This window comes from Leptidea sinapis, chromosome 28 (genome assembly GCF_905404315.1).
Source record: "Leptidea sinapis chromosome 28, ilLepSina1.1, whole genome shotgun sequence".
Taxonomy (NCBI): Eukaryota; Metazoa; Arthropoda; class Insecta; order Lepidoptera; family Pieridae; genus Leptidea; species Leptidea sinapis.
The window spans coordinates 6,538,265-6,662,894 of record NC_066292.1 but is presented as its reverse complement, the minus strand read 5'-3'; the positions used below and the strand labels follow the sequence as shown (position 1 = coordinate 6,662,894).

Genomic DNA, 124,630 nt, shown 5'->3' with positions numbered 1-124,630 from the left:
TTCATGCAATTTTAATCAATGAGCAACAGCCGTAGATGCGGAATGCTCATTGACATCGTATGATCGAGGTTCGACGCGAGTTTACACAAACTGCGATTGCATTAGTTTTAGAGCGTGATAGAACACATAATATTATTCTCAAATCTTATTGAATGAAACGTTTTACTATTGGTTAAAATATAAGCTCTAGTATTGGTGTGTATTTTCTGAACTTGTAAATATTTTTTAAGTAACGATTGTAATTGGATAACTAGTTTTAAGGATTTTGTATATATATCGTTTAACTTTTAATAAATCATATCTTCCATATATCTTCCACATATTCCTCACAGTCAAGCAGTTGTTTTATTTAATCGCCAAACGCTCAGTCTCTAAAAACTCGTCTTTTTAACACGCTCCATATAAGCTCAATTGGATTTAAATCACAATGATAAGGTGGAAGTCTCAATACTTTATGGCCATTCTTTTCCAACATTACATCTGCTTAAGCCATTTATTAAAGTTAACTTTATTCATTTCATCATGATAATCAGCTGATTTTGATTGAGATCTAAAAATTAGCTTAGCATTGGGTACAAATCCCATGGCGCCACCTGCATGAACGATAATCCAACGTGGGCCTTTAGAATCAGAAGATAAAACACCTTCTTCAGTTTCGCTTTGCCAACATTTTCCAGCGCAATTTGTGGCGTGTATGTGTGTCTCGTCTAGATATACAACTGGCCGCTGGGTTTCAAGACGATTTTTTCTTAATTCTTCCAGGTAGCGATGACGCCAGGCAACAATGTCGTATCGTTCCATCAAAACCTTTCTCTTGGATTTGCTTTTTTTGAAATATAATACCATAATTTTTATAATTCTCCACAAAGTGGTGCGGCTCCCTTTATAATCTATCTCATTTCGCATTTCATGCAATAGTTTTGTTAATGTAGGCAATTCCTTTGTTACAGACTAAAATTCATGTATTTTATGCCTTATAGCGCACAGTTCAAAATCATCCAGTTCGTGGGTTTTTCGTCGTGGGCCTCTTTTGCGAGGAGTAGTCACTTTAGTCGACGTTGAAGCTGCCACTTTACCTTCTTTAGTAATTTTCGTCACGGTCTTTCCAGATAATCCTAAAAGAAAATTCAATTTTATAAATTATAACAAGAGCATATCGTGTGTGATAAGAGACGTCATATCACACACGATATTTATATCGGGTGGCGTGAGAATTGGGGCCCTGACACTGGCAGCCCTATTTGACTTACCTGTAATGGCGGCGACTCGAGCTTGTACACATCTTAATGGAATAAGTGGGGCCTCGTCACGTTTTTCACGCTCACAAAAGTCTTTCACTTTCAACACCATCATTCTTTCACCACTTTTTAATGTTTTCGGCATGATTTATGATGAATCTCAATTTAACTTGTGAAAATCTGGAGCAGCGGCAGACCGTGTTGATACTTTTGACAACCAGTGCTACCAACATGACGGCATAGGAACTATTTGATGAAATGCACTCTAGTAAAAGTGGAGGCCATTGTAAAATTCCACTTGTAATTTAGATATAGGTACTTACGATAAATAATTATATTACCACGAGAAAATTCATGAAAAGAAATCCATTTGTGGGTAAGTTTGTTGATTTTTTTTAAAGAGGAGGACAACCGAGCATATGGGTCATCCATGTGTAGCATGATATGATGTTATGTTTTGAAATAAAATAATACTACAAATGACACGATAAGTTTTTATTTTGGCCATCGTTCTTGCACTTAAAGCACTAATCGGCATTTTTGTATTTTTTACGAGGTTTTTTATTCGATGGCTGTCAGAAACGGACGGTCATACGGTGCGCATATTGTCGGTTGAACATTTTCGGAACTGTCCAAAACTAGGGGTACACGTGCCCCGCCTACATGGACCTACTATATTTCTGTATTCTGTGCCCCCGATATGTCTTTCTTAAATTAGGTTACCTAAATATCTCCATTCCCCACCATGTGGATGTCTGGCATTCGTCTATGGCGCAGTTGTCCAGCAACAAGCTGTGGAATGACCTATATTTTAATAAAATAAGAGTGTGTGTTCTTATGTATACGCGTTAGAAGTAATACTTCTTTGGCGTATGAAAAAAATTAATCAAATTTTAACAAATAGTTAAGATCAAAGATAGTATAAACACTCAGCATTTAAGGTTAATATAAACAAGTATAGATTTTTTTTTTATTTATACATATTTTATGTAAATGTTGTTAATATACCAGTAATAAATCAAAACGAAAAAAAATATATTTTTAAGATAATAATGTAATAATTTTTAACTAACGATGTAAATAAATTATACATACCGACAATTAACCTCAAATCTATAAATGCACTCAAAGCAGTTTATTTAAATCAGTTTTATCACTAATATTCAATATTTATAGATATACTAATAAATTATAGGTAAATACTATGACCGTCGTATATGAAACTGATTTAATAAAAACACCAAAATAATATTTATTTATTCACACTGTTGTGAAACGTCAAAATCATATGTTATCTGTGAAAGTTGGCTCTGGTCTGTAATTTTTTCAATTTTGACAAAAAATAGATCATATTATAGTTTTTATTCGTGTAATTCATAGCGTGTGCCGTGTGTAAGTACACATGAACACATACTGAAATAGCTATAAATGATGGAAACAAAATAATCTAAAATGTGTGACTGTCCAAAAAGAAGTGAAAAATAGACTAAAGACTAATATGGCGATTGGCAACAAAGAATCATATATATTATTATACTCTTTGCAAAGTATAATCCTCTAAGTTTGAAAGCGAATCGTTTTTTTCTAAGAGAGTTTCGGCTGGTTCCACAGACAACAGAGAACTTTAGATTGATGTATTCTTTGGGCAGGTGGCAGCTATAGGTAGTCTTTAAATACTCTTTGGTGGCAGCGTTTATTTTAAAAAAAATTAACGGACGGCTGAAATTGAAAAGCGAAACGAGCGAAATTTTTGAATACTTATTGAGTATCGAGTGTTGCTAAAACTTAAAAAGATATATTTAGGCTTGCCTGTGTTTCTGTTTCTAAATTCGTAATAGTATTTATATGTAAAATTCTGAAAACAATATAAATTTCGTTAGATTGTGATCTTTGTTTGGTCCTTTTAAAATACCTACAGAATAACTAGCGTGTTGTTTATTATGTCTCAGCAACAAACAAAAAACTGTATAACACTCAAAGGTTCAGCTCAAATAATTTGTGAATATTTAAGTAAGTACGGATTGCTTCAATAATATATTTATGCCGAGTTGTTGCCGAACACGCGGTTTAAAATTGGAAACGGGTGTTCAGCTAACGAATAAAATTGTTTTTGTATTTTCAGAGTTTGCAATAAATTCAGTATTATTTCAAAGAGGCTTATATCCACCGGAAACATTTAAGGCTCAACAGCAATATGGTATATCGTTATTAATATCAGAAGATCCACAAATCAAAAGTTTTTTGGATAATCTTTTATCACAGAGTGAAGGTAAGAAAGACTAAATTTTTATTTCTCGAATTAATATTGTTTTTATTTTAACTAATATTATTATTATTTATATTACTATTATTTTATATAAAGACAATTATCATATTAGACTTAACAGGATTGCCACAGCCCACAGTGCTCCCAAATATTGAGATTCATGGCATTAATAAAGATAAGATGCCCTTCCTTTATGAGGTAGTTATAAACTGATTTAATTGTTTATTGAATATTTTTGTTTCAGTGGGGTGGGGAAAATCTTAATTTTTTTCTATTAAAGTACACATGTTGTTATTTAGTAATAAGATTTATTTAATAATAACTTAATTTTCATGTCGGTGGTCCCATAGGTTGAACCATTGCCTCTAATTATGTAGCCCCCTGTTCAATCCTTACCTGCCGCATACCAATGTGTTTTCAGTTTTTGAGTTCATATGTATATTCTATTTGATACTTTATATGGTTGACAACATGGATTTCAATGTCTATGTCATCAACATAGCCCAAATGATTGCCAAGCTGATTGTGCATAGTTTGACGGACAGATGACTGGTGGGGCAGAAAAGTCCTCAATTGGAGACTTTGTACCAGAAGATGCAGTGTTGGTAGACAAGATAAAGTAAAGATGGACCGACAATATGGTCAAGATCGCCAGAATACATTGGATGAGGGCAGGGCAGAAGCGATTGTCATGGAGATCTATGGGGGAGGCAGTCCAGTAGTGGACATCTTCCGGCTTGTTGGCATTCTTCTATTGTTACAAGAGAGTATGGGCTTTGGTGGTTACATACCATCAGGTGACCCTTATGCCTGTATGTCCTTGTCTTTTATTACAAATAGTAATAACATAGTATGTCATTTATGTATCAAAATAATATCATATATCAAGATATCATAATATTTCACATAATACGTCTGATTTTCGAATTTTCCTAAATGTTGTCTATTCTACTAATAGTAATTGATTGTGATTAAAATCAAAACTATATGATTCTGATAGTTTTTTTTTTCAGAATGGATTGTAAATAAGAAAGTATCCAAAATATCATTAATAATTCTAAATGTTGCTAACAAAGAAGTTTTAGAATGTTGGGACTTCAATGTACAGTATGAGGAAGGTGATACTGCATTATCAAAAGAGAAAAATGAAACTGTGGGAAGTAAGGATGTCAAGAAAATAAAACAAGAAATAAGAGATGTAATGCTACAGGTTGCTGCTACCATATCATACCTACCATTCTTGGATTGTAGGTGTTCCTTCGATGTTCTTGTTCATGCTAAAACAGATTGTGAAGTGCCTGATATGTGGGCCGAAGCAAAACCAATAGAAATAGCAAATGCTCAGAATGTACAGCTCAAGTCATTTACTACTAGTCTGCATAAAATGGAAACTGTAGTTAGTTATAAACTTGTTGATTAGATTCAATTTTATTTTAAGCAAGATTAATTTAAGAATAATAAATTTTATTTGATAACAGTATTATAAAAACCTACTAATAAAAAATAATAGTTAAAAAAAAACTAAAGAACACACTTTATATAAAATTCAACTAAAAATAGAAAATAAATTTAAATTGAAAATAGTGTAAAAAAAATATTATATATTTCATTATAAAAAAGCGTGGGATGTAAAAGAATTATTATTTTAATAATATCTTAAAAAGCACCCCACACTTTTTTTATAATTAAATATATAATATTTTTTTACACTATTTTCAATTTAAATTTATTTTCATTTTTTAGTTAATTTTTTTAGATTGAATGAAGGGATTTTAATATTTGCGAATAAAAATATTTTATTTATATTGAATGATCACTTAATTCAGCTAGCCCGAGATCCCCGAACTAGCTCTTATAATAATTAGCTCAGTTAAATCACACATTAATAATTTATGATGGAAATATAAATTCACCGCCATCTATTTGCTTCTAAATGAATTAGATACTTTAATTTTGTGGAACTGTCTTGATATGTCGCGCGTTTCCTTTGTAGTTTACAATAAATTATTAGATGGCGCTTATTAGTGATTTATTTATTTAAAAATTATATAAATTAACAAAAATCATATTTTGCAATTGAAAAATTGAATAATTTTATCAAATTAGTGTAATGTCATCGGTCCTCGATAAATCTACAAAGTTTGAATGAAATCTAGCTGTTTAAAGTGGGTCAAAATCGCGGCCAAAGAAGTCGTTTACAAATATACAAACATACAAGTGAAGCTAATATAAAGCGTGTAATATTGTGAATTTCTTATTGGTGAGTTTATTAGATTATGAGTTAAAGTTGCATGTACATGTAAAATATTATTATAGATGTAATTAGGCTGCTCTATTATAAGGAAACAAGAATTAAAAAAAAAAAAATTTAAACTTCAATAATTGTTCATAGCTGACACTGTTTTGGGTAAAATTTTGTCTGAATTTGGGTTTTTGGGGAAAATTTTAGAGATTAAACTTTAGTGTGACCAGTGAGACTATTTCATATCTCTAAATTGTTTTAATAAATTTTTAAATAATTGTGAGTTATTATTTATGTTATACTTACCTTTGTTATATTTTCTTAAAATATTTAATCATAGATCTAGGAACATTTAGTTGTGCAAGGATATAAATGAAAAGGCAATTCAAATCATTGTCATCATCATATTACAACAAGCACTTAAAAATAGCATTATAGCTAGAATAAATAGCAGTTTCCAGCAATTAATACTGTACAATATAATTACAACTTAATAATATATTTTATAATAGTTATATATAATATTTAATTTTAGAATTATGAGGTGGCATGTAGCATTGTTCTTGGGATGTTGTTAAAATATTTGATCATTACTTCTCAAGGCCAAATCTTAACATTAGGTACAACTAAATATATTTTATTAAATAACTTGAGAGCTAGAAGATGCTGAGTAGCATTGTTCTTGTTAAAATAATTGATAGTTATCACTCACAGCCACATCAAACTACACCAGTTTTTGGAAATAACCTATTTAATTTGAAATAAATTTTTGTCACCTGTATTTGTTCACACAACTTCAGCAATAGTTGTAGATAAAATGGACTCATTATAATAATAGGTTTCTTTCGAAAAACTGAAATTTAGGTGTACCTACAACATTTTTGATGAGCTGAAGAGTCCAATGAAATTTGAATGTGTGCATTTCTAATAAGTGGGCACTTACCTACATGGAAATGTTTCTTAATTACCACTTCTACTTCGTATAAAATTTGATAAGGTAAAAAATTAGCTAGACATATATTTAATATGAAAATGTTCGGTGGGATATCAGTTTGCCGTGGGTAGGTAGATGCCATTAGCAGTTTGCACTTTACACTACTGGTAACACTCAGTATCAATGAAACTATTAGGGCCTATGGACTTACATCCCGTGCCACTAAATAAATTAAAAAAAAATGAAAATATTAGGTTAGAAGTGAGCAAGATGTTCACCCGATGGTGATTTTCCCTAGTTAGCCAAAATATCGCGATTTTCGTTCATCACCTTGAGTCGTAATTAGAGTACAGTAATTTCACTACGGCGCGATTTAAACTGAAACATGAATACCTACTGTTTTGCGGCAGAATAAGGCACCGCTGTAGCTACTACCCATTTAGCTGGCATTTTGCGTTAACACATTATTTAACTGCTAAAACACAACATGTTTTTTTTAAACGATACAACTGTGCTATTAACACGCCATGTGTATTAAAAGCGTCTATAAATCTATATTCGGCCGTTCCCAATATACTATCTTCAGATAGAGATAAATTACTACCTTCTGTTGTCAGTAATTAGCTGTCTATAATCTGAAGCTGTCGCAATATACCTGATAAGTCATTCTTATCGCCTTATATTGGGACGCGTGAATTGCAATTTCCATACAAACTTGTATCGCTGGTAAGCTATACGTCGTCCCATTGACAGACAGCGTGTACGGATAAGGCGAGTTACCGTCGATAAGTTTATTGGGACAGAAAAGTCAACGATTTTTATCTCAAGTAAGAGATAGACTGAATATTGGGAACGGCCGTTAGTGATTGACGCCGCACAGCTATATTGGACCTAGTATCTTCTTTTATTAACGCGAGTATTAATAAAATACTTTTTAAGGGATTAAAACGCGTGTATTTTTACATTACATTTTTGCGTAAAAGTTATAGGTACTTACATATTATTATTTTATTTGACCCGACGTTTCACAACCTTTGCGGAGCACTTCAGTGCCCCTGAAAACGTGCTCTCCAAAGGTCACGAAACGTCGGATTGAAGAAAATAATAATAAAATGTGCAGTATTTTATTTAAATATATTAGACCTTTATAGGGCTAAAAGTGATAGTATGGAGTATCCCATAGGTAAATACCATAAGACAGAATATATAAGTAAGTACCTATATAGTTAATATATGTGTGGAAGTTAGTAAATCCAATTTTGTATTAATAAATAGGCACTTTAACATAGTGTTAACTTGAGTATTTTTATAACAACTATTCATATTTATCATAGATAAGTACCTGCTTCGGGTACGTAGGTACATGTGTAAATCGTGGCTATTATGTAAGTAGGTATTAAAAATAACCTACACATAATTATATTAAATATATTAAGGAGCCGTTTCACAACTTCTGAGTAAAGTAGCCGATTTTCATTGGCTAGATAAATTAATGGCTTCATAAAAGTTCCAGATAAAATAGCACTTCTACCACTATTGTGAAACAATAAAATCAATTAGCACATAATTGAATTCCACTTTCGTGTCACGAAATTTGAGAATGTCAACTAATCAATTGTCATGAGCTTTTCATAATTGTCCAAAAGTCATAATATAAACAAACCATTATAGTAGAGGAGTCCATGCTGGGATTTCGGGATTTATTCGAGTGCGTCAGAATAACATAACAGGGACAAAATTGCACCTTGTGAAGTACTCCCAACATATCGGCCCTGTACATTGGTTCGACCCAATCTTTTCGTCTAGAGCAGCCGATCAGACAAGTTAAAAAATTCGATCCTTAGGACAACTCGAGCGCGTCAGTTTGAGGTAAGGTAAGTTAGTTTTAAGCTCCTCGAAGACGTAGGCGCGGCCGTGTACATCAAACCGCTGCCACTCGTCTGACGATTTCCAGCGGCCACAACCTAATATAATACGATTCACTCACTTTGATAGAAGCCCGACGAGATAGTCCTCGTCCTGTATTCGTTTAACACTACTCACACTCACATCACAAATCACACACCTACAATAACACTACACACAAATAGTCACACACTTACATACACTCACACATACATACATTTATCACCGCACTCGCCGGCGAGTGCGAAGTCTCTTCAAACCTAGAGTCCACTCGACTAACAGATATATTAGATCGTTAGTGATGTTTTCTCCATCCAGCCTAGTGAGCAGGCGGTCCGAGGTTCGAGTCTCCTTCCGAGACGCCCCGCGCCTGTGAGCTACATTTTCGGCCTCCAAGGCCCCCGCCCGGCTTCGCTGTAAAAGCCTTCAGGGCTATCAGCACAGAGGAGGTTTTTAGTCGGTAGGGGGTGTTTACACCCGAGCCCGACATATGGGCCCCGTTTCGGGGTCTTCAATACGTAAATGTATTTTACTCCTCTCGAAAAAAAAAACATGTTTTAAGCAGTAATGTGTGCATGTCAATAATCTAACAATTTGAGCGTTACTTAAGGAAAGTACGGAAAGTCACAAAGTCTCAAACCATTTTTTCCATTTTCAAAAATCGTTCACAACTTTTGGACACGTCGAAATCAGCATTCTTTTGAATAGGGTTCACTTAATATCTCGTCTCAATGACGCCCTATATAAGATTTTTTTTTTCTATTTTCTACCCCTTCGCATTGCCACCTCCACCATGCAAACAGGCAGATTTGTTTTTTCCGTTATCAGTAACACGTGGGGCGCATACACTATTAACATCTGAAGCGCTTGAGTATTTCTTTGTGACTGTGTTTTTACATTCTTATACACTCTCCCCCCATCAGTGACAGGGTACACGTCATATAAACTTTCTTTTCTCTTTGACATTTAATCCTCATAATCCAATAGGTGCCTACGACGCTCGAGTAAATCTCTATTTAGCTCTTGGGCGGGAGCTACTACTAGGGGTAGGGGACTACTAATAAATTGACATTTTTGTCAAATGTTTGTCACTATGTGAGGCGATCAACCAGATAACTATGATACATGCTAGTACATCTATCCTATAATTAAAATGGCGCTTACCTGGTAGGTAACACTATTTGAACATTGTGAAACGCAAATGATGTCTTTATTCGATACATAAGCAGCAAGTAACCTATTCGTAACTTTACTTGGACATTGTGAAACAGCCCCTAATACTATTAATATATTTAATTAGGTACTTACATAGTTAAAATGTAACGGTAATTTAGCATAGGCAGTACTGCGAAGATATTTCTCACTCTGTCTTCTTCTATTGCCCTAAGTCAGAATGAGAAAAAACACTCCTTAGCGGCTGTTTAAAGTTAGCGGACCATTATGAATAAAGAAGTTATTATTAAGGTTAATGTAACACAACATGAGAACACCAGAAGTGATTGAAAGTCTAACTTATAGCAAAGCTTATACCTTACTGACGAAGTGTAGACAAAACCGTTCTGAGCAGCTTTATTTACAATAATTACATTTTGCTTATATACAAATACCGCATTTGTGTTTTGGCAGTATCATGGTGAGCCATATCCAATATATAAATAAATAAAATAATCATCATAAGTACATACATATATATTTCTTATACTAATATTTAGTTAAAGGTCGGCAATGCTGTTGAGTATCTGCTGGTGGGGCAAGAGGTCAGATCAGAGATCAGGTGTCCTACACCGGGTCCAGGCCTACCTAAACTCTTGGATGAATACGCGTATCAGATTAATCTTAATTTAATGGTCATTTTTATGTCTTTATTATGTTCCCTATCACATTATTAAATTAAAATCATATTGAAAAAATTAAGCTTACAGCGTTTGTAACGTAGGTAAACCAAAAGTTATAATTTCAAATTTCCGTTCCTATACCAATCTACGGCGATTATATCAATTATTATTGTAATAATAACAGCAACCCTTACAAATAAATATTGATAAACAAGCATTCCATTTCATATTTTCAAAATCACATTAAACAGGAATGATTTTTATCCGAGTCTTCGAGTCTTCAGTCACCATAAACGCTCACCTAAACCTGTAAAAAAAATTTGATATTTTAAAAGTTGAGTTAAATCCCTATCTAAGAATATTGAAGAAATAAATAAGAAGGATACTAGGTACAAATATTTAACGGAGATATTTATTCGAGCAATAAGTTTTATGATTTAAAAAAAATTGTGATTGAGTAGTTATTTGTAAAATTATTTATTTATATCTAATTAATTGTGTTCAAACTTATTCTGTCGCTCAATTGTTTTGATTTAAAGGTAGATTGTTTGGCCAACTATTTGTAAATGTGATTCGATAATTGAAGAGCTTTACGATTTGCTCAACGAAACACAACGAGGATAATATCCTTATGCTTAAATAATATCGTAAATAAGTATCCTTGTTTGCATAAGTGACGCAGAATAAAGAATTTTTTCAGAAATGCTCGCACGAATAAACCAAATGCTAATTTTAACATTGATATCCGAAATGAATGCGGAAAAAATTAAATACAGATTAAAGGATGTCCAACTTTTTGCTGCATTTAATTTTTTAGGTCCGTTAAATATTCCTTTTAAATTATAGATAGGTGTGATTCATGCACTGTTATTTCTCACAACAAATACTAAGTAGGTAATGATTAGTTGCAATTCCCATTCAATCACAAAGCATGCTCCAAAAATTAGTATTGAAAGCGTTAATAATTCACATTTCAGGTATGAAAAAATGTAACTTTGTGACGAATACTTAAAACATCAATTAACTTTTGTCTTCAATTATTATAAATATTCAAATGATTTGAGTTTTCTTTAGTGTTAATTCCGCCAATATTTGTCTTTAAACAATTGGACACGTGTTTGGCCTCTACACGAGGCATCCTAAGGACATGTTGGGTCCCCAATTGTTTAAAGACAAATATTGGCGGAATTAACACGAAAGAAAACTCAAATCATTTGAATAATTATGGATTTCCGCAAAGCAACGCCTACTTCAATAAATTTTCAATTATTATAAAGATAAATGCGTAAAAATGTTACATTTCTTCACAGAACAAAATGAGTGCGGATGGTTTTAGTGCTGGTTACATATGGATAAGAGTGCACAATTAGAAATAGTTTTGTCAATACGTACCATTTTCCATTTTATTCCATTACAATTCAGGGAAATTTGGGACACTTAAGAAAAATAATAAAAACAAAGTTGTAGCCTTTCAATTAATTCCAACACTCATTCTTTTATTGTAATTTTGGTATTCTTTATTATATAATAACACAATGTGTTGCTTAATATTTGTTGTGAGACATATCAGGAAAAGCACAGTGACGTCACGAAAGTTCAGATCTTTAGAAAATTAAAGGTTATTTGGTTAAAAAGTAAGGCTATGACGTCACTTCACCTTCATCAATTGCCTATAACTCACATCTATAATAAATAAATTTTCTAAATATAAATAAGTGTAGGTACTACAGGAAAACTTTATACAAAATGAAAGTAACAAGACCACGTATCCGTCAATAAATATACGGTCCCATACAGCTATAAGTTGGATGTAAATCTATTCAAAGAAGTACTTAGGTAAGTATGCCCCAAACAAACATTCATAATATTTCTATCATCACTATTATTAGTATGTTTACATAAAATTTTCAAATCGCCTCTTGACTAGGTAATTTAACTATTTCAACTAATCATGTTTTTAAGAGATAATATATATAGAAACCTATAAAAAATGAATATAATACTATTGAATCTCGAGGTCAGAGATAAGCCTACTCTTGCATAGAAGGATAAGAATATCCATTTCAAAATGTACCTAAAAATCTTAACCTATTAGATATGTACAAAACTTGTAAGTCTCTTCATCAGAATATTACATACTAAAACAAGTTATAAAACCTTATGCGTTAATAACAATACATTAATTTGCAAAATTACAAATTTAATTAAAATATTTACAACATAAAAACTGGGACTTAATTAATAGTCTTCAGATATTAAAAAAGAAAAATTTCATTGCAAACGTTGATAATTTAGTGTATTTACATAACTTAATGCATAATTTCACTGGGCCAGCTATAGGTACAATAATAACTGTATTTTATTGAAAGCGAGAGAAGAGAGTACATATTACATATCATAGTTGTTTCTAGAATCTTCATGTTGTCTCGTCTACACGAGCAACAGAGTTTCTTGAAGTAATCACGTAATAACTGACCCTCACTAAAGTCGATATTTAAAAATTATTTAATAAGATTGTCGAATATAAGTAATATGGGCGATGATTATTATTTAAAAAAATTGTAATGACAATTGCAACAGTCATTTAGACATCTATTTTTTTTAAAACAAGTGATTGCAAAACATTCTGTTTTGAGATAGTATTTTTTTAGATTGGGATACAATTTGTGTTAAATGTGCAACAGAACTGTAGCTACAAGCTATCTATAGAGTCTAACTTTCATAACGTTATAGGAACATTCTGTAAAAGTGACTTCCATAAAAATAATGATTATGTTGTGAAAGAATATATTTTCCAATTTTTCACGGATTATATACATTCTTCGTATGTATTGTAAGTGATAATAATATCGATATGCAATAATGTAAATAAATATACTTAAAACTATAATTCCATCGCAAACTCTACGAATAATCTTAGCTAACTTCAGAGTGCTGTGCATATCGTTGGATCATTAGACAATTTGAACGTGTTGCGGCGTGTTTTCTATCTTAAGAAATAGGTGGGTAGGTAATTAGCGGTAGTTCATTCCCTAACAGTAGTAGGAGGTGGAGAGGCCCAGTTTGCATGTGTAGGAATGATACATACTGCTCCTGTTCGACACGTCCTTGTTCTCGCAGCGCTGCCCGTTGAAACCTTCAGGACATCTGTAATATAAAGTCGGGTTTTTATTACTGTTTTAAATGATTGTTCATAGTATGTATTCAAAGTTGATTCAATTAGGCTTAAATTAAACGCTTCTGAATTGTCACTATAAATATTTCTGTAACGGTCACTCTTTTCAATTAAACAAATGAGTTTTGTATTTTATTAGTCTCGTTTTTGTAATTGCTATTTTATTTCTTATTTCTTGTATTGATATCATGTATATCTTTATTTTGAATATATTCATTCCTTCTTTTATAAATCATCCATATATTATTATAAATAAATTGGCATACTATTGTAACAATACTATTTGTTTGTTTGAAGTTATTTCTAAGGGATTCTCTAGAATTCAGATTATAGATGGCCCTAATCGCCCTTTTTTGCAAAACAAATATTGTTTCGATATCAGCTGCTTGCTCCCATAGCAAAATTCCATATGACATAATGCTATGGAATTTTTTAATCCGTCTGATGGCTAAAGTACAGGCACTGAGTTTATTTGAGATTGCCACAATTTGAGCACCCCATTGAAGTTTTCATCTATTACGATTCCGAGAAACGAGGTAGAGTCTACAACTTGTAAAGGTTCCCCATTTAGTATTATACTTCTTGATACTTTTTTGTACATTTTGGTATGGAGAATTCAATGCATTGTGTTTTATTCGCGTTAAGTGACAAATTATTCACCCTGAACCATTTAGATATGTTTTCCAAGGGCAGGTTTATTTTAACTAAATTATGTGATTGTCTGTCAATATTATAAACTAATGAAGTTTCGTCTGTGAAAAGAACAATCTCACATTCTTTCGAGGCCACAAATGGCAAATCATTAATGTAGACTAGGAATAAGAAAGGTCCTAGGATTGAACCCTGAGGCACGCCCTATTATTATATGTAAATGTGTCCTTAGCATATAGCTTTTCTCTACTAACCACCAAGGCATTAAAAATAAAGTGGAACCCACGTTCTAGTGCTCTAGAAGACACAGGGCTGGTGACATAGGGTTGGAGTATTGCTCTCAACTCTGGTCTGGTGCACCCCAGTTATCAGTCCAAACCATTTGACCGCGTGCAACGCAGAGCTGCTCGAAATATAGGTATGTGGAGCGTGTGTGAAATTTTTTGAGGAACTTTCAGCAAATAAGACCATACTATAGAATCAGCGCTTCGATGCGTGATGTTTGCACTTAAATACGACATGTGTACCATTTAAAAAGCGTGTACACCTTACTAAATAGCTGGCAAAGCTCCTATGATTCCTTTGGAGTTGCAGGAGAAATTAGTTGGCGGTCATCAAATTTGAATTAAACAGGAGCCAAAAACCAAAATGTTATGTGCGTGTATTGTGAGAACTAACTTAAAAAAAATGCACAAGTACAAAACTTACTTGCAAGCCTGCTCTTGAACAAGTTCAAAGAATAAACACGTGCCTCCATTGAGGCAGTAGGAGGACGGGTCCGGCATGGGACACGGCGCACCGAGCATCGCTGGAACACAACAATTTCAAGTTATACTAAGATATAAGATACACACTATAGCTGAATATTAAAAATTGGTACGCTATACTATCAAAAAACTAGCTGCATTACCGTGTGTTGTTCAACAGTTATCCCACCTTAACATTTTTAAAATTGTATGCCCCCCATACATCATTTTAAACCTTTCAAAATTGTTTTTTCCCTTAAGAAAAATAAATGATAAGATTTAGGAAGAAATCACTATGAAATTATTATGAAAACATCGTAAGTAAAATTTCAAAACATAATATAATGAAAAACTAAAATCCAATATAATTTTAATATTGATTTTTCTATCTTTTCTATGAAGATGGAAACGGTAGTAAAAGTTTCTTGCACATTCTTGGAATTTAACTTTTTTTGTTAAATTTGAAACCGATATATATCTAGCATTGCAATTTAAATAACCCAAAGCGAAAGTGTTGAAGTCGTGTCGAATAATTTTTGAATGCCCCTTTAACAATCAAATTGCCCCCTTTGGCTCGTGGGCCCTTTGGGAAACACTAGCCTAGACTCCACAGCATTGGTTGTTACATAATATGTCTATATATTACAAGGAATAACTAGTGCGCCTGTCAAATTACTAGATGTTTTGCAACTTTGACAATGAACGTATTCTGACGAGCATGTGTGTGTAACTAACTAACGTGAAATGAGTAAACTAACGAGCAATGTCACGTCGCATACCCTGCAAATACTCTGCCCCGTGACTAAGCCACCAGCACTGCATGGTACTTCATAAGTCATGAATACTAGGAAGAGGCTGACTTGAATTAGTAAGTCTGTCGAAAGGCAACGGTAAATGTACGAAATACGTTTGATATGAAATTCAAAAGATAATATTGATATTAATAATTATTTTTTTGTTTTAATGTTGCAATGTAGAACGGTACTCCACACAAACCCAAGTGGTTTATGGGTGCTATTGTATTGTACTGCGGAAAACAACTACGTATACCACTTAATATGTGTGATATTATATTTTATATTACCATTTTACATTCAATTATACAAATAAAAGTTAAAATAACAAACTTATCATCCGAAAACCGCCTCGTATGTATAATATGACCTCTGTTCCTTAGCCCTAACAAAATCGAAACTTCTCTTAATTCTTACAACTCAAATTTATAGTTCTAGAATCAGAATATTTTGACCGAAATTGACATCAAGTTTTTAGGAAAAAAATTATTTGATGTCGTTTTTAAAACTTATTGTTATTAAAATATATAAATAATAAAAGGTTTCGAATTAGGTGTGAACCCAAAAAAATAATGCCATCAAAAACATAACTTATAAAAAAGCAAAAAGTCTCTCAATTCAATTCCTCTACCATAAAATGTGAGATGCATGTAATAATACCAAGACGGTCAATTTATTTAGTCTTCCTTCTATCTTAAGTTTTACGTAATTAGCTAACCTTATCATCTTATAGTGACCATATAAATATTAAAAATCATTTATGTTTTAAATAAATAGATTAACTTGGCCCTTGATTAAAACACTTAATACTAATTGTATTTGAAATTTGAAGCTTCTATGTCTGCTAGAAGTGCCTTAAACTTTTGATGATCGGTCAGTCAGTCAGTCAGTGAGTGACAAAATTAAGAAACTTTCACTAGTAATAATTTATATACTACTGGTTCAAAATGAAATCTTATATCTTTAAACGGGCAATTCTTGTATATATAATATAATCTTGTATATATATAATCTTAATCTCGGAAACGGATCTAACGATTTTAATTAAATTTAGTATACAGGTACTTTCGGGGGTGAGCAATCAATGTAGTTTCGATTTTTAAAAATGTAGTTTTATCCGTGTTTTAATAAGAAACAGCTACAATTACATTAGAATACAAAGGTAAATTTCGCCACTATATACAAGACTGTATTACTGTGTTAAATAAACTGTGTTCTCTTCTACCTGAAATTCAGGCTTCTAGTTTTATCCACAACGAAGTTATAGGTGGTCGAAAATGGCCTGAAAGAGCTCCCGTGCCCCCGGATAAATCTCTTTGCCAAAAGTGTGAAAATTGATTATAACTTCTAATCTCTATTAGAGAATATTACTTATATATATACTCTTATTTACTTATTAAGGTAAGTATAAATAAGTACGCTGTACGTCCTATATCAGTAGGCCGAGTGCTATTATAGTAATGCGTGTAAAAAGTGATACAGTTGCATACAAATAGAACAATGATGTGGTTTCAGTGAACACACCGTTCACGATCGTAACTGATCGCGTGTTGACAGCTTTGTCGGTTCGCAGAATGCTCGGCGCCGGTTCCCATACGCACGACTATGTAAAGTGAACCGGTGCTGCTGCTTGGGGACAGTGATACCATCCAACTTCTTCTATGGAGCTAATTATAATGAAGGAGGAAGTTTTAATGATTTCCGTTTGGAATTCTTGTCCTCCCAAATGCTGGCTCCTTTTAGCTTCTTCTTTTTTTAAGTTAAACTTCTTTAGGCGCGTTATGAAAAAAGGATGAGAGTGAAATTTTAAGATGCGCGCGCATCACTTTAACACAAAAGTTACCACGGTGAAGTTGGTTCCTAAAATTTTGTGACATTTGCGTTATTCGTTATTTTTTTTTTGGTTTCTTCGTCCATTATTAGGATAGGCAAAGGGTTCAAGCCCGTACAGCCGTATCCGTGACATAATAATTAATTGTAAAAGGCATCGTTGCAAGATTTTTACAATTTCTTGATCTTTCTACAAACGCACGAGCACGAGGAATAAATAATTTTAAGGATTTTTGCTTTGTTAGGCCAAAGAAGTATAACTTCTTGCGTGCATACATAAGTACACACACTTTTTTCACTTAATAGGCGAAGAGAAATTTCATCGCTAACCGCAACAGAATGTACATCGGGGACATAAAGTCCTGTGTCCTGTGGTGACGGGTTGCTCGAAGTGGTAGATATTTGTTTTATTCTGCAGTGGCCAGTGATAGGTTTTTGTTTAAGCAGAGCGTTTTTATTTTCAATAAAGGCATAGAATTATTAGATTGTATTTTAGAAAGTGTGTTGCCTAAAATTTTTACGTCTACCCGTAGGCGTAATAGCTAAGTATCCCCAAATTACGGAAATATATATGTTCAAAAACTGGTTTTCCGTAATAAGATAAAATATTTCATATATTATTAAAAAATCAACTTTGGGCAGCAGGAATTTGAAGACTATACTAGATTTGGACTAAGAGCATAAAAATTTTTGTGAGCCTGTGTTCCAGGAACATTGTTATATACAGGTAGTTGTTAAGTAATGATGCTAACCTCCTAACTGTATCCCTTACTATGTCTGGCAGCGGCAACACTCTTGTAATTCCTCAAAGGTAGGAATTATTAATTGATACCCCACGCGTTATAATAGGGACTTCTCCTTGTCATATTAACTTTTGCGTGACGTCGGCAGGCAGTGATTATCTTGCACTTTAGTTCCTCCTTGTCCAAAATAAAGCCAGCGAACGAGAGCTCTTTCGTTGCTATGTTTTGCCATTGGTCGTTATTAACGTTTTTATTTATGTGACTCGACGTTTCGTTCTCTTTCCAGGTCAAAGGTTGACAGCAGTTGAAAAAGTAATTCTCAAGTTGTTTTAAACAAGCTAAGCGTTCTTGCGCTCAGTTCGGTGGTAATAGATCGATGGGTTCTGGCACCATCAACTGACGGTTTCCTCTTCTATCTTTGATGTGTAATTTGAAGATTAATGGATACCAGTTTTTGGATATTTTTCTTCTTCTCTATTATAGTTTTAATGTTTTTTTTATAATATCAATATCCTCCTATAGGATTTTTATTTAATTGTGTTATACCCGCGTGGATGAATAAAAGAAGGTGTACTTACAAGTATCAGGAGAGTTAGACTCTGGCGGTAGTACGCTCACATTGGCTGTGGCGATGGCAGGCGGTCCCACGGCGCCCTGCGCTCGACACTCGTACCGCGCCGAGTCCTCGCGCCGCGCGTGTCTTATCACTAACACCGAGCGCCTTCTGAAAACATTCCCCCCGTCTTTATACAACATACTTCTAAGCAAGCCTAGAAAATATTTATTTAAAGTTTATTAATTTAGAAGTTTGAGTTTTCATAGCTTCAAGAAACTGTACAATTGAGTATAACGTTTTAATTTCAAGTGTTTCCGAGATAAAGGGTCTTATAGACAGACGGACGGACCATAAAGTATTCTTAAAAAGGGTTGCGTTTTTTTCTTCTTTTGTAGTACGGAACCCTAAAAATGATATAAATAGTATTTTTTTTAATTTGTAATAGAACATCCATTAAGTACATCGACAATTATTTAGTTGTTTATTAATGTTGCAACAGAACAAACCATGACTTAAAAAGTTATCTCATAGAGATGTTCATACAAAAAAAATATTGAAATAAAAATAATGAAGAATCACGAATTCAAATTAAAACTATTCTATCTCTCAAATTGGACCATAATTCCAATCGCCAATTCCGCGGTTATTTGGGGGGCCAAGCCAAATTGGCTTCGAAGAAGCTGGTCGTCCGTAATAGAGCACGGCAATACTTCAAGCCGGCCCACATTCTAGCGCTCTACAAAGCGCAGGTCCGGCCACATATAGAGCATTGATGTCATGTCTCGTTAGGCGCTTCCCAGTATCAGCTCGAATCACTTGACCACGTGCAACGCAGAGCTGCTGGAAGTATGGTAACCCAGTGCTCTGTGAACGGCTGGATCACTTGGCGTTCCGCAGAGACGTCGCTTCATTGTGTCTTCAACCGCATTTATCACGGGGTTCCAAAGAGCTCTTTCACCTGATTCCTGCCCTCCAATTCCACCTTCGCACAACACGCTACAAGTTAGGTTATAATCCCCACCATCTAGATCTCTGGCGTTCGTCTAAAATGTGGTTTTCAAGGAGCATTCTTCCACGTACTACAAAGCTGTGGAATGAGCTTCCTTGTGCGGTGTTTCCGGGACACGTACACTTTCTAAGGGCCGATAACGCTCCTATGTTTCCTCTGGTGTTGCAAGAGAATGTGAGAATAAAAGAGAATGCAGTATAAGGCGCTATCTATAACTAGAGAGAAAGTGGGGTTTCCCTATTAGTAGGAATCAACCTACTTCAAAATTATTCGCTCTGTATAAGAAGTCCCAACCAAGACCAGAAACCAAGTGAATCTGAACTGAAACTGGGCGCCATTTTATTGATTAAGTAGATAGAGAAATTAAGAAATAGATTTTGATTAAAGTCTGGAAGAGATCGTTTCAAGCGATAAGACCGCCCCTTGCGTATACCGCTATAACTATAATTAGCTTAAGACCTTTTCATACATTTTTATTTGTAAGTTTGTATGGTATGCAATAAAATAAATAAAAATCAAAGAAAAGTAAGTAATGAATACTTATGAACACAATATGTTCGAGCGATTGAACATAAAATGTACCGGGTTCTATTGAGATCAATAAGTAAGAAGAATTTCCACCATGATACAACTATTACATCATACATTAAACGCATAATAAACTCATTAATAAGTCAAACGACCCGTGAAATTGCTCACTCGGTATACTTCATTACAATTGTGTCTTAATTGGGTCTTCTTTGCTATCTCTTTGTCTAAGCAATAAAGATCATTTGCGATTATACATACCTACATAGGGCATTGACTGTCATTGGATAGTCGTCGGTTAAGAAGCATTTACACTGTGCTAGTACCTTATCTGTCTTATTTACAAACGCGTGTAAAGTTACTCCAAGTTTAAAATTATTTCTCCCTGACATGTAATTCTAGAGTGACATAGGTTAGATAAAGTCAAAATGTTTTTAATTTGAAATAAATTTACGTCGCATTTATTAATAACACGTTGAATATTTCGGAAGTTATGAAATACATTCATTTTGTTATACAATAGGAGAAAAAATTAGTTTGCTAAGTGATCTCTGAGATTATGCTATCAGCCAGCATTAAGGTGGGTTTTCTTCACCTATATCATATTCACCTTGAAACATCGCAAAAAGAAGTTGATTCTACTGTTTGTTCGTATCAAATTCGATATCGACTTCATAATAAACAATTTACAGCGACTTATAGTTGTTAAAATATATCTAAACATATATTGACATTAATAAATGTCTTTTATGGATATTATGTTAATAAATATTATGATTCTCATTATTCTGTAATAGTTTATTAACTTAAAACTATATTTTGCTTCAAATATTCACATAGATGAGGTTATCTTTGACTAGAATAGTGTAAATCCTCCTTAAGCATGCACAATGTCTGCAATGTGTCGATGCATGGCAATCTAATGTTTGCAGCAGATCAGGTCAGTTTAGTGGATCAAGATCGCCGGCTTATTGATTTGTTAATGAGGACATCACGTGTGCGATAATCTGGTGATTTGAATAGTGCGTGTTTGTATTCAAATGAATACACAATAACAGCTATTACAAAAACCATTTCAAATATCATTCGTATTACAATAATTATACCATTATTGGTATTTAACAGTTAGCCATTTTAGCTGGTACAGTTTTGGTAGGACTTGCTTCATATTGGACTCAGTTCACATTCAAATATTATGTATATTCTAAGCTAGTTGACCCGACGGACGCTGTTCTGTCAATAGAAAAAAATGTAAGTATTCGGGAACAAACAACAACCAAGAATGGTCCTTCCAGCAAGTCTCGGCGCCGGGTCATAAACTCGGTCTACGCAGTCTTGGTTGGTAACGAACGTTTCGTTTCATCAGAGCTGAGGACTGGCCGTCGTCATTGCGATCTTAATCCACTGGATTATGATTTATGGTCAGTTTTAGAGAATACGACTTGCTCGTTGGCGTTTACCATGATAATTTGGAGTCCCTAACACAACCCGTACGATTGGCAGGGAAGAATTCTCACATTAAAGGATTGCAATTGCGAATGGATACCACTTCGAATAAGCTTTTTATATTTTAAATTGTTTTATATTTATGTATTAAACTATAAAAGTAATAAATGTTATTTGCAATAGAATTTTTTTTTCTTTGTTTCAGTATTTGTGGCAAGAAGTGCTCAACACCAAAAAAAGTAGTTTTTCATAATATGTGGACAAAATGATAATGCGGGTAACTCGATAATAAGTGATCAGCTGAAGCTTTCTTTATAGGGGGGGGTACAGAGGACAAAGTAGCGTGTGGTACCTCATCGTAACTGGCTATGGACTCTTACTGCACTAGGACCGTTGTCGGCTTCTTAGTGGGATGTATTTACGCGCTATCTCTGAAGGTAAATGCGGGATGCAAGATGTAGTAAAGAGTACAATTAGCGGCATTGTGCACGCCACATAAACAACAGGTGGCTCGAGCAGAAACATTCGATTAGATTGCCGACTCTCGTGGGGTAATTATTCCAAGTTGCTGTGTAAATGCTGTAGTAGAAGGATGGGTGCCATTTTGTTTCTGTTACCTGAAGCTCTGCACCCGGAACCTTCTCAAGGCGATGTCGGCGACAGGCCGGCCGTCCTTGTACCACGAAATCCTAGGCGGCGGTCGAGCGCTGGCGCGACACTCCAGCTTCACACGGCCGCCTCGCGTCGCCCTCACTGACTGCATCTTCTCGACGCGCGCGGGGCTACCTGGTACAGGGGAGAGGGTTGGTCAGTATAAAATACAAAGCACACACGAGCAAAGAGCGACCACAACAGTAAACATCTTAAATAATACCGATAATATGTACCTTATAGAAAAAGACATCAAACAGCTCAATGTTCACTTTGCTATCGATGTAATTCAGGCGCCAAACTTTAGCTCTTTGTACTATTATATACTCTTTGGCTTTACAATTCTATATTTAATCTATGTATACATAATATTATGTATAATATTATTTGTTTTTTTGTTGGACTTTCCAGCGATCATAAACATTTGTACCTATTTAAAAAAAAATCTACTTGATTCCTCCACGTGTTCCGGAGAGATATAATATATCGGATTATATAAAACCTCGTTGGCGAAATACAGTAAGTTATGTTATTTTTATGTTACTAAATCTACCTACTCTCATATTACATTGTTATTGAAATTTTTGTAAATATTTCTGAACGTATGAGATGTGGGTAGTTAACAAATCTAAATATTCCTCAAATCAGTAAAGAGCACAAAATATTATCACCCATTAATTAACTGTTAACAATTGCATTTAAAGCTTGCCAAAATGGCGTGTCACATATTAATCTAAATACGAAACATAACATTACGTGGAAAGTGACTTCGTGAAAGACATTTACCTCAGCGGCGTCGCCTTTAAAAGTGAACTAAAAATAAATTCCTGTCATTAGGCCAATGGCCTTATTATTTCATGTGACGAGTTACAAATGTAAGTATAGAAATAGTCTGTAATATCTACACGATCTATTCGTTAAGTCCTATCCGAGGATGACAAAAAAATTGGCTCCGTTTCAGCTCTATGAAGAAGTTTGTAATTCATTGACGATATTTTAGTCTGATCATATTTACGCCCGCTGTTTTATGCTATATTCTGGAATTTTTGCGACTTCATTAGTAGCAGAGCTGTGTTTTATGTTAATGGTAAGCATTATTGAAGTTATACTTAGTTAAGTTATCTTTAGGCGCGTTATGAAAAAATTATGAGAGTGAAATTTTAAGTTACGCGCGCATCACTGAAACTCAAAAGTAACAACAGTTTGCGTCATTCGTTATTTTTTTTTTGGTTTCTTCGTCCATTATTATGACAGGCAAAGGGTTCAAGCCCAAACAGCTGTATTCATTATTTCATAATTAATTGTCAAAGCCATCTTTGCAAGAATTTTACAAAATTGTTCTTTCTAAAAACGTAGAATATCATGAGGAATAAATCATTTTAATGATTTTTGCTTCGTTTGGGCAAAGAAGTATAAGTTCTTGCGTGCATAGGTAGTACATAAGTAGACACACAGTTTTTTATTGTGTTTCCAAATCCATGCAATGACTGAACCCGAATAAAAAAAACTTACGTATTTTGGTAGTGCAATTAATTATATTTACTTTCCATACTCATACACTGAATATATATTTTTTGGGTTCTGCACCCGAAGGGACTAACGAAGGAACCCTTGCAGGAGCGCTATCTAAGTCTCTCGTATCTCTCCATCAATCAAATCAAATCAAAATCGCTTCATTCATGTAGGTCACAGAAATGACGCTTATGGATGTTAATAATTTTTGTTCTTATTGAATTGACCGCTACTTCGTAAAGGGTTGAGCTAATGAGAAGAAGGTAAGTTCTTGAAACTCATTGCAACTCTTTTAAATAAACATTTACATTTTCATCGTTTTACAAATAATTTTAATTACAATATATGTAAAGTGATGCTAAAGAATACTCAAACATCATATGGTCAATGACTTAAAGCAAAGTAATCTGTCTGTCATCGGTCTGTATCCCATAATCCTCATTAGTTAAAATGCTGTATTTAATATAGAATGTCTATTACTTTTGCCGTTTTAAGAACAAATCGTAAAAAAAAACAAACATATTTAAGAACATAGAAACCTAAGTGTCAGAGTCCGCCTCACCCTCGATCGAGTGTTTCTTGTCAAAAACCGTATTCAGATATATTATACCACAGAAAAGAAAAAACTAGTTTTTCCGTCCCGTGTCTTATACCAATAAATTATCAAAGGAAACATTGATAATAAACCTATTTAATGAAACGATTCATATATTTATTGTAATTTTTACTATTTTCAAAGGCAAAGTTAAACAATTTATCAAGTAGGTATATAAAACATTTTGAATCATCAGTTAAAGTTATTTATGCCACTGTTGTGTAATAAGGGGTATTTAAACACGAATGTGGGTTTATCATTGAAAATAGTATCACATGAGTGTTTTAATACCTAATTATCAACAGTTGCATACAAGACCTTATCTACACCCATAATATATATCTTATATTCTGAAACAGTTACGGTACTGCTAACATTAGAAAAGCCAGTCCTAATAACCATAATATCATCCAAAGGAGTGTTATTATGAAAACGGATGATAATGTAATGTTGTACTGAATTTCATTACAACACTCGTTTGGATGATGTTACGGTATTTAGGTCATTGGGTGTTTTAATGTTGGCAATAAGCTAACTGTTTTTGAATCTTTAATAGAGGATTTAAAGCATGGGTGTAGATAAAATTATTTACGTAAAGCTGCTTTTGTTGAAAAAAATCGGCAAGAAACTCAACAATTCTCTTACAATACAAATAGTACTTTTAAATAATGACAATAACGCAAAGGTCAAAACAATTAAAAACTAAATAACAATTAAAATTTACTTATAATAAGCTATTTTAAGGAATTAATTAACAACTTAGCATAGAAACAGAGTTATTATAGATATCATTATTCGTCGTACCAAACAGTTTTATGATTTATTACGTGTATACTCATGTACAGTAGACTATGCCATGCATATCTGAGTAACATTATGACCTATAAGTCTATAGAAGCCCAAATGCGTAATGTGTTTTGGAAGGTGTTTGTAAAACCTCAGCAGTGTATGATTTTGACATTACTGAGTCGGAAGAAATATCTTACATAATATCCTTGCATATCAAAATTATGGTTATCAGACTTTTTTAGCCTATATATAACCTAACCTATGGGTTTTTAATCAATCACATTTCAGCACATAGTTATTTTTTTATGACAGTAAGAGACGAGACGAACAGGACGTCCAGCTGATGGTAATTGATGCGCCCTGCCCATTATAATGGAGTGCTGCTGAGGATTCTTGAATTATCCAAAAATTCTTAGTAGCACTACAACTGTGCTCGTCTCCTTGAGACATAAGATGTTAAGTTTCATTTGGCCAGTAATTTCACTAGCTACGGCGCTTCACGGTAGAAAAGGGCACCGTTGTGGCAGCCATAATCTAGCCGGCATCCTGTGTAAAGGAACCTCCCACTGGTTTTTATATGTTATTACTAGTTTTGTAATAGTATAGTAGTAGGTATGCAACAAACCTTTAAATATTAGCTACGTATTTGCCAGTATATCAAAAGCGCACTCGACATAATATCTTCTCACCCTATTAATACGGTAATTGAAACCTCTTTCTATAACAGATGAATTTATTTAAAATAAAAAAAGTTGGAAGGGAAGTCTCCTTGCTGCACGATATCGCATCGCGCCTATTAGAAGGTTTGTGTAAAGCCCTTCTGAAGAATAATTGAAATACCAATTTCTTCTGTTTATATTTATATACACTAACTAACTGACCCGACAGACGTTGTTCTGTACATAATAAATAAAATATTGTTTTTTATGAATTCGTCAAAAATATTTCATAAAATCATGAATTATTTCGTAAAAATATGCTCCTTGTTGTTATAATGAAATTTTTTCACAGCACAACTGTCAAACCGTGCGTCAATTAGTTGGAAATAAAAATATTGGTAATAAATAATTGGTTCCCAAACGGAAATAAAATCTATCATCTCTCAAGTTGGACTAAACTACACTCCATGAAGTAATCCCAATTTCAATCCGTTCATTAGTTTAGGAGTTCACTGGACACAAACATCAGGACATAGGATTTATATATATTAAGAAATTCTGTCATACGGAAGTAGACATCTGGGTTGTCTGAACCTAATCATATTCTCTCGTACTCCTGCCAATGCAGTGACGTCACTTGCCAAGCCTCCTACGTACAAGTCCCATTCATAACTATTGTGAAACATCACCGGGGCGCCAATATTCAGTATTGCTAGTTTTACATTTAAAAGAAATGAGTGTCTAAATTCATACATACAATCACGAAGATCAATAAGATCACTTTAATTTCTCCACTTTTTCAAGATTTAATAGAACATTAATTTATATTTCAATACTCCAGGAACCAAAAATTAAACAGCGTTTATCTTCCACAGTATAATCCCGCATAATCGCCTTTTTTGGACACGTATCGAGACGTGGCAGCCAGTCCATAGAACGTCTTATAATAATAATAATAATAATAATAATAATAATAATAATAATAATAATCATTTATTTCAGGCATAACCCATAGAAAATACAAATTAAAATCAAAATTACAATTAAATTACAACTAAATCGAATTAACTAACCATGCAAAAAAATTAAATTAAATAAATTACAAATTACTTACTTATATTAAATATCTTATTTTCTATTTTTATCAAGATGGATGTCCATCCATCTTTTGAAAATATCGTTATTATATACATTGTTAGAGACAGTCATCAGAATTCCGTTGGTGGAGCGTCTCATTCGATCCCAAAAAGAAGCAATTCTTGTGCGAATTATTGCGAAGAAGTCGGGCACTCTCGCTCTCGCAAACATACTTGCAGCACTGCAATACCTTGGAAGTTTCATAAGAGCTCGATAGGAATCATTATATTGCACTCTTAGTGAACTTAAGGTCTTGTTTGAATAATTACACCACAGTTGGCAGGTGTACATACACAGGCAATAAGTTTTAAATAGTGTTGTTTTCACCTTATTGCTGCACTTTGCAAACCTTCGTGCTATCATGTTGCTACGTACCGAGAGCGCCCTTCGCTCCCTCTCAATATCGCAGTCGTCTTTCAGATCTTCCGTTAAGATTTGACCTAAATATTTGAATTGATTTACAATTTTTACACTATTCTCATTCAGATATACCCCAGGAATATTTTCTGGACCCTTTCCAGATTTAAATACAATCAAAACGGTTTTATTAACATTATACTTCAATCCATGACTGTTAGCATAATTTTCGCATATTGATATTAATTTACGTAACCCTTTGATCGACGGACTCAGCAGGACCATATCCATAGTCCAGGGTAAAGTAGAAGGAAGACCGTGTGGAAGGACACCTATGCGATGGACTGATCAGATCAAGTCTGCTGTGAGCGGCCCCGTGCATGAGTGAACTGTATGATCTCTAACAAGGAGAGTTATAGTTTACCATACCATAGATGCCGGCTAGATTATTGGTACCACAATGGTATTTCTGCCGTGAAGCAGTAATGTGTAAGCATTATTGCGTTTCGGTCTGAAGGGCGCCGTAGCTAGAAAAATTACAGGGCAATTGAGACTTAACATCTTATGTCTCAAGGTGACGAACGCAATTGTAGTGCCACTCAGAATTTATGAGTTTTTCATGAATCTTGAGCGGAACTGCATTGTTATGGGCAGGGCGTATCAATTACCATCAGCTGAACGTCCTGCTCGTCTCGTTACAACTGCCCTGTTGAAACTTCTTCGCAATCACGACCGCTTTGTCAAGAGCTTATTGAACGAGAAGGAAAATTTTAATAGTTACCGGCCGATGAGTATTTCTATTACGGAGATGGACTTAAATTTTTTGAATGGGTTATGGTAAAGTATATGACGCCAGTATATCTCACAGAACCAAACTAAATCTCTTGAGTCAAGAACTTGGACTGCTGATAGTTGGCACTGGGCCAGCCCACCTGAGGTTTCCGCCGAGGATGTGCCGAACTATTTATAATGGGCTGACGAACAGACGACATGCTCAGTTAATTGGACTCCCCGACAATTTGTGGCACTCTTCATTTTTATGTAATGTTGTGTAAATTCTGTGACTCGCATAGTCTTATTGGAACGGGAGTTAATATATTTAGTGTTATTAGTCTAATATCAAAACTTATTTTATTTACACAAATAAAAAACAAAATTTTATGAACGATGCGGGACTGCCGTGTGCACGGAACGCGAGAGGTCGCGGTTTTTTTTGTTTAAAATTTTGTTTTCAGTTTTATTTCTGTAATTAATCCCAGAAGTGGAGGTTATCACTTTAAAACATAACAAATTGTTCTTTGTTTCCTTCATCTAAAACTCATAAAGGTATTCTAAATAAGGCTTTTTTAATGTTTATTTGTAGCTATACTCTCATACAAATGTAATTTTACTGCAAAGTCAAATAATAATTAAAATAGTACAATATATTTGTACAACATAATTGTGTATAAATTACTCTGGTATATTTTGCTCTGACTGAATACGCTCTTTAGTTCGACTCAAGCCGGCTTTACCCTTATAATCGTTACACAGCCGATCGTGATAGTTCAGTCACATTCAATATAATATAAAAGCCTTGTAAAGTTGCTACTTTAAGCATAACTCGTGTGGTGTCCAGGAGTCCCTTATTACAAGCACTGAATGCGCTAACAGAATGTTTTGAACGCTTCCAGATCCAATCCAAAAGCAATATAAATTTCTTCGTATGTAATAAGTTTGTTTTCTTTAATTAAATTATTCACTGCTAGCACATTTTCCTCGGTAACAGCCGTCGAAGGATCATCATTTTTTTCTTCATCTCCCAACAGTCCTCTGGACCGCATTTAAATTCGATATACCAACGATATATTTCTTTAAAAGAGACTTCATCCATAAACGCCATTTTAAGTCGATTAAATGACACTTCTGGTTAAAGAGGATGTAAATACTACGTAAAAAGAGGCGAGACTGCCTACCTAAAACTTGACATGACATGACATTGACATGAGTTTGAAATAGTAGTAATTACAGTATGGCAATTGTTGACGAAGAGTAATCCGACTAAGTTTGAAAGCTAACAGTTGCTTAAAACTTAGTTTACAAGATTATAGCCGTCATCTGTCAATCTATCAATTACTGCACGTTTCATACAATCGAGTGAAACCCTTTTTTCTTAGAGAGTTTCGCTAGGCTGCTACTGGTTTTAGGCAAATTTGAAATCAAAAATCATCGCACGAAAATGTTACCGACGCAGAACAATTTTCAATGAGACACGATAGTACAATTTAGCTGTCAAAAAATTTGGAAGGATATTTGAAATTCGAACAACGGTATTTTTACTCGTAAATAATCACATATTTTATTTCTGAGTGGCCAGGCCACACTCCTCTACCTGAACTATTGTTTATTGTGAAGTGATATTTATATCATATAGAGCAAGTGGCACTGTTAATATATGGCAACAGGCAACCAAGAGTAATACAGAGATTTTCGTATTCAAAATAGTTTTAACTTACTGAGAGAAATATGACATCACACATATAAACAGGTCACGTTTATATGTGTGATGTCATATTTGTGGTCAGCCCACGAGAAACGAAATAATATAGTGGTAAAAATCTTCACAATTTATATCAAAACTCAAGAAGTTATTTTAAAGTTTATTTTCATAAAGTTACATTTCTTTCGATAACTGTTTGTCATATCTTAGGTGATGACAGGATCCCGTTGCTGTAGAAATTTTCGTGTTCTAAAAAGTGATGAGTAGATAGCTACTGCCATAGGGCAGAGCTCTCTTGATGTTAACTTGACAGTGTCTAAAGAATTCTGAAGAGACTAAAACAGGTGGATATCTTAACATCAGAGCTACACGGCGGATATTTTAACACCTAGGTAACTGCAGCCAAACTCTCCTTTTCTCCCCAACTTTTGCTGAGATGCCAAAGATGCGTGTGGTCCGGTATTATCGTGCTGAAAGACCACATTCTTCCTATTAACTAATTCCGGCCGCTTTTATATACTACTAGCTTTTACCCGCGACTTCGTGTGCTTGCAATAGTAACTTAGGGCAGCATTTTTATTTTTTTATATTCTCACTTTGTAAATAATACACTACAAACTGCTGTGGATAATTAATTTTTATAACCTACCAACTATAGAACTTTCATCCCCCCTTTTCCCGCAATAAACAGGTCTAAATTTAAAAACGCTAGAACAAATATTTATTTATTTCTAATCAAGTGCCTGAGTACTAATTTTCATGGTGTTACCTTCGATAATGACGAACTTTTATAGAAACTTCTTTTCCCTATTTCAATCCCGCCAAGCTTTTTAATCGCGATTTAAGGTACGCAATGTCCTTTCCCAAGCTCTTGCCTATCTCTGTACTAAACTTCATCAAAATCGGTTCAGAGGTTTAGGCGTGAAAGCGTAACAAACAAACTTACATTTATAATACATATTATTAGTAGGAATTTTGTTCCACAACTCTTAAACTAAAAGAATTGTCCATGTTTCAGATTTTGTATTAACTAATTAGCTAGTTATGAAATTCATAATCAAAATTCCATTTGATATAGATATATTTCTATCACATAAATTCAACAACATAAGTTTCATTTTTAAAGTTAGCATTACAGAAAAATAACGAAGATATAAATAACAATTGTAGATGCAACTCATTCGGTGAGGTGACTGTTTCGTAAATACGTGAAAATTGCTTTACGTTTTCGTCGAAATTAAATCAAGAGTCAAAACAATTACTCTTGTTTTATTAAAGTTGGCAACAATTTTCGAATGTTGGCGGGATCATTAATTTAATTGTAATTGCAAATTTGTAGCATTTATTTACAACATTTATAGCAATCTGTGGGAAGATATAATTATAACAATGTTTTAATAATGTAGTAATAACAATTTCTTTTGTTTTTTCGCAATTCAATTAAATCATTTACTTATAGCTAAGAGAAAAAAGGCGTACCTGGCTACTTATAAATAATTATTTGTACTGCGATTACGAACTGGAGTAAGATCGTATAATGCTAGCCGAAGTGATCACCTTTAAAGAATTGCACAACCTAAAACTGAATAAAAAGGTAAATCTATGGTGTATGGTCTAAGGTGAATCTCAAACTCCACCACCGATGGAACATCAAAGCAATAATTGTTGCAAAACAAAACCTTAATCGCGATAATCAGAGGCCTCACTAAAAAATCTAATCAACAAAATTATCTCAACTGGCAGCCCGAAATTACAGATTCAAAATCGAACGGGCGAAAAAATCGATTATTAAAAACCGTACGCCGAGACACGATGCAACTCCAAGTTTGTTTACGGCTTTACGCGGCTCGCAGCGTAGTAAGGCGAAGGTGCGGGGCGCGGGAAGCAGGCGGGGCGAGGAATTCTACTACAAAGTCTGATGAGTTCGTTTTTTATTGCATTCGGGTTTCCTTTTGATTCGCTTACTTTTTACGTTAGCGCCCAGTTTGGCGATGGCAACTCCATAAACAGTTAGACTCGCGAGGCAACCCCACTGAATTGTTTATAAATGATGCGCCGACGCCGCGTGCTCACTGCTCGCCCTCACCTCGCCTCGGCTCGCTTCGCTTATACACCACATACTTCACATTTTAGTGCACTGTTTAGTCTGTTATCCTTAAAAGATTGACTGAAATAATGCTAATGAGATAAATAGTCTGCATTCGTAATGCCCTTCGTTTTTTAGTGAAGACGCTTAGAAATTTATCTCCACGATTTAACGATCTGCATTTGCATACTGCCGGATAAAAACAATATAAAGCGCAATTTGGATAATTACATCGTCTTATATGATTTTGCGTAAGAGAAACTTACAATGTTATTGGTAAATAGTAATTGGACCAACCTAATTTTTTTTATCGATAGAAAGAAAACATTAGTAGATCGTTCATTACTTTAACAATAGTTTTCGTAGCGCACGCATAATATGTTAACTACTACAAGAAACTTTTTGATATCTTTCGTTTCATTATTTCCATTTTCATAGGGATCATGTTACTCGCTGATAATGTAGCTTTTTATAGATGGAAACTTAGTAGTATAAAAGGTCACGTAGGAAAGAAAAAGTTTTGTCTTATTTTTCCCAAACTATAAACTCAAATGCTCATAATATAAATATGAAAAAAGTTAAATTTCTAAAATATTTTAGCTATGCTATTTTACAGCATCGGCTTGAAGATATTTTTTGTTATTTTCGCATCGCTATAAGAATTTGGGTATTTAACGAGACCGATTTAACTTTAAGAATAGTACATTAAGTATGAAATTGAGTAATAGTGTATTGGATATTGGATGTTATAACATGATTAATTACTTTTAATTTTTCTGTATAATATTTGATAAATATTTCAATGTATATGATATTACGTATTTTTTGGTGTTATTCGACGAACGAATCATTTATATGATTTTATATCAATAAAATGTTCTTACTTATTTCTGTAACTGTAAAGTGTAACTCCAGACAATTCTCTCTTAAGTTCATTGTCATATTGTTGAAAGAACGCAATGTTATGTGTGTAAGTAAATGCTGCACTGTTATTAGCCGAGCGCGGTGTAGCGGCTCAATAAATATGCGCTTTGTTCCCGAAATGGTGCGGTGTTACGATAAGCACGGCAGCATCCCACTCCCGATGGACACGGCTCGTTTTTTCACCCTTATGTCTAAATTCAGATATTCCTTATTTACGTGCTCTGTGGCTTCTCCGCTGAGTCCATTGTGTTGGCCAATTTGCTTGCGAATTACGAAACGGTGCAATTAATTAAATTGCAATTTTAAGGTCGAATATATTTTATGTATTGCAAACTAAGCTTTTTTATTTGATAACCGGGTAAATATGTATTCTGTAATAATTAGTCTAACATCTGTTTAACTATATATTTCTTCTATATTGTAGTTATTTAACATAATATAGAGTATTCTATTATTTATTACGTATATGTAGTATTTATTTTAACTATTTATCTAGTAATTTACATCAATATGGTAAGAAAATTTATTGAAATAGGCGTTACTTTGCGGAAATCCATAATTATTCAAATGATTTGAGTTTTGATTAACACACACAACACACACACGAAACACGTGTCGATTTGCTTAAACACAAATATTGGCGGAATTAGCACTTAAGAAAACTCAAATCATTTGAATCAATATGGTAAGTTTTTGAATATCCGAGAAATTCAAAAATTTTTAATTTCCTTAAATATCCCTATCCAATTATTATTAAAAGAATTCAATATCTCAGAAGATTTTAAACTATGCAACTAATTTTGATTATCAAAGAGCACCTATAAATACATTATGGCACTTAATATTATAGTACTAAGAAGTCATTTGCAGTAACTGCATAGATTATTAAGACTATGCTCTGTATAAATACTTGTATTCAAATAAGTTTGCATGTATGGTAATGAGCATGCCAGGCATACTGTAGCCGTGAAAGACCGTAATTACCACCAATCATATTATTCGGCTAAGAGCGATCCTAAGGCGATATCAGCGCGTATAAAGGCTCTAGCACACTTTATTTCAACTATCAGCTGTTAAAACTTCACGTACACTCCTATATTTATTTTATTGGACAGGGAGATAAAGTATTATAAAGATTTATTTTTATGAAAATAAGGAACGAGACGAGCAGGACGTTCAGCTGATGGTAATTGATACGAACTACCCATTAGAATGCAGTGCCACTCAGGGTTCTTGAAAAACCCCAATAATTCTGAGCGGCACTACAATTGTGCTCGTCACCTTGAGACATAAGATGTTAAGTCTCATTTGCCCAGTAATTTCACTAGCTATGGCGCCCTTCACAAACACAATAATGTTTACACATTACAGCTTCACGTCAGAAATAGGCGCCGTTGTGGTACCCATAATCTAGCCGGCATCCTGTAACAAGCTGTTAGTAAATATCTAAACAACTCATACGAAACCGTGCAACGTAACGTAATCTTGTTAGTAATATGAACTCATGTTTAAAACTTTTTAATAAATAATAAAAATTGATATATAAGTAAATAAGGCTCAGTAGTTACTCCGATAACGTCATCTAAAAAACCTTTATTTCGTAAATATAATTTTAGCACGAAACTCACTATAGAACCTGTCGCATATGACGTCATACCTAGCAGTGATTATTCGCAACCGAATTCTCACCATTCCAATGCAAAATGCAGCATCCAGTCGGAATGTGCAGCGGTCGCGTGACGCGCGCCCGGGAGCAGTCGGGACGTTAACCGATTTAGGAAATATTCGCAGGTTCGATGACTTGTTGTTAGAGGTCGTTTCAAATTACTCGGTCAAGCGAGGCTACTTTGATTTGCATCAGCGACTGGCTACCAGTTGTTGTCAGGCGAACTTGGATCTACAGACAGACTCTACGCTTTTCTGTACAAACACATTTAGAAAAGTGTTCACCACAGGACCCCTCCTGTGGTGAAGGCCACCGTTATCAACTCCTGTGTACTTCTTATGGTTGATCATCAGAGCGTACCGATTTGAAATATTTTTTTTTCATTTCAAAAGGAATAAAAACATGTGTGTAAAAAACACTTCCAGATTGGCATGGTTATAATCATTTAACTATCTTGTTGCCCTTAAAACGACTGAAATTTAAAATGTTCTAATGAAAACCGTTTCTAATTCCATTGCAATGATAATATCTTAATAATAGTTATGATATTGTTATCATGAGCACCGTTTTGACGATTGTATTAGATTCAAACTGGATTGGCTTGAAATTGTTATATTAATTTGGAGGCATCTAAATGCCTCCTCAGTGAAATATAATGAAGCTAAAATGCCTCAAGCATATAATAATAATAATATTGACACACTCTTACACAAATTATCTTGCCCCAAATAAGGCATATATAGCCTGTATTATGGGTTGCAAGACAACGATATTATATTTAATACAATATACTTACTTAAACATATGAACATACAAATAAACATTCATAAATACATATAAACATCCATGACTCGGAAAAAAACATCCATATTCATCATATAAATGCTTGCACCTACCGGGATTCGAACCCGGGACCTCTAGCTTAGTAGGTAGGATCGCTAATCACTCGGTTATACAGGTCGTCATATGTGTGAATACTTTATTGTCCTCACTAAGTTTGCCGTAATCTATATATTCGCAACTCAAAAGAATATAATAAAAAACTTTTGACATGAAATTACCGACTTGAAACAAATATAGCTAGAAACAAGGGAATCAAGAATTATAAAAGACTAGCTGACCCGGCAAACGTTGTTTTGCCATATAAAGTATAATTCACGCGATAGTTTTATAAGTAATAAAATATTGCCTATATTATAGCCTGTACATCATTTTGTTCTATTGTCAATAGTTTTTGCAGCGCACGCAAAAATAGGTTTTCGATTTTACACCTTGTGTTACAAAATAGCAATTTTATTACGGATCCCTAATTTTGAAAAAAAAACATAGCCTATAGCCTTCCTCGATAAATAGACTACCCAACACTGAAATAATCATTCAAATCGGACCAGTAGTACCAGAGATTAGCGCGTTCAAACAAACAAACAAACAAACACTGCAGCTTTATATATTAGTATAGATAATATAATTTACGTACGTTTTGAAGTTGACGGTTATTAATATGTCAAACCAATACGATTCTAATTGCATACAATACATTTGCAAGGTAATAAATAAGTTTACAATATACAAATTATTGTTTTCAATTTGACACCGGTCTTTTTTCAAATTAAATATTTAGAAAGAGACACAAAAATATAATTAAAACGTAAACAAAATATTCTTACGGACTTACAAATAAAATTGGTATAAAGTTATAACTGATGATAGACAAAGAAAATGCAAAATGTTAACAATATTCCTGAAGTTTTCCGAATACCTGCAAATTCCTGCAAATAAACGCGGGAAACGTTATGCGTCCGAACAAACCATTCGTTAGCAAAATGTCTATATGTAAACATTTTACATATTCTTGGTTTATGCTTAGTTATAACTTTATGTCTTGACTTAAAGGTTTTAGTTACCAAGTCATAAAATCCAAAAAAAAAAAACTTTATGTAAATTTTATTTGTAAGGCCGTAAGTCGTTATACATGACAGAGCAGATAATATTATAGTCTGTGTTACGGTGCGCTCGTATATTTATTATGAAAAAATCACCGGCAAAGTAAATTATACAATTATATCTATCCATGTCATTTTCGCCTGAATGTGTGGGACCTCATAAATTCTAGTTGAACACACTGACGTTTTCAATGAATATCACCTTAGTCACGTCTTCAACGAATCCGAGAAACTAATAGCGATATGAATAATGCGCGCTTACTAATTGATACATCCCGATGCTCGGGCAAACTAAAATAGCAAGCGAACATGAGAATCATTATCATAACACTGTATTGTCTAGAAATAATCTATCCTCATGTGAAACATGTAACGCGGCGGTTAGAGCATTCGGTGAGATGGTGACGCGTCGCTACGCGCTTGTAATTTTGCGACTGAATTGAGCCTGAGAATATTTTTTTATGACAATAAGGGGCGATACGAGTAGGACTGATTGGTAATTCTTGAAAAACCGAAAATTTAAGATGTTAAGTCTCGTTTGCCCAGTAATTTCACTAGCTTTGGCGCCCTTCAGACTGAAACACATATCGCTTACATATTATTGCTTCATGGCAGAGAAAGGCGCCGTTGTGGTACCCATAATCTAGCCGACATCCTGTGTAAAGGAGTCTCCCACTGGTAAATGCTCTTAGTCGCCTCTTACCACACCCTTGGGCCTGGGACTTCTCTATTCTGTTTATGCTCCGGGGAAGCACAGGGCAAAAGATCAGTCAGACTGAAACTAAAATTTACATAACATAATTTTTTAGTCTGAATATTTTTTTTAGGTTAAACCCACGTTTAAATATAATATTTTTAAGGTATTAAAACGCGTGTAATTAAAACTGAATTATAACAATAATAATTCTGCAAAATTAACGATACGAAGCGATAAAAATTTTAAACTTCCGCAAAATATTACGATTAATGTATAATGTATCCATTAAGACGTGTGTACAATATTATTAATTATATAAAAATATTTTATAAGCCATTATTCCATGCATCTAATATATCTTTAAGTTTTACACAGTTTCAATTGTTGCACCATAAGTAAAACTTTGAGTGCACATTTATAAAAACATAAATACTTTTCTTCGTCCTTAAAAAGTGTAATAGTTATTATTCTTTAGCAAACTACATTTAGTAATGCTATTTTACTAAATAATATTAAATTTACAAAATTTACGAAAAATCTTATTAAGTCGCGTAGTTATGTCTAATGTCGTCTACTTTCAAGATTTGATTGCATTTGCAAGGCCGCCGATTGTCAGCTCGTCCGCTATAAAATCGACCGTAAATACAACGACAGCATCAGTCGGTATCTTCTAAACGTTTTCCGCAATAATTTCCACTCACAATCATTTCATAACGCGCGTTTTTAACATATTAAAAGATTTTGGGATATTAATAGAAATTATTTTAGCATTCTGTATGTTTCAATGGTAGATAATTAGAATGGATAGTATAATAGAGTATCAATGTTGATTATTCTATCTAATGTCATATTTTTCTAGAAGTTCTGGGCAAAGAGGATGTAAATACTACGTAATAAGAGGCGCGACTACCGAAGTTATAATTGAAATTTAGTTAAGTATGAAACGTGCAGTCATTTGACATAAGTTTGAAATAGTAGTAATTAGAGTATGGCATTTGGCGACGAAGTATAATCCGGCTAAGTTTGAAAGCGAACAGTTGCTTAAAACGTAGTGGATTTCTCTGGCTATCTCCGTTTTTTACAAGGTTATAGCCGTCATCTGCCAATCTATCAATGACTGCATGTTTCATAAAATAGAGAGAATCGTTTTTTTTTAAAAGTTTCCCTAGGCTGGTTCTTGGGATCTCTTTGAGTATAGAATTTTATTCAATTTAACTAGCTTCGCTTTTATGATGGTTTCTTTGTGTTGTGAAGTCTTAAACCCACATAGTTTAAATATTGGAGGGGACAGTGGCTCACCCAAAAGATGTGGTGCCAGCCATTGTGGATACAGAAAAGAGATATTTTTACTAACCATAGCGAGTGAGAGTAATGTTATATAATAAAACGAGTAACTGATCGCGATTTCGCCTGGATAGACTTCGTCGACGTGGTAGTCGTAAATGTTAAAAAAATAATCTATTTAAATATCTTTTTCTAAAGTAAACGTATCTTTAGTATCAAATCATCCACAACAATCAGACAGACAGAGACACGGATTTTTTTTAAAAATCGATTACATGATATAATAGGCGTGTAAAACTTACATTTGTTCAAAACCTGTTACGAACACAATATACGCAGACATCTCATTTTTAAATCTATGTTATGTCTAGATTTATCATTATTTTAAACTTTATTTCTATGTAAAGCCAGTGGGAGGCTTCTTTACACAGGATGCCGGCTAGATTATGGGTATCAAGACGGCGCCTATTTCTACCGTGAAGCAGTAATGTGTAAGCATTATTGTGTTTCGGTCTGAATGGCGCCGTAGCTAGTGAAATTACTGGGCAAATCAGACTTAACATCTTACGTCTTAAGATGACGAGTGCTATTGTACTGCCGCTTAGAATTTTTGTGTTTCTCAAGAATACTGAGCGACACTGCATTGTAATGGGAAGGGCGTGTCAAATACTTGAAATCAACGTCCTGCTCGTCTCGTCCCTTAAATTCATAAAAAAATAGGTTGTGAGAACAAAATTGAGATGTTACTGAAATTGGAGCAATAAACTTAAGATATGTTCAAATCAAATATTTATTTTGCGGCCGCCAAATCAAAGAAACCGAAGTAGTTACAATATAAACAGTAGCAATTGTCACTGCTGACTCTAAATATTTGAACGGATTAGAACAGTTTGTTTCCCGATACTTTACACCTAAGGCCATTTACACGGGAAGCTGGGACTTCAATAGTGATAGAATAACGCCATCTAGTATAACAACAGAGAAGCGTTCTGTATTATGAACCTTGTAAGAAAATAGAGCTTTACAATTCAAGCAGTTACAAAAACATTATTTACTAAAATCAATAATCATAATATGAAGAAACAAGTACTAGTATAACAAATGGTAGGTATATACAAAGAGGATGTACTACGTAAGACTAAGAAGGATTAAGACTATGTAATAAGGGCGGTTTAACTAAAAATTGAAATTTAGTTTAGTATATAACATGCAATAGTAATTACAAGTGGGCATCGAAGTATAATCCACCTAAGTTTGAAAGCGAAAAGTTGCTTAGAACGTGGTCGACTTCGGCTATCTCCGTTTTTTACAAGATTATAGCCGTTATCTGTCAATCTATCAATCACTGCACGTTTGACACAATTGAATGAATCGATTTTTTCTTGTTTGTTTGACAATTGTTATTTTTAATTATTTTTGTAAGTGAGATCCAGATTCATGTGAAATAGTATACCTGTAGCTAATATTAAGTTTCGGCTAGCCTGAAATATTATCTTTTGTGAAGTAAGTTGTGTCACTCTCGAACTGCTTTATCAGAGGGCATTAACTTAATGCTAAAAAAGTCAAAACATGCCACAAAATACTGATCCTGAGTACATCTACAATAGTCCGTGATATCTTATGCCTAATTCTCATACACAATAGGTTTTTTTATGAAAAAAACATTAAATCATAATATTGTGAAACCTCGGGCACATCTAGTGGTATTGGTATGTGTCATGGATAAATAAATACTTTTCTGTATTTTATTTTAAATTGATGTCCTCATCATCCATCGTTTAGTCTAGGGATGTTATTATTGTACACACTTCGAAAAATATATTTTGTGTAATAATAATCAGAAACCAAAATACTGATGACATAGGCTACATGGAAGACACTTCTTTACTGGAAGCGAAGTTCATCTCACTCAAACACTGTAGAGGTTGTAACGCATCTGAACCGCCCGGTGTGTGGCTTCCCTAATCCCGGCAGACACGAAACACTTGTACGCACAGCGGTTTGATGAAAGTATGTTCGGAATATTAATGAAGCAGTGACAATGCAGTGGAATCCAGACACAAGTGGGTTAAAAGGTGAAATGTTCGCTGCAATCAAGGTGTGAGGACATAGCGATGCAAATTCATAGATCTCACAAGATAACGTCTCTTGCGGTGTATTTATAGAAGAAAGGACTTTATTTTATTTGTGCAAATGAATATTTGATTAATACATTACCTATTTGAAGAAAGTTTCGTAAATCATGCTGTTATTGATAACCGATAAGGCAGTGTTAAGTCACACAAATTAATTTGTAAACAAAATTTATGAACAATGCTAGACTAGAACCTGCGACCTCTCGCGTTCCGTGCGAGCGCTCTTCCAGTGAGCCAACCGTTCGAGTGACGTAAAGTTCATAAATCTTGGTATGTCGTTGTTCAACTCTCAGGTTGTGGCTCCATCTACAGGATCTACTTTCCAGTTGATAACTTGCTCAACCCCAATATTTGCATATTAAATGATTTGAGATGTCGCTCTTTTAAATCTAAAGTTTAGTGTCTCTCTAGTATTAAGTTATGCAATTTGGGTTAATTAATTGGTCTAGAGTATTTGTTTGACTTGGGGTTTGGTTTAAATTTAAAATAGAGTTGCCCGTAAACAAATTTTGATGAAAGTGATTAGATTTTACATTCATCACGATAAGACGTCGAATTGCAATCAGCATATAGCCTGATGGATAAATACTATATTATTAATTGGTCGTCATTCCAGAAAAACGTTCCAAACCACAATCATGTCGAAATAGAGTTAAGAGCACAAAACTGGTCACGTTATTCATAAATTAATATTAACGGACTGTGTCAAAATGGCAGCCCTACTGTCACTCTTTAAATAACATCATGACTTAGTCGCTCAACCCACATGTATGGAATACACTAATATTTATTAAACTTTCAACACGAATTCCTTAAAATGTGATGTTTGTTGCTTGGAAGGTTTTTCAGGAACTACGTCCAATTGTTCATAACGTTTTTAATTACACTAAAACGTGTCAAAACATCTGCTAACAACAAAGAATTCAGCTCAAAAACGCAGCCGCCCGCGTTGCTTCTATTGCGCACTCTACACGATAAGTCCATTTAATTACTTCGATTAAGAGCGATTATAGTATCGCAAAAACAACCGCCATCGTTGGCTTTTCAACAAAACTGTTTAATTGTATGTTACCATATTTGTACAGGGCTGTCAACCTGGAGTTTATACCCGAAAATGAGGCAAATATTCAGACCATGTTTGAAAGGATAAATTAATCAATTACTTACTTAGTAGTGTTGTATTCTATCCTAATACAAAAATAATAATATTATCAATAATATTTACGATCCAAATTGTTGTTCCTGAGTAGGTACAACAAGTTTTCATCTCTGACCGAATCACTTCCAAATCTTCAACAACATTGATGTATGCTCAACCGAATCCTAAAAACATTTTAATTCAATATTTTATCTTCAGCGCTGATAGTGATGTAGGATTAAGGGCATAAAAATATTTTTTGGCAACACTGAATTAGCCAGAAGTAATAATAATCAACGTGAGTTAGTATCTTCTTCAACATTTATTTATATTTATGTAGAACTTCTAAAAATACATGTGGCAGCCCTGAGTGAAATTTAACAAAAATGTTAATCGTTCTTGTTTCGATGTTTGTTGATAATGTGTTAAAGAAAAGAATGTGTATGCATAAATAACAATGACTTTGAATTGCAAATTATTAAATGTTACCTACTTGGTAAGATGACATGGTGGTCTCAGTCCCGGGTCTGCTAATATCTCATATTACATAGTCATGAAAAATTTCGGAAATTTCGGGACAGTGGCCGTTATAATCTTTCACATGTTCTGTGGTTATAATCATGACAGGTGTGTGGTGTGGTGCATAGAAATCAAAATAAGAAGTGATATAGTCGCGACAAACATGTCGCCTGACAGGTGACTTATCGACCACCAGCGAGTTAGTAGTAATTTACATTAATTTATTTGCATTTACAATATTTTTATTTAGTAAAGGCTATGCCTAGTAAGGAGCAAGATAATTTGGGTTAATAAGTGTGTCAATATTATTATTAGTAGTATTTCAGTATATCTTACTGCGGAAACTATTTCACTACCTGCAATAGTTTTGTAAGAATCAATGTGTAACATTTAATTTATACAAGCCTTTTTTCAAATAAAGATAATAATTTTTAATTTATTCTAAATATCGTATATCGTATATCGAATTGCGATCAAAACCTTTTCAGTCACATAATCCTCAATATCCGGAGCATTACAAACGCACGTGGCAATTTATGGTATATATATATATGTATATATATATATATATGTATAGAACGTCATTGTATGTATAATATATTATATATGGGTGACAGTCGTACCGTATCTAATAATTATAATGTGTATTAGATAGCCTCCTATATATATTTCTATGGTGGCAGTGTGACCAAGTGTGTGAAAAACCAAGAAAAACCAGAAATTAACATTAATGTATCAATATCTTATCTTATATCTTTAAACGAGCAATTCTTGTATATATATATATATATATATATATATATATATATATATATATATATATAATCTGAATCTCGGAAACGGCTGCAACGATTTTCATAAAATTAAGTATGCAGGGGATTTCGGGGGTGATAAATCGATCTATCTAGGTTTCAATTTAAAAAAATGGTTTTATCCATATTTGAATGAGAAACAGCTACAATAACATTAGAATACAAAGGTAAATTTCGCCACTATATACAAGACTATTATAGCTCAGATGGGACATTGGGTGATCCGGAAAGCAGAAGACCCCGGTTTGAATCCAGATGTCCTATTAGTTTTTTTTTGTTCAAGTTTTGTACATTCTTAATAATCCGAGCAAGGCTCGGTCGTCCGGATATTACTATTAAACAGCGCAAAAAGTCTAAGCTAAGGCTGAAACTCTGACAATTCCATTAGTTCTATTTTGAACACATTGAAATGTTCAGGTTCAAGAAGATAAATAACAATAATAATTTTATTTTCCAAATATTACAATAAATAATAGTACAAGTTAAAAATATGTTTCTTAATTATATTATTAACTAGTTGACCCGACAGACGTTGTTCTGTATATAATAAATAAAATAATGTTTTTATATGAATTTGTCAATAATATAACATCAAAAATGACTTCGTAAAATATGCACCCTGCTGTCGTAATGAAATTGTTTCACAGCAGAACTGTCAAACCGTGCGTCAATAAATTCTCTCATAGAAATTATGTATGGATACATCAAAGGAAAAACAAATTTGTTGTTTTTATTTAATTTAGCAGCATTTTCCTATTCACCTTTTAAACCTTCCCTGGACTTCCACAAATAATTCAAGACCTAAATTGGCCAAATCGGTCCAGCCGTTCTCGAGTTTTAGCGAGACTAACGAACAGCAATTCAATTATATATGTATACTAGTGGACCCGACAGACGTTGTCCTGTACACACGTCTTAAATTTGAAATAGTCCAGCCGTTAGGAGGACTTCACTAACATACACATGAGCAGGAGAATTGTATTATATGCACGGAATTGAGAATCTAAACCAATCACAAATTCACTGGAACACACAAAAAAAATCATCAAAATCAGTCCAGCCGTTTAGGAGGTAGTTCAATTGTGAATCTAAACCATCCTCGAATCCACCTGAAGCCACACAGAAAGTTTCATCAAAATCGGTCCAGCCGTCTAGGAGGAGTTCAGTGACATACACACGCACACAAGAAATATATATATAAAGATATAGATTATTTACATACAATACAGGCAGCAAAGACAGCTAAACTAATATGAACTGTGTTTCAGCTGTCAGTGACTTCTCGGTACCAGACATAATTACCTACATAGTCAAATCAAATTATCAAAATCAGATAAAATAAAATCAAAATACTGTCTAAATACAAAAGTGAAATTAAAATCAAATAAAAGTGTACCTTTTAAGAATGTTTCTACTTCTTCTTCTTCTAATAATAGTTATAAAAATATCTGCTTTATAATTAATTTAGAAAATATCTGACTTAATATAAAAAGGCTCTAACATGATAAACGTATGGTTGATATGATGGAGGTTAAGCTACTAATAAGTGAGTCCTGCGTCATAGTCGACGGTATCCAAAATGAGATACATTTATAAAGACGCCTGCCCGTAAGCGCCACAATAGCGGTATGTTTTTGTGCTGACTGTACGTTTATATTCCCATTAGTTTTATACTTTTTTGTCGTTTCTTGGCCGCGCCTCAGAGATCCTAATCTTTGATTTAGGAGCTCGCGGGCGATCGCGACGTGTCGGCAATAAAATCAATGGTTCCTATAATAATGATAAACGTACGAATTATCGATTTCTGCATTAAATAAATAAGAGTTCTGAAATATTTTTATTAACTTTAACTAATTGTCATAAACGTTTATTTAATAAAAGAGAATAGTAGATATTAGAGCTGAATAGAAGACACCAGGCGAACATAAATATAGTAGCGGTGTTAGTAATGTCTGCCATAGCGGTTGAAATCATGTGTCATCCTAGCAACATGTACCAGGACTTCATATGCCGTTTAGAGGTTCATGCAGAATGCAGGTTTCACTTCTGACATGTGTACTTTGTACGCACGCAATTTTTATTCAAATATTTTTAGCTGAAAGTATTTTAGACAAACACAATAGCTCACCTCCAATATTGGCGGGCCAGTACAGGAAACCACCATTGGATCGCAGGTGTACGTTACAATCTGGGTTGACACCTACGTCCCACCGACTCACATCCTTGACACAGTAACACATACGAACTTTTCTCATAATTGAGACACATAAACATTTTACTGGCCTATTAAATCTACGAGCTGCGATACTGCGATATTTGTCTCATGAAGCAGGATACATATCGCGAATACCTACATAAAAAGAAAAATGCAACTCTGAAAATGAATACACAGCTTGTAATCGTTTGATGAACCAATATGTTCTTAACACGGCTTTATTACGGTTTTTCGGTGTGGATACGGACTAGTTTCGGACCATTCGGAGGTCCTTCATCAGGGTGAGTGTAGTGGGTTCGCGATAACGTCCTGAATCTTTGAATAAATAATGTTAATAATGTCTCACGAAAGATTTAATGATTTAATTCTCGTATGTACACAATTTAAATTTGAAAACAAAATTATAATGTGGCTAAGCAAGTTATCAACTAATGAACAAGACCTAATATCAAGATTTATGAACGTGACGTCTTTTTTTTTTGTTTATGGAATAGGATGACAAACGAGCGTACTTGTCACCTGTTGTTAAGTGATCACCGCCGCCCACAATCTCTTGCAACACCAGAGGAATCACAGGAGCGTTGCCGGCCTTTAAAAAAAACGTCACTCGAACGGTTGGCGGAAGAGCAAATGTCACGGGTTCGAGTCCCGCATCGTTCCTAAATTTTGTTTTCAATTTTAATTTGTGTAATTGATCCCAGAAGTGAGGGTTCTCACTTTTAAAAAAATAAAAAATTATTCTCGTATATATTTAGAAAAAGAGTGTTCCACATACATATAAATAACACAATTTTCCATCTGCACAAGGAAATTTGTAGTACATCGCAAAAAATATTAGAATTGGCCCCGACCCTTGTCAAATTTCTTGAAAATAAAGTGATTCTAGGTTTTCGAGAAGTCCACTTGTGCTACGATGAAAAAGCAGGCGTTAAAAACAGTAATAGCGATTTACTTATTACGCAAGAGGTAATTATTGGCGAATCAGAGACAGCAAGCTAGTCTGAACAGAGGGTAAAATAGCGTGAAAAACATATTGAAGTATTTTTAACTATCAAAACCTTCGTTAGATACAAAAATTATACATACGCTACCTATAGTCTATTGACAGTAAAATTGTCAAATAACCACGAAGAATTCTTTTCATTTATTCTTATTCTAAAGTGAAATAAATATTTCCCAGTAATGAAGTAATAAATTGTAATGTAAGAATAAATAACAATAAGTTGTAACAATTAATCAACTTACAAAAACGCTCTCTGATTTTCGATGTAGTTACAGAAGTCACTTGCAAGCCGACTTGGGCTCACAAGTAGGTAATGTTAATTATGTGTCGTCTCATAAACAAATCGGTTCCGCACAATTAATCACCTGTTTACTATATTCTAGCCAAAAGTGAGATTTAATTATATTTAAATCTCAGCTTATTATATACTACAAATTAAGGACTTAATTTTAAGTTATTTATTAGATATTTTTGTTGATAAAAGTAATTACAATACTGTTATATTGAAAAGTATAGAAACTTTTATAACATCGTTTCAATCTTTTTCGTCTGTGTGTTGCATGTTGTGTGACGGTCGGGCGGCGCCTATAGTTAGAAGCAGCTGACCGTGTAGTATGTAGACTCATTTGTGCCAGTGCTCCACGCTACTTTGTTTATTTTTGTCAGTGTTTAATGTAAATATTATTCCAAAAAATTTTAGTTACATGTCTATAATGTAAAAAAAAGTTTCACTTTTACCGTGGTTTCATAAAACAACACAATCCTTTTTTTAAATATATATAAGTAGATAAAAATTGAGGCACCATAGAAATTTTCTCGCCTACGCTACTACCAGCTACAACGATATATTTAAAAGAATATTATCACAATAATAATTGTATACTGCTATGACTAGCACATAAATATTAATCTCTATTATTAAACGTTAACTACTAACGTACGGTTAAACAATCACCTCAGTGTGGTCGGTATCAAAAACGATAAAACTTGCAGATTTTGCCTTGAGGCTGATGAAACGCCTCTTCATCTTCTCTGCGATTGCGGTCCACTAATGCATAAGCGTAACACCATCCTTGGTGACTACACCCTGTTCCCATATGCTGCATGTTACTCGCGTCAAGAAGTTACTGGTTAGGTTCGTAAAGGTGGCAGGGCTTGACGACGAGCTATAAGTATGAGTGGTGAACACAATAGTTCAATTTTGGACGCGGTGTTACTAGGAATCATTCGGACTAGATAAATAGCCACGCTCTTCAAATAATAATAATAATCAACGGTAGTTTGTACTTTTGTCATCAAGTCAGGAACTGCTAGGCTGTATAGGTTCAAAATATATAAAACATCAGTGCTTAATATTATGAAAAATCCCAGCATTTCATTGGCTTTGCTCGGTAGTTCATACTCTATATATATAAAAATTAATTGCTGTTCGTTAGTCTCGGTAAAACTCGAGAACGGCTGGACCTATTTGCCTAATTTTGGTCTTGAATTATTTGTGGAAGTTCAGAGAAGGTTTAAAAGGAATAAATATGAAAATGTTTGGAATTAAAAAAAAAATACAACAATTTTGTTTTTCCTTTGATGTGTCCCCCGTCGTTCCGAAATCAAATTGAAAGTAAAGTTTTAGATGAATAACTAATTAAAATCTTTGTATCTGTCTAACTTTCTCAGGAGTTAAAAAAACAAACTTAATTTTAGCTACCTATAGTTCATAGATTAACTACAGTTGATGATGATACTATGATGGCAATACAACGTTTGCTGGGTCAGCTACTCATAAATAAATATAGCTTTCAATAAGATATACGGTCGTGTTTTGTTTTTTTACTATTTAATAGGTTATTTTAATTGGAAGGACAGATCGTCAATCCAACATACAATAATGCGAATATCTCAACGGAACTCTAAACTTAACAAGGCCACGAACCCGCCAAACGAAAGTGACACAAATTGAAAAATTCAACTTTTGTCAAGTTTTTGCGGGCGGAGCTTTTTGCATTCAACTTTTGGTATTCTACGATTTACATAAATACCGCGCCTTTATAAAGGAAGAAGGGCCGACTGGGAAGCTGCTGTGTGTTCGTTCCCACACTTCGCAACGCCATTCCTGGACTGCTTACTGTGCTGTTGCCTCCAAACTACGTGTACTTCATTAAACTTCGAAACTTACGATTACTATCTCACTTACCCATATAGCCGAATGGTTAGTGACCCTGACTAGTAAGCTAGAGGTCACGGGTTCGAATCCTGGTAGGTGCAATCATTTATTTGATGAATATGGATGTTTGTTTCCGAGTCATGGATGTTTATATGTATTTATATAAGTATGTTTAAGTAATTTGTGTAAAAGTGTGTCATTATAATTATTATGTCTAGCTGTCTTTATTTCACGACACTTCGATGCTACGACATTGTATTCCTCATATTAAATGTCTTTTATTTTAACTCTATTTATATACTCGATGGATCCGTTGAATATAATAGAAGCAGATACGATATATCCATTAAAAACCGGCCACTTTTGAAATCCCAAAATTCTGAGCATTCCCCGATTGCGCTCGACACTTTGAGACGTAAGTAGCTAAGTCTCAGTAGGTTTCTATTCTAAACGAAAGAGTATCTCAACTGTAAACTATATTTTTTTTACTACAAATATTACCTCATCTTTATTGTATTAACATTGCCTTTAATTGTCAAGTCCTGTTCTTAAAACAATCCACAAAATATTGTTTACTAGGTTTTTGTATCATACAATACTCATGAACCGACTTCAAAAAGGAGCAGGCTCTCAAATCGATCGGTTTTTTTTTTATGTATGTTTTAAACTATCTTAAGTTTGATATTTAGAAACTTGATATTTTTTTTTAATCTATGTGATCTAAGTGATCCTGAGCTAATTAATCCTAACACTGTATTGTAACGGCCAGGGCGTATCACTCAATATCAGCTGAACGTCTTGCTCGTTTGGACACTTTTTCTCATGAACAAGCATAATAGGTTTTACTTATTTATGCAACTTTTATGAAAATACGAATGTGGGTTTGTGGTAATCGTATCACACGAGTGTTTTAATATCTAATTATCAACAGTTGCATAGGTACAAGACTTTATCTACACCCATAATATGAATCAACTATAAAATATTCTGAAACAGTTAGCTAACATTAAGAAACCCAGTCCTAGTAACCATAATATCATCCAAAGGAGTATTATTATGAAAACGGATGATATAATGTTGTACTGAATTTCATTACAACACTCGTTTGGATCATGTACTGGTTATTAAGACATTGGGTTTTACAATCTTTAATAGAGGATTTAAATATCTGTACATCAAAAATATAACAACACGCCAGTAGTTTTACATTCATCTAATTTGCGAGAACCGACAGTCACCGACATGCATCAGGCTCGTGGGTCGGCAGCAGTCGGCACTCACCACACGGCCCAATGCCACCATCAATATTGCTGACATCCACAACGTTATTCCACCGACGCGGCACTGGCTCTCACACCCCGCCCCTATCTATATGTGCTCAACACTGTCATGTCTGTCAATATAATATTACCAATTTGCAAATAATTACACCATAAAAACTTTGTTGACACAATAATAAGAATAAGTCACTTTTAGAAAACAAATACATAATGCAGGTACTATGCTATCAATTAATTCTACTGCAAGTCGGATTTTTTATAAAATATTGAACGAAATTCCATAGACTGTAAGAATACTTTTCATAGACAAACCTGTCGAAATATAATAAATTAATAACGATTATTTCTTAAGTCCCTAATAAGAATTTGGGAGAAATGTTAAAAATTCTTATTTTTTTATTTTAACACACTTCTAAAAAAAAAATCAAATTTCTATATTTGTTAATAAGATATATACAAAATTACTTATAATCTACTTATTAAAGCAATTTACAATTAAGCCTTATATATGTAGGTATCAGAAAACTTATTTCTATCTACGTGTTGAAGGATAAAACTTTATTATGCTTAAAAAAACTAATACATATGGTTTGTGGGGGAAAATCCAGGAAACTGGGATAACCTGGCTATTTGTTGACACACTCTTATCTTGCCCCAAACTAGGCATAGCCTGTACTATGGGTACAAGACAACGATACATTTAATACAATATACTTACTTAAACATACATAAATACTTATAAAGATCCATGACTCGGAAACTTACATCCATATTCATCATATAAATGATTGCACGTACCGGGATACGAACTAAGGACATCTAGCTTATCAGTCAGGGTCACTAACCATTCAGCTATGTCGGTCGTCAAATATCAAATTTTATAATAAGATATTGTATTAGTAAAATAAACACTATCATTTATCCGAATCTAGGACTATGATTGTATATAACAGTGGAACAGAATTTAAATTAGAATTATTACATTGAAAGTAAATCTTAGCGATATACAAATTAAAAGGCCCGGTGGGCTACTGAAAGGAAATGAATCCATCGTTTGACAAAAATTTGTTTCATTTCTGAAACTACAAACATCAAGCAAATCCGGGATTATTTGTAGTATATCCAAAATAAAAACCGCAAGCCGCAACTCCACAAAAGCCTTGGTCATTATCCAAAATTGAATTCAAAACAACCTTAACACTTAAGACATAAGGCTTCTGCGATCGCAACCAGACCTGTGTATTTGTAATTAGATTCTGACAGAAGCGGCAAAGACGCCGGTTGTCAAAAACTCGGCGCCATCAGCACAGAGAAAATAAAAGGTCGAGATTAGACACAGTTTGAGGTTAACCGATTTGCGAAGGTGAAATTCGATAGGGAAGGGTTAAGTTGGAAACCTTACCGAATGTTTGAATCGCTAACTCGCATACTTAGTGCTGTCTCGTGTTACATGTTGCTGTGAAGATGATATTATTATGTGCTCATTCGTGTCTGACCTTACCCAAGGAATTCAGATTATTAGCTATATTTTTTGTCTAACTATAAACTTGAAGAAATTATTGTCAAACTCACTTATATGAATTTACATATATACATATTATATACATAAAATCATTAAATAAACTTGTAGGTTGTTGTTTTGCAGAATACTAATAATTATTTAAATCAAACCCCTTGATTTTATTTTGATGATAAGGGTTCTGTTTCTTAAGTATCATTATAAGAGTTTAAGTATTAATTCGCAAAAAATGGCACATAAATATTTTATACAAATATATTTAAAATATTACCTATTAAGCATGTTATTATAATAACAGTGATTCTAGTACCAGCCAATAGTCGATTTGGAGTAGAGTTAAAAAAGACAGGTTACTACCATAGCCTTTGGGGTTAATTATTTACAATAACCCTAAATAATCCCCCTCAGAGTAGGTCCAAATTTTTTCAGTTTGCCAATACTTATGAGTTTAGCCGATCTACCACGGAATGGAGAAATGGGAATTACAAACTACCACCGTCTCCTATTAACGTAAATTCTTACTGCACGTTTGATCTTCCCTTGTATAGTGCGGTAATAATTTTCAACATTGAATGGTTCTTGAATATGCTCCTATCAATTTATTTAAACTTATTTTTTTATAATTTGTCTTAAACATGTTGGTCAAAAAGGAGGCATTTTGGGAAGGTTATATTATTTCCTCTGGTAATTTAATATTGGATAAAACTAAAAGAAATAGACATTCCTAAAATTAATTAAAGCAGAATTATCATTAAGAAATTCAATTGGTCTGGAGGCATACAGAAATCTAGGAAGAAAAACATTATCCAATGAAACTATTGAAGAGTGCTTTAAAGCTCCACAATACTCTTTCTATGTCAAGTGGTGTAGTTCATATGCATTCAAGACTAATTTAATGACACCCATATTTATTATTTCTAAAAATTCAGAGGTATAAAGATTAACTTGAAAATAGGAAGAAAGAAATATACATGAGAAAAGAATTGTGCATTTCATTCATAACAAGTACAAAAAGCAAGAAAGTATTACAAGAAACACAAAAAATACAATATTAAAATGAATGATTGCATAATGTGTAAGTGTAACATTTCAACCGATAATAAATGTGTAATTTACGACATAGCTGACATAAATCCTGATGGCCTATTTAAATATCGTAAATTTACAAAAAATTGGCGCGATGCACTGAAAACTTATTACATTGGCAGCTGCACCAGAATTATTTTTGTTTCGTTCTTCCGTACGGTACGAATGGCGTGACTCATGTACAACTTTTAAAACTTCTCACTGAATATTTGCTAGAGTTTTTTTTAATGAAAATAAGGGACGAGACGAGCAGGACGTTCAACTGATGGTTATTGATGCGCCCTGCCCATTACAATGCAGTGCCGCTCAGGATTCTTGAAAGACCCCGAAAATTTTGAGCGGCACTACAACCTCGCTCGTCAACTTGTCACATAAGATGTTGAGTCTCATTTGCCCAGTAATTTCACTAGCTACTGCGCCCTTCAGACCGAAACACAGTAATGCTTACACATTACTGCTTCACGGCAGACATAGGCGCCGTTGTGGTACCTATAATCTAGCCGGCATCCTGTGCAAAGGAGCCTCCCACTGGTAAATTACCTAATAATAATAAATAATAATAATAATGTGCTCTGAAATTTATATTTTTATAACTTAGATAATTTCTACTTACTTGGAAATCAGAATATTATCTCAATTTATTGTGTTTTGGTCTTAAGGGCGCCTTAGCTAGCAGAAGTTACTTGGCAAATGAGGCTTAGCATCTTATGTCTCTAGGTGACGAGCGCAGTTGTAGTACCGCACAGAATTTTTGGGTTTTTCAAGAATCCTGAGCGGCACTGCGTTGTAATGGGCAGGGCGCATCTATTACCATCAACTGAACGTCCTGCTCGTCCCGTATTTTCATAAAAAATAAACTGTGGAATGAAGTATGAACGATGTTTGCAGCTCGATACGACATTACCTTAAAAAAAGGCGCGTTCATCTAAAAAAAAGGCGAGAACGCTCTAGCTAGATAGTATGCATAGTATGCAAGCATTGCATTATACGCAAATCATTGGCCAAACAAAACCATAAAACAAAAAAATCTAAATGCTTAAATGACCTAATAGAAAATTAGTATGCATTTTATGTTTAACTTATGTGTGTGTTTGGGAATGAGCGCGTGGGGACATGTGTGTATGCGTGTTTGGGTATGATTATGAGTTTTTTAAAGGATATTTTAAGTGGCTGGCATTATAATAGTTTAATAATATATATGTAATATCTAGAATAAATTTATTTTTGGTAAGGTAGAAAGTAAGCCTGGGAAAGACGTATTATATAGATGGGGAGTGCTCGTTGGACGATTTGAGAGTATGTCGAGTTACAGTGCGGTACGAAAAAATGGAGTCAAATCTAAAACAATTAATCATTTTAATAATACACAAGATAATTTAAATATCATTTAATGTATTTTTTTTAATAACTTATATTATTCATGTAAACCGTCACTCATTTATTGCTCATTAGTGTGGGTCATGGTTGACTGAGACTTATCGTAACATCAATTTCGTAAGCGATATTGTACTGTAGGCATTGACGTCTAGAACTGCTTTATATAGCCCCTTTGGAATTTATTTGTTATATTTTCCAACTTTGTTGTATTGCCGCTTTTCAACAACACCTCCCTTAAAGCATCGCCTATCTGAATACTGGGCCTCGAAATCATCTGGAGGGCAAATCCAAATTGGCTTCGAAGAAGCTGGGTGTCATTAATAGAGCACGGCAATACTTCAAGCCGGCCCTAATTCTAGCGATTTACAACAAATGGTAGGTCACATATGGAGTATTGCTGTCATCTCTGGTCTGGCACACCCCAGTATCAGCTCGAACTATTTGACCGCATGCAACGCAGAGCAGCTCGAATTGATGAAGACCCAGTGCTCTGTAAAGGTTTGATCACCTAGCGTTGCGTAGAGATGGCATTGATCAAGGGAAGTGTTCCCAAGAGCTGTTTCCCGTGATACCTGCCGCCGAATTTCACATTCGCATGACACGCCACAAATGAAGATATCATCCCCACCTTTTGGATGTGTGGTGGTCCTCCACAGTGCAGTTTTCAAGGAACTTTCTTCCACGTACGACTAAGCTGTGGAGTGAGCCTCCTTGTGCGGTGTTTCCGTGACAATTCGACATGGGTAACTTCAAAAAAAGAGCCTACACGCGTTTGTCCTCGTTTAAATAAAAAAAAACTTAGAGGCCTACATGCCAACGTGTCAGCTGTAGAGTAACCAGCATCATGTTTATAATTGTATCACATTAGCTGACGCAGCACTCAACTTATTTTCAGTATTAATGTTTCAGTGACATTTTCGTAACAGTTTCGTGACCTTAAATGCTTTCCACGAACACACACTTTATGCGCTATGTAATCACGATCAATTTATTACCACTTCAGTGCAATATTTATAATTTCTTCATTTACCTTGCTAAAAATCATTTTCTCAGGTAGAATGGAAACCAGTCATAACTATCGGACTAATATGTATGTTTAGATATTATAATGAATTATCTGAGAAAAATAAAAACCTTGACATATTTAGTCAAAGTTTCGCAGAACTCAAGTATTGTGTCAAAAAATCATATATTTGAAATTAGTTCAATTGTTAAGACAATATTGTTATCATTTTAAATGGTTTATGTATAGTTTAATATTTTTCGTTTTTATGTTTATGCTATATTCAGATACTAAAATTTTGTTACCTTTGTATTATCTAGCACGAGACTGCCAGACTACCAGATTTTGGCGAGTCAACACGTCCTAAGGATGCCTCATGTAGAGCGGAATTAACAATAAAGAAAACTCAAATCGTTTGGTTTGTTTGTGTGCCTAAATAAATAAAGAAATATATTTAATGAATTGAAAGTGTCTAATATCAAAATTATTGTATTATAATGATACGAGTATGGTTAAGTGTAGATGTAACTTTAATCTTAAACATATAAATGGGCAATTCTTATTTATATATCGTTTTGTTTATTTATTTTGTGATTTGTTGATGATCCAATTTACTTCACGGTAGTTTGTGTATGCGATAAACCGATCTAGCCTGACCTCATCTCTAAAAGGCGTGTTTCCAGAGTTTCCTACTCAGAAAATATAGCTCGATCATTCTGAACCAGCCATTATTTTTTCTTACTAAATAGCAGAACGAGCAAAAATCTATTGTATACGCGTACGATTCCATTGCCTAGTTTTATTGTCAAAAAAAAAAACAAAAAGTAAATATTAACAAGTATGTTAAAATATAACATATTTAATTCTTTTATTCGTTATTTACTCTTTATTGATTTCCCGGGTTCGAATCCCGGTAGGTGCAAACATTTATATGATGAATATGGATGTTTCTTTCAAATCAAATCAAAATATTTTATTGCATGTCATATTTTACAATAGGGTGGTAGGTATATTAATGGGTAGACAATATGTGACGCCCTGCAAGGGCACAGCAATGTTATACGTAAAATAAATAAGTCTTATATATTCTTATGATATTAAAAATACAGACCATATTATAACTAATTCTCACACTTAGTGTAAATAAAAAATTCAGGTAAATCGTAGAAGCATTTAGAAACCAAGAACTTTTTAAGATGTCTTTTAAATAGGGAAGGCTTGTCATTATTTTTCATATCGTTTGGGATGTGATTATAAATTTTTATTGCCATTCTTTCCTGGATGGAGTCATGGATGTTTATATGTATGTTTAAGTAAGTATATTGTATTAAATATGTCGTTGTCTGGCAACCCATAGTACAGACTATGCCTATTTTGGGGCAAGATAATTTGTGTAAAAGTGTGTCAATATTATTATTATTATTTTGCACAACTGTATTAAACAACGTGGGATACACGGATGTGTAGGTTATTGAAATCTTTTGCTACTCTTTTAAATCAATATTTATAGGTTCAAGTTTTAAAATTATATTTTTACAACGTGTGCAAAATACTTTAACGGTTCACTTATTAAGGTAAAAAAGAAGTAAATGATAAAAAAAATCTCATAATACTATTGTGCCTGTGACTGATAGTGATTAATAAGTAATATACAGTCAGCCACGCATGTCATAAGCTATGTAGTATTTTGAAAATAAGCAGTAAGCAACGAACGCATTGATAGATCGAAATTGCTTATTATTCGCGCTAGTATAAGCTAGTATATTTTAAGTGTGTATTTTTTTTATGGAATAGGAGGACAAACGAGCGTACGGGTCACCTGTTGTTAAGTGATCACCGCCGCCCACAATCTCTTGCAACACCAGAGGAATCACAGGAGCGTTGCCGGCCTTTAAGGAAGGTGTATGTGCTTTTTTTGAAGGTACCCATGTCGTATCGTCCCTGAAACACCGCACAAGGAAGCTCATTCCACAGCTTTGTAGTACGTGGAAGAAAGCTCCTTGAAAACCGCACTGTGGAGGACCGCCACACATCCAGATGGTGAGGATGATATCCTAACTTGTGGCGTGTCGTGCGAAGGTGGAATTCGGCGGCAGTAATCTGGTTAAACAGCTCATCGGAACACTCCCCGTGATAAATGCGGTAGAAGACACACAATGAAGCGACGTCTCTACGCAACGCCAAGTGATCCAGCCGTTCACAGAGCACTGGGTCCCCGACAATTCGAGCTGCTCTGCGTTGCACGCGGTCAAATGGATCGCGCTGATACTGGGGTGCGCCAGACCAGAGATGACAGCAATACTCCATGTGTGGCCGGACCTGCGCTTTGTAAAGCGCTAGTATGTGGGCCGGCTTGAAGTATTGCCGTGCTCTATTAATGACGCCCAGTTTCTTTGAAGCCAATTTGGCTTTGCCTTCCAGATGACCACGAAATTGGCAATCGCTCGAGATTTCGAGACCCAGTATTCCGATACTAGGCGCGGCTTTAAGAGAAGTGTTCTCGAAGAGCGGTGATACTACAAATGAGGTTTTTTTAGTGGTAAACGCGCAAACTTGAGTCTTCGGGGGGTTAAATTGGACAAGGTTCAATTTTCCCCATTCCGCGACCTTCTCAAGAGGGGACTCGATAGAAGACACAAGTTTCTCCCGGCACTGGTCGACGATTTCCCGAGAAAGACCTGCATGGCCAGTGTATATGGCATCACCAGTGCTATCGTCTGCATAGCAATGAATGTTGAAGGTGTCCAACATATCATTGATATGCAGAAGAAACAGCGTGGGAGACAGCACACAGCCTTGGGGCACTCCAGCATTCACGGGCTTCGGGTTCGAGCAATTTCCGTCGACAACGACCTGTATGCTGCGCCCAGTGAGGAAGCTGGAGGTCCACTTGCACAAGCTCTCGGGAAGCCCAAATGATGGAAGTTTGGAGTGTATGGTTTAGGCGTAACACTAGCAACCAGTGGCAGGCTCCTTTGCACAGGAAGCCGGCTAGATTATGTGTACCACAACGGCGCCCATTTCTGCCGTGAAGCAGTAATGTGTAAAAATTACTGTGTTTCGGTCTGAAGGGCGCGTTAGTGATATTACTGGGCAAATGAGACTTAACATTTCTTATATCTCAAGGTGACGAGCGCAATCTTAGTGACGCTCAGAATCTTGGGTTTTTCCGGAATCCTTAGCGGCACTGAATTGTACCATTCCATCCATTACCATCAGCTGAGCGTCCTGCTCGTCTCGTCCCTTATTTTCATTAAAAAAACCACCAATGTGTAGGAGAAAGTGTCAATAAAGTTCGTTTCAGTGCCATCAGTCAGGTGACACTTAACAACAAACACGGCGCTCATAACAGACACTGCAAGCTGCGACACTGGCTGGTCTCGCCGTCACATTCGCGACGCCGACGTCTCTATGTGGCGGCCAAAATGTCGCGTAACGTCGACATAAAAGGGGTTATATAATCCAAGTATATAGTGGAAATGTATTGAAAAATCAGATACATTACTGTATACAAATATTAATGATAACATTTTGATAATTTATCAGTTGCTTCCTGAAAGCATATAAGTATATATGCATAAAAACTATCCATGGTATTATATTGCACAATTATATCCCCTGAAGGTAAATTATCACTGCTGCCCATGAGTCCTTGCAGTGCAGAGCAGAGTTGTGGATATGTACAACAAAAATATTACATAATATAACGTAATACACAAAAATATAAGAATTATCCAACAATTCGATCGGAGCGCCACCTGGGCGATTAGTATTTCATTGACTAATGCAATATGCACAGAAAAAAGATGTACAAATTTAAGTGAATTATAGCCATATTTTCTTTCTGAAGTAATGCATAACAAATTCTTTAAATCATATTTTATCCTTTACGATACATAATATATTCATTGTCTATAAATAGAAGGAACGTAGTCGCTATGAAGATGTCAATGTCAAATATTGACAAATTGTGCAATACAACTCCAGAGTCTAGACACATCTTTTGCTTTGACGGTGAAGAGATATGGGTCGAATGTAAAACATAAGTTACAGCGACAATAACTTTAGCTAACCGACAAGTTACTGGTAGTAAAATTATAGAACAGAAGCCAACAGAAACAGTTTCTAATCTCTGTGGTGCCCCATCGTATTATAGTATAGAGATCAAATAGTGAATGAATTTCACTATTCAAACTATAATTAATGACAGTTTTGAATATATTTTATCTCGTTCGTTAATTGATCCTGACTGTGTATATAAATATCGATTCATTATTTATTTATTTATTTATGTCAAGGGATGACTCTTTTGGATTTCAAATGTATACATTACCATTGGTAAGTTGAGATTTAATTTCAATCAATACAATTTATAACATTATCATATCACTAACTATTTACAAGTTTCTACTTGACTAAGGTTAGAAACAAACAAACATTTCGTGCCTTCAAAGTACACATGTCAGAAGTGAAACCTGCATGGTGCATGAACCTCTAAACTGCATATGAATTCCTGGTACGTGTTGCTAGGATGACACATGATTTCAACCGCTATGAAAGACATTCCTACTACCACAAATATATATAATAATATGTTCTCCTGGTGTCTATGTAGTAATACGTCGTGCGCTTGGAGTCAGAATATATTAAGGTATACTCGCGCCATACTAAAGACAATCTCTTCTTTAACTATGATCGCCTGGTACCAAAACATTGTATTATGCTTCCTATCTCATTATCTCCCATGTTAAATATTATGAATTGATGTGACTGCTCTTTTTACTGTCGCTTTTTCGTTTCATCGACTTTCAAATCACAACGATGATATAGAAGTTTTCACTTCAATAGTATGCATATTTCTGTCTCATTCTTTGCCGGCTTTATTCTACGCATTTTTGTATTTGTGTCTCTTACCTGTCGTTTTTTTCGTTGCATTCGGTTTGAAATCACAACGATTCTAAAGAAGTTTCACTTCAAAAATTAAATGAACCTCACGAGCTATTTGAGTGCAGTAGATCGATGCATCTACTATTATATGGCCCTAACTTCTTCAGCACCACCACCATAGCAACTGCTTCTGAAATTGTCCTTGGGATGACCTAATATTATAAAAATCATAAACGATTGTCTTATATAATGTCTTATTAATAGTGCAGCAATATTTTGTTAAATATATTTACGCTTACATCTTTCGATTATGCCTCAACCAATTGTCTTAAAAATTTTGAAGGATTAATTACACTTTGACACTCCAGCGAGCGTGCAGGAAGATACTGCTGAACTTGAAATAAGCGAAAAACGTCAAATTTTGTATTCTGCCGTATTTGTTTGTTTTGACAGGGATTTGCGTAATGGACGCTACGTGGACCTCAATGAAACATTAAATGAAATCGTTGCTATACGTGTGATAGTTCTAAAAATGAGGTGCATTAAACTATTTCCCTAATTACATTCCAAAAATGTTAATTATCACCAACGCAATCGTTAGCGAAACTCCTCAATCGCTTATTATTCCACGACCATAAATCAATAACATCTCACATATGATTTAGAGTGTATCATAAACCGTCGCATATGCAGAATCAATTCGTCATGCGAGCGCGCTTTCATTTTCTAAATAAGTGTCGTTGCTGACGGTACCGCGCGCGCCGTGCGGCGTCTATTTCGGTAGCCGCCCGCCCAACCAAGTTTATTGACTCATGTTTTACTATGCGAGCACTACTGTGTCCATGCTGGAACCACTCATTCCATCGGTCTACAGCAAAAGGGCGTATTTACTGAATAGACTTGATATTAATAATGTGAGTACTGCGCTCTGTTTGTTACAGGATTTCATGTGTTTGGGATTCCATACCCAAAGTGAACCCAACGGAAACCTTACTACTAAGATTTCGCTGCCTGTCTGTAAGTGGGCTGTCATAGACCGAGACGAACTGACACCTGAAATTTTAGTTATGTGGTTTTTTTATGAAAAAGGAGGACAAACGAGCGTACCCGGTGTTAAGTGATCACCGCCGAACCTTCTCTTGCAACACCAGATGATTCACAGGAGTGTTGCCAGTCTTTAAGGAAGGTGTACGCGCTTTTTTTAAGGTACCCATGTACCATGTAAGTGTATCGTCCCGGAAACATCACACACCGCACTGTGGAGGAACCGCACACATCCAGATGGTGGGAATGATATCCTTATATAATTACTATGGTGTTATAGTACCCTCGCAAAACAAGGTATAATAACTTGTACGATATTAAGGACCCCTTCGAGGATAGCTGTGATATATACTATATTATATTTTATGTAATAAATATGTTTAGAGAGCGCTGCCTTAACCGATATAAAAATCAACGAGTCTCGAATTAAGCACTCAACGGTTTATTGTCACAGGCTGTTAATTCAATAGTGAACGTATCAATATACGAGCTACTTCCACAGATAATATTATGTGGAAGCTTGTACCGCCGTGAAGTGTCGAGTCGTTATGTGTAATTCTGTTTAATCAAATCTTTGGGAATGCATCAACGGGCATGACTAATTTTATACGTTCTGTTGAGTTTTTATAAAACTAATAACGAGTTCTATATTGTACATTTTAAAAATAAATCTATAAAGAGAATTTGTAATTACTAGGTTGAACAATCAATGTTCATGCATTGCTAAAAAAAAATTTAGTATCTAAAAGGCATAAAAGGCATTATTTTTCTCAAAATTGATTCCTTTATAATTCTTTTTGATGTCATTTCTAATAACTACTAGATACTACTACCGCTTCGGAAACAAATGGCGCTCTGAGAGAGAAGAAGCGGCGCAAGAAACGTGAGAAAATGTAACATGATTGATTGCCACAAGGCAATGGAAATTAAATCAATTTAGTGCTGACTTCTTATATATTTCATTCGTGACATAATGTTGTGGTAAAGCTGATTTAATCCGGCATAGTGTGCACTCACTAAAATAGTCAGTACAACCAGCAGGTATCACTATTATAATGAAATGCTTTAATTAATTCGACTTTGGCCGGGTAGACGGCCGGTCGCCATTGGTGCGCAGCCGGCCAGGTGTGCACGCCATCTGTCGGCGGCCACGAGACCTAACTTAACACATTCACACCTTGAGAGTATTTACGTCAACATTTTTGACAGGTCAATTCTAATCTATAGTTCAGATACCGTAAAATGGGATGAATAGACATTGTATGGCGAAAAGAAACAAATCCGGGAGTTTGATAATGTTGCGTCTACTTTTTTTTAGCCTATTAACAAAAGTTTTCTTTCTACTATTTACTTTCTTACCATCTACTTTTCAACTATTTATTTCTACTATTAACACGCCAACATTTTTTCTGTATGCTGCCAACCCACAAATTTATATCAAATTACTTTCTAATATTAGAATAATATTTGTTTACTAATAAGAACGCCTTGATCACTCCAAAAATTCGATCGTAATTATATCTCAAAGGCAGAATTTAACAAAATCACATTCTAAAAAACAAAAAATATATTATTAATTCGATTCGCTTCTGCTTAGTAACGGACAAACAATCCCACGACTGTATGACAGCTTAATGATAATAATGATTAGATACGATGAACATATTATTATTGGAACAGTAGCAATATGAAGTACTAAAAAGATTAACTTAACACTGGGGCTTTCGCACGCAGACAGTCTAACATACCTAGTATACAAATGATTTAAGTTTTCATTAGTGTTAATTCCGCCAATATTTGTTTTTAAACAATTCGACACGTGTTTCGCCTCTACACGAGGCATCATCAGGACGTGTTGTCTCGCCAAAATTCAGTCTCGTGCCAGAAAAAAAACTTAAATCATTTGTAAAATTATGGATTTCCGCAAAGTAACTAACATACCTAGTGTTAAGATTCGCTAAGTGACCAATAAAAGATGAAAGCGTCAAAGACTACAGTTAGCGAAATGAATAACCTTTACGAAAACTTCTAAAACATAGATATGAGAAAAAAATGTTAATTAACCTCGTATAATATCTAAATAATTTTATTCATGCCTATGCCATGAATAAATATTTAGCTTTTTATGTGATTTAAATAGCACCTTGTCTATTTAATTAAATTAAAAGTTAAACAAGCAATTGCCAGTACTAACTGAAGTGGCGGTGATTACATACTATCAAGTTTTCTCCTGCAACTTTTGCACTGAAGGTATACGAATATAAATTAGGGTAGTTAATATATATTTGTACAGCCTGCAAAACCTCCTATTTTATTTTCTTAAATTCAATTTTGGAAAGCGTTTATAGCGTTTTAAGCTACGATTAATTTTGCCAATTGATAATATATTATTAGAAGTTATAAATCACAATAATGGTTACTTAAAAGAAATAATATTGCAAAAATGCCTTGCAAAAATTGGGTAATGAGTCGTCGGTCATCTTCAAGACCTAGATTTTCGCTTATGAAATTCTCGCAACATACCTTTATTAATATACGGTGTTTGTGAATGATGCAGCACTCAACAACTTTTGTTTTAAATTAATTTACATTTACTTTTTTGACTTACTCGTGTAAGTCATTGACTATTTGACGTTTGAGTGTTTTTGTTGCATCACTTTACATATATTGTAAATGAAATGATTTAACGATGGAAATGTATGTGTTGATTTAAAAGAGTGGCAATGAGTTTCTTGCCACTTTTTCTCATTAGCTTGACTCTTTACGAAGTGGTGAACCTTAAATGCGAAGAAGGGACAAGATATTAACAAAATGCCTCCTAATGCTTTTCATCGAAACAACGATTAAATTTAATTAGTATCTTCTGCCCTGAAGATTTCAGTGCAGTTTTTGTTAATTATTCAACATCTCACATTTAAAGCCTACAAGAACTACCACATTAAATATTGTCTAGTTTCACATCAGCGTTGAGAATTTAGAATTTAATTCTTCACATGTAAGAAAAATTCCAAATTCTAAGCTTAACAGAAAATATCTTTTAGGTTTTCGTTTGTGTGAGGGTCACAGAATTGTTGATATTTTTCAGATCTCAACTAATTTACATAATATTACAGGTCTTAATTATAAAAACGCTAGAACTTATATTTAAAAGTTTCATGGTGTTATCTTCGATATTGATGAACTTTCATAAAAACTTTCACCCCCTATTTCAACTCCACCAAACCTTTTATTCGCAATAAAGGTTGCCTATGTCCTTTCCCAAGTTCTCGTCTATCTCTGTACTAAATTTCATCAAAATCGATTCAGTTGCTTAGGCGTGAAAGCGTAACAAACAAACTTACATTCACATTATAATATATTAGTAGGGATATATAGAGTTCCTAGATTAGGCTAATGACATTAGATTACAGAGATCGTCTTAGCTACTTGAGTATGTAAACAGTCGCTAAGTGAGTTAATGAGTGTTAACAAACGGTGCAAGAGGCTTTTGTTAGGTATTGTTGTGAGCCGAGCCATTCCCACGACACGAACACTTTTTGTTAACACTTCTTAATTTTTATATCTCTCATGATGGCCGCGTCAATTGTTAGTATTATAATTTTATGATTCCAGAAGTTTCTAGCGGGTATCATGTGGTGCACGTGGTGTTTGGACATACGCTCGCAACAGCCAGGGCAGTAGTACAATTTCATTTCAGATTCAAACAATTTTATTTAAAATTCTATTGCGCAGTTGTAATTTAATTTTGGTAATATTTTGGAGTGAAAACATTTTTATTTGCTTACTTGATTTGTAAGATTGAAAGAAACTGTCCCGACACGCTCAGCTATGTAATACACGATTTTATTGCTACCAGGGCGACATAAGTTAAGGAGTGATATATAGTAACCTCCTTGAAGAATAATGGTCCTAACGTCATGCTCATTACTGTTGACTTCATCGGGTACTTCATTGGTACCAAGTTAACATAATATAATAGCGGTGGAAATCACATGTCATCCTGACAAATACTTATACCGGGACTTCATATTTATATCAGTCCAAGGAATTTTGTATTAGGAAAGACATCACAGTAGCAGCAGAGGTTTTTGTTTAAAATAGTTTCTTAAGTTTATTACAACAATTAAATTATACGTAGACTGTGACAGCTGTGAACACGTAGAAATAAATAGTGGCGAAACGGCAACCTCTATTTTCAGCAACGCACGCATCTAAGACGTAGACAGTTAAGCACACTAAAGATATAAACCTGGCCTGTTTTACTTCGTTGTCTAACAGCAAGATTTAGACGTAAATATAAATAATCCATGCTTCGAATTAAAATCAATTTGAAAGTTTTTGTCTGTCTATCCGTTTGTTCCAGATATTCTAAAAATATATACCTATGCAATTGTGAACGAATTCGATTCAATGGTTAATTGCTACTTAAATAAGAAATCTAAGCGAAAGGTACTATATATTTATAATAATAATAATATGAACACACTTTTACACAAATTATCTTGCCCCAAACTAGGCATAGCCCGTGCTATGGGTTGCAAGACATCTATATACTTAATCAACTACTTAATACAATAAACTTATTTACATAAATACGTTTAAACATCCATGACTCCGAAACAAACATCCTTATTCATCATATAAATGTTTGCACTTACCGTGATTCGAACGGGACTTCCAGCTCAGTAGGCAGGGTCACTAACCACTGAGCTATATGGGCTGTCTATAATTATTTTCATTCATTAATGAAAGTTATAAATTGAGCGTATTACTATTGATAAAACATCAAAACACTCGGTTACGTTATTCAGTAAATGCCAATAGTGATGTTAAAGATAGGTCAAGGCCGAGTCGGCTGTGGGTGCCAACTGCCAACACTCTACTCCACTTCACAAATAACAGCAAACCTGTGAAAATTATATTCGCTTGTTGATACGCTGAGAAGTATTTTGTTTGTGCGGACTCATTTTACTTCAATACAGTTTCGAGGAACGTATACGACAGTATACGTATACTCTACATTTTGTCTTTATTGCTTTTTGATGTTCTTAATAATTTTGATTTGCAGTCATCATCATCATCAGCTGGAAGATGTCCACTGCTGGACAAAGGCCTCCCCCAAAGATTTCCACGACGATCGGCCCTGCACTGCCTTCATCCAATGTATTCCGGCGATCTTGACCAGATCGTCGGTCCATCTTGTGAGCGGCGACTTTACTGCTCCAACGGCCATCTGTCCGTCGAACTATGTGCCCTGCCCACTGCCACTTCACTTTCGTAATCATTTGGACTATGTCAGTGACTTTGTTTCTCCTACGGATCTTTTCGTTTCAGTTGATTTGCAGTCATTGCTTCAAAATTGTCGATAACCATTAAAAATATTCTTCTTTTTGTTTCACTGCGTGCTCTTCAACAACACTACTTCTAATGCTTCGCGTCGGAATACTAGGTCTTGAAATTTATTTGTCCCTTGCATACATTATAACACACCAGTGGGAGGCGCCTTTGCACACGATGCCGAATAGATTATGGGCACCACAACGGCGCCTATTTTTGCCGTGGAGCAGTAATGTGGAAGCATTATTGTGTTTCGGTCTGAATGGCGCTGTAGCTAGTGAAATTACTGGACAAATCAGACTTGACATCTTATATCTCAAGGTGACGAGTGCAATTGCAGTGCCGCTCAGAATTTTTAGGTTTTTTTAAGAATATTGAGCGGCACGGCATTTTAATGAGGAGGCGTATCAATTACTATCAGCTGATCGTCCTGATCGTCTTGTCCCTCAATGTCATAAAAAAATCTTTAAACCTTAATAAACTGAAATTGTTAACCTTGCCGTGCCTATACATTTACGAAATAAGCATTTTTGTAAAGAGGCATAAATATCTTTTCACCACTGCCAAGGAAATGTATGACCGCGACCAACGATATCCAAATAGACTTGTTTACAAAAAAGCACCCAGGACTACTTTGTTTACTAAAAATTGTCATGCCATGTGTATTCAAATATTTAATAAACTTCCCGATACTATTAAAATGTTGAATATCGGTCCTTTTAAAACTAAATTATATCAATGGCTAATTAGTTACAATTTTTATGCTGTATCCGACTTTTTAAATTTGTGATTTTCTTTTTTTTTTATAATCTTGTGTTTAACTTTGACTACATAATATGTATATGACATGTATATTTTGTGTAGATGTTAATGTAAAGTGATAATTATTTTCTTAATATTCTGCTGTATTAAAGCCATCAAAACGGGAGTAAAAATATCCATGAAGCGAGAAAAATAAAAACAAACATCAGTTGAATGAGAGGAGCGCTCACAAGTGAAGGTTTCCTTACCATTGAACAATATAATATAACACTGTATTGAAACATTTTGCGAAATAAATATTTATTGAATACTGTTTTTTATTTAAATTCGCCATTTCGGTTTTCATTGTTATCAATGTCAAAATTTCAGCTATATACACTGGCTTGGTGGTAACCTCTACGATTTACCACTGGACTGGCGGCTGTCAAAGTGCTTTTGTGCCTGTTTGATATTCGCCATTTTGGCGCTGTTGGCCATAGGGAGGGATATGACAACCTCAGTTAAACGAACATCGATAGATGGTGGGAAACTATTTACAAAAATAATAGTGTACTTTATTCCGTTAATTCTGAAGTATAAATAACACGGAAATCGAACGAAATTAATTCAAAATGCAAAAATACTTCAAAAGGCTGCGAGAGAAGCATATTATACGTTAATATTAGTTCTCTGGACGCTCGCGAGTGGCGCTTCAAATAGGTACAAAAATGGATGTCTAACTTATGGAACAGCCTGTCCAGTATTACTTATACATGTCAGTGGCTATATAACTATTACAGCTTATGAGAGGCTCGCTGAGAAAGACAATGTTGGAAGATCGGACATCGGACTCTTAGTAAGTGAGCTTAGTAGCAATGAAATATCCCAAATTTGAGCAGTGGCTGTTGGAAACTGTAGGATACCTGATCTAATGCCATCGTGTAACTGTAAGCTTATCTAGAGCTGAGCTTCCTCGACACGACGCGAATGTCTCGTGTAGTGTAACATCGATGTAATTGTCTTGTTTATGTCTCTATTAGTGCGTTCCACAGACACAGGACAAATAGATGGAACATATCACAATTACCCTGAAGTACCCGATTGCGCCTTTCAGCCTTTAAAATTAATTTTAACATGATGGGCAACTCATTATTAATAATACGATGGACGGGGTTGATTACCACTGAGTAAACTGCGCTCCCAGTGAAGGGTGAAATCTAAAGATACAGCGCCGGTTTTGCGAATATTGTAGTCATATTTATTATGTTTTAAGAGTTATTCAGATCTAATAGAAAGCTCCGCATTCGGAAGTTGATATTCCCAACTTCATTGGGATAAATGATTGAATAATTTTATCTGTGTGCAACTTAATGTAATGATAGTCAGTGGCATTATTGTGAAAAAGTATTAGAAGTACTCTTATGTCTTTAAAGTAGATGCTGAATCTTTGGTAAATGATCTAAAAAAAAATTATACATGAATTGTGGTGTCAGTTGTGCTTTTAAAAGATACAACTATCATTATATACCGATCCATGTTATTAGCACTAGAATTGCTTTGCATGCATGCATGTGAGTCACGTGTAATTGTCTACTCTTATATTAGACTACCATTATGTATGAATATGACTTACAATTAAATAAAAAAAACTGTAGTAAACCTCAATCACGACTTCTTAGAGTAACATAATGCCACGGAGGCAATGCGAAGATATTATGCAAAGTTGAGTTACGTCAGTTAGCAAATTGCAAGCTCCGTCTACTGCATTCATTAGGTTCGTTGTAGGACATTAACAACATGACACTCATTGCTACGTGGAAACATTGTGAAGATTTCATTTATAATTAATAGCAGGGCTCGTTGCTAAATATGCAGTGCAGTTATGTCAAGACTGCATAGCAATGTGCTGAAATTTTCGTAATAATAATATAATTTGTGTAATATTTATTTGACGACCCATATAGCCCAGTGACCCTGCCTACAGAGCTGGAGGTTCCGGGTTCGAATCCCAGTGCCAGGTGCAAACATTTATATGATGAATATTGGATGTTTGTTTCCGAGTCATAATGTTTATATGTATTTATGTATGTTTAAGTACGTATGTTGCATTAAATATATCATTGTCTGGTACTCATCTAGTACAGGCTATGCCAAGTTTGGGGAAAGATAATTTGTGTAAATATTATAATAATGATACATAAGTGTGTCAAAATTATATATTAATATGATTATATATTTATATCGCTAGAGAGTTTTTAAAACTAATGTTAGCACTGATGTTAACATAAAGATAACTTAAAGTTATGATATTTTTTAACTTCCACGAACGTGGTGCTAAATATGCAGTTTCTCTTACTTCGGAAACTTTAAATAACTCTGTTAAAAGTACATTTAATGAAATATATTTTGCTTCGAAGAGCCACAAATGTGTTACTTGTTGATTATTAGGATATATAGGATTGACCCCCAGCGGACACTGTTGCATCCACAATTTGGATTGAACATCAATGAAAAGTTCAGCGACCCAAGAGAGTTAATGCCTATCATAAAACGTCCTCCACGCGACTGATTACAGAGTGCGCGTTTAACGGCCCAAGTAATTCTGTTTGTTTTGCCTCACTCGCGTAATTTCAACACCACTGTTACGTAAGTTACGATGCTTTTGTGATATTTATGGGTTCTTGGTGGTAACAATGACCGACATGAAGTTGCGCTTGATCAAAATATCGATTTCAGCCGTATTTCATCTCGTTGGAACTAGAGACATCAGAGAAAAACATTGAAAATGTTGGCAAATCTGATATATTTTAAACACTAGCTTTAAGATGTGTGATTAGTTAGTTATACCTTGAACACGTATGTTTTTTTTTGATTGATTGTTTCTTACCTGTAAGAAATGCCTTCTTGCTGTTTATTTATTTCTTGTAAAAATATCATATACTTTCATAGATCTATAAGCTAATGGCAATCTTGACTCTCCATTGACTCTTATGAAATAAAAACTGCGTTATAATTTTTTATTATTGTAGAAGGCTGCAAGTAATAATTGACCGAAAGCTAAGTAATCACGTAATGGCGGCGTTGATTGCCACCAACTCGATGACCTTACACTCCCTTAGGGTTTCACATAAAAAATCTAATAAGTTCCGCGGTATCGCTTTATTATCATGATAGCTCCAAAGCAAGATGTTCGATTTATATAAAGTAATAACACTTTTACTGCGCATTCAATCAATATTAAATAAGTTATTTTGATATCGTAGCTATGGGCATAAAAGGGCAGTTGATTTACGATAGGCTTGTGTTGAATGGTGGTTCTGAATTTATATTTTATCTATAGATGATCGGAGTAAGCTCTGCATCGTAAACTCGGCATATTCTAGATAACTCTAAACTTAACTATGTGATTATATCATACTTCAAGCATTGTATCTATCCTTATAAATCGAGCTAAAGAGATTTTATTAAATCGAATAATTTTGCTAATATACATACTATATATAGAATTGACGAAGATGTTTCGTTCATTTTTCAGGATTTAATAACAAATGTTAGTTATATACTACTTATTTTTATTCATTCGCTGTTCCCTATTGATACTATTCTAACCAGAAAAACGTATACATAAGTACCCCAATCGACTCAGCGCTAACAATTCGATAGGCAGGTGCCAATAGGTCGCGATAACGTAATTGAAAGCGCATCTGTTCTTATAAAAGTAAACTCAAGTGATGTGGAGTGATCTCTCATCGATACTCGATAATCTCAAGTGCACTATGATAGCTGCGATTTAATTTCGATTTTACGATGTGAAATTTGGCATAAGAGTAGCAGTACTGTATTTGACTAAAGTATCGATAATTGTTTTAAATTTGAATGTCATATGCAAATCATAAATTTGTAACTGCACGTTAAAACCTATAATCATATATGTATCACCTAGTTACCTATCTCTTAACAACAATCCAGATGAATTGAAAGTAATAAGACATTGCTAATAGGTGTCAAAAGCAAAACTTCAGCAATATATAAATATGCTTGCACGAAGAAAATAAACCATTCATAAATAACTTGAAGCCATAAAAGAAAGAGCAGATGGGATGGTTAAGAATAAAATCCTTAAACAAGCATCAATAATTAACCTATATTTAGCAAACAACTAACCACTAGCGGCCAAAACAGATGCATCTACGTACGTACCTCCTTGATACGTCATAAAATAAAACTTTCCATTTCAAACAGTTTCGTTAGTACTTGCATTATAACGTTTGGAGTTATTTCTGCGTTTGAAATATTGTTTTTAGATTTGACTTTGACGTATTTTGTATAAAAATAGCTTTTTATTTACTTTGTCCCAAATAAATTTTTTGATATACCTACACATAAGTCAGGATATTTTTTCCTAACAACATTACCTATCATTAGTCACTATTATTAAGTTCTATTTCCGCTCTTCTTAAAAGAAGTAAAAATAGATATATCAGATGTAGACTCTTACTCTTACTTGAAACGGAGAAGTTTTCGTATATACAAACGAGTATAGTACGTCGGCTACTGATAAATTATTCACACTATTTCATTTGGCTTATCTAATTTCATAACACGCTTTTACAAAGAATTTCATAGCTGGAGAGATTCTTGGAACTTTTCCAAGCCATTTTAAAGGAATCTTTTGCAATTGTTAACAGGAGAATAATTATTATTCCTGTTTAATATATGATTTTTAAAGGGACAATGAAACGGTACTGTTTAATAAAGTAAAACAAGCTTCTACTGAAGGTATACACATCGTAGTGACATAGTAAGTTCGTTTCATTGAATCGGTGAGGGTGGGATAAAATATTTTGTAGCATGTAGTGTAGTGCTGTCATTTTTTGACGAAGATCAGATAGCTCTTGGCAATCTTGTGATAGAACCCGAGAACAATATCATAATGCCAACATATTGAACCAGCCACAGTGTTTAAGTTCCCAATACTTCCAGTCTCTGCGGTGCGTGATCGTTTTCAAATATAATTTATTGAATTTTCTTTGTGTTTCAAGAGCAAGCCTTCGACCTTCTCTAAATAGACCTCGATGCCTATGGATATATATATTATTATAATATCCTATTTGGCTTTGCAAATTTCAAAACATCGGGGCGATAACTGCATGGTAGAATGAGTTCAAGATAATGATTGAAAATTATACCAAATATTAATTTGATTGATCTAGTCTTGATCTGAATTGTCATGATATGTAAACAATTCGAATGTTAACAATTAACACGGCTAGAATACATGGCTTTATCACAGTTCAACACTGGCTTTGGATTGTTCAACGTTTTCATTGACTATTCGAGTCTGAGAGACGAGTCTGAGCAGTTCGATGGCACTAATATCACGAGAAGATTTTAATTTGATTGTTTTTTAGTACCGTAAAATACTATCTGAGAAAAGTTTCGGTGGCGATTTTTGGTTAATATCAACCGGTCTAGTTTATTTACAAATGGTTTAGTCATTATTGAAAAAAAAGTCAAAGCAAAAACATAAAGGCCTCTATAATTTTTCTGAATAAATATTTTTTTTTACAATGGGTAAAATGTTTTCATAAAAAAAATTGAAATCAGTTTGAAAAATAACAGAGTTTTTCGGTTAAAAACATAAAGCATCACGCACGAAATGATAGCCCCATCCTTTTTTGAATTTGGTTAATAATTTTACACGACTGCGCTACGATGACCTTTTACAAGTACAGATTCAACAACAGTATATCATATCAAGCGAGATCCTTCATTAATCGAAAGAGTAATCGAAAAGAGAACATCACTAGCAGGTGTCGCTTACACCGTCTGAATTGGCCTCGCGTTTCTGTAGACTTGTCTGCCTTTGACTATGAATATGTTTAGACAGAGTGATGCGAGCTTTGAAATTCAAAATATTGTATACAGGTTATATTATACTTTACTATAATCGATAATGCGATAGCAATGTACTTTGAAGGTTGTTGTTTTTGTATTGAATTGTATTTTATTTATGGATAGTTAGCCCGACAGTTTTAGTTCTGTACGAAAATGTATAATTATATTATTTACTATCAAATACTTAGACTAAATAAGAAAAGTTCAGGAATCATGAAAATTCTGTGGTTTTAGGTTTTTGGTGAAGCGGTCATTATTTACTATCAAGTGATCCGTATACTCAATCGTTCTTAACAACAAAAGATTTACGATTCATCTCACTTTTAATTGCAATTGAAAGCGTCATCAATTAAGTAATAATGTGCCTCTAACTTCTAACATTCATTGTAGGAGAATTAATGTCAGCCAACAGTTTGAATACAACAAGGATATGGTCAACTAACAGCTGACTGAAATATTCCAATGTATTTGGGGCAAGATAATTTGTGTAAAAAGTGTGTCATTATTATTATTATTTTATTTATCATAAAATAAATCAATAAACTTGTGGCTGTTATATAACATGAAGTAACCGCTAACTAAGATAAGTAACTATTTAACAGATTTTTTGATGTCTACAACAATACAATTTCGTATTGTGGTAAACGAAAGTAACTATTCAAACTGGTCGAGCCATTTCTTTGCATATGTATGATGTAATGACTTCATAATTATGATGTAACAACCCTATAGATGTTTTTTTATTTTTACATTATATTATATACGTTTCTGCATGATTTTGATGCACTCTGGTTTTCTTTGAATGTCTTGTAATCTATAATAAATACTAAATAGGTACTAATCATCAAAACTGTGCAGATGTGTTTCATTAAAAACAAGGAATAACCGCAATAGGCACTCTATCGCACCATTCCAATGTCTATGGTCTGTGTATTTAAAGTATTTTTATTGACCGGAAATACGGGGAACCACTCGTCCGGCACTAATGAGTGGCGCTACTTGCTAAGATTTTTAACGCTGTCTACTCTGTGGTTCTCTTTTTAAATCGAAACGTTGTCAAGAGCTGTACTTTTTAAAATCGTACACTTTGTTTAAATGGCACAACATATTTGTTAAATTAGCATGTGCTACCTGAAATTTAAGAATAAATCTTTGTTTAACTATTCTTATACTTAAAAACTATATTATAATAGTAGTTCAACAATACATCTTTATATATATTTCACGTATTCATGTAATTAGCTAATTTCTGTTCATATGAAATAGTCTGAGCATAGAGAGAGAGCTGAGTTATAGCAAAAAATTTATTCTTATCGTGAAAAAGTCTTTCGAAAATTTCAAGATGTGTGATACAACTATAATCATTGTACTTAAAAATGCCATTGAAAAATAGTCGTATAGTTTACTTCACAGGCTATAAATTGAACATAATTGAATCGTTAGAACCGATCCATAGCAGATAATTTTAGTAATTCACACCAGCCCCGTAATGGTCTCGATAATGATATAATAACAGTAATCTTGTATTTGATCATCGCTTATATAATATATTGCCACCTGTCACAAGTGTTAATTCACATTTAATTCAATGTTTACTGGATTTGCGCTGAATTTTTGAATTTATACATCTTTTGGGGTACATCATTCATCATCATCAGCGGGGAGACGTAGACTGCTGGACAAAGGCCGGTCCACACATGGAGTATTACTGTCATCTCTGGTCTGGCGCACCCCAGTATCAGCTCGATCCATTTGACCGCGTGCAACGCAGAACAGCTCGAATTGTCGGGGACCCAGTGCTCTGTGAACGGCTGGATCACTTGGCGTTGCGTAGAGACGTCGCTTCATTGTGTGTCTTCTACCGCATTTATCACGGGCAGTGTTCCGAAGAGCTGTTTAACCTGATTCCTGCCGCCGAATTCCACCTTCGCACGACACGCCACAAGTTAGGATATCATCCTCACCATCTGGATGTGTGGCGGTCCTCCACAGTGCGGTTTTCAAGGAGCTTTCTTCCACGTACTACAAAGCTGTGGAATGAGCTTCCTTGTGCGGTGTTTCAGGGACGATACGACATGGGTAACTTCAAAAGAAGCGCGTACACCTTCCTTAAAGGCCGGCAACGCTCCTGTGATTTCTCTGGTGGTGCAAAAGATTGTGGGCAGCGGTGATCACTTAACAACGTTTGTCCTCCAATTCCATAATAAAAAAAAAAGGCCCCGTCCAAAGATCTCCACGACGATCGGTCCTGTGCTGATCTCATTCAACAGCGATCTTTACCAGATTGTCGGTCCATCTTGTGGGGGGCCTGGCTTACCAACACTACGTCTTCCGGTACGTGGTCGCCATTCGAGGACTTATTTGCCCCCCCGGTCATCTGTCCGTCGAACTATGTACCCTGCCCACTTCAACTTCAGTTTCTCAATCATTTGGGCTCTGTCGGTGATTTTGGTTCTACTACAGATCTCCTCATGTCTGTTTCGATCTCGCAGGGAAACTCCGAGCATAGCCCTTTCCATTGCCCTCTGAGCGACCATGAGCTTTCTCATCAGGCCCATGGTTAGCGACCACGTCTGCGTACCGAAAGGTCATCACTGGCAACACACACTTGTTGAAAACCTTCGTCTTCAACGAAAAAGACTATGAATTCTTTTGGAGCGGATGTCCTAAAAGAGGAAAAATTTTCGGAGTGAATTTTACGATGGGTGAGCACACCAATATCCAAATTCAATAACCTGACGTTAGTTGGTCAATTAGACCATCAATATCATACTTTCTCTACCATAAGCCTCTTGTAACTCATATGTCTACTGGACGAGAATTAAATATTATAATAGTATATAAAATAAAAATAAAAAAGAATCATTTCTTTTTAATTTTTTTAAAAATCTTTTATCATATTTAAATAAACGTTTTTTAAATAAATTTTGCGGTATCATAATGTATTAACTGGTTTTATTTATTACGTTCATTATAACAATATTGTTATTTGTACAAACGTACGAGGAATTTATAAATTTAAGGATTTTTGTTAATAAAATTTCTAGCTTACACTTTTTTTTTGCAAAAAATACACTTTAGCAATGACTGGCACAGTTACTATCCATACGAATATCAATTATCAAGTGATCGGACAGCCTGGGACTAGATTATGATTATTTTATAGCAATAACAATGACAGTATAATATTGTATATTTTATTAAGAAAGACCCCAAAAAAAGAATGCTGGGAGAGTTTCTTGCACCTCTTCTTCTGTCTCAGAGCGCCATTTGTTTTGCGAAGCGGTAGTAGTGTTAGAAATGACATCAAAAAGGATCCTAAAGGAATCAAATTTGAGAAAATAAATGCCTTTTATGCCTAATGCTTCCTTCCAAAGTATTTTAATATTTATCGAGTAATCTACTAATATAATATATGACGACTTGACGACCTGTATAGCCGAGTGGTTAGCGATCCTACCTACTTAGCTAAAGGTCCCGGGTTCGAATCCCGGTAGGTGCAAGCATTTATATGATGAATATGGATGTTTGTTTCCGAGTCATGGATGTTTAAATGGATTTATGTATATTTATATGTATGTTTATATAAATTTATGTATGTTTAAGTAAGTATATTGTATTAAATATATCATTGTCTTGTAACCCATAACACAGGCTATATATGCTTAACTTGGGGCAAGATATTTTGTGTAAAAAGTGTGTCAATATTATTATTATAATATATTATGTTATAATAAAAAATTTCACTTAACCGCGTTACCCTCAAAACCCCCTCAAAGATAAACTTCCTATATTATACTGAATGTATGCTTGTTTATACTTCAATGCCATAAGATAAATGTGTCTTCTTCATTTGAAAATATCGTATTTTGCACTTATACAATATATTACCCTTCAATACTTAACGCTACCAAGGTAAGCATAGTACTAAGTGATGAGTTACACTCTATAAATATGCTCCGGCTAGAAGTCCCGACTATAAATATATCGTGAGTACATCGGCAATTGTCTGTGTGACTAATCTATTGTTAAAGACGAACTTCTAATATTGGGCGGTTAAATATCAAAAGTATGAAAAAATTACACTTTAAATTCAGAGTTTTTTTGTGTCTGTAAGAGACAATACGAGCAGGACGTTCAGGTGATCGTAACTGATAAGCCTTAATTAAAATAATTAAAGTGCTCAGAAAAACATCGACGAATAGTCTATCGGTGAACTGGTGATAAGTAATCACCGCTGACAATACTCTCTTGTAACACTAGAGGGATCTCGGGAATGTTGCTAACGTTTTAGCTGTGAAATGTCAACAAAAGGCATATTTTCTCTAAATTTATTCCTTTACAATTCTTTTTGATGTCATCTATACTCATATTATAAAGCTGCAGTGTTTGTTTGTTTGTTTGTTTGTTTGAACGCGCTAATCTCTGGTACTACTGGTCCGATTTGAATGATTCTTTCAGTGTTGGGTAGTCCATTTATCGAGGAAGGCTATAGGCTATGTTTTTTTTTCAAAATTAGGGATCCGTAATAAAATTGCTATTTTGTAACACAAGGTGTAAAATCGAAAACCTATTTTTGCGTGCGCTGCAAAAACTATTGACAATAGAACAAAATGATGTACAGGCTATAATATAGGCAATATTTTATTACTTATAAAACTATCGCGTGGATTATACTTTATATGGCAAAACAACGTTTGCCGGGTCAGCTAGTTTCTAATATACTAGATACTACTACCGCTTCGGAAACAAATGGCGCTCTGAGAGACAAGAAGCGGCGCAAGAAACTCTCTCAGCATTCTTTTTTTGCGCTCTTTTTAATTAAAATATACAATATTGTACTGTCATTGCTATTGCTATAAAATAATCATAATCGAATATAAAGTAAACCGTGACCTCTGTGACAAAATAACAAACCAGTCATGACTGACCGGCGAGACTTTGCAGACTTCAAGTCTGACTTAACCCGACAGGCGTTTGGCAGTTTCTTGAGTGAGGTATCAGATCACGGATAACGTATGGAGATTTAAATATAGGAAATAAATATTTTTGTATTTGCTGTGTTTTTACACTATTGCTTTGCGCTTTTTAAACCGACATCAAAAAAAGGAGTAGGTTCTCAATTCGCCGTCATTTTTTTATGTTTATTTGATAATTCTTTTTTTATTTGGAAGCTAGTGCGTCCCGTGTGGTCCAGATCTGACAATGGCAACCATGAGAAAACCATAAAAGTCTTAAATTTGCAATAAGTATGTGCGTGACAAATTTACGAATAACTCAAAGGTTTTCAAGCAGCTTTCTCCCTCGTACTACAAAGCTATGGAATGAACTTCCTTGTGCGGTGTTTCCGGGACAATACGACATGGGTACCTTCAAAAAAAGCGCGTACACCTTCCTTAAAGGCCGGCAACGCTCTTGTGATTCCTCTGGTGTTGCAAGAGAATGTGGCCGGCGGTGATCACTTAACGTTTGTCCTCCTATTCCATAAAAAAAAAAAAAAACTCAATAACGCGCCAACCAATTTCGATAATTCTTTTTTTTTATTGGAAATGATATACTTCAAAGGTAGTTTGGTAAGGTTCTATAACTATATATGTAGTTACAAACCTACATTCGCTGACACCGACTCCAAAAATAACAATAATCGTTACTAGAATTAGATTAATTACTTAGATTGTATAAACATACGCAATTATTTTTCTACTTTTTAGTGCACTTTTTTGTTAATTTTTTTAAATATTTAAATACATTAAAATAAAATATATATAATGTATTAAAATATTAACACAAATTATCCAATAGTTGTGCGGTGTATCCGGGACGATACCACATGGGCACCTTCAAAAATGCGCGTAAACCTTCCTTAAAGGCCGGCAGTGCTCCACTGATTCATCTGGTGTTGCAAGAGAATGTGGGCGGCGGTGATCCCTTATCACCAGGTCACACGTACGCTCGTTTATCCCCCTTTTCCATAAAAAAATAAAGTTTTCATGTTTATCTATGTTTGATAATCGTATTAATATGAGATATTTGATCATTACTGATGACCCAAACAACTCAATAGCTACAGTTATTATTAAAAACATTCTATATAAATAAATTATTATTAATTTGGAAACCTGTGTTACAAAACGCGTCTCGCAATAAGACCCATAGTGCCAATGATCACGTAGTGGACGTTGTGAGTACATTCTGTGCACCCGTGGACACCAATAGTGACACAGTGTCAGTGATAACGTGCTCGTCATCACCGGTGCACCCCACGCCTCCCGCACCTCCCGCCCTGTCCAGCCGCGCACTACGAGCCCAAGTCTACAGTAAGAGGTGGGACGTTATCGCGAACCTACCACACTCACCCTGATGAAAGACCTCCGAATGGTCCGAAACTAGTCGGTACCTGCACCGACAAAACGTGAGTAAAGCCGTATTAATAAATAAATAAAATAATTTAAAAACATTCTATTTATATATACCTACTGTATTATTCTACTAACATTTGAACACAAACGAGTTGCGAGAAGGTTTAATATAGAATTCCGCTTACATCTTATTTGGTAGTAATTACTTATACGTCTTTATTATAAGCATTATTTGAATAAATCCTTGGGAGTTTCTCGAAATTATAGAAGGAAAATCGTACGTTCTTAGTTCAATAAACACACAAACCTAAGGATGCTTTATGGTCGTGATCAATACTCCGCAGCAATGCAACACACAAATCTATCAAACACAGTTACAATAAAACCGTTTCCGAATCTGTATGTTCACTTAAGGTTTTCGCCAAAATAATAAATTGATGAATAAGAAGGAATAACTGACATAACGTTAATACTAGATATTTTGTCGGTTTGTTTGTTTGTTACTGTACACATCACGTAGATGTCTCTCACTGGGACAACAATAGATTTGATTGATTAAATATGATGCTTTCTTTCACGTAACATTTCGAGATTATTTTATCAAATCGATATATTTATTCATTACCTAATTAGTCTCAAAGCGTCAAGAGCCTCACAACACGCATGTAAGTAATAAAGACAACTTCCAAATATTTGAAATCGGTTGTAATATACTGAGAATTTTTTAAAAATTTAAGGCGAAGAGTAAAAAATATAGCATTTCGAGTTATGAACACTACTTAATCCTTTTACACATATCCTTCTTAGTCTTATTTGTAGGTTGCTAATGCTTGCTGTTGGTTATAGTTAACACTCCAGAGCCTTTTTGAACTACCACTTTTCCTTGCAGTTAAACAAGTTTTTTGGCATGGCATGACGCATTTTCTTAGTACAACTCTCAGAAAAGTTATTCATATAGCTTGTACTTTTTTGTGTAGGTATATTTATTCAGATTAGTAATGAATAACGAGGATTGTAAGCATATAAACTGTTTTCCACCCAAGAATTTTGAAAATATTGGCTTTGTTACATAGATGGCGGCCGGAAGCCGTGAACTCAAATCGCTCAAGGTCGCTAGCATTTAGTGTCGCCTTAATGAAAATTTGAATCTTGCAGTATTATCATTATTAGAAGTACAGTGTCGCATAACAGTTCGTAGTTCGTTTACGGGGTCTTTTACTCTTGTTTGACATTATAAAAATAAAGATTATAAGGATTAAATATCTTAAATATACTTATTTGTTATGGATTTAACTATGTTGTTTGTTTTAGAGCCAAATCTGAAATGTGCGTTATATGCAAAAGTATGCAAAGATTACGCATCACGAACTAATATACGATTCGTATAGATATGCATTGAAATAATGAGACGTCATATAACGGTTACTATTGCAAAATAATAATGATGTAAATTTATATCATTGTGCACCTTTCGTTTCCTAGCCAAGGTACACTTGTCAACAGTATTTTTATTGCGTTTAATTAACAATATATTTTTGCAGTTCATTTGATTAAAGTACTTTAATTATTTATTAAAAAAAATACTATCAAAATCAACGGGTTCATGTGGAAATATAAAACAGAGAGAGTTGAAAGTTCTTACTTTTTAATACGGAACGAGACGAGCAGAACGTTCAGATGATGGTAATTGATACGCCATGCCCATTGCAATGCAGTGCCGCTCAGGATTATTGGAAAACCCAAAAATTCGGAGCGGCACTGCAATTGCGCTCGTCACATTGAGACATAAGATGTTAAGTCTTATTTGCCCAGTAATTTCACCAGTTAAAGTGGCGCCTTTCAGACTGTAACACAGTAATGCTTACAAATTACTGCTTCACGGCAGAAATAGGCGCCGTTGTGGTACCCATAAGCTAGCCGGCATCCCGCGCTAAGGAGCTTCCCACGACTAACCACTAGTTGTCGTAGGTGTGTTCTTAATAACTGTCATGAAACTATATACCATCCATACATGTTCTTTTCCCTACACTTTGTGTTAGAACGTGACAGTATATAATTTACGACATAATAAGTTTTTTTTTAATATTAGAGGAGGAAAATGGTTAAGTGGCTCATCTAACGGAAATTAAAATAAAACAATCACCCACGGACATCCGATACCAGAGACCAAGAGATACGTTGCCGGCCTTTGAGATGCTCGAGACAGGAAGGTCCCTAAACCTAAAATAAACATTGGTAAGACGATGGAACTCCTGGTACACAGGTGCAAGAGAGCAGGACATTGCGCATTTGAAGCGTAAATAAGCCTACTTCTTATAAACAGCGATTCATTCTTGAAATTTGAATATTTTAGGTGGCGGAATCAGTCTTTTAGCGTAAGGATGATATCAGCGTGAGAAATATTGTTTTTGGTAGTAATATTAACGTCATCTGATTTTCGTTATTTTTAATGCATCTAGTTGTTAGTTAGGTATAAAAATGGTGCGATTTTACAAATTTAGTTAAACTTATGAACCTGAACTTTGAATCTGTTATCCTCAACCGATTGAGATTAAATTTTACATGTTGGCTGTTTCCATCAACAAGACCTAAAATTTTTTTTGTACGAATGATTACTAATATAAATAATTTATTCAACGATTCAAATATTTTGTCGCTGCCAGTACAAATGAATAAAAAGTGTTGTGCTACGGTTCGATGCTATTGGCTATCGATGTCGTTTTCATCGACATATGACACCGACACTGTAACAGTATTAGATATTATACTATTTCACAATATAGTCGTCCAGTTTTTGAACAAAGCCAACGAAATTGACTTGCCTATGTTTAATTTATGTACCAGTTTAAATAACTCTAAAATATGCTATTTATATAGTCAAAAAGCATTTATTCAAAACACCAATAAGTGATTATAACAAAAACTTCCACCCATTCAAAAAGTATTCTGCAAATGTGATATGAACTGGCGCAAGAAACTCACAAATTTGTTACAATACAATTTATTATTAGATAGCCTGAGGGCGGCCTAATAAGACTAATAAAAGTTGCAATTTATAGTGTTAAAAGATTCCTTTTTAAAATAGTTTTATATAATAGTTTAATATGATCAATGCCAACCGAGTGCGTAGATAGAGCCGATCAGATACTGTAAGTGAGCAGGTGCATTTCCACTTGCCACTTGATAGCCCGACACACGAGTATGTTCAACGGTCACCATCTGCAGCGGTAGATATAAAGCATTTGGTACGGGACACGCGCCTTACTAATACAGGGTGGATGCGATCAGCGATCTCACTAGATTTTTTTTAATGAAAATACGGGACGAGACGAGCAGGACATTCAGTTGATGGTAAGTGATACGCCTTACCCATTACAATGCAGTGCCGCTCCGGATTACAATTGTGCTCGTCACCTTGAGACATAAGATGTTAAGTCTCATTTACCTAGTACTTTCACTAGCTACGGTGCCCTTTAGACTGAAAAACAGTAATGTTTACACATTACCAGTGGGAGGCTCATATGCACAGGAAGCCGGCTAGATTATGGGTACCACAACGGCGCCTATTTCTGCCGTGAAGCAGTAATGTATAAGCATTACTGTGTTTCGGTCTGAAGGTCGCCGTAGCTAGTGAAATTACTGGGCAAATGAGACTTAACATCTTGTCTCAAGGTGACGAGCGCAGTTGTAGTGCCGCTCAGAATTTTTGGGGGTTTCAAGAATCCTGAGCGGCACAGCATTGTAATGGGCAGGGCGTATCAATTACCATCAGCTGAACGTCCTGCTCGTCTTGTCCCTTATTTAAAAAAAAAAAAAACCGCAGAAATAGGCGCCGTTGTGGTAATCATAATCTAGCCGGTATCCTGTGCAAAGGAGCCTCCCACTAGTAAAATTGATATATATTGAATACTTTTAAAATGTACAAAATATTATGCTCATTACTGTTCATGAATATGCTTGGCAGAAACAAAAAATAACGTTTTGTGAAATATACCGGATATATTTAAAACGAAAATAAAACATTTTCAGCATTAACTTACACATTTTATGAGAAAAAGAAAAAAAAGCAAGACGTTTACGTGTGACGCCCTGCCCATACAATCCGGTGCAGCTTAGGGATATTAGTTGAACTCAAAATTCTGAACAATTTCGCTCGTCACTTTGAGACATAAGATGGCAAGTGTCATTGGCCCAGTAACTTAACTTTTTTTTATGGAATAGGAGGACAAAAGAACGTATGGGTCACCTGTTGTTAAGTGATCACCGCCGCCCACAATCTCTTGTAACACCAGAGGAATCACAGGAGCGTTGCCGGCCTTTAAGGAAGGTGTACGCGCTTTTTTTGAAGGTACCCATGTCGTATCGTCCCGGAAACACCGCACAAGGAAGTTCATTCCACAGCTTTGTAGTACGTGGAAGAAAGCTCCTTGAAAACCGCACAGTGGAGGACCGCCACACATCCAGATGGTGAGGATGATATCCTAAATAGTGGCGTGTCAGCTCTTCGGAACACTCCCCGTGATAAATGCGGTAGAAGACACACAATGAAGCGACGTATCTACGCAACGCCAAGTGATCCAGCCGTTCACAGAGCACTGGGTCCCCGACAATTCGAGCTGCTATGCGTTGCACGCGGTCAAATGGATCGAGCTGATATTGGGGTGCGCTAGACCAGAGATGACAGCAATACTCCATGTGTGGCCGCTTTAACTAGCGCTATAACACAATAATGCGGCAAGCATTGTTGATTGACGGCAGAAAAAGGCGTCACAGTGTCGCTAATCGGCATCATGTTAAAAGAATCCTTCTACTGTTAAACCAACTGGTTGCAAATTACATGTAAATTAAAATTGTTAGTATTTTATAATTAAACAACATGACTCGACAGACGTTGTTTAGTTACATAATAAATAAAATACACTTTTTATGAATTTATCAATTTTCGGGTGAATTCGAGGTGAACTTCTATAGAAATATAAGGACTTGATCTACTGGGCAAAGTTTTAATTTGATTTCCAAAACAAAATGTTAAATATAGGTTTTATTATTACTACTAACAGATTCTAATCAAAATGGCTGCCCAGTGACCAGTGCGGTGCTATTATATAGCCGAGTATAGCCGAGTGGTTAGCGATCCTACCTACTAAGCTAGAGGTCCCGGGTTCGAATCCCTGTAGGTGCAAACATTTATATGATGAATATGGATGTTTGTTTCCGAGTCATAGATGTTTAAATGTATTTATGTATGTTTATATGAATTTATGTATGTTTAAGTAAGTATATTGTATAAAATATTACATTGTCTTGTAACCCATAAAAGGCATTTATTTTCTCAAAATTGATTCATTTAGAATTCTTTTTGATGTCATTTCTAATAACTACTAGATACTACTACCGCTTCGGAAACAAATGGCGCTCTCAGAGAAAAGAAGCGGCGCAAGAAACTCTCCACATAACACAGGCTATATGTGCTTAACTTGGGGCAAGATAATTTGTGTAAAAAGTGTGTCAATATTATGATTGTTATGGCTCTGATCTATATCAAATTCTCTATTGATTGTTATCGCTTTTTTCAACCAACTGTTTAATAAATTTCGATCGATTGAATTTATTCTTTAAACATCGCAAATCAACCAGTTACGTAGGCAATACATTTTTGAGCCCCAACGAACATGGAATGTTCCTATATGCGGTATTGTTTTCATGTAACGTGTGGTAGTTTAGTATCTTGAGCGATTGTTTACAGAATTACAGGAATGTTGGCGCCGAGGCGCTAAACATTTTCTCGGAAATTATGTGTTTAACAATAATTGTACCTATCATATCGTTACAGATTCACTATAGTTTTATGCTGTTACACGTTTTAATTAAACTAATACCGAGTTTAATCCTGAATATAATTATTGTCACCGATATTTTATTGAATATTTCTCTAATGTTATTCCTATTTTAGTCCAGTCATTATAGCAAGTTCACCTCGTAATTCGAGATACCCAGCTGTAAGTCTGTAAATACTTGTATATTGACACCCTAGAAGTTGTCTCGAAACCTACATATCGTAGGGTGTACGCAACTATTAAATTTCAAGGTCAAAGGTCACAAATATCGGTTTTTTGCCCTTTTTTTGTAAATTTCTCATTTCCCATGGGTTGTTTGCTATTTGTATTTATTATCAATGTTGTAGAAAACAAAATTCTCTTTTTTTTGGTTAAAAAAATTTTTTATACGGTGAACCGTTTTCGAGATAGAGGGCGGAAGCGCACTGACTATTTGTAATGTATTACTTAACAGTGCAACAGCATGTATTAATATAAGTCTGTAATATATATATATATATATATACGTATGTACTAAAATACGTCTGAAATAATATAGTAAAATAATAGTATCTTAATACATATAAATCCAGTGTCCTGATGTTTATTTCCAGTGAACTCTTAATGATTTTAATGATGATTATGGAGTGCAGTTTAGTCAAGCTTGGTAGATAGGATAGTTTTTATTTCTATTTGGGACCCATATTTATTTTATTTCAAATATTTGTTTTGAATGGACATATTTTCTATGAGAAAAAACTATAAAAAACGAAAATATAAACATGTCATTATCACAGATTATGTGTTTTTAATGATAGGAGAAAACTAACTTGCAGGTCAGTTGATCAAATACCGACCGCCGCGCCGCCCAAGCCTTCCTTGAAGCATCAGAAAAAGAAAATGAAAATATCCCAAAGTCCATAAGTTATGGCAACACCACAGTGTTCGTACGAATTTGGTGATTAAATTCTGGAGAACCGAACCTATAAAAACGGCGAAGATAATGTTTTATTTGGGTGATTTTCTATTTTCATTTAAGGTATATAAATAGAAATCAAAGCGAAAATATATTGACGAATAGCAGTTATGTTACTTGTCAAAATTCTTTCAAATCTTATAAGCTCACTCATAGACACAGTAGGTGTTAACACCCAGTTGTAAACTAGATCAGACATAATAAAATAGTGTTTGTTCTAAAATGTAGTGTATAAACGTTACATAAACAGTGAGGTCAATGAATTGTGGCGCGAATTCCTGGAATATAACGTAAATCTGACTCCTGTATACGCTTCAAGGTAACTCGCTGGAACATGAGGAGCTACAGGTTTCAGCAATGAACTGGTGCCGAGTGATGCCTGCATGATACAACTCAGTGGGAGGCTCCTTTGCACAGGATGCCGGCTAGATTATGGGTACCACAACGGCGCCTATTTCTGCCGTGAATCAGTAATGTTGAAACTTTACTGTGTTTCGGTCTGAAGGGCGCCGTAGCTAGTGAATTTACCGGGCAAATGAGACCTAACATCTTATGTCTCAAGGTGACGAGCGCAGTTGTAGTGCCACTCAAAATTTTTGGGGTTTATCAAGAACCCTGAGCGGCACTGCATTTTAATGGGCAGGGCGTATCCATTACCATGTACGTCCTGCTCGTCTCGTCCCTTATTTTCATAAAAAAAACTCTCTAATTGTCATTTCTTTACTAATTACAGTCAGAATCTTATACGTCTGAGATCAATGATTCTCAGTCATTTCAAACCAAATAGTTTTCTCTGTTAAAGTTAAGAGACCCAGAAAGGCCTTGATTGTATATTTTTATTAGAGATTAGTTTTTTTTTCTTAAATCTATACTAATATTATAAATATGAATGTAAGTTTCTTTGTTACGTTTTCACTCCTAAACCATACAATACAGAGATAGACTAGAGCACCGAAAAGGACATAGGCTACCCAAAAAGACTAAGGTAAAAGGATATAGGGAATAAATAAATGGAGGGGTTGAAATAGGGGATGGAAGTTTGTATAGGAATTCGTCATTTTCGGAGATAAAACCATAAACTCTGTATTTAGACACTTGATAAGTAGTAATTTATAAACATTTGTTCGAGCATTTTTGAAACTTAGACCTACATGGGGATGAAATAGGATATTAAATTTCGTAGGGAAATTCTGTTAATAATACTGTCCACAATGACAAGGGATATCCGCTGTATCATAGAAGAGTGCCACCAGCAGCGGAAAGAGCGGTTTGCATGTGTATTATTTGCAAAGTATCCTAAAAAATTAAAATGCTGCCCAAAGTAACTATTCCACGCGGACGAAGTCACGGGTAAAAGATAGTAACTAATAAAAACTATAATAAGTTTAGTCTTTGCTGCTATATATATGTTTGCTTATATCACATAACTTTAAGCGCAGTTCATGTACGATTTTATTATATTATTATTGCCGTTCATTTGAATACTATAAAATTTGATACACTTATGTAGCTAAAAGTAGTCGTATGTCTAGCATATATAAAATTCTCGTGTCATGGTGTTAAACATTGAACTCCTCCGAAACGGCTTTACCGATTCTCATGAAATTTTGAGTGCATATTGGGTAGGTCTGAGAATCAGACAACATTTTTCATCCCCCTAAATGTTAAGGGTGGTCAACACGAAATGTTTTTTTTATTTTTTTGACATTTTTTTTAAATTTGTTTGATTATGAGTTAGCATTACAAAATACATACAACTTCAATTTTCACTCATCTACGATCAACAGTTACTTTTGTATCGCGATTTTAATATCGGCAATACAACGTTTGCTGGGTCAGCTAGTGTCTAGTACATATTTCTGGCTTGAACACGGACAATTACAGATTACATAATTATTTTAATAAATATGTTATTAATATATCTCCATATGAGACACAAGACTTTTGTAGGATACAATAAGTAATAAACCGACGGCCTTTTATGCGGTATCTATAATATTATTGCTTTTATCAAAGAAAACAAAGCATTAATTTATTTTCTCTAGCGCAACCTTCGCGTCACCATTTCCGAATACGTCGCAAAACTTAAATGGAGACATATTATATTATATACTGGCCATATATTGATAGTTTTAATATGCAGAAATGTGGAATAATGTGTCGCTGCATGTTGGGGTTGATTTGTGTCATTTTTTCTTTGGGAAAATATGCTAGTGTCCATTTGTATTAATATGTTAGAAAATCATTTTTATAATTATGTTTCCATATTAATTAAAATAGATTTTATTCATCTTATTACAAACACAATAAAAAATAAACCATCTAGAATAAATTTCCCATGGAATGGTGGCAGTTTCATGTCGATACAATCAGTGGTTTAGGCGTGAATCAGCCTCAAAGACCGTTTTCACCATATATATATATATAGATAGATACTAGCCGTTCCCACCTCCTTCAGTGGGCGAATTCAAAAAAGGCATTAATTAATGAAGGAACGTTGAAATTCAAAAAATAAGTAGCCTTAATCTAGGATAAATTTCCCATCGAATGGTGGCAGTTTCATGTCGATACAATCAGTGGTTTAGGCGTGATTGAGCCTCAAACAAAGACCATTTTCATTATATACATATAACATATATATCTATATATATAAAAATGAATTACTGTTCGTTAGTCTCGCTAAAACTCGAGAACGGCAGGACTGATTTGGCAAATTTAGGTCTTGAATTATTTGTGGAAGTCCAGAGAAGGTTTAAATGGTGAATAAATAGGAAAATGCTGCAAAATTAAATAAAAACAACAAATTTGTTTTTCCTTTGAGGTGTCCATACATAATTTCTATGAGAGATTTTATTGACGCACGGTTTGACAGTTCTGAAACAATTTCATTACCACAGCAGAAGTAATTTTTGATGTTATGATATATTATTCACAAATTCATATAAAAACATTATTTTATTTATTATATACAGAACAACGTCTGTCGGGTCAGCTAGTTATATATATATATAGATTAGAAATATATATATAAGATAAAAACCAGCGTTTTGGTATGTCTCATTTTGTCAATTTATTTGAAACTCTGCGTTAGTGTGCGTGCATTGCTCAAAATAGAGTTTAAGTCTAAATTCAAATTTTTTCGCCATTTTCACAGCTGTCATAGTCTATGCAGACATATTAATGATCTAAGTTTAAATAATTTAATGCACTTATTGATAAGGCTTGATCTCAATGAAAACTGGACTGAAGGACTGAAAAAGGAATGCTGAAATGGTTTGGACACGTGGAGCGAATGAGTGAAGAAATAATGACGCATCAAATATATAAGGCAAGTGTGTGTGGGTAAGTCGGTCGCGGGAGACCTCGTTGAACATTCGTCAACCAAATTGGGGACGTGTTGAGAAAAGGAAAGGTCCGGAGCACCCGCAACCGGCGAGGATGTATGAAAAGAGTAATGAATGAGGTAGACCAAATAGAGGAAGCGTGTGAGGTTTGTAAGGATAGGAGCAAGTGGCATTCCATTGTCTCTGCCTACCCCCACGGGAACAAAATGATGATGTCAATCAAAAAGTGTTCAAAGGGGTTAAGGTTGAGTTACGCGAACAATCCTCGACTAAGTCGGGAATGTAGGTACCGAAGAGGGGCTACATGAAGAGCAGAAAATAAGAGATCGTGTATGATTATTTTTATGGAGTGGAAGAAGCGAGACAAGTGAGCTGGGTACTAATAGAAGTCCATAATCTCTGCCTATCGCGATGGGAGGCAGTTGTAACTGTATTATGTACGATGACTCCAGTGATCGAGCCGAAAGGCAAACTCTCAAATTGTTTCTTTCTGAACGGATGTAAACAGCGATTATTGTTAGTTGGCAATTTAATATGACCACTGATACAGATGAGACAATACGTTGTTTAGTCTAGACTCTAGATGCTGGATATGTGATGTGAGCGAGTTCGGGACAGGATGCTGCGTCTGACAAACTTAAAAAAACAGCGGGTTGCACAAACAAACAGTTATACTGGGATTAACATCTACCTCGTTTAGTTACTCTTAGGTTTACTAGCTAATATAATTTGATTAGAAATAACAAAATGAATTTATTATTAAATCTAATAAATATTTTTCACTACCTTTCTCATTTATTTACACATTGCAGTTTCATATAATTATTTATTTGCTTTACTTAGAAACTAATATATCTGAATTTAAACAAAAATATAGATATTGTACAATATCGTAAGTAATATTTTACTTATATAAAAGTTCCTTGGATTAACTGATATTAATAATATTAAAAAAAATATATATAAAAATTTGAGTTTAAAAGGTGTAAAAATTATTGAATACTGCTAAAGTTATTCAAACTCGAGTTTAACTCTCGACTCAGGATAACTATTAAATTAATAATTTAATAAATGTAACGGCAATAAAATTAATTACAGCAGATAATTTTTTTTTTCCTATTGCAGAAAAATGAAAAAAAACAAAAAAACTGTTTTAAAAACAATGAAAGCATTATAATTACTATAAATATAATATTACATGTTACGGAATGAGTTCGAATAATGGACTGTTGTTAAATCCCTGTTTGACTGAAAACCGGATTATGTAATTAGTGTAAGTTTCAGCGATGTTTATTTTCCGTATTCTAAAATTAGCCGAGCCCTTATGAGCGCTTTGTTCACTACAAATAGAATTGTGATATAATCCGCCCTAATCTTAGACATTAACTAGCGTTTAAGCTGTGGTTTGACCCGTGTTACATACTCATTGAAACCCGCCTTATTTTAGAATTTATACAAGATGGCTTAATATACAGATATATTATGGTATAATGCAAGTTATTTAGTTAGTTTTAATGACAAATAATATTTGGTTTGAAATCTAAAATATTTAAATCTTAAACAAAATGAAAAATAGTTGTCATAATTGTTTTACAACTTAAACTAGTTTATGTTGGTGGTAAGTTCTAATAATGTGGTCAAGTCATTAAAAGCGTAAGCATAAAGTTATTTATTCCCATTTAAAAAATTATGTAGACCTCGAAATTATAAGTTCTTTAAAGTTCACATTATTATATGTTTTCAAATAGATATTTTGCTTATGACTGGTTTCCCGCGTTTATTTGCAAGGCTGCTTGACATTCGGAACACTTCAGAATTATCATTGTATTGACAGTGTTGTCAGGGATATAGTGAACAATTTGCTTACTCTTGGTTTATTCTCAGCTATAACTTTATACCAAGTTTATTTGTAAGGCCGTTAGTGTTAGAAGTGTCATTATATTTGTCAGAATAACGTTAAGGGACTATTATAGTTGCATGTAGTTATTTAATATAGATGAAGAGGGTAGGAGAAAAAAGACGGCTTTTTCAAGAGACGTCATAAACGAAGAGGAGAACAACAATCCCATGGCCAAAAACGACAAAGGACTCATTGACTGACAAATCTACTAGCAAGGACACAACGGGAAAAAAAACCATCGCTGTGTTCCAAGAGAAGAGCAAAGACATCAAATTCAACCCAAAGACTCTCCCAATGTCTTGGGTGAACAAGTGCCAGGATATAGGGCATAGCCCTGAGAACCTCCTTCTGCTCTTCCTTACACAGGGCGTGAGATGATAACTCGACAACGACGATATATTATAGAAATGCATAAGAAATTGTTTCTTCTAGCACTTCTTGAGATCGGTGTTCATAAGCATAATGATCACTTAACATCACAAGGATTTATCACTTTTTTTAGTTTTTATTATAATACTAGCCGATCCAGCAAACGTTGTATTGCCATCATAGTTAACATCTATAGTTATTCTACCAACTATTGGTAGCTAAAATTAAGTTCTGATTCTAATTAGTTATTCATTATAAAGTATTCTTTAAATTTGATTTCTGAACGACGGGGATAAAAGGAAAAACAAAATTGTTGTTTTCTTTTTTAATTCCGAACATTTTCATATTTATTCCTTTTAAACCTTCTCTTAACTTCCACAAATAATTCAAGACCAAAATTAGGCAAATCGGTCCAGCCGGTCTCGAGTTTTAGCGAGACTAACGAACAGCAATTCATTTATATATATATAGATTGCGAAAAAGACAAGATTATTGACAAGAAAGTATTAATGAGTTCATTAATTACCAATCATAAAGGTCACATTTGGTTGTATCACTAATTGTTCGACGACATTTCACTCAATTTATCCAATAACAACAATTGACAGCGTAAATTGTATTATTTACAATCTTTGTCGTTGATTCAGCGGACTAACAACAATTAGTAAAGTATTCGGAGATGGTAATCTTCTTTTATCCACATCTCAGTTACGATACGTAGTAATAAACGACCAAAATACTTTAATTAAAACTTTAAAATCGAGTTTAAGTAAGTCGAGACCAATCCTTAATCTAAGGTATATATTTCTAAACAGGCAGCAGACTCTTTTTAACCGACTTCAAAAAAGGAGGAGGTTCTCAATTCGTCGGTATTTTTTTTATGTTTGTTACTGTCATGTCTTTCTTCTTTTATTTGAAAGCTGGTGCTTCCCGTGTGGTCCCATTGTAATTTGGTCCAGATCTGACAATGGCATCCATGAGAAAAATCATAAAAGTCTTAAATTTGCTAAAGATACGAATAGCAAATTGGATGATAAATTTACGAATAACTCAATATCGCGCCAACCGATTTCGATGATTCTTTTTTTTATTGGAAAGAACACACTTCAAAGATAGTTTGGTTAGATTCTGATTACGGAATCCATGGCAAAGTAAGAACTCTTCAATTAAGCGCTTACTTTCATTGCTGCATTGAAAAATTTTGTATATCTGCACATATTTAGACAAGTTGTTAGCTAGTGTACTACAAATTCACTAAAAATCAAAAAATAAAAAAGAAATACAAAAAAAACAACCGACTTCAAAAACACTATTCCAAAACATAGATATAATATGTACTAAAAAGTATAAAAATAATTGCGTAATTTTAGACAATTTAATTCTAGTTACGATTATTGTAATTTTTGGAGTTGGTGTCATCCAAGATAGGCTTGTAACTACATACATAGTTATAGGTGAGATGTGTTTGAGTCGTGAGGAGGTGAGAGGCGAGAACGGGTCGCGGCAGGCAGCCGACTCTTTTAATATAACGAAACTTATTATATTTTTCACCTTAACAATCACGTACGGAATCAATTTTGAGAAAATAAATGCCTTTTATGACTTTTAATTAATACCCGTGATTCGAAAGTAATCAATTTCTCATGAATCTAACAAAACAGGACACGATATAGCAGTTTATAATAAAAAACATCCCACATTTGACCTTAGTCTGTCCTCATCTAGCTTCATAATAATCATCAAATATGGTAAGTACATCTTTTTGTAATGCCCCACACTTGTAGAGCTCCGTTATACCAGCGAGCCCTTTGCCAAACGATTTCGAACCTTATGCGCTTTCGCAATTGCACGCAAGATCAATATCAATTATATACCTACTTGCAAATTGTGGTACAACTTTCAGTTTATTCCGAGATTTATTGTTTTAAAAGTGAATATTGGTATGTGTTTGATGTTGTAGAGGTTTTATGAGGAAAACCTAATGGCTCCTAGTTTTATTTATGATATAAATCAATTAACATATTAAAGAAACCTTAGGTATGGTTTAACAATAATATGGTTTGTAAAGTGGCTTTGGTACAGTTCAGTGAAGCCCTGTTTCATTGCGACCAATGTGAACGGCTGGATCACTTGGCGTTGCGTAGAGACGTCGCTTCATTGTGTGTCTTCTACCGCATTTATCACGGGGAGTATTCCAAAGAGCCGATTAACCTGATTCCTGCCGCCGAATTCCACCTTCGCACGACACGCCACAAGTTAGGATATCATCCCCACTATCTGGATATGTGGCGGTCCTCCAAAGTGCGGTTTTCAAGGATCTTTCTCCCTCGTACTACAAAGCTGTGGAATGAGCTTCCTTGTGCGGTGTTTCCGGGACGATACGACATGGGTACCTTCAAAAAAAGCGCGTACACCTTCAATAAAGGCCGGCAACGCTCTTGTGAATCCTCTGGTGTTGCAAGAGAATGTGGGCGGCGGTGATCACTTAACACCAGGTGAACCGTACGCTCGTTTGTCCTCCTATTCCATAAAAAAAAGAGTTATGTATTGTGATAGACACTACTATAGATCACTGCTAATATGGATCCTTTTCATGAATCTTATTATATCTTCTGTAGTCAGCTGACGTATCTCAAGTGGTTGAAGAATTGGACTCCCCAAAAAGTCCTTACAGAAGAATCATCCTACGTTTCCGCATTAAAGGACCACATTCAGAGAGAATGTGTAACGGGGTTTCATCTGCTCTGTTACAGAATATACACGCTCTGCAATCTCTGAGACTAAGATTGAGAGGTGTTTGTTTAATCTGCAGTGCGTAAGTTATCTCTACTTAGCCCTAGTGCCTCATCAACCTTAAGTAACAGTGTGAAATATGTATTTTTAAGTATCCACAACGAAAGTGTAAGTCAAAAGATTGCTAGAAACACGCGGGAAACTAAAATTTTATTTAAAAATAGGATAGGTTACAATATTTCAACATAGATGCTCACTCTCACTAATAAACATTTCACGGGATTATAATGAATGATGAAATGATAAAAATTCCACTTGCAATAACGGCAGCAAATGAGTACAAGTGATTAAAAATATCAATTAATATCCTTATCAAACGTTAACGGTGAGTTATACAGCGTCAAAGTTTCTTACTATTGACTATTATAATCTTAATATATATAAATTACGTGACACGTTGTTTGTCCGCGATGGACTCCTTAACTAATGAACGGATTTTAATGGGGATTACTTCATCGAGTGCAGATAAGTCCAACTTGAGAGATAGAATAGTTTTTATTTCGATTTGAGATCCATAATTATTTTTATTTCCATTATTTGTTTTGTATGGATATATTTTCTATGAGAGAATTTATTGACGCACGGTTTGACAGTTCTGCTGTGAAACAATTTCATTACAGTTAACAACAGGGAGCAATGATGTTCTATACGTCATTGACAGGGATCATAATTTTCAACTTATTCTTGGTGTTATGAAGTATTACTGACAAATACAGAAAAAAACAATATTTTTTTACTATACGCAGAGCAATGTCTGTCGAGTCAGCTAGTATAATATATAAAAGACTCATGGACTATGTACCTATACTAAGCCGCTTTGTTTCATATTATCTTCTCTTTGTATATAAACGAAAAAGAACTAGAGATTAGTTTGGATTTAATGTATAAATATATATTTTATAATATGAGCTGCTCGAATTGTCAGGGACCCAGTGCTCTGTGAACGGCTGGGTCACTTGGCGTTGCGTAGAGACGTCGTTTCATTGTCATTCACAAATTAGGATATCAACTCCACCAACTGGATTTTTAGTTATGAAAATACGGGGCGAGACGAGCAGGACGTTAAGCTGTATGGTAATTGATACGCCCTGCCCATTACAATGCAGTGCCGCTCAGGATTCTTGAAAAGCCCAAAAAATCTGAGTGGCACTACAATTACGCTCGTCCCCTCATTTGCCCAGTAATTTCACTAGCTACGGCGCACTTCAGACTGAAAAACAGTAGAGTTTCAACATTACTGCTTCACGGCAGAAATAGGCGCCGTTGTGGTACCCATAATATAGCCGGCATCCTGTGCAAAGGAGCGTCCCACTGGTAAAATGGATGGATGTGTGGCGTTCCTCCACAGTGTGGTTTTCAAGGAAATTTCTTCCACGTACAACCGGTGTACCCGTAAGATCGTTTTTCCTCCTCTTCATTAAAAATATAGACTAAAATAAGACATGTTAATAAACTCCAAAATGTTTTATATCCTGGTATTATGGAGTCTGTGGTGTTCGGTCCATATTCTGTTCCATCTAATTCTTTGAGTCTGAGACATATCCGTAGAGAACTGTCCAAAGAACTCGTGCTGCCGATTGATATGCGACACGTGGCTCCCGACTCAAAAATGAAACAAGTGCCACACAAGAGCACGTTGCAAAATAAACTTTAACGGCTGTCGGCAAGGTTGATAGTGTACAAGTGGGTGAGTGTACTAAAATAATACGGTTTAGGCCACCGAGTTGCGCAACCGATGTTATAATTATAAAGTAAGGTGGAATCGACGTGCATAATGTGCTATTTAGAAGAATTTCATCACAAAATATTATCATCACTTATCACCCGCGGCTGGAACATAATATACTATAAGTAGGTACGATGGTAAGACATATTACTCAGTCCTATGACAAAGATGAATGGACTCCAATAATTGTAGTAAGCTTAAAGTTCTGTAGATATACTCGTACATATTATATACAAATTTAATTTGTACGAAATTTTATGGATGAACCCGCGTCTCTCGTCGATTCTATAGAATATTTTAATACCGAGTTGCTTATGAATTTGGTAGAGTTTTGAAAGGCGAAAGAATTTAGAATATAATATGTGTTAGAAAAGATATACTAGTCAAAACAAAATAAAGGCCACTGGATTTTTTTTAACAGTGGCAATCCTGGTGGAGAGAGTTCTAGGCTTCAAGAGTGCATTCGAATTTGAGGAGGGCATACTAGAAACTAAGAAAAGTCTCAAATCAACCAATATTTTATGTTTTTCTTTCAGAAACTTTTTTCTCGCTGATTATTGTTGAAAAATGTTAAGTTTTAGAAATAGTGGAGAAAATTTCTTTTTTTTTTAAATTGTTTCCATCATTATTTTATGCTGTCTACAATTAATTTATTCAATCAAATCATTAATCAACCCTTAAACCTCAAGAAATCATGAGAATACTGTAAAAACGTGATGGCCCTTGTTTTGTTTTGACTATTTTATATATATGTAAGAATAGGTAATGATTAAGTTACAAATTATTACTCTTAGAACGTTAAAATATTGGTTTATTGAAAAACTAGTAGCAATTTGCTCAATTATAATTCAATTTATATTAACAAGTCTTCCATACATAATTCTCACATATATCTATCTTATAATATGTCGCTATTTGCTTTAAATGGCTTTATACCTCCTGGTACTTGTCACGTACTGCTGCTTTCCTAGTACTTTTGTTCAGAAGTTCGTCCAATGGTGTCTTGACTTGGTCAGTGCATCTCATGGATGATAATATCTGCCTCTCCTATAATCTCAAGCATTCCCTACACTTCAAGGACTTCGATGGACACCTCTTTCCGTTAGAGTTTAAAGTGAGGATATGAGATTTGACAGTGGGCGATATAGGTCCTGAAATACATGTCCTGAAATAAATCTTCTAGCTAAATAAGGTTTTTTTTTAATATAATCTCAAATGAAATTATTATAATTGCCCTCTTTGAAATGAAACGACGGACGATTAAAATATTTTTTCACTTCTCATGCTCTGAAATTGCTTATTTGTGCACGATATAGGCTGCACAAAATCGATTTTTGTGCATAAGTGATATTAAGGCAAAGAAAGTGAGCCATACAGCCATACACAATAAAAACTACAGAGATAGAATTTGTTATTTTTTAATATTTACTTTAATTTATTTGCCTCATGTGTCTTTTAAGACATAAAAGATATTAAAATTTAAATTAAAATACGATAGGTTCTTTAATTAATTAAAAAAAAATATATATTACCAAATTAATTCAATAGTAATAGTATTCAATAGTAGTAGCTGTATAGGTCTGGAGCCCAAGCCTAATATCAATGTCGTAAGATTAAAAAAAAGCGGCGGGACACAGGTCTTGTTTTTTCGTGCGTTTATTAATTTCTTCAAATTTGCTAAAATTATTTTTAAGTGTCCATGTTATACTACTGTTTTAATTCCTCGCAATCGAAATGATGAATGAAATGATGGTTATGAATGAAAAGCAGAGTTTATAACTCGTCCACAAAACGTTTTTATCTTCGACATTACTATCAGCTAAAAGTCTCGGATAAAAATGGTTCGTTTTGTGCACTCGTTGTAAAATCTACTATTTTTCTATGTACATCCCGTACGTTAAATTTTCCGTTTAAAAAAAAATGAAAACAAATATATGACATTGGCGCAACCAGAATAAAAATCACCAAAACTCAATCTCAATGGTCACTGGTTGTAACAATAATATACTTCAAGCCTAAAACTATTCGCAAACAAAAACAGAAAATGCTATGAACACATTAGAGGCACTAAAATAGTACACTGCAGTATGACCATACAACAGAATACTTTTTTTTTATGGAATAGGAGGACAAACGAGCGTAGAGGTCATCGAGTGTTAAGTGATCACCGCCACCCGCATTGTTTTGCAACATCAGGAGAATCACAGAAGCGTTTCTGGCCTTTAAGGAAGGTCTACGCGCTTTTTTTGGAGGTAACCATGTCATTTCGTCCCGGGAACATCGCACAAGGAAGCTCATTCCACAGCTTTGTGGTATGTCAAAGAAAGTTCCTTGAATATATATATGTATACATAACGATAACTCACATTACAATTAATTTCTAAATTATAATTAATCATACTTACTTACATAAAAACCAAAATCCGCCATATTACCCAACGGACGCTTGCGAGGAAAGTGTTTTCATTCGTTCTAAAATTAGCATCATTGGCAAGAATTCTCAGAAGCCCGCAAAAATAAGATTTCAATTGAGCATTGATGAGGTAAATCGATTTGATTTTAATTTTCGTGGCGTAGAAAAACCGTGTCCTATTATGGGTGTGGCGCCGCGGCCGCGGTCGGCAGATATCTATCAATACACACGTGATACGATTGTGACACGTTGCGACATGTGTCACTGTAGACATATGTAATTACTATTTATATATATATGTGTTTATATATATATATATATATATATATATATATATATATATATATATATAAATGAATTGCTGTTCGTTAGTGTCGTTAAAACTCGAGAACGGCTAGACCGATTTGGCTAATTTTGGTCTTAAATTATTTGTGGAAGTCCAGAGAAGGTTTAAAAGGTGTAATTTAAAATAAATAACTAATTAGATTTTATATATCTTTCTTCCTAAATGATACTAAGCACTTCTTGGCCAACCTTCAGAAATATAACAGCTGTTTCCCGATTACATCTATTTTGCACACCCGTTAATGATTAGCCTAGATAATTATAAAATAACTATATAACCTAAATACTATATAGTCTGAGAATCGGTCGTCATCTATTTTTTATACCCCATAAATTTTCTTATTTCTTTATATGGTAATACAACGTTTGCTGAGTCAACTAGTCACATATAATGTCTATTGTGCTTTTGTGGTGTGCAGGACGATCACTTCACGATTATCAGAAATTAAATATTTGCGTCAAATGCTTTTTTTTTACGAAAATAACGGATAAGACGAGCAGGACGTTCAGCTGATAATAAGCCGGTAATTGATAGTCCCTGCCTATTAGAATGCAGTGCCGCTCAGATTCTTATCCGCGATTCTTGAAAAACACAAAACTCTGAGCGGCAATACAATTGCGCTCGACATCTTGAATTAAAAAAAATACTATTATTGAACGGCTGTATGGAACCCTTCGTATCTGAGTCCAAATTGCTTCGGACAGTCATCTCCATTCTAGTGAAAACAATAAACTTTTTCCAATTGTTTTACTACCATCACACATGAGTCCATTCAGACGTTTTCCATCTCCATTAGAATCCTCTCATCCTCCTATCCTCTTTCAGGCTTCGTATGTCCCAATACATTCCCAATTACTATATCAGTCAAAGCAGAATTTACAAGAGTTATATTTATGTCAAAAAATTTGAATATATCGTAGGTATTAATAACATCGCTTGATGATCTCGTGTGCTCTTAAGCAGACACATTTTTATGGGAACTAAAACATGTAGTTTACGAACAAATCGATACTATAATGTACTATTAGGATTCACCAGGGAATCGGAAAATAAATCCCGGTTCCCGTTGCCATCGCGCGGCACTTTCTTTCGTATTAATAAATCTCGTGGACATTTTCACTTATACAACCGCGCCCATCAATTAAATATAAATGTCATATGAATCGGGGTTTCTGGTTTACGTCAATTGACAAGCTTTGAGCGGTGAGCTGAGCGATAAGCGTTTTACATAAGGTCGATGCAAGCTTATGAGTTAAGAAGCCTTAAAAACTTAAGAGGTGACCCTGGTACTATTTAGATACTATTCTTAAAATAAATCGATCAATATTTTATTTTTTAATAGTAACAAAAATCGTTATATATCCATAGTTATGTCCAATATAGTTATGGTCTAATGTAAACAACATGTCAATAGGTTATTGAAATGTTAGTAAGCGTAATAGGATAGATTTGTGTACCTCTAGTAAGTTAAACTAAGCATAGATAGGTTATTAAAAACGGCCGTAAATACATAACATTATCAAGAAGATATTGAGTGGCAAGAGTTAAAATATTATATTCGTAATTTTTTTATATTAATAATTCTTTGCCTAGACCAAGGATATACATTCACATATCACAATTCTAAAAATGACTTTGAAATTTTATTCAACACTAGCTGATCCGACAGACGTTGTTCTTATATTATAATAAATAAAATAATGTTTTAATATAAATTTGTCAATAATATATCATAACATCAAAAATTACTTCGTAAAATATGCAACCTGCTGTCGTAATGAAATTGTTTCACAGCAGAACTGTCAAACCGTGCGTCAATAAATTCTCTTATAGAAATTATGTACAGACACATCAAAGGAAAAACAAATTTGTTGTTTTTATTTAATTTAGCAGCATTTTCCTATTTATTCACCTTTTAAACCTTCTCTGAACTTCCACAAATAATTCAAGACCTAAATTTGCCAAATCGGTCCAGCCGTTCTCGAGTTTTAGCGAGACTAACGAACAGCAATTAATTTTTATATATATAGATAAAAATTACAATATTTCTGGCTAACTATGGGCAATAATTAAGTTTAAATCAATTTCTTTTTTATCTATCGTCTAGACATTGATAGATTTATTTTTCGTAGGAAATCTTTAAAATATCTAAAAATTATTATTAATTAATCAGGGTGAGTTCGCGATAACGTCCCACCTCTACTACTACTAACTAGTAGGTACCAACACCGACAAAAACGTGGGTAAAGCCGTGTTAATATATAATTTATATTTTTTTAGTAGCAATCCTTTCAGGAAGCCTTGATTCTTCTAGAATCTAGAGTAAGGTAAGTACGTATTAACCTGATCAAATTAATAATAATTTTCAGATTTCTTAAAGATTTCCCACGAAAAATAAATCTATCAATGTCTAGACGATAGATAAAAAGAAATTAATTTAAACTTAATTATTGCCCATAGTTAGCCAGAAATATTGTAATTTTTATGTTGAATTAAAACTCAAAGTCATTTTTCACTCACGAAAGTTTTAATAATTTAAAAAAATATAGTTTAAAATACGCTGGAGTGTATAACTTGGCCCCGCGCCCTCGACATTTACAAGTGGTGAATTTTTGCCGAATTTCGCCAGAAGCACGGTCAACAGTTACACAATATGGCAACCGCAGGTTATCATTTGCGTGCATTAAATTTATGATGGAAAAATGGATTGTGATAAGATTTAATGTTTGTCGTATTAACGGCTTCGTATCCATTAATAGCACGTCGTGGAGCAGTTATTGATTTCAGATTACGATATATCATCTTTGGGATTCGTTTGGCGGTTTTTTATGAGAAAAAACGACGAGACGAGCAATATGTTTACCTGGTGGTAAATGATACGCCTTGCCCGAATGTACAATGAAGTACCGCTCATTACCTAAACTTATGCTTCAACTACAATTGCTTCGTCACTTTCAGACATAGTATGGATAATATTCCTTAGCCCACTAAAGAAAATTATTACAAATAAAATTTTAAAACAAACTCGACTCGAACCCGCGACCTCTCGCGTTGGGTGCGAGCGCTCTTCCACTGAGCCAACCGTTCGAGTGACGTAAAGTTCAAAAATCTTGATATGTCTTGTTCAACTCTCAGGTTGTGGCTTTACCCAGAGGATCTACTTTACCTTAAATTTATTTTTATTATTTGATTTGATTAGATAAGGCATATTGTTCTTCACTGTTTTATTTTGTAAATGTTTCCATGTGAGTACAGTATTTGTCCTATATAAAGAGATATATGCTTTACTGTACTATATAATAAACTATATGAATAAGTTAAGCTTTTAGATTATTAAAACTTTCGTGAGACATTGTTAACTTATGTATATCGGAGGTCCTTCATCAGGGTGAATTTAGTGGGTTCCCTATAACGTTCCGTCTCTTAATTCACTAACCTGCTGAAAGACATCTGAATGGTCCGAAACTAGTCGGTACCCATACATATAAACTGTGAGTAAAGCGATATTAATATATTTATTTAAAACTTTACAAATTTACGTTAATAGAACAGCAAACCAAAAATCACGAAGATTTGTCCGGATTGCTAACATGAGTTGAGTTCGTAATGATAATTAAAATTAAGAACAGAAAAAACTTAATTAAGTACATACACAAAGTTTACATGCAAGGTGAAAAATTAAGAGAAGCTTTCCTAATGCCCAAACCCATTCAGCAGTTGGGTATAGTTAAGCAGAATGGACTCAAACCACACTTTGGTCAAAAGGCATAAAAAGGCATAAAAGGCATTTATTTTCTCAAAATTGATTCCTTTAGAATTCTTTTTAATGTCATTTCTTATACTACTAGATACTACTACCGCTTCGGAAACAAATGGAGCTCTGAGAGAGAAGAAGCGGCGCAAGAAAGTCGCCCAGCATTCTCTTTTTGCGCTCTTTTCAATAAAAATATACAATACTGCACAGTCATTTCTATCTCTATAAAATAATCACAATCTAGTCCCAGGCTGTCCGATTATATAAAATAGAGTTAAGTATGCCATCATACTCCTGAAGGCTGAATCTGTAATGTAGTGAAAACTCTATTTTTAAAATGTACACGGAAACTTTAGAGCTTAAACACCAAAAACCTATAACTCAAAAATGCTTTTGTGTGGATTTGAGTCCTTTCTAATTAACTACGTCCTGTTATGGATATATGCACATACACACGATGATGCGTGAACTGAATTTTACCACATGATAATATACGATAAATATTATTAGCTATTTTGTTTTCACCATCAATCAAGCACGAAGACAGAGAGAGCCGACAATTTATTTAATTAGTCCGCACTGTAATTAACATTTTAAAATAAATCGATGAGATCGTTCATACCGCAAATGTCAACCGAAAATTGAGACGAACGACGGACATTTTCAAATAATGATTTAATAATATGGGAACCGTTGCGATTGATGTGCTGCTTATTATTAAGTTGGCGACAAATTAAGATGTTATCGAGTTCCCGTGGTACCGCGGTAATATGGAATAGGGCCGGCGCACACCGGCCAAATTTTTTTATTGTATCTTTGTTTGCAATGGATGAACTTATAAACTACTAAGCCACATAAAATCAACTAGATTACACCAACAAGATCCCAGAAAATGAACTATTTTACAACAAGATCTCAGAAAATGTTCAAAACAAAAGTATTACGTTATTCAAAAGAATTGTTCAAAACCGTTTGTGTGGTAAAGGTTACTATAACATAAATGACTTTCTTAATTATACCACAGATTGGGAATGGATTGACCGCCCTCACGCTATCAAGTAATAAGTTTAATTGTACAATATTACTTTGTAAACATATTTATTCGATGAAAAAAAAAGAGCCCGCTGAGTTTGTTGCGCCCATTCTTCTCAGGTCTGAGGCATTCATTTTGGAATAGGTGGTAGTTTTTTGACTTTCAATAAGTGATGTCACATCAAAATATTTGAATTTGATTTATGAAAGCTACATTGTATTAAATAAGATATACTTTTTATAACAAAAAAATACAAAAATTGTAATCTGACTTAAATAGTCATGTTAAGGATTTTTTTTTACGACAATAAGGGACGAGACGAGTAGAACGTTCAGCCGAGTTTGATTGACGTAATTGATACGTCCTGCCTAACATAATGTAGTGCCGCTCAGGATTCTTGAATCCCAAAAATTCTGAACGGTACTACAATTGCGCGATAACCTATATTTTATTTAAATAACTGAAGCAAAGCGCGTCCCTGATAATTAAGTTACATTTTAATAATGTGAAAAAGTTGAAAAAAAAATATTATGGTGTGCATTTTAAAATGATTTACAATTATAATTAGGAACAAACACTACTAAGTGGCCTCGCCTGAGACAATTTTCACAACTAATAAGAATTTAAAAAGTAAGAAAAATTCTTTATTTTCTCATTGTTACCTCATTATTTCATAATTCTTTATGATGTCATCTATTAAGATTGATAAACTTCAAAGTGCCAACACGATCTGTGCGTAATCCATGTATATTTTCGATCAGTTCCTCAAATACTAATGTATCGCATAACAACCCGATTATGAGAATTTGTTTGTGTTTTTCATATATTCCTTACAAATATACTTAGACTTGTTTAAAAATACTCTTTTTTAAACTTGCTAGCTTACGTAAAATAATATAATGTTTAGCTTAAATTTCATTATAATGTAATTTCTGTTGTGTCCACTTATTATTTTCTTACTGTATTTGGTGAATGATGTGTACATTTTTAATTGGATCTCAGGATCACAAAAAATATGCTGTACTTGTTATAAGATGATAGTTTTATCTTGTTATCTGTTATTGAAACTCATTGTAAATCTATATATATATATATATATAAAAATGAATTGCTGTTCGTTAGTCTCGCTAAAACTCGAGAACGGCTGGACCGATTTGGCTAATTTTGGTCTTGAATTATTTGTGGAAGTCTAGGGAAGGCTTAAAAGGTGAATAAATATGAAAGTGCTCGGAATTAAATAAAAACAACAACTTTGTTTTTCCTTTAATGTGTCCCCCGTCGTCCGATATTTGTTTTGTATGGACATATTTTCTATGAGAGAATTTATTGACGCACGGTTTGATTGTTCTGCTGTAAAACAATTTCATTACAACAACTGGGAGCATATATTACGAAATAATACTTGATGTAATGAAATATTATTGACAAATTCATAAAAAACAGTATTTTATTTATTATGTACTACAGAACAACGTCTGTCGGGTCAACTAGTAAATAAATAAATGCCAAAATACTACCACCATTAGGAGAAACAAATGGATTCTAAAGTTGTTAATGCGTATGTGTCTGGCCCACATTCAAGTGAGCCCAATTGACGCAAAGATAATCAATAAATCGTATAAAAGTGTTATTAGCAGGGGTCGTTGTGGTGGCGCGATGTGTGGCGTGCTCTCAAGTAACGGGCCTCTCATTACCCGCGGGTGGCCCGGCCTGCTAATGCACTCCCGAGAACATCAGGTTTAAATTAAAGGGACATTTCAATACGTATTACCCTGTACGCGGTTGTTTATCTTAAATATCGATATTTTTTATATGGGAACTAATAACTCGATGCAGAAAGTGACACTCGATGTCGCGTAGCGCGTCAGAATCTAATCATAGGTGAATGATTTTTATAATGAAAATACGGTTTGAAAATTCTGATCGGTACTACAATTGCGTTCGTCTCCTTGAGACATAAGATGTTAAGTCTCATTTGCCCCGTAATTTCACTAGCTACGGCGCCCTTCAGACCGAAACACAATAATGTTTACACACTACTGCTTCACGGCAAAAATAGGCGCGGATGTGGTACCCCTTATCTAGCCAGCATCCTGTGCAAAAGCCTGAAAACAATGATTTTTCACCATTGACAGATTCTTCTTCTTCCTGTCTGTTTTCTTTTGGGCCTCCCTCGTTTGTAGTCGCCAGGATGTCTACCATGGGTTGACTGTGCACTTTCCATATCTTTATCAATGGTTGTTCACCACATGGCCAGCGGTATTCCGTTATCTTATTTGTAGTCTGAAATGGCCAGTGTTTTTTAAAAGCGTCTCATTTGACTCTCTCTCTAGATCATACTCTCGACTATGTTTGCCACAACCAAAGCTACTTAAAAACATCTTTCAAAGGACACTATCTTTTTCTATGGGATAGATGAACTACTGGCCAGCAAAAGTACGGTAAGAGTATAAGAGTGAAGTAGGCCATTCTCCTTTTCAACACCGAAATAATCACAGAAGCAATGCCAGCCAATTTGGGTAGTTTTTTTAAGGAAATGTATATTGTTTCATACTAGAAACAGACCGCATGGAATGGTCAATCTCAATCAATCAATCAAAAATAGAAAATCACACTGTGGAGGATGAAATGTCACTGGTTTGATATTATCTTTTGTTGGGAATATGTTGAGATGGTGAGAATGAATGCCTATATGGGCTTTCGATTATTTTTCTGTCAATCGTTCTACTCCACTGTATCTATTATTGTCTAAATATTAATAAAAATAGCTTCTATATAATATTCTTACAAAAATTCATTAATTTATTCCTTTAATATGAAAACTGTTATAGTAAAATCTAATTTTAAAATACATCTAAATATGAACATGTTTCAGTTACCTAAAAATTATTGTATTTCAATAATAAAATATCATACAACCATTTATTAAAGTTATGTTTAAAACTGAAAGATTTGAGAAACTCTACGATCTGTACAGTTTTCATATCTGTGCGTTTCACCGCGAGTTGTGTCTGAGTAATATTTAGATATTATTAATAGATCAAGACTAGACAGGAGTAAATTATGAGAGTCGTGTCGTGGTGGTGGGAGACGGTACGGGACACAGTCGCTACTTTTTATCATTTTACTAAAATAAACTGGCGCGCTGAAGTCTAAAAGAAAATGTTAGGATGGAATTGAAATTGTTTGACGGGGATCTCAAGTCTGTCTACGATTAGTATTTAAGTAAGGTTATCACTTTGAGTCATAGTACGTATAGGTATTATAAAAGAGCTTTTATATTGTTTCGAATATGCTTATAAAATATTTCTCAAGGGATTATATGTGGGTACTTCCATAAAAATAATAATATTGACACACTTTTCACACAAATTATCTTGCCCCAAGTTAAGCATATATAGCCTGTGTTATGGGTTACAAGACAACGATATATTTAATACAATACACTTACTTAAACATACATAAATTCATATAACATTCAAATAAACATACATAAATACATTTAAACATCCATGACTCGGATAATAAGAAATGTTTTATTTGATTAACGCGTGTGTTATACATTTAAATAAAACACTTTTAAAGGATTAAAACACGTGGGATTGTAACTCTTTTTACATTAGATTTTTGCGTAAATATTACAGCTTTATTTTAGTTAACCCAAAAATGTGGAACGCTTCACGATTTTGCGTGTCATCCTAGCGCAGATTAGATGCTAAACGCGTTTTAATTATTTAAAAGTGTTTAATTTAAATAAAAAATATGACAAATTAACTCTGTAATCCCTGACAGTTCAATATATTAATTTGTATTGTATATCCTTTGTAATATTATGAGCACAAATGATTTAAATATTCCGCCGTGCCATCCATAATGGTTTTGATATATTCTTTCAATCTAACCGATATTTGCGCACGAAGTTTTTACACGGCTTACCTATTCTTCATTATAAAAAGGCATAAAAGGCATTCATTTTCTCAAAATGGATTCCTTTAGAATTATGTCTTATGTCATTTCTAATATTATAATAGATACTACTACCGCTTCGGAAACAAATGGCGCTCTGAGAGAGAAGAACCGGCGCAAGAAACTCTCCCAGCGTTCTTTTTTTTGCGCTCCTTTCAATTAAAATATAAAATATTATCATTTCTGTTACTATAAAACAATTATGATCTAGTCCCAGGTTGTCCGATCACTTAGATATTCAGCTGTGGAGTAGTAGGATTTACGACAGAGCCATTTTTTTTATAAAACATTTAAATTTATTTATAGATAATGCCTGAACAGTGGCTAGGACTTTATTATAAAAGTGTATACATTTAACCTTAAAGCTATTATGTACCTTATGAAGCCTACTAGAATTAGTTACAAGCAATCCCTTCATCAATGAAAATCAGTATAAAGACCAAAAAGGTGACGATTTTTGTGAACGTATATTAAATTTTCATAATTCAGATTTTCAATTATATATTTCCATGAAATTCTGTCCGAAACTCATTATTATTATTGAGTCATTAATATTAGATATTTTGTCCTATTTAAAAATTACGACAGACTTTTCAAATAAAAAGGGAACCTATTCAGCACGTATTTTTTTACGTTATTCATCGATTTCTCCAAAACTCTTAACTAATGATACATCATACTTTTCATTCGGCTTTCTATAATAAGCGTGTTTTTTAGTTTTTTTATAACTACTAATCATTTTATATTGCTTTACTGTCCAGGTCATATTGATACTACTGTATCCAGACCATTGTATGGAATTTAATTTAATGATCTTAAAATAATAAAAATGCCCATTGCTATAATTACATACTTTTAATCAAACTATGTTTTGAAACATTTGCTTGAAGCTGGAAGCCTTAACTCTGTCTATTGACATTGACATATTGATTTTTTTTTATGAAACTAAGGGACAAGACCAGCAAAGTGTTCAACTGATGCTTATTCATACGCCCTGCCTATTACAATGCAGTGCCGCTGAGGATTCTTGAAAAACCCAAAAATTCTGAGCGGCTGAGATGTTAAGTCTCATTTGCCCAGTAATTTCACTAGCTACGGCGCCGTTCACAACGAAACACAGTAATGTTTACACATTACTGTTGTAGCCGCCTGCCGTTGTGGTACCTATAATCTAGCTGGCATCCTGTGCAAAGGAGCCTCCCACTGGTAAAAAATTATATTTATAGCTCAGTACTGACATCACATCAGATCTTCTCCGTATTTTCCTAGAAATAAATTAGTTCGTTATATAACTAGTTAATAAACGAATATACATTTATTTACTTGAAGTTTCTACACTTTTTATTACAGTTAGTTACCTCTATCAGTCTGTGTGAGACACTCGGTGACAGCATTATGTTCATGATGATAACAGCTTTAGTCAGATTGTAGACGACGTAAGTATTTACGATTTGAATATATTCGTCGTCTGTCGTCTCGGTATTTCTATGATCGCGCGGGCGCGTCTGTTCCTCAAAATTCATATATTATATTACCATTTGATTATTTTAGCATTATTAAAACATTTTTATTATCATCTAGAATGTTCCTCGATGATTTGTTTTGCTAGTTTTGATTTTTCGCCTAGCGTTACGTCGAACTAGAATAGACGAATAATAAATTACTTTTTTTAGATATCTCGATTGATAACTGGAAACATGATCAAATTTCGTAGCTCAAAGCCGACGTGGTGAGCCAGTTTTTTTAGGTTATAATTTTCCTATTTACCCTCCGTTACTATTAAATCTAATTCAGGGATTTCTTTCGCAATTTATTCTTTCTTAGAACCACACTCGGTCACAATACAATGCCATACGAATTACAGGAGTGTTGACAGCCTTTAGAATAATTTAAACGTTTTTTTCACAAACACCGTCAAAGAACATTCCACAAGAAAGTTTTTCGGTTTAAAATCAGAGTCGCCGATATGATGAGAATAAAAAAAATTAGGAAAACGGTTGATCCTAAAGGCCATCCCTGCAACTTCCCGCTAATTTCATACCAAATTTATAAATTTTAGAAATTATTAGAGAAGTTTTTTTTTATTTTTTTTTTTGATATCAATTGAATAAATTTATCGATTTCGACCAAACTGACAACGATCGACGCAGGCTTATATTCTATAACTATAGAACTTGGAACATGCATTTGACCAGATATTCAATTTCGGAGTATTGATAAATATAACAAATCATTCTCAAAAATCAAGTCTGATAAAAGTTTAGCAAAACACCATTTTTTTCAATTTTCAAACGGCAATAAGTTTGAAAATCTTCAAAAGTTTGGTGAAGCCCTTATGAATGGCACCAACCGCGATGAAATCGAGCGGTTCAAAAGTTATAAGAGATACATACATAAATTTTTTAAAGTCCTCTAAATTAAAATGTTGGGTAACGTTGCAAAATGTAGAGTTCATTCGATATCGCTAAGTAGTAGGGAACAAGGAAAGTCTCCATTTACTTTAGTTTAGCAACTAAGTGTTGTCATTGAAATAGTAATAAATCACTTTATATGTTCTGATAAAAGGTCGTCACCCAATTGTATTGATAATTACAACAATGCGTTATATGACCGATCAATTGACAAATTGTTTAAAGTGGATTCAGTTCTAGTTGGGACATGAATATTATAAGATTATTTAATTGTTTCTTGCTTAGATTAAGGATTGGTCTCCGCTGCGCTCCAATTAGATACAGTTTAGATATGCACTACGATTTAGATAGGGGAATAAAGAATATGCTGTACGTGCCATTTAATTTTAGTTGATGGCCCCTAACTTAAATAGTAGTATAATTCTACTTAGTTTCATTAGGTTGCGGAAGACACCTATATAGCTAAATATAAGGCAAACAGTTCAATTACTGATGACATGGTTTTTACTGAGATACCCCAGAGATCTTCGTTAATAAACATACAGTCGAAAAATCTCCTCTTTTTAAAGTCGGTTGATTGCCGAATGAATGTGACTAAAACATCATAATATTTTTTCCCTAATATATAGCAACATTCAAACTTATGCAAAAAAATGTCGAATATATTCTTCACAAGTTTTGATACCAAAATGAGGCACTCAATCAGAATCGATGCTGGAGAATTACGTGTGAAGTGAGTAACGACATGTGTGACGAGTGACAGTTGACAGCGTGACGACTTACAAAAACATACCTTCAATAATTATAAGTCCTATTTCAATGTTGTATGTAGATATACAATGTTTCTAACCGCTGTAATTAAAAAAAAGCTTAAGGTTCAATGAATCTAACCAAGTTATATGATTTTTTTTATGTAAATAAGGGACGAGAGGAGCAGGACGTTCAGCTGATGGTAATTGATACGCCCTCTCCATTAATATGCAGTGCCGCACAGGATTCTTGAAATACCCAAAAATTCTGAGTGGCACTATAATTACGCTCGTCACCTTGAGGTTTAAGATGTTAAGTCTCATTTGCCCAGTAATTTCACTAGCTACGGCGCCCCTAGACCCGAAACACAATAATGTTTACGGATTATTGCTTCATGGCAGAAATAGGCGCCTTTGTGGTACCCATAATCTACCCGACATCCTGTACAAAGGAGCCTCCCACTGGTAGCTTGTTATTGTTATAACAGTGTTAACAATGATATACATATACATTTTAACTGTATTATCTGAATTTATTATTTCTAAATTGGTGAAAATTCTAATATAAAAAAATCCATTCCCTAGGAAAATTAATGGAATTATGCGCCATTTAGGAAATCTATATATATAAAAATGAATTGCTGTTCGTTAGTCTCGCTAAAACTCGAGAACGGCTGGACCGATTTGGGTAATTTTGATCTTGAATTATTTGTGGAAGTCCAGAGAAGGTTTAAAAGGTGAATAAATAGGAAAATGCTGCTAAATTAAACAAAAACAACAAATTGTTTTTCCTTTGATGTGTCCATACATAATTTCTATGAGAGAATTTATTGACGCACGGTTTGACAGTTCTGCTGTGAAACAATTTCATTACGACAGCAGGGTGCATATTTTACGAAGTAATTTTTGATGTTATGATATTTTACGAGTATTGACAAAATTCATATAAAAACATTATTTTATTTATTATATACAGAACAACGTCTGTCGGGTCACCTAGTTACTAATAAATTTCTATCTAAAATGTAATAAATTATAATCTTAATGTTGATTAGGCTTTGATTCACAAAATACTTCAACACGTGATTCACATATACAGGAGGTATCTACAGAAGCTGCTAGTTAGTGCCAAGTGATGATGTTCTTCTAACGAGCTCTACATTTTCCGAACATGTGGTATATTGAATCAATTTAATAAAGTTATTTAACTTATCACACAAATGAAGCGCCATTATTTATGCATATCTACATAAGTAATATAAAATCGATGGTTATTTCGTTCATAGTACCGAGCCATTCAATCGAGACACGTCGGATGCACGGGCTAATTGCAAGGACACACTCGACGGCATTGTCCAGGAGCAGTCATCGTGTCGGAGCCAGGGTCGGGCGTCCAGGGCTGAGCTGGTGGGAATGTTTCTAATTGGCGATCCGAGATTAATATATCAAATCATTTCCTGCTCTTGGCATTTTAATAAGCGATTTTTTGGTAATTTTTTAGTCCATCTATGGGATGATAATTGATATTAAATGTTATTTTTTTAAAGTGACAACCCTAACTTCTGGGATTAAATACACAAATTAAATTTGAAAACAAAATTTATGAACGATGCGGGACTCAAAATCGCGACCTTTCCTCACAAGTTGAATTATCAACAATACTTCACTCGAACTGTTGGATAAGTGGAAAGAGCGCTCGCATGGAACGCGAGAGGTCGCGGATTGAATATTGTTTACAAATTTAATCTGCGTATTGTTATTAATTTGCTATCTGTTTGTATAAGACAGATACCTTTTATCAAACTAATGAGGGCTGATTTCACCATTAAAATAGAAGGCGATTTGGATAAATTTTACGCTGGTTAACAAGTTGCAACTCCAATTCGCATTTCACCAAAATGCAGTTAGACCCTAACCGCGTTTAAATGCTTACCACTGAATTTTGGAAAACATTTTCCGAGCATAATATGGTAGATTCAGTAATTTAAAAAAAATATAGTGACGATTAAAAGGCGCTTAATTTAAGCCTAATTGAATAAAGTTTATTTGACATTGACTTTGACATTCTGCACTTGAAAATGTTCAAAACAAAAGTATTACGTTATTCAAAAGAATTGTTATAAAACCTTTGTCTGGTAAAGGTTACTATAACATAAATGACTTTCTTAACGATGCCACTAGCTTGGGAATGAAGCGACCGCCCTCAGGGTATTAAATAATAAGTTTAATTGAAAAATATTACTTTGTAAACATATTTTGAGATGAGAAAAAAAACCCACTGAGTTTGTTGCGCCCATTCTTTTCATTCATTTTGGAATGGGTGGTAGTTGTTTTAATTTTCAATAAGTGATGTCACATCCTATTTTGAATAAAAATATTTGAATTTGAATTTGTAAACCAACATTGACATTGAAAAGTAATATCAGGATCGGTTGATAAATGATACAAAATTATCTTGATTGACTGAATTGTAAATAAACTTAAACTACAGATCGGATTTTAAAGGGGCTGTTAGTCTGTAACAGCTGATGTCAAGATGGCTTGTATAATCCTTATAAGATCCAAATTTGTACGCTTACTTTACAAGCTGTATGACTTTACAAACCTTTTTAAAATTATTTCTTATTATGTTAACTACTAAAATATGTCGGATTAAAGTTTTGAAATACTTATATCAAATAATTGAGTATCAAATTTAGGTGTTGGTGGTTATTACCAACTACAATAGTTAGTTGGAAACTAATGCTCATTTTATATACACAGATAAGAGGTCACAACACATTTTTTTTCAAAACGAGCGTATGTAAATCATGTGAACACAGCAATGCCGGAAATAAGTCTTAAGATTCATTGTTACAATAGAATAATTAGAACAATATTTTAAAACTTGCGTTAAAGAAACCTCTTATCTGTCAGAGGAAATTATTTCGATAGCAGACATATGAGAGCCAGTGTTACACTACACTACAATCAAATCCAAGATATTGACGAAGTAAGCATGAAGGCATAAAAGGCATTTATATACTCAAAATTGATTCCTTTAGAATTCTTTTAGATGTCATTTCTAATATACTAGACACTACTACCGCTTCGGAAACAATTAATGGCGCTCTGAGAGAGAAGAAGCGGCGCTTGAAACTCTCCCAACATTTTTTGTCCTCTTTTTAATGAAATATACTGTATTGTCATTGCTATTGCTATAAAATAATCATAATCTCCCAGGCTGTCGGATCACTTAGATATTCAGAGTAGTAGGATTTACGACAGAGCCATTTTTTAATCAAACATTTAAATTTATTTATACATAATGCCTGAACAGTGGCTGAGGCCATATTATAAAAATAACATTTACCCTTTAAGCTATTATGTATCTTATGAAGGCTACTAGAATTAATTACAAGCAATCCCTTATTTCTAGTGTCATAATAATGAAAATCACTATGAAGAGCATACCAAAACTTCGATGGTTCGAAGTCCATCTAACTATATGAAATGTTTAATTGTATATTTCATATTGAACGAACAAATTTCTTGACTTTAGGATACATTTATAATATGTATTTAAGAGGCTTCATAATCCAACGTAATTCCTCATGTTTTTATGTTTTTAGAATGTTTAAACTGAATATTTTTTCCAAATTCAGTCATTAAAACTAAATTGTGTTTTACACAATAATATCTTTAATTTCTTTATACATAACATGAGAGGAGAGAGTCTATTTATGTAAAGTGTATAAAAAGTTTGGTATCTCTAATAAATCCCACACAAAACAGTTAACCTTGGCTCTAGAACATACATAGGTACATGTATTTTTTTAAATTAATTATGTTTTCATTTTTTTTTAATTGAAAAGGAGGACAAACGAGCGTACGGGTCACGGTGGTGTTCACATTCTCTTGCAACAAAAAGGGGAATCACAGAAGCATTGCCAACCTTTAAGGAACGTGTACGCGCTTTTTTGAGTCATAGCTTTCCGGAAACACCGCACAAGAAAGCTCATTCCACAGGTTTGTAGTACGTAGAAGAAAGATCCATGAAAACCCGCACTGTGGAGGACCGCCACACATCCATATAGTGGGTATAATATCCTAATTTGTGGCGTGTCGTGCGAAGGTGGAATTCGGCGGCAAGAATCAGGTGAAACAGCTCTTCGGGACACACTAAATTAATAATTTTGAAGAATGAACAGTTTTTTAATAATTATCATAAAGCTGTGGTAGCAAGTACGAAACCAATTACAGGTTCTCGCTCTTAATAACAACATACCTAAAGTTGCCGAGTATGTTATATACATTGTTTACTGTCAACTTAATACTCGCAATTTAATTCGGGTATAAGCCAATCACTGTTTTGTGACGTTTTCCTTACTCCAAATTAATGGAGATCAAATGAAACAGCACGGATAAGCTTAAAAGTTTTTTACGACTCAATTTATTTGACCTAACTACATGTAGGTACCTCTACTAAAGATATGAAGCGATTTTAATTTGTTTTCTTGACGATTTGTGCCTTTACTCTGATACATTTCTAGCATGTACTTGATTAAGGCGGTTTGCATCATATTGTTAAAAGTTATATATAATTAAAAATAACGCAGACTTTAACATAAACTGCGGAATGTGTTGCATCGTCGTATTCCTTGGCATAGTTAACGTTAAAAAGTGAATTATCAAGTCAATATCTAATATTTATTTAAAACTTTTATAGATTGCTATTGAGCTATTTATCATTTAAAATAGCTTTAACCGGCGAAGATTGGACTATTACGGTTAACAGTTAAAGTTATTAACACATTTTTTGCTTAAACGGTACTTTAACATGTTTGTTATTGCCAATGTTAGTTGGTGTAACACACCCTTAATAGAGTATATAGGGGATTCAAGTAGTCAGTGTCAGTTTTGTAATGGAAGAAATAACTGGTGATCATCGCCTCCCACATTCTCCTGCAACATCAGAGGAATCTCAGGACCTTTGTCGGCCGCTTACAATAAGTATCAAATGAAAAAGTGTGTACTTATGTAAGCACGCAAGAAGTTATACTTCTTTAGCCTAACAAAACAAAAATCCTTAAAATTATTTATTACTCGTGCTATTCTACGTTTGTAGAAAGAACAATATTGTAAAAATCTTGCAACGATGCCTTTGACAATTAATTATTAAATAACGAATACGGCTATACGGGCTTGAACCCTTTGCCTATCCTAATAATGGACGAAGAAACAAAAAAATAAATAACGAATGTCGCAAACGTCAGAAAGTTTTAGGAACAAACTTCACCTTGTTATTTTTGTGTTACAGTGATGCGCGCGCATCTTAACATTTCACTCTCAACATTTTTTCAAAACGCGCCTTAAGAATTACAACTTCAATAATCGTCTTTCACTTGAATCACTCAAGGCCCATTGTGGTCAACTCTTCTAGTAATAATTACCACAAACAGAATCCAGACAATGGTTCCAACTTTACCAGCTAGTGGCAGTGCCTATACCTTGATACATACATATCAAGGAAGGGTACGTTAATACCAGTAATGGGACAGCCGCGTCACCGGAGCGCGACGTCTTCGGCAGCGGCACGACCAGCAAGCCGGAACGACTGCCATTATTATATAAAAGCCTTTTAATAAGACGCGCTTTGACCTGCGTACTTTAATGAACGATATAGACAAACTCGCTAGTACTTGGGGAAGTAAATGAAACATATCTTTAAACTTACTGAAAGGAGAATGGGCAAAAATATATAAACGTTGGTTTATACCTACCTATTCAACACTAACGCCCCCTGTAGAAATAAGAAGGTAATAAATCCATAATCAAAATTACATGTAATCTTTTAGGTCTAAATGCACGTCAGTTTTTCTTTAAATAAAAAAAGAATATCCTAAAATAAAACAGTATATCTGTATGTTACATTACTTATTAAATTTTAACTAATATTTGCATCAAAAATTACAATGTTAAGGTTTTCAGTAGGTGGTACGAGACCGTCCTGATATCTAGCCGAACATATTTTTTTGACAACACATATTGATACGCCCTGCCCATTATGGAAAAACCCAAAAATTCTGAGCGGCACTGCAATTGCGCTCGTCACCTTGAGACATAAGATGTTAAGTCTCATTTGTCCAGTAATTTCACTAGCCGGCGCCCTTAAGACCGAAACACAGTAATTGCTACACATTACTGCTTCACGGCAGAATAGGGGCCATTGTGGTACCCATAATCTAGTCGGCTTCCTGTGCAAAGGAGCCTCCCACTGGTGCTAATGCCATAATATTGAATAGACGAGTTCACAATATATCACTAAAATCACACGTACAATAATAATACCAAAATGCATTTATTCCACATTTCTGCTACCATCTAATATATAAAATTGTCATGTCGCGGTGTTTGTAGTTAAACTCCTTCGATTCTCATGAAATCTTGAGTGCATATTGGGTAGGTCTGAGAATCGGACAACATCTATTTTTCATCCCCCTAAATGTTAAGGGTTGTCCACGCCTAATTTTTTTTAAATTTATTTGACATTTTTTTTAATTTGTTTGATTATGAGTCAGAGTAAAATACATACAAATTCAAATTTTCAACCATCTACGATCAACAGTTACTTTTGTATCGCTATTTTAATATCGGCAATACAACGTTTGCTGGGTCAGTTACTATAATATTGTTGGGCGTGACTGTATACTGGCCCTCAGAAGAGACACAATATACGTACTTCTATACCAAACTCATTCAAATCATATTACATCATACTCTCTGTATACTTTGATTAGGTATAGACCACACAGAAAAATAAGGTAGGGGCTGCTTTTATTATTCTCGGATATCTCTTGAACCCCAGGACTTAGAGCGGTGCTTCCATAGAATGATATTAAGTACTTAAGATTAGCTTTTCATTAATATAGGTTTCATTAGTGTTGAGTATGTAGACAAATTTGCTCTTTCTCCTTTTACATTAAATATTTTGTAAATATTAACATTGTTTATTTATCCCGAAGTTTCATTGACATCGGCAGTAATAACGTGTTCACGAACGACCGAGGTTGACAGGAGCCGAGAAAGTCGTTTTAATCCTTTAAAAAGTATTTAATTTAAGTGTGTGATCCACTCGAACAAAATACTGTGCTTTATACTTTCGAATGGGGTATTACTATAGGACCACAATTTAACTGTATCTTTAGTTTACAAAAATAGCTTTAAAATTTAGTGGCATTTCAAAGTCTGTTTGTCACTACTGTCTTCAAATAGCGCGTACACTAACATAAAAAAAAACCAGTCAACCGTTTGCGTACACATGTTTTTAGTATAAGCTAAATTGTTAAGATTGTAAGATGTAATTGGTGATAAAACTCATAAATGCGTATATTATATAAATATAATGTTAAATATTTATTATAATATAAAATATAACTAAAATGATTTTAGGAATATTTGGTGCAACACTGCATTCAGTAGGTGCTGATACAAATATTTTTCAACAACTTAGTCGTAAAAAAATATTGCAACCGAAATTAATTACAAAATGAGTGAAATGTGAGGAGTTACTTTTGATATTCATTCAAATCAAGTTGCAAATTAAGGACAAAAAACAACAGCATTTTTGACACAGCACACTTGAAATTTAGATCGATCAAGATTTATGGATAATGAGAGCAACGAACATTAACAAAAGAAAACCGACGGATAGCAACCAGAGAGATAAACATTTTGCTGAGATGTTAACGTAAACATGGACACAGGCGCCACTCACGGAACTAATCGGTTGCTTAACACCGATTAAACTAAGATCACATGTTCACAGACGTTCATGAAGACATGTTCGAAACAGGGAAAAAATAAACATATCTTTGAGCGCCACCTCATTGTTATCAGTAATACACTGGTCTCAAATGTAAATAGAAAATATACATAAATAAAACATCTACGAACTATATTATTGAAAATAAATCAAATATATTTCAACCAGTGTTAATAACCCACTGATGTACGGAACTGAATAAATTCTCGTAATATTAAAAAAAAAACTGAAATCATACTTTTTAAGTCACTTAAAATAAATATATTTACACAATTTATCTAACTGGCACTAATGTTCTGTAGTTAATGTACATAGATTTAATAATAATTTAATAGCATATATTACAAACCCGTGTGGTTTTCTGATGCTAGCTTTAAGTATTTTCTTTTGTAAACTTTAATGTAAATAAATAGATAAATAATAAAAAAAAACTATAAAACATGAAACCAAAATAAATATACACAAAAAACCTAAGGTTTAATAAATATTGATTAAATTGGTCTTTGAATAATGGTTGATATTAAATACTTAAAGCAATATTATACCTTCAACTGAAAAGATGAACATTCTAAAGTATTCATTTGCAATTTCACCAATCATCCTGAAACAACCTATAAGTTTCTCTTTCTGTAGTGTGACTTTGACATTGGCGTTGACATTTGCGTATAGATTAAGTATTCAACATTAATAATGTCAAAATCTATAATTATGACCGAATGAAATACAGTATTGGCAACTGTTCATGCAACATTTACTCTAGGCCACTGCTTGACATTAAAGTTATATTATTTTAACAGTTTTAAATAAAGAGGTTTTCTACAGCATGAAGTTTACACTCTGGTCAGCATTACGTAGGTAATTTAAAAAAAACTAGTACTTAGTATTTTTATTAACACGATAAAAAGAAGTTTATTATTACTGAAGGCAAGATTATAAAATTCGTGATGATATTAAATAAGATAGAGATAAATTCAGTCAAATATTATGTTAAATTGAAAAACTTTAATGGTTTTAATTTATTACAATTATCACATAATAATTAATTGTGAGAATAATATATTTATTGCCTTAATTCTTTTACTAATTGTACATGTCAAATCAAATTTGATACAGACACTGTAAAATTTACAGTGTTACATTTTAAATAAAGTAAAGTTCTCAAAAAGCACTACACATTTACATACCTATTTCTGCCGTAAAGCAGTAATGTGTAAGCATTATTGTATTTCGGGCAGAAGGGCACCGTAGCTAGTGAAATTACTGGGCAATCGAGACTTAACATCTCATTATGTCTCAAGGAGACGAGCGCAATTGTAGTGCCGCTCAGAATTTTTGTATTTTTCAAGAATCCTGAGCGGCACTGCGTTGTAATGGGCAAGGCGTATCAATTACCATCAGCTGAACGTCCAGCTCGTCTCGTCCCTTAAATAACATAAGTGAATTAAATTTTAGTGGTATCTTCGCAGCTGTCAATCGTTCTTATATTTATTTGTCGATCTGAATTCTGGCCGCGAAGATTTGGATAATCGAAGGCAGTAGTGACGTCACGGCACGCTCTAGTTCCGACCTGTCCATGCCGGCTCTGACTAATGTAGCATTACGATACTACGTGAACTCTGAGCCGTTTTTTTGGCACTTGTTCCGATATTTCCGGAGCGTTTGTACTTTCTACAATGGGACGTTTCGGTATGATTTATATCGCATATAAAACGATATCTAATTAATTTCAAACATTAGCTTTTAAATCACTGAATTTTCTTTTCTGCATTTTAGCGTAAGTGTATTTTCAATGCTACATAATATAATTGTCATTTTTATTTCTGTAATAGCATTTAATTTGGAATGTGTGTTAAGCTATGCTGCCTATTCTTTGAAGTTTGTATATTGTACTGTAATTAGTACACTGGTATTCTTAAATATTTTTAATGTTACCTAGATGTGGTAAAATTAAGTTTCCAAGTTTAATGAATCATCAAAGCAAATATTAGCTTAAAGAAAAGTCTGCTGCAGGTTCAAAGCGCTAACACTGACGAATGACGTCTTTATTTTGCTAACCGCCCCGGCTTTCCAGATTTAATGTAACTGATGTTAACTTTAGACACATAATCCCGGTTATTCTGAGTGTTTATTTGATTTAGGTGAACATCATTGCGGGTTCCATCTTCATTTAATTTATTAAATTGCTAAGATTAGACGTAATGTACATCAATAATGTTATTTTATGAAAGGACTCTACCGTCATTAGTAGAGACCAAACTCTTACTTTCTTTCATTTAATTAATATTAAAGGGTTCCAAAAAATATTCTTGCTAATAAGCGATACAATAGTAGCTCTATAATTTGAGTAATAACGTACACCTGATCGACTGAAATTTAAATGATAATAAAAAAAGTAACAGGCTTCTAACTATTGTATTTTCAAGGTGATCAAAAAATATTTATTTTAACACAATAAATATAGAATGGTTGATATAACTTTTTTTTTCATTTAATTACAGATTCGGACAACGGTAATAAAGTAACAGTAACATATTATTCCAAAACTCTTTAAACTTTATCTTTACGTGTAATAGTTATAAAGGGTGCATAATAAGATCGAGCTAAGTGAACTTTTATTAGTACGCACGTTGTGGTACAGTGGTCACTTCGTACTATTTACACTGCACCTAAAATGGATTCATAATGGCTACTTGTTTGTACGATACACCTGCTTCGGCTTATTTGTAACAGCTATTAAATTTATTGCTAATTTTATTAATCAAACGCAACGTGCTCGTGTTATGTTATCGTTATTCTAACTTTAAGAAGTTTGGCATTTGTCAAGTTCCTGCGATCCTTACATTACTTTGGTAGGACATAATTTTATTCGCATCCTTAATCGTGTGATATTATTTATTATAGTAAGATTACGATGGGCGACGACTATTAAGTTCGTAATGAATAATATAAATTCAAGGAGCATTTCGCAAATTGTTTATCCTATTGTTAGTGTCACTCAACTCGCTGTTGTGAAATTATCATAATTTGTTGGTAAACATTACAGAGGCAAGTACGTAAATGATTAAATACGGTGAAATTGAGACCATAGAAGTAGCATGCAACCGCATAGAAGTTGAATCAGATTCGATACTCTTCAATTGACTAGAGTACAACAAGACTATTAGAATGGTACTTCTACATGGTCTATCGCTAGCTCATTTCAAAGACGTCAACTTCCATGCACTTATAAAACACAAAACACTCACTGTAACCCGGCTTGTAGACGGCCCGGATCCTCTTAATCAACTTGCTAGTCCTTCTCAAGGGAGGACCGAGGGCCACGGCAGCGTGGCCTCTCCTCTCCGCGAACACGATATAGTTCTTTCGATTCTGTAAAGGCACTTCGAAACGTCCCGAGCACTCCAAGGGATCCTGGGGCAGCTTGAGGCGGATGATGGCGTCCTCGTGTGGCCAGCGGCCCTGGCGACGCAGCACGCGGCGCACCTGCAGCGTGGCGGCGTCGCGGGCCAGCGACTGCACGCGCGCCTCGAAGGCTGCCGGGGCCCGGTAGGCTCGCCACGCGACGTCCGCGCGCTCGCAGTAGGGGCGGCGCGGCGCGGCCAGGCTGCCAGCGAGGCACAGCAGGGCCCAGCAAAACGCCGCGCGGCCGCAAGTCTTCATCGCGCCATCGCAGCGCACTCTGTCGCTCACGGAGCACACGCACGGACACACACCTCGCACGTCGGCAGCCGGCGCGCGACTGAGCGCCAGCCGCCAGCTCCCTCCGCTGATTCACGATCTCGATCACGCCTCGCACCGAAATAGTCTCGACTCGAGTCCGACTCGAGTTCGACTCGCCGCGGCACGCGCCGCCCGCCGACTTATCTCGCGCGGTCATTTGCGACCGTTGTAATTAGCGGCCGCGGCGGCACGGTCAACACTTAACACCTGATCGGCTTGTCGTAACCCCTATCATTATCAAATTAACTAGGTATCGCCTCCGCACATTCACTAACTAAACGCTTTCATATGATCTTACCAACATTATTTAAAAGTTAACACTTACTCGTCGATATATCTTAGTATATATAAATTAAATGTCTTGATGTTTGTTTCCAGTGAACTACTAAACTAATGAAAGGATTTTAATGGGGATTACTTTATGGAGTGCAGTTTAGTCTAACTTGAGAGATAGGGTAGTTTTTATTTTGATTTGGGACCCATTAATATTTTTATATTCCAATATTTGTTTTGCAAGTACATATTTTCAATGAGAAAATTTATTGACGCACCGTTTGACATTTCTGCTGTGATACAATTTTATTATAACAACGGGGAGCATATTTTACGAAATAATTTTTTATGTTATGAAATATAATAAAAAAATTCGTAAAAACCAGTATTCTATTTATTATGCACAACGTAGAACAACGTCTGTCGGGTCAGCTAGTATTAATATACAACATCTCATACATACATATATCAACTTAAACACGCTCTACATTTACGTTGAGTTAAGTTCTTAGAACTTCATGGTAAGTACACCCGTTAATGTGTACTTATAAAGTCATAGCTTAATGAAAGCTATCATCAAGAGTAAATTTTACAATTTTTTAATGTTTTGATAAAAATATGTTATCATTATGTAATTTGGGTTGTGTTCCCAAAACCACTGACGATGCTTTTTAGATCTGAAGATTAATTCTAAACTCTTTTAAACAAAAAATATCAGTTATAAAATCAATTGAGCAAGAGTTTATTTTGAGTTTAAATAAACTTCATCATGTAGTGTTTATTATTTGTATCCACCCCTAGATCCCTATAATACTCCACTCCACCAGGAGAGGGAGCGAAACCGATGGAGACAGATCGTAGACCAAATAGTCACGATCCTCAGCAGTGAGGGAACGACTACGAAGTATTTGTATTCAATTCCAATTGATAAGGTTGTTCAATTTATTTATAATACCAGAGAAGTGAAGAGTATGTGTAATTTGATGTGAAAAATTTCTGAACAGACGAAACACTTGAAAAGTGCAATTGAGGAGTCTGGATGAACGCCGCAGACTTTGTGGCAAGTACTGTACTCTAATACAATTTATATTAAGATGCTGTATATTTTCAAATACTTGCAATTTCCGAATCCCTTTTTCTTGGTTTCATCAAACGTCGGAAACTTTCTGCAGTGAAAGTAAATGTGGTTGTCTTTATCCAAGAACGAACTTATAGCTAACTATTAAAATATAATTTAATTTTTATTTAAAAGATGTTGTTTGCTTATCTTTAGAATCGTAGTTGCAGGAGGGCTCAGGCTAGAATCAGAAAACAAGGATAGCATTATCCCAAACGACAATATATCGTAATATTACTTTTTAATATTTGACGCACAACTAAAAATTGTAAATAAATTCTTTGACGCCTTTTCTAATTTTAAAGACTTTTTATGACAAGAAATGACGAAAGGTTACGTTAGAAAGACCTATAAATTATAATCTTCATATTTTTTTCTTCTACCAATGGTATGACACCTCTAGTATATATTTGTATTATATTGTGCAGACTGGTGTGTTGTGCTGGTAATGCCGTATACACGGGCCATGCAGGTCTCTCTGGGGGAAATCGTCGACCCGTGCCGGGAGAAACTTGTCTTCTATCGAGTCCTTTCTTGATATGATCGCGGGATGGGTAAAATGAACCTAGTCCAATTTTAACAAAAGAAGAGTCAAGTTTGTGCGTTTAGTATAAAAAAAAACATCGTTTATCGTATCACCGCTATGCGATATCACTTCCCTTAAAGGTTCGCGTAGTATCGCAATACTGATTCTCGAAATCTCAAGCGTATATCAATTCTGCGGTCATTTGGAAGGCAAAGCAAATTGGCTTCGAGGAAGCTGGGTATCATAAAGAGATCACGGCAATACTTCAAGCCGGCCCACAGTCTAGAGCTCTACAAAGCGCAGGTGCGGCCACATATGGAATTTTGTTGTAGTCTCTGGTCTGGCGCACCCCAGTATCAGATTAAACAATTTGACCACGTGTGACAGAGCTGCTCGTATTATCGGG

General features: G+C 34.3%; 2 protein-coding genes across 2 annotated transcripts; one reads left to right on the top strand and one right to left on the bottom strand.

Annotated features, from left to right (window-relative positions):
* Nucleotides 1-2,958: 2,958 nt before the first annotated feature.
* LOC126973022 (mitotic spindle assembly checkpoint protein MAD2A) lies at nt 2,959-6,029 on the top strand. The gene is made up of 3 exons (XM_050820150.1): nt 2,959-3,248; nt 3,361-3,507; nt 4,518-6,029. The coding sequence occupies exons 1-3, from the start codon at nt 3,179-3,181 to the stop codon at nt 4,922-4,924; spliced, it is 624 nt and encodes a 207-aa protein (XP_050676107.1). The 5' UTR covers nt 2,959-3,178; the 3' UTR covers nt 4,925-6,029.
* Nucleotides 6,030-11,881: 5,852 nt separating this feature from the next.
* Nucleotides 11,882-122,336, bottom strand: LOC126973005 (protein vein). The gene is made up of 5 exons (XM_050820129.1): nt 121,834-122,336; nt 22,516-22,684; nt 18,938-19,083; nt 14,955-15,054; nt 11,882-13,567 (listed from the first exon to the last, which is right to left on the bottom strand). The coding sequence occupies exons 1-5, from the start codon at nt 122,246-122,248 to the stop codon at nt 13,453-13,455; spliced, it is 945 nt and encodes a 314-aa protein (XP_050676086.1). The 5' UTR covers nt 122,249-122,336; the 3' UTR covers nt 11,882-13,452.
* Nucleotides 122,337-124,630: the final 2,294 nt, after the last annotated feature.

Excerpts from the sequence above, each read along its gene's own strand:
- LOC126973022 (XM_050820150.1), top strand. The coding sequence starts at position 3,179 with ATGTCTCAGCAACAAACAAAAAACTGTATAACACTCAAAGGTTCAGCT. Across the intron at positions 3,249-3,360 it reads AATAATTTGTGAATATTTAA|AGTTTGCAATAAATTCAGTA; the intron begins GTAAGTACGGAT and ends TTGTATTTTCAG. Across the intron at positions 3,508-4,517 it reads TCTTTTATCACAGAGTGAAG|AATGGATTGTAAATAAGAAA; the intron begins GTAAGAAAGACT and ends TTTTTTTTTCAG.
- LOC126973005 (XM_050820129.1), bottom strand. The coding sequence starts at position 122,248 with ATGAAGACTTGCGGCCGCGCGGCGTTTTGCTGGGCCCTGCTGTGCCTC. Across the intron at positions 22,685-121,833 it reads CGTCTACAAGCCGGGTTACA|GTAGCCCCGCGCGCGTCGAG; the intron begins GTGAGTGTTTTG and ends CCCCTGTACCAG. Across the intron at positions 19,084-22,515 it reads TTCCGGGTGCAGAGCTTCAG|AAGGCGCTCGGTGTTAGTGA; the intron begins GTAACAGAAACA and ends GAATGTTTTCAG.